The sequence below is a fragment of the Felis catus genome, chromosome E1, assembly GCF_018350175.1.
Source record: "Felis catus isolate Fca126 chromosome E1, F.catus_Fca126_mat1.0, whole genome shotgun sequence".
Taxonomy (NCBI): Eukaryota; Metazoa; Chordata; class Mammalia; order Carnivora; family Felidae; genus Felis; species Felis catus.
Genome location: NC_058381.1, coordinates 37,086,702 through 37,203,296, shown reverse-complemented (window position 1 = coordinate 37,203,296; position 116,595 = coordinate 37,086,702). Strand labels below are relative to the sequence as shown.

Sequence of the window (116,595 nt, the reverse complement as noted above, 5' to 3'; positions counted from 1 at the left end):
TCACTTACTAGTTTTTAATGGCACCGTTATTAATATAACCGTCCCGGCACCTCCCCTACATCTGATCATGGGTGAATTATGAATTGTGAATTCTGATCGCTGCTTCCATTACTGCAAACGTTTCCACCCGGTCCTGACAGGAGGAGAGAACCAGACTTTCATGTGTAGGGATTGCTCAGAGGCTGGAGCCTGGTCTGCTCCCCAACCCTGGGAGAAAATTCCGAGAGATGGGGCAGGAGAGTGAGAGAGAACTGGGTGGGGGGGAGGGCGGGGAAGGGCAGGAAGATAGCCTGTCCGGTGTGTTGGTGGAGAAAGAGCTTGACCACATGCCTCTAGTCCTATAACTGAGCCCAACCTCTTACCTTCCAGGACCTCATTTCCTTCTCCTATAAAATAGGGATTAAAAAAATTTTTTTTTAAATGTTTATTTACTTTTGAGAGAGAGACAGAGTCCAGGCAGGAGGAGGGGCAGAGAGAGAGGGAGACACAAAATCTGAAGCAGGCTCCAGGCTCTGAGCTGTCAGCACAGAGCCCGATGCGGGGCTCGAACTCACGAACCGAGAGACCATGACCTGAGCCCAAGTCAGACGCTCAACCGACTGAGCCACCCAGGCGCCCCTAAGATAGTGATTTTTAAGACTTCTTTTTCCCTTTGCCATTTTTAAGCATTGATGATGTCCCAGGCATTGTGCTAAATGCTTTATCTCATTTAACGGATTCTCAGAACGAATGTATATAATACTAGTTTAGTCCCCACTTGGTCGATGAGGCAACTCGGGCACCAGATGTGCAGAAGCCCGCCTGAGGTCACACAGCTGGGATGCTGGTTTACAACCTGGATTTGTCTGACTCCAGGGCCCAAGCCTGTAACTCTTAGGCTACACTGCCTTCTGGGGACAGTAACACCTGCCCCCTACTAAGCAGGGTGGGGGCAGTCAGATGTGTCCGCAGGAGTGAAAGGGCTCTATCAACCACACAGTGGTCTCATGGTGGTATAGAAGCATTTCCCAAAGGAAAGCAAAAGAAGGGATTGGGCTGGGGTGCACTGAGGTTAGAGCGGGGAAAGACAGCAACATCCCAAGGGGGACTGAATTTAATTTTTATTTTCGAGAGAGAGAGAGCGTGCACATGAGTAAAGGGCAGAGGGAGACAGAGAAAATCTAGAGAATTTTTTTCTTTTAATGTTTATTTATTTTGAGAGAGAGAAAGAGAGAGCAAGTAGGAGAGGGGCAGAGAGAGAGGGCGAGAGAGAATCCCAAGCAGGCTCCGAGCTGTCGACACAGAGCCCCACATGGGGCTCGATCCCGTGACCCAGGGATCATGACCTGAGCCGAAATTGAGAGTTGGACGCTCAGCTCAACCGACTGAGCTACCCAAGCATCCCAAAGGGGACTGCATCATAGCAAAAGTCACTTTGGATGAATGCGTTATAGTTGATTTCATTTTAAAACTGTGGGCAGACAATGAAAGGAAGAACACTCTGTCTGAGTCTCCCCACCCCCACCGAGGGTGTTTTTATTTTGCTCTTGCTAGGCCCTTCTCAGAGGCTCTGAGCTGAGCAGGACTCTGGTCTAGTTGAGTGGATGAGATGCGTCTTCCCCGCTACCCGGGATCCTGGCACCACGCAGAGCTGATGGCCTTGAGAAGGTGAGGCCTCCCAAAGGTGAGCTCTGGGAGTTCAGCCACAGTAGGGAGTTGGTGGAGCTGGCACGAGGGCACCGAGGTGGCCAGGGGCTGGGGAGGGTGGGGACAGACCCCCCACATCTTTTCTGGCCTGACCCAGGTTTGCTGGCCACAAGGGACAGCCTCAGGCCCAGGCTGGCTGCTGGGTACTTGGTATTCTGCTCAGGCCCTTGCGTCCTGCCTCCCGGCTCCCTGCCGGTGGGGCCTCCTCCCCCGGCCCAGCCTGGGCCATGCATTATCCTCGCAAGATTGAGGACCTAATGGAGGCGATCAGCACCCGGGGGAGCCACTCCATCCAGGCTCTGGAAGGAGGGCAGAACAGTGCTAGCTGGCTCCTTTACCTACCCTGAGATTGGGGTGCGCTTGGACGGGGGTGGGGGGAGTGCTTGGAACTGAGGGGCTCCCTGCAACCCCTCCCAAGGGCTCTGGACAACTTCAGTCCGGGAGGTGACATTGCAACAATCTCTTCCTCTCCATGGGATACCCTCATATCTGAGGTCCTCGTGGAGACCCCAGGCACTATCAGCTTTCTTGAAGCACTTTCTGCTGGCTTTGGGGAGGGCAAGCTCCCACCTTCACCCCACCCCCGCCCCTGCCTGCCAGCTGGCCAGCGTTGGGGCCAGCCCTCCATGGCCCATTGTTCCTGGCTCTCCTCCCACGGTGGGAGGTGGGGGGCTGAGCCTGGTCCCCCCACCCCCCCCAGGTCGGGAGCGCAGGGCAGCCCCTCCCCCTTCCAGGCTTCAAAGGCCCGGAGGGACTAACCCTTGCCACTGTGGGGCCTCCTCTCTGGGAGCAGTGGGGGGATGGGGGGACAGCTGCCCCCAAAGCAGCATTCAGCAGCTTCCTGGGAGTGAGTAGAGCAGGCCAGGGGGTGATCATGAGCGTGTAGGAGGTCAAATGCAGGGAGGTCCTGAGGCAGACGGCCTGGGAAAAAGCCGGGGGATGGATGGGAAGCTGCAAAGGTGATGTAATAACGCCAGCAGTGCATTCCTACCGAGAGCAGTCAGCCCTTCCCGAACACTCACGGCGGGCCCGGTTGTGTTTTCCACTCGCTGTCTAATTTCATCCTCTTGGGAGCCAGTACTTCTAGAGAGATATTGCACAGAAGGAGAAAATCAGGCTCAGAGAGGTTGGGTAACTTACCTGGGCTCACACAGGAAGGATCTGAACATATTTGGACCCACATTGTCTGAGTCTGGAACCTTGCCCCTAACCACAGTGCCAGGCCACTGTAACAGGCAGCCGGGAGGAAAACAAAATGAGTGATGGGCACCCCCTCCAAAACACTCACCTGACTTCATGCACATCACCAGGATAATGTGTTTCTTGCCAAGGAACACCCAGGGATCCCAGGGGTAAATGTTTTCACTGAGCCCACATACACAGTGGCTTTTTATATACTATATTCTTTATACTATAGGAATTTTTTTTCCTCCTCTTTCCAGCCCTGCCCCCCCCCCACTCCACACACACCCCCCCCCCCCGCACCCTGGACTTTTTACTCCTCTTCTTCCCAGGCTAACATTCTCTCCTCCTACCATCTGCTCCCAAGATGACAGACCCTGCCCACCTTGCTTCCCTAGGGATGGAGGAGTCCAGGACTCATCCCTCCCCCAGGTGCTGTAATTTGAGGGGCTGCCGAGCTGGAATGGACCCAGGGCCTCCCCAGGCTGCCCTCCCGCCACTGTGAGTTGGCTGGCCTCTGCCCTCTGCCCTCTTCTGCCATTAACCCTGTCACCTGCCGGACATCAGCCCCCGGGCCCGGTCTGTCATCCGTGGCCAAAGATGGATGGGGGGCGGCTGGGAAGCATAAGTGGCGACCCCTTAATGAGATCTGGCGGGGGAGGACTGGGCTGTATCAGGGAGCAGCAGGGCCAGGTTGGCAATAATGGCCCTTGTTGAGCGTGACCCATTTTCTTTCTGTGAAGGGGAAGACAGTGGTGTGAGAAGCCGCAGGACAGGCTTGGGGGCCATAGGATTATGTTGCCACCCACCTCCCTCTACCCTCCCTCCCCTCCACTGGCAAACCAGACTGGAGCAGGAAGAGATGGGCAGAGGCTAGAGGGGAAAAAGATGACCCCCACCCCTCATTCCTTCTCCTTGGCACTGTGACCCCAGCTCCTTGGGAAGAAGCACAGTGACAAAGAATCCCTAGGAAACAGGAGACCGGCTGCCAAGGCAGTCCCAGGAGACTTCGGGGTCTCCTATCCATGTGCAGAGAAATCGGAGGGAGGGAGCCTCTGCGGGGTGTTGTCTATATAGTGGGGAGCATCTTCAGAAGGGCAAGGAGAAGGTTCTTCGGAAGCAGGAAAAAGAGTGGGATGCAGGAGTAGGGGGAAAGCATTATTGGACAGTTGCCTACACATTCCTCCCTAGTGGTTCATAGGATTTTAAAAGGAAGAGATGCTAGAAAGCATCAGCTTTAACCTTTCATTATACAGATGGGGAAACTGATGCCTAGGGAGGGAAAGAGGCCCACCCAATTGGTGGCAGAGCCAGAGCTAGGATCCGGGGCTCTAGAAGATCAAGCTCCCTTACTTGACATCCACCTCACTCTCTCCTTGATTCTTACCCAGGAAGAGAATAGAAGAGCTGCTAAAATAATCATTCTTGGACTTGTCTGAAAGGGCTTGTTCTTTCCCAGTTCCTTCCTGCTCCCCCCTCAACGACATAGATGGCATCGTCCAAGGAAGGGCTTGCAGCAGGTCTGGGAGACAGACCCGGGGAGGGCAAGGTAGGGTGCCTCCTGAGATCCGAGCCAGGAATGGGGAACGATTCACTCCCTGGGGATGAGAATGAGGTCGGTGGAAAATAGGGCTCTTTGAGTTTGAGTTTAAAGCTTTATGATTTGGGGTGAGTTTTTTTATTTCTGCCCCCACGAAGAGGAAGGAGAAGCACCAAGTAGGTGCCCGCAAAGGTTGGCTTCAAGACCCTCTGACCTTTATCTGGACATACCTGCTGCCACTCTATCCCCGGAGCCGTGGCCTTGGCTCTGTCTGTGATGATTTTTGGTTTCCCCTCTCCCCCAGCTGCCTAGGGCAGGTTGAGCAGGATTGATATAGTGTGGCATCCAGAGGGTGGGTGTCAGGAGGACACTGGTCCTGGCTAACTGTGTGACCCTCAGCCGTTCTTTTAGTCTTTCTGGGCCTCAGTTGCCTTATATATTATTTATTTATTTATTTATTTATTTATTTATTTATTTTGAAACGTTTATTTATTTTTGAGACGGAGACAGAGCATGAACGGGGGAGGGTCAGAGACAGAGGGAGACACAGAATCCGAAACAACAGTTGCCTTATATTTTAAGCGCTCGGGGCGCTTAAGTGGCTCAGTCGGTTGAGCGTCCCACTCTTGATTTTGGCTCATGATCTCACAGGTTCGTAGGTTCGAGGCGCGCATCAGGCTCTGCGCTGTCAGCGCAAAACCTGCTTGGGATTCTCTCCCTCCCTCTCTGCCCCTCCCCCGCTTGTGTGCATGCAACATACGCATGTGGTCTCTCTCTCTCTCTCTCTCAAAATAGATTAAATTTTTTTTTAAATTTTTTTTTTTCAACGTTTTTATTTTATTTTTGGGACAGAGAGAGACAGAGCATGAACGGGGGAGGGGCAGAGAGAGAGGGAGACACAGAATCGGAAACAGGCTCCAGGCTCTGAGCCATCAGCCCAGAGCCGGACGCGGGGCTCGAACTCCCGGACCGCGAGATCGTGACCTGGCTGAAGTCGGACGCTTAACCGACTGCGCCACCCAGGCGCCCCAAAATAGATTAAATTTTTTAAAAAGACAGTGCTAGACGGTGGTCTGCATACTTCCTTTATTTTTTTTTAAGCAAACCTTTTGCCCAACGTGGGGGTCAAACTCATGACCCCGAGATCAAGAGTTGCATGCTCTACTAACTGAGCCAGCCAGATTCTCCTCTTCACACTTCTTTTCTTTTCTTTTTTTTATTATTATTTAAAACATTTTTAACAACAGGTGTAATTACGAAAACATGGAACCCTTCACGAATTTGCCTGTCATCCTTGCACAGGGGCCGGGCTAATCTTCTCTGTGTCCTTCCAATTTTAGTATATGTGCTGCCGAAGCGAGCACCCTTCACACTTCTTTTATTTTATTTAAAAAAATTTTTGTTTTTAACGTTTATTTATTTTTGAGACAGAGAGAGACAGAGCATGAACGGGGGAGGGTCAGAGAGAGGGAGACACAGAATCCGAAACAGGCTCCAGGCTCTGAGCTGTCAGCACAGAGCCCGACGCGGGGCTTGAACTTGAGGACCGCGAGATCATGACCTGAGCCGAAGTCGGCCGCTTAACCGACAGAGCCACCCAGGCGCCCCAACACTTCTTTTAAAAAGAAGGACCAGCAGCAGATCTGCCGAGGGCTTCCAAGAGCTTTTGATGTGCATTTCCCAACTTTGCCTCAGGTGACTTCCAGTTGGTAGTTTGAAATAGGGCTTTGGTGGGAGTATTGGCACCACAGAAATTGGCAAATGTGCCAAATCGGGACTTCACAACCACCCACAGGCCGCTGTTCCATTTTACCAGCACACCACAGACCAGAACTCTAACATGTGGTATAAAAACAGAAAAAGAGCAGAGATGCTTTGGTTGAAGCAGGAGAGCCCCCTCCCCAGCAGGCTTTGCCCAAATCCGGGACTTGAAAGCTGTCATACCAGGAGAAGCCTGAGATTTGCTCCAGCTCTCAGTTCTGCGGGTCTCAATAATAGGCCACAGAGGATACAGAAGGGAAATGCACAACAATAAAGAGGCTTGGGTTTTACAGCTGCATTCGGCCTTGTGGCAAGTCAGCTTTGAGGGGCCAGGAAGCGACTCTGGGAGATGCTTGATCCTGCAGGCCCCCGAGGTCTTGTGGTGGCCTCCTGGTGGCCTCCGAAGGTCGGGCATTCAGGAGAAGTCTTACACCAGCAGGTGTCTGAGAGGCAGGAGGAGGATGAGACTGCCTGGGGGTGGGGGTGGGAGGCATGCCACCCATCTCCTCTCCTGACCTCCCCAACCCCAACCTCCTGGGTGAAGGGATGTGACTTGGGTCCATTCAGGCACAGAGAGAGCTGGAGCCTTCTTGGGGAAGCCCAGTGGACTTCATCAATATGTGGTGGGGAGGATACCAAACAAGAGAGGCCGAGACCAGAAATCAAAGGCAGGGCTCAGCCCTCAGCTCCAGCGGTCCCTGACCTTGACATCTTCTGTATTTCGGTAATGTTTTGTGGGATGGGACTGCTAAACCAGGGTTAAAATCATATTCATTTTCAATTTGGTCTTTTCAACAGGGAACGTAGAGGGTGGTCACCAGGGATCATAACCTCATTCAGCTAGGAATGAAAGGACCCACTCAGCAAAGCAGGTTTCACTCCTACATTTGCCCAGGTTCTGTGAAGAATATAGAAGTCAATATTCCCAAAGCTTGCTTTCTTTCAGGTTTATTAGAATCAGCCAGACTGATTCATTCTCGCGGAGGGGGCGGAGGGGGGAGCAACACGCAGAAGGAAAGAAAAACAAATATTTGCAGCTGAGAGAAACCTGACATTTAATTGAGTTGTTTCTAAATCTGTCAATCACTAGAATTACTAGGAAGATTTTAAAAATACAGTGTCTTCCCTGGCCCCTAAATTTACAGATTTAAAAAATCTCCGATGGTGGGGGAGGGGTTCTGGTGTTTGGGAGCCATTACATTCACTCTCCTGGCCTCCCACAGTGGAGACAGAGGCCATCAATTTGACTTTGTCTCCTTTCTTTTTAAATATATGTATTTATGGGGGCGCCTGGGTGGCTCGGTCGGTTAAGCGTCCGACTTGGGTTCAGGTCGTGATCTCTTGGTTCGTGAGTTCGAGCCCCACGTCGGGCTCTGTGCTGCCTGCTCAGAGTCTGGAGCCTGCTTCAGATTCTGTGTCTCTCTCTCTGCCCCTCCCCTGTTCATGCTCTGTCTCTGTCTCAAAAATAAATAAATGTTTAAAAAAATTTAAAAAAATATGTATGTATGTGTTTATTTTTAAGTAATCTCTATGCCCAACGGGGGGCTCCAACTCATGACCCAAGATCAGGAGTCACATGCCCTTCCAACTGAGCCAGCCAGATGCCCCTGACTTTGTCTTCTTTCTATATCTAAAAAAGCTACCCTATGGTTAACTAGCTAGAAGTTAAACAAAATTTTTGAAAACAGAAAATAAAAATAAAAGAGATTTCCCTCATTCTCCCTTAGCAAATATAGGAAGAGTTTTAAAAAGTTCCTCCCTGCAGCCAGCCTAACTCCCTGCTGCATTTCTAACACTCTCATCTGCATAACTTTACTGCTGGCTTTCAGAGTTTGCCTCCATGCTGAGTGTTCCGGGCTTATTTCTTCATTCTGCAAGAAAGGATTCAGTACCTACCAATCGCCAGGTCCTACAGGAGGTGTTGGGGAGATTGCGGGGAGTGAAATAGACAGGGTCCTTGGCCTTTGCCTTTCAGCCTTGGGAGGGAATCAGAAATAAACTAGCAACGTGCGGATGCTGGGAGAGGGGAGACAGGGTGAGGGTTAGCGTCCTGAAGAGAGGAGGGCACGGCTGTGGCCTCAGGATCCTCTGGGGAAGGAGGATGGGAGGGCAGGGATCTTAGTTCCTGGCCGAGAGAACAGCATATGTGGGGCTCAAGTTAAACAGCAGAGCGGACCTCCAAGAACCAAGTGGAAATCCATACAGCTGGGCATTGTGCTTCCTGAACCTTTCTGTCATTTCTATGGCCCTTCCCAGAAACCCCTCTAAGCTCCTCCATGACGCTCTGGGCCCTGAGGAGCGAGGAGCCCACAGCAAGACAAAGAACTTTTGTCTGATCAGCTGAGCTATAATGAGACAATGATCCCCAGGACCCTTATTTCTGCATCCAGCATGGAGCTTTACTGATGTAAGAGCAGCACCGGATTACTGACTCACGGTCAGCCATGCATTTTACAAGAATTCCGCAATGTCTGTCTTGGATTTTATTTCTGCCTAACTTCCCTTTCAGCTTTCTTTTTAAAAGCCTCGCCTCCTCGCTGTCTTTGTACATATCTCTTTCTGAAGTGGAACAAGTCGAGAATATGCGGGTTTCGGGGAAATCTGCTGTCCCCAGGGTCCTTCTCCAATGAAATGCAGGTCAAACTGAGATTTGGAGTTGAAAGCCGATTAGTGTAAACGTTCACATCTTAGAGAGTCTAACTAATCTGCCCATCAAGGCTGCTGATCCCATCCTGTCTTATTTGCTGCTGGGGGGTTATGTGTGGCGGGGGGGGGGGGGAGGCGAGGACGGGTGCAGAGTCAGCACCAGTGATGTGCCAGGCAGAATGGAATCTTTGCACGGTGCCTCCTTGAAAGGGAGGGTAGCAGGGAGGGGGCAGATGCTGAGAGGCTCATGGGAGCCGTGCCAACAGATGGGTCTGCCTGGGTCCCTGACTAAACCAACTAACCCTTCCCGAGCCGATCCGGATGCAGGGCCAGAACTCATTATTCTTCCCTGGGATCCCGAGTGACGCAATAGGGGCCACGAAGGAATTCACTGGTCAATGCTAGTTGGGTGGGTGGGAGTCCGGAGGTTAGGAAGGGGCAGGCACGGGGTGTGGGGGGGGGCAGGGGGGGTTGCTTGGATTAAGCCCATGGGAGCTGAGCCAGCCGGGCAGGGAGGAAGGATTGCTTTGGCATTCTCCTGCAGTTACCAGGCCTCCCCGCCTGCCAGGCTGCTGGTGTGCAGAGCCCAGCCCCCTCCCCAAAGAGCCCCTGAGAGGGGCCAAGAGAGGGGGGAAGGCCACCCGTGGCCTTGTGAGGCTGAAGCACAAGCTCCTTCCTCAGCTGCCAGGGAAGAATTTAATTACCAATTAAAGCCCCCTCCATCTGTTTCGGGCCTGCCAGAGAGCTCTCTCTACCCTTTAATTACATCTCTGACAACAATTTAACTCAATTAGCTGGTAAACACAGCAGAATGCAGGCAACCCAGGGCACCCTCTTGTCCCTGCCATCTGTCTGTCCGTCTTATGCTTTCCCCACTCGCTCTCAGTCTGTCTGTCCTGCCCCTGCTTCCCCCTCTCCTTTTGGCCCCCCCCTCACTTTGCCCTTTTCCTTCTCTCTTCCCCAACACCTCTTGTCTGTCTCACACCAGCTGGGTTCCATCCCCCCCCCCCTTTGTCATGCCACCTTTCTTTCCCATCTGCTGTCTGTCTGTCTGTCCCTATCCCTCTGTTCTGTCTCGTTCTGTCCATTCCGTCCTTCTCCGCAGGCCCGTCTCCAGGGAGCCCACCTGTTCCCTTCCTTCTTCCAAGCTTCCTTCCTGCATTTAACCGAACCCACCCCCTCAACGTGTCTTCTTGGAGTCTCCTCCCTGGTTTGTCTCCCTAACCTTTACCATCTCCTTTTGTTTCGTCCACGGAGCTCAGACAAATGTGAGTCCGAGGAATAAGAGCTACCATGTTTTGAGGCTGTCTTTTGCCAGTCCCTGGCTAAGAGCTTTATGTATTTTGTTTTGTTGAATCTTCGCAAAAATTCTATGAAGTAGCTATCATACTCCCCACTCTGCAAGTGGAATAATTGATGCTTTGGGGGATTTTGCAACTCGCGTGGGATCACGGGAGGGGAGCAGCTTTGCAGACACCAGAGAGGGCCTGAGTATTTGGGGAGAGGCTCTGTGTTGCCCAGATGAAGGGCAGAGCAATGGGTCCCCAGATAACAGTGGATGGAAATTAGGGATGACTTTTGAGAATCTAACCTCTATTTCTGCTGGAGGGAGGCTTCCAGATTCTAGTTTGCCACAGTGTTGAGGAAGTTTCTCAGTCCCCCGAGAAAGTAAAAATACATAAATAAGTAAGTAAATAAATAAATAAATAGGACCCCAAGGAGTAGGAGAAGAGAAAAACAAGTAGGCTATAATTACCCTAGCAACCCTCCCCTGGAATGGGAGCGGGAGGGCGGTAGAGAAGGGCAGCCTGATCCGTCTTGTGGACAGGCAGGGACATGATGGAGACCCCAGGTCAGCCAGGTAGTCACGTGGCTGTGGCTCAGGCAGACCCCAGCCAGATAAAACTCATCGGCTTTCTTCTCCCGTCCTTCCTCGGCTGACTAATCATTCTTCCCGTGATTAAAACAGAGAAGAATTGGGGGTGGGGGTGGGGGGGGGGAGACTACAGCAGAGAAGGGGAGCCTACTTCTTCTCTCTATTTTCTACCTTCCTTCGGTTTTAAGATTTGTAGTCCTTCCCCAGAAGTTAGTTTCACTGGGGGTTTAGAACCCATACACCTTCACTCAGCTTTCTCCCGCCTTAAGCAGGAGTGCTGGGATTCCCAACTAAATTCCTCAAGTGCAGGAATTGTGCTCTGAAAGAAATGCCAAATATGGGCCGGGGTCAGCATGGGTAGGGAGACTGCTACATGACCTAGAATTTTCATCATTAGTAATCTGTCAAGGGGAGTCCTATTTTGCAGGTAGATACGGAAAGTTCTAGGCTGAGGCAACCAAGGGGCAGAGAAGAGAAGCAGAGAGCACTCCAAAGGAGGTTCCTTGTTCAGACTTCCCAAGCCTTATGAAAGCACTGGGTTTGTGAGCAGCTTCTGTAAACATGATCTAATAAAGGCCACAGAGTAATGAGGCTAGTGGGTTTTTTGTTTGTTTGTTTGTTCTAAACAGACACATGATTGCCTAGAATTTCAGAGTTCAAGGGACCAGAGAGGTCTATTCAATCCAGGGTCCTTCCCGCTGCAAGAATTCTTATTGCAGTAGCCTTGAAAATGTCTTTCTTTGAATACTTCCTGTGACAGGGAACTCACTATCTCACTACGTATCCCCTTTCTATATTCAGACTGGTTTAATGTTTAGAAAATTATTTCTCATATTGTCTCCCCATAATTCCCATCCTTCTGTCCTTATTTTCACCTTGTGAAGTGATGGAGAATGTGTAAACTTTCTCCCCAGTTCCAGATGCTAATCGAATGTCTAGAAGGCAGCTAATAGGAACCCCGGAGAGTTTAGCCGTCCCTAGTTCCTTCAGCCATTCCTCAAATGCTCTCATTTCAAAATCTCACTGTTCTCTTTCTTTATGCCTCTTTTCATTAGCAATGTCTTTCTTTATACATACTGCCCCAGGCCTAAAATGAATGCTCTAGATTAAGTCCAATGGGCAGAGGACAGAGAAAGACTATCACCTCTCTTGTTCTAGAGACTGTACTTCTATTAACGCAGCTCTGAATCTATAAATTTTTTTATGACAAGCACAGATCATAGTAGCCTCTATCAGCCTATGGAGGTTACAGTCAACCAAACGTATTTCTTTGGGTACATGCCACCTTTAGGCCATGTCCTCCTCATCCCTACTGAATTATTAATGCTTTTAGTGACAAATAGGAAACATATCAGTTAACCCTTTTAAATTTCATCTCATGCAACTTAATTGAACACAGATGGAGCATTATCACGTCTCACTGTGGTCGATTTGGGCCAGTGTTCCCATCCTAGCAAGGTCTTAGATCCTGAGCCCTTCACCCAAATATTAACCAGCTCTGTATCATCCCCAGGTCTGATGACCTTGGCTTCCTTCCATGTCTTCATCCAACCCTCCATAAAGTGTCAAAGAGTCCTGTGCCTTGGGGCGCCTGGGTGGCTCAGTCAGTTAAACATCTGACTCTTGATTTCCACCTAGGTCATGATCTCATGTGAGACTGACCCCGCGTTGTGCTCTGCACTGACAGTGTGGAGCCTGCTTGGGATTCTCTCTCTCTTCCTCTCTCTCTGCCTCTCCCCTGCTCACACTCTCTCTCAAAATAAATAAATAAACAAACATAAAAAAAAAAAAGAATCCTGTGCCTCCTGAGAAGACTATTTTGAAAGAATCAATGTCTAAATGAGTCTCTCTCCTTCAAATGGAGGCCATAGTTGGGGTGTTGTTTTTTTTTTAATAACTTTCAACTTTGATAAATTTCAAACTCAGAAGAATATCAAAAATAGTACAGAGAACTCCCATATGCCCTTTACCCAGACTCATTCACTGTTTACATTTACCTGTTTGCTTTATCCTTCTCTATCCACATGTGTACTTATGTATTTTTTTCCCTGACCTTTTTGAAATTTGGAGACATAATGTCCCTTTAGTATTCAGTTCCTAAAAGGCATTCTCTCGCACAAATAACCTCAGCATGATGATCAAAACCCAGAAATTGAACACGGCTGCAAGACCACTATGTAACTCACAGTCCATATTCAAATTCCATCAACTTTCCCAGTAATGTCCTTTATAACTATTCCCATCCCCACCTTCCTCCACCTCCAGTCCGGGCTCTGATCCAGAATCATACATGGCATTCAGTAGTCAAGCTCTTTAGTAGGAGGCGATGGCTTTATTTCAACACTTTGCTAAAAGCAGTTTGGAAACTTTTTTGAAAAACACCAGCCTACGAAAAACAGTGAAACCATCCCACCTCCCAAGGATGAAGATCGAATACCACCGAGGACAGCAAAACAAATGTGCCGCAGACTCTGCAGGTACTTCCCATGAAGCCTTCGCCAATGTTTTGCGCCATGGAAACATTTGGAACAAGTGCAGCCACCTGATGAGGTAACTTTGGAGGGAATATCCTCAAAGACAGGCAGGACGCCTAGGGCATTTGCTTCTAAATTTGCCTCAATTCATGATAGTCAAACTGCACACCATCTTAGAGTTTCAGTTCCTGGAGAACAGACACAGGATGATGGGCACACCCTTCTTGGTTCATTTGTTGAAGTGTCCGGCTGCTGGGGCTAAGCCCGGGCTTAGTCCCCCAAAAGGGCTATTTATACTTGCCAGAAGATGAACCTTTGCCCTCTAAGGTCAGTCACGAGGGAGGAAGGGAGGCAAACGAAGATGTACGGGGCTATCAATTCCCAACAACTCAAAACATGTGTCAGGCTGATGGAGGGTGGATAATGTCGACTTTGCACCAGGCTGTGCGGTGGTCGGCTCAACGCAGGCTCCAACGAGAACTCAAGTCAGTGATGACCAGTGTTTCTGTAGATCGTCTCCCTCGTGCTAGGTTCAAAGCCTTAGATTAGAGCCCAGTATATAATTGCTTCCCGTTCTCCCTCTCTTCTTCACATCAGTGAGGCAGCAAACCTTTTCACGCATCTCACACTTATTCTTTCCTCTCGGTTCTGGTCCAGGTCCTACTTTGCTGGCCCCCCGGGCTCCAGTCTCTCTTCTATCAATTCATTCTATGTATGTACTACCACTAGATTAAGTTTCCCTTTAAAAATCTCTATCTATCCGTCTATCTATCTATCATTAATTTCTCCATGTCTATATTCAATACTCCTTAAGGCTCCACGTCCGTCTCTCACCCCATCTCTCATGGGGATCAGGTCCCCATGGCTCCTTTGGGGGAGGGGTGCCTGGCTCCACGTCCTGCAACCCTTCCCTCTCGCCTGAGTATTGAAAGCATTTGGCATCCATGCTACTTATTTGGCACTTGGCGGATGACTCCTTAGATAACTTTTAACGTTAACGCACCTACTCTTTCTTGTAAGAAAGACTGTAAACCCTTCAAGAGCAGATACCATGTTTATACTTCTTCCCATCTTGTATTTTTTTTTCCTGTCTAACTTTATTTATTTTTTTTCCCATCTTGTATTTAATGTAATGCCATGTATATAGTTGGAGCACTGCACCTGTTCGGTGCTGGTGATCATGGGATTTGTTTGAAAAGGATTTTTTTTATTTTATTTTTTAACTTTTATTTATTTTTGAGACAGAGAGAGACAGAGCATGAACCGGGGAGGAGCAGAGAGAGAGAGGGAGACACAGAATCCGAAACAGGCTCCAGGCTCTGAGCTGTCAGCACAGAGCCCGACGCGGGGCTCGAACTCACGGACCGTGAGATCATGACCTGAGCTGAAGTTGGACGCCCAACCGATCAAGCCACCCAGGCGCCCCTGAAAAGGATTTATAACCGAGAAATAATAACAGCCAACATGTATTGAGCACATAACCATTAGACACAATGCCATACACTTTACTTGGACTAAATCAGTTGTTTCTTCCACAACCCAGTGATCTAGGGACTTTAAATAATAATAATTGTGATGCTGATGATAGTAAATAATATTTTTCTAAGGAAAATAGGGTTCTGATCCGCTCAAGCAGCTTTTCCAATGTTTAATAACTTCATTCTCGCAAAGCACTTGGGAAGGAAATATAAATTCAATCCCTTTTTGTATGAGAAGATAAAACGAGCCGCAAAATAACATCAGAATTTCGCCTGGTCTTTAAAGGGCTACTTTCTTCTTTTCACTTTGTGTTTTGGCAAGGGATAGTAATGAGGAAGCCTCTAACCTCAGAACAGTCTAAGTCTACAGACCGTCTCCTGTGTTTCTGAATCCCAGGCCTGGCCAGAAATCTGTAATTTTCGGCCTCCACCACGGCCAACGCCACTCCCCATTTCCTAGTGAGCTGGGGCTTAGGGGAATTTGGTGAGGATGGCAGAAAAAGGGTCGGGTTGTGTTTTCTCCTAATCGAGGTCAAGCTTGGGGTTCCAGTGGGGCCCAAAGTCCCCCCATGCCTCCAGAAAAGAAGACACAGAAAACAGGAAACATTGTATGTGTTCAGTCTGTGTTCACAGAAGACATCTCAGCAAGGCAGACCCTATCACAGCCAGCTGATGTCACCACGACAGGAGGGGAAGATGGACGAAAGAAACAATGGAAGAAGAGACAAAGGGAGGGAAAATGGAGCAAAAAGTGAAGAGTAGAAATACGGTGGGGGAGGGGGTGGAGAGCAAAGGGAAAAGCAGAGGACAGAAAGAGGGACAATTCGAAGCCATCATCTTTTGCCCACTTCCCTTCCCCCATCCCTACCCCACGGGTGAAAGCCTCTCGCCCCTCCCTGTAATCCAGAGGGGGACACAGATCCTCAACCTCCGACTTCCGGTGCTGTCTCCCCGGGCCCAGAGGTTGCAAACGGGGGAGGCTTGTAAACAGTTTGCACTATTTCCCTCCGGTTTCCTCAGGAGTTGCCCTGTTCCCGGGGCCATTCTTTTCCCTGCAGCCCTCGGGGAGCTCCATCCCCGCAGACCCCAGCCAGGCTCCAGCCTCCCCCCTCTCCCCCGTTCCCCCAGCTCTCTGGAGGGGCTCGCGTCTCCCCGATGCGCTCCGGTCTCTGTCTGAGCCATCCATCAAGGGTGGCAGGCTGAGGGAAACATGAAAAAGAGCCTATTTGGCTATTAACATCCCCTCCCGCTTTGTTGTCTCTCTCCTCCCCACTCCCCTTCCAGCCCCCCACCCCACCCCTCCCCTTCCCCTTTCGCGGGAGACAAAACCAGACTGACAGGCTGAAGACTCAAACATTAATCAAACTGCGCTCCGGAACAACCTTTCCCTCGCATTAATAAATACATTTGCGGCCCCTCATTGGACAGTTGGCCTAATTTGTTTCTTTTTTGCGGGGAGGGGGGAGCAGCCGCGCCCGCGCCCCCCGGCTCCCAGCAGCCCCGTGCAAAGCAGATGTTCCGCCGCGGACGCGGAGCTGCGCCGAGCCGCGCGCCCCGGAGGCCGCGGTTGTCATGACGACGGCCGGGCCGCCTGCTGTCGCCGAGCACGCTGTCTCGCCCGCTCAGTGATTACCTCCATCTCCGCAGCGTTCGCCATACGGCCCGGCTTCTAATCAGATCCCCTCCCCTCCCCCGCCTCCCGGCGGCCCAGCGGAGCCCACCCTCCTCCGCCCAGCGCACTGCCCCTCCAGCTCCCACAGCCTGGGGACCGGTGAGAAGGGCGGCGGGCGCGGGAGAGACACCCTGCACTCGCTGCTTGGGGATGACTGGCCCCAGTTGGGAAGAGGTTCTGTGCACCTGAAGCCACCTTTGGTGGCCCTGGACACCCCCCATTCCTCCCATCCCCAGCGGCCCAGCCCCCAGTACTGTCCCTTGGAGGCTCTTCCTCCCCCCCCCCCCCCCCCACTTCTTGGTTATGTTGAGGCAGGTCACCTGAGGTCCTCAAGAGAGGTAAGCCAGGCAACCCTAGTTCCCCTTCCACCTGGGCAGGACTCTTCCATTGCGATTCTGAAAATGCTAGAAATGGTTTCTTCTGCACAGACTGGGGGGTAAGGTGGGCTCCTGGAGCAGTCAGAGCATTTGTCCAAGCCAGGCCCCTTGTGCTAAAACCCAGTGTTTTCTCAGACTAAGGGAGGAGTGGAGAGACACAGGTCTGGTACTCAAATGATGCGGCCTGGCCTGACTTTGGCCCGTGGTTGCTTTGACCCCCTAGCCCATCCCACACACCGAATGCTTCTCATGCCCCCAGGCTGAGGGGTTTTGTTTATAGGTGATCTCACATGCACTCCCAGCAGGCAGCCTTGCAAGCGACGTACTGGGTTCTTTCTCCAGGCTTGCTAGTGGGCAAGGGGCAGTTGTAAGGCCTCAGGGCCTTGGGAACCTGGAAGTCTTGCTCCCACCCAAGTACTAACCAGGCCAGACCCTGCTTGGCTTCTGAGACCAGACTCTGGAGGTCTTTCTATGGAAAAAGGAGAATCCTTTCCTTTAGACTCTGAAGCTTCATTACAAGACCCAAACATCCCTTTCCAAACATCTCTGGCTTCAGGAGAAACAGGGTAATGACAGAGGCCACAGACAAAAGAGGACAGAGGGGCGAGGGGTGAGGCCAGCCTGGAGGCAGAGCAAAACATGTGGGAGAGTGTTGCGAGGCTGTTGGTGCCGATTCCACGTTCCAGGCTAATGCACGAGCCAGGAAGTCCAAGGTGGTTGGAGCAAAAAGCAATCTGGTTTAGAGGGAGGGACCCCCTCGGAGTGATGAGAAGGAGAAAAGTTCTCCTCCGCACCAGGAACAGCTTACATAAACACTCCCACAGCATCCAATGCCGGCCTCCTCCCATGTTTGCCTGCAGAGTCCCGGAGCAGTATCAGCCAATGAGAAGAAATGCTACTCTGGGCTCTTTCTCCGGAGTCTACTAAGAATCCTCATGTTAGAGCTGCAAGGGCCTTCCGAGATCTAAACCAATCCTTCATGTTACGGATGACAAAACAGAGACTCAGAGAGGGACCATAACTGGCCCAAGATCCCCTCCCTAGCAGATAGTGGGACCTCGCTTTGCTCTCTGCTGTGGTGGCTGCTGGTGCCCCTCCCTTTCCTCTCCCAGAGGCAACTAACTGACTGGGAAACTGGTTTCCAAGAGGCACAGGCAGAATCCCAAAAATTTCAGGCCTTTTTAGCCGGGTCGTCACTCTGTCTGCAGAAGACCCGTCACCTGAAGGCAACGCCACTGGAGTGACAGCTCCCATTGGCCCTGGCCAGCCTAAGGCCTCTCTCGGGGGTGGGGGTGGGGTGGGGAAGGAGCTTTGGTGGGGCCTCCCTCAGTCGATTGTCTGCAGCTCTGTCTTTGTCTGTCTGTCACTCAGAAGTGAACCGCTGGGGGAGAGGTCAGACTGGTTGGTGGAAAGGGAGAAAGAGGCCTGTCCCTGTCAGTGAGGGGTAGGGAAGAAGGCAGGAGGATGGTACAGATTCTTCAGTCTCTTCACCACCCCCACCCCCACCCCGCAACTCCTCAGCTCCCCTAGGGAATCCCAAGCTTTGCTCATTTCAGGACCAGGATAGCAACTGCCCGCAAAGACCCTTCTCTTCCTGCCCTGTGAAATCTCGGGTCACCATTGGAGATCTACTCGCTTACCCTGCCGTGTCTGGAAGAAGGGGCTGCCAAGGAGTCTGACTCAAACCTCCTAGAAAGGGGGTTCATTGTGCCCCCCCCCATTCCACATCACCACCTCTTTGACTCCACTCCGGTGCTTGTCGGTCTCCCTGCCCTGCCTGCCTCCTCAGATTCCCCAGGCTCCCCCATCCCCCCACTGCAATCCCACACAAATCCATCCCCTGAGAGCCCCTGTTTTCAGGCTGCCCCAGCTTCTGTACACTGCGCATCTCCCCAGATTGTGCGGTTTCCAGTCTCCCCTTGCTCCCCCTGCACACGAATCCACCTCCCTAGCCTCAACAGTTTTCAGGCTTCTCAGTCTCTGCCCCCCCCTGTACAAGAACTGTTTCCCCAGATCCTGCTGTTTCCAGGTTCCCCCATGTTTCCCCGGTATACAAATTGGCCTCCCTGGGTTCGGCAGTTTCCAGAACCCCCTTGCTCTCTCACTAGGCAGTTCCATCTCCCCAGATTCAGCTGTTTTCAGGCTCCCCTCATTTGCCCTGTACACGGATACCTCTCCCAGGTTCTGCTGTTTCCAGGCTCCCCGATTTCCCTTGTACACGGATCAGCCTCTAGCTTATGTTGATCCCAGCTGCCTAAGGGATTCAGCAGGTTTAAGGAGAGTGGAAGGAAGAGGTGAGTCAGGAAGAGGAGAAGGAGTAAGACTGCCATCAGGGAAGCTCCTTCTCTTGCGACCTAGAGCCCTAAGCAGCTTGCATACAGCAGTCTCTGGGCCTCTGGCTCTACGAATAGATCCCTTGAGCCGGTCTGCCCTGGGACACCCCAGTTCCCTCCTTCCTGCTGCTGCCCAGCCTCTGAGCTTTAAGTTGAGCATCCCCTGGGGCGCCCCCATCTTGGAGGGGGTGCTCATGACGCGCGCAGGAGGCAGGCAGGAACCCTCCTAAGTCCTGGGCTATCTCTCAGCCCAGCCTCCTGGTCTCTCCCCTGCTCCCCCCGCCCCCATGCCTTGCTAGCTCCTTTTTGCCTCAGCTCCTCTCGGTGCATTCAGGTAGAACTTCAAGAAGACCCCAAATGCACCCCCTCAGAACAAAAGAGGTACAGACCTAGAGACCCCCGCTTTTTTTTTTTTCTTTTACTTGTTTTCCAGGATGGAGCGGTATTAATTTCACGTCCTGGAAATTCATTCTGTGCCTAGACTACCATCCTGGCACGCTTCTCCAGGCTTTGTAAACACTTGTTCTGTCCTTGGTGCACAAAAGCAGCCTTCCTGCCTTCTAATCCTTGTTGGGGTTTGGGCGAGAAGGGGCGGTGCGAGGCGCAGTGCTCCACAAGGTTTTCCAGGATTCTTACCTTCTCTGATTTGTTTCGGTATTGCCCCCAGTTTCTTTTTTTTTTTTTTTAATTTTTTTTTTCGTTTATTTGTTTTTGGGACAGAGAGAGACAGAGCATGAACGGGGGAGGGGCAGAGAGAGAGGGAGACACAGAATCGGAAACAGGCTCCAGGCTCTGAGCCATCAGCCCAGAGCCCGACGCGGGGTTCGAACTCACGGACGGCGAGATCGTGACCTGGCTGAAGTCGGACGCTTAACCGACTGCGCCACCCAGGCGCCCCAACCCCCCCCAGTTTCTAATGGACCCTAGGGAAGTGTGTTTTGTTCTCCCTCTCCCTCCTGCACTCACATCCCCACCTACCCACCCATCAGCCTAATCCCAGCCATTCTGACTCTCCACCTGGCTGGTTCCAGCAAATATTCCGGGTTCACAGGGAACACATAGGAATGGCAGGCCCACGGAGTCCAGGAGATTGTCCTAACAGAAGAGAGATCTTTCTTCCAAGTGAAGCTTGCACCGTGGCTCAAGACCTCACTGCTTGTGCTCCCAAGACCACAGTAGCTTTAGTTTTCCCCAGCTGTCAGTGGGGTGACTCACCCCACAGCCCAGGGAGTGCAAATAAAATTACATATGCAGAGGAAACAGAATTCTTTACCTAACATGGCAAATAGGAGTTATTCACATAAGTCTTGTTAGAAGAAATCTATGTGAGAAGCTTTATATATATTCATATATATGCTGAATATATATTCTCCTTCCTCTGTTGAAAATAAATGCAGTGGGGGGCACTCATTTATTAATTTCATTATTTAAAAATTTCTGTTGGAGTTGCCGTACCTGGAAACCATACAAACTACTTATACACACTCGTCAATTAACATGTAGTCTTCAAATGGATGATTTTTTTTTCATTTTTTAAGGTTTATTTATTTTATTTTTATTTTTTTTAATTTTTAAAAATGTTTTTATTTATTTTTGAGACAAATCACTTTTTTTTAAGCTTTATTTACTTTTGAGAGAGAGAGAGAGAGAGACAGAGAGTGAGCGAGGGAGCAACAGAGAGGGAGACACAGATTCCGAAGCAGGCTTCAGGCTCCGAGCTGTCAGCACAGAGCCCAATGCGGGGCTCGAACCCACGAACCACGAGCTCATGACTGGAGCGGCAGTAGGATGCTTAACCGACTGAGCCACCCAGGCGCCCCTCAAATGGATGAATTTTAATGTGTGTAAATCATACCTCAAACAATCTGATTGAAAACATGCAAGGAAAGATGTGACTTGGGATTTTGAGTCAAGAGCCCTATTTTTGTTTTTTTTTAATTGCCCAGGAAGGCAGTCCTTGTTGTGTGGCAAGTCTGTTTGTAAGTGTTAGATTCCAATGTTCTGCCGAAAGCAGGGGGCAGCCGGGCAGAGAGAGGTGAGCAGGGTTTCGGGAAACCTGTCACCTGTTAGCTCTGTGACACTGAAGAAATCACCCTTTCAGCTCCCCTTCCCTCGTCTGAGGGTCTCTAGCTTGCTCTCCCACAACCACCCAATTTCCTTTTTCTACCACAGAGTATAAACTCAGTTCAGTGCCCAGAGCCCCTCAGCCCTCTTGCCCAATCTTCAGCTACCCGAAGGAGTGGGGCCGAGTCCACTCCTTATCAGAGTCCCTGTTTTCTCAGTGCAATTGTCCCTGGTTCCTAGGGTCCCTCCCCCCATCCTTTCCATCAAGATGCTCAGGCCTCTCTCTCGTGAGATGCCCCCCAACCTCAAGCTTCTGTTCAGTTATCTAGGGATCTCTAGGAACGGACTCCAGTGCTCAGCACTGCGGGATAACTGCCGCTGGGTAGGTGGTGAAGCCCCCTAGATCTGGTTCCTGTAGGCTTTCACTGTCCCATCCCGATCGCAGCCGGGCAAGAAAGAAGTGGGCCTTGTCTTACAGCACCATCTTCTGGGCAGATCTGTGAGAGGCGATACTACTTGCAGCCGTTCAGAGAAGGTGGAGATAATTTTTGGTCTCAGAAGTTTTCAAAATCTCATCTGCTTCCCATAACCAAGTTCTGAATTCTGGACTTGCCCAGTCATCTCTTAGGAGAGAACGTTCCAGGAGGCTCCTCCCAGCCTGTTGAACACGGGGCTGGACCCTCTGGAGTGGTAGGGATGATTCCTAACCCACCGGACCCAAAGCGGCTGAGGCCAGTCTCTCTCCTCCAGTCATTCTGTCAGTGAAACCCTGTCTCTGCTTAATCTGCCCCATACGTCCCCAACAGACCCACCTCAGTAACCCCTGTCAGTCACTAAGGAGCTGTTGCCTGGGGGTGGGGGCCTCCATGACTTTCAGAATTTTCTTCTTTCCTCAAGTTTTTCTGGATGAGGGCTCATTGCAGCCAGGAGAAAAAAAAGAAAATGTGGGTCTGGTCAAAGGGAATCAGGTTCTTTCTTTTCTTTTTTTTTTTTTTTCAGTATGTGTGTGCGTGTATGTGTGTGTGTGTGTGTGTGTGTGTGTGTGTTTTCAGACTGGGAGTAGGTGAGGATGATAAGAGCGTACCAAACATATAAGCTACACTGTGAATTTATTACTGCTTAACACACATTTTAGGACCTAAATATCCAAATCATTGTCCCTAACGAAGTGGGTCCCTTTGGAAGCTCTGTTTTGGAATGGTAACCTGGAATTATCTGAATTGGTTCAAAAGCACCAACTCAAATTCCGAATCAAACTCTGAATAGGAACTCTGATTTCTGCAAGCTGTTTGGTGAGATCCTCAGCCTCAGTGGGTGGCGCTGTTTTAAGTAAAGAATGAGAAATGGGTGTAGTGGAAACGATTGCCTTCTGTGAGTTCATACACTGACCCTAAATTCTGGCCTCTTCAATCCACATTTCACATTGCTCAAAGAGTCTTGCTCAGAACACGGAGTCGCTATCACTTAATTGCTTGAAAAATCTTCAGTGGCTCCCTATAGCCTTCGGAATATAAGCCAGGCTCCTTGGCTCTGTGGGCAAAAAGCAACGGGCAACGGAGTCAGACCAGTATGGGCTTAAATCTCACCTCTGTGCCATGAGGCAAATTATCCAAACACTCAGGTCGCTCAGATGTAAAAAGAAGGCTAACGGTATCTGCCTTGTTTGGGTGTTTTGAGAACCATACTGTTTCTGGGGTGGACAGAATAGTAGTAAACTCAGCATGTGGTCATTACTCTTCAGCACATGGCATTCAACCCTCACCTCCATCCAGGAGCCACCTGTCTAGGCAGAAGTCTCCTGTCTCAACACACCCCAGTCCTCCTCACAGAGATGCACATACCCATTCCAGCTACATTTACCCGCAAGTCTTTAGCCAAAGATTCTCTGCCTTCTGCTTTGCAGATAATATTGTTCCCTTTGTAGTGTCTCTTTCCCTGACTTCTTTCGACTGAACAAAGCGTGGTGTAACACACCATCTCCTCTGTCAATATTTACAATTTCTGCAAATTACAAATATGTAACTTTGTTCCCAGTCAGATCAGGAGCTGTGTCTTGCAATTCTTCTTAGAAGCTTCCACCACCCTCCAGCAAGGTGACCTGCTGAGAACAGACAGCAAATGCCTGTTGAAATAATTCTCTCCAAACGAAAGTGAATTTATTATTATTATTATTTTGCATCAGTACTGCTTTTCTTACCAAAGGGTCCACCTTGGGGAACGCCACTCATCTACCTACAGAGGATAAAGTCCACATGTACCTCACAACGGCTCTCGTTTCTTTGGGTCCTCATCTACGATATTTTCCAGTTTTAGTATTTAGTATTTATAGATGTCAAAACCATTTTCTACTTTTACCCCTCCACCCCTACCCCACCGCCAAGTCTGGAGTCTATCACTTGCAAATCAGTCTCCCTCTCTTCTTTGCCTAGTACCTGGCTCATGGCAAACACTCAAACACTTGAATGAATGAATGAATGAATGAATGAATATAATGCACGAATATTGTTAAATGAAGGAGACCCTATCTAGAGGGAAAGGGAGGCCTGTAGGTTTGTGCCAACCCTGTTTTGGGTAAAAATTTCAACTTTGCCTACATCAGGTTCTGGAGTTAAAGAGGTATTTACTGGAAATTCAGAGGTAAGATTTCTCTCTCTCTCTCTCTAGTTTCTAAGGTAGATTTAGGGCAGAAAGTGTGAGCTTAGGCGGGTCTCTAGTTCATCCCCCGCCTGGTTGGCTCCTCCTTAGCGGATCTGGGCCTCCCAGCAAAGACATCCTCTGTTCCGCGAAGGTCCAGCCAACGGGGAGCCATCCATCACTGTCTTAACGCAAGCCAATCCGACCAGCTCTGCCTTCCTGCCAGCCAATGGCCAGAAAGCTGGGGGCGCGCGTAGAGGGAACTGGAGCCACCAGCTCTGGGTGGCGTAAAGGGACCCCGAAGGCCTGGCGGTACCATGTCCCTAGCCCGGTTTAGGTGCGGCGAGTGTTCCTCCTGCGAGCAGAGTCCTGGGGCCAGTGCTTCTGTGTGCGCCCTCTTGTCTGGACCCAAGCCAGACAGTCTCGGTTTCTGACTTGCCCCGGTGCCCATTCTGCAGGAGAAAGGGAGTGCCCTGAAGTCCCCTTCCCCTTATACACTCGAGAGACCCGCTGGGTCGCCCAAGAGGGCGAGGGGGAGGGGGAAGCAGAAAGACGGGGAGGGCCCCTGGGGATGAGAACAGACTGGAAGACCAGGCTTCCGCGGCCGCTCCCGCCGGGAACCGCCGGCCGCCCTTCCCGAAACCCGGTCCTCGGCAGACGGCGCCCCCGCCTTCCGGGTGCTGCGCGCTCCCCTCTGCGGCGGCCGGCTCCGGCCCGGGGCAGCGCTAATGAGGCGATCTGCGGGAAAGCGGGTGCGGGCGGGCGGGCAGAGCTCTAGGCAGACCGCCAGGCCCGCCGTTCTGGCGGCTCCGCGGGGCTGCGGGCGCCAAGGGGCCCGGGGACGCAGCAGACTTTCCGTCTCGGCCCCCCGAGGGCCGGGCCAGCAGACTTGAGATCCCCGGGAAGGAGCAGCTCGCCCTCCCTGCCCACACTGCCCGGCTTCCGCTGCCTTCTCAGCGCCGTCCTTTCCCCGCCGCGGGCGTGGGTCGGCTGCTTTGCTGCACCTCCCTTCCCCGTAGTCCTTTAGTCACAGCGGGCGAGGACACCTTTCCTGTCGTCTCTCTGCGTTACTATGCCCCCTCCGCTCATTCCTCTTAACCCAGTACAGTCCCTGTGTGGCCCTACGTCAGGGGGCGCGCGCGGGAAAGCCACCTGTCTCCAGCAGTTCTCCTTCCCGAGCCGGGCTTTGCGGAAACTGCTGCAAACAGTTTAACTTTCAGAACCTCGGTGTTGCCCCTCCGTAAAATGGGGATAGCATCGCATAGTCCACAGGAATTCGGTGAGGCTGTTTGTGTGAAGGGTCAGGACTTCCCATTCCAGTCCCTGCATAACTGGAATTACAGGGCCTGGGCAGGCGCGACCGGGTTGCTAGGAAGCTAATTTGCCCCTCTCGACCTTGCGGTCGTTTAGAGGCAGTGGATGGAGCCGGGCACCGGATGAGGCCGCATATTTGCCAAAGTATTCGGGGAGAAGTTCTCATTTCCCGTCGCCACACTGGCCCCTGAACTCTACAGTATTTAACTGCATATTCTTTTTTCCCTTTCAGGGTTGCCTTTTTGCATTATTTACTGGAATGGGTTATGTAGACAGTGCCTACAATGTATTTGTTTATATAACTATATCTTTATCATTTTCTCTAATTACAGAAGTAGTCACGGCCATTATAAATATCCAATCTTAGGGTGTTTTATAATGTAGGACGTGGTAACCCGCAGAGACAGCTTCTATTAACATCCAAGCCTCGCTGCTCTCTTACGGTAGTGGCTGGCAGAAATTCGTGTGTCCGAGCTGGCACGGAACTCGCAGGGCGGGTCAAGCGTGCTGGTTGCTAGGGCAACGCCCTGTTGTCAGGGACAGGAGGCCCGGGAGGAACTTAGGAGCAGGGGGTTGGTCCCGCCCTGGAGGCGGAGTTAGTCAGGGGAGCCGGACCCGGAGGGAGAGCGTTTCCTGCCTTTCCCTCCAGGTGGCGCTGTAGGATCGCGGATGCGGTCCTGGGGCGGGGCTCCCTGCGGCGCCGCGTGCCGGCGAGGGGCGGGGCAGGGGCGGGGTCTCGGCGGGGCTTTTACCTGCCAGTTGCTCTTAAAAAGGTATCGAGGTCCCTGAGCTGTCCGGGGAGGGACCCTTAGGCACCGTAGAGGACTTACGGACAGAGACGCAGAAAGGGTAGGCGTCAGAGAAAGGGAAAAACGGGCGGTTCTGGGACGAAGCGAAAGAAGGGGAGTCACGTCTCCTAGGAAGTCGCTCCACCTTCCCGTTTTCCTCTGGGATCCCTCCCCCCCCCCCCCCCCCCCCCCGCCCTTCTCTCCTCATCCTCCGGACCTGCAACGCTTCATTCACACCCTCTGGAACTCACTGGGTGCTCTGGACACACGCGCATGGTGGGGGCTGGTTGATGCTTCCTCGCCGCCAGCCTCCAGGCCCAGCCGTGGTACGCTTGCAGGGCTCTAGTGCCGAAGATGTATGCTAGTAATAGGAATTACGCGGTACGGGTCAAGCCAAGAAAAACGGGCGTGTTGTTGCTCAGTTTGTCTAGAGGAAGCCTTACGCCCTTCCCTTTTGGAAGCTGGGAATGGAGAAAATGACGTAAAGAATCCCCAACAGGGTCACTATGTGTGTACCGTCTTTTGTATTGTTTTCCCCAAATGTGCGCCATATCACCCATTATTACTTTAAAAAAAATGTTTTTTAATGTTAATTTTTGAGAGAGAGACAGAGAGCATGAGCAGGGGAGGGGCAGAGAGAAAGGGAGACACAGAATCCGAAGCTCCAGGCTCTGAGCTGTCAGCACAGAGCCCGACGCGGGCTTGAACTCACAGACTGTGAGATCATGACCTGAGCTGAAATCAGACGCTCAACAGACTGAGCCACCCAGGTGCCCCAACCCATTATTTTTTTACCGTGCCACACAATCATATTTGGCTCTTCTCGTCACACACACGGGGCTCCGTGATGTTAGTGTCACACCCCCTCAGGAAGATAAATCGTCCCCTTTCCCTTGACCCACCCCCTTCCCGATCGCGACCACAGGGTTACCGCCGGGACACCCTGGCACTGGGCATCCTGAAGATGAGCCACAGGGAGTGCAGGAGCCCTTATCAGAATGTATACACACTTCTCAGGCCAGGAGAGAAGGAGACCATTGACAGGAGACAAAGCAGGTTTATTTAGGGTTCTGGGGCCAAGGATGCCTAAGGTCTGAGTTAAGGCAGCTCAGCCAGTTCTCATGGCCCAAGGGGCAGGTCAGGGCAGTGAGAAGGCGTGAGTCACTTCTGAAGCCAAATCTTTGCGTCTCAGAGTCCCTGGCCGGAGACCTCAGGAGTCAGTTCTGGGAGAGCCTAGGGGGACAGAGGGGTCTCTCCTCTCCGGAGGTCTTTCAGCTTTTGCCAGGATTGGGGAAATGCCCTGGGGGCAGGGAGCCCTGAATGCACAGCCTTCATTTCAGTAATGACCATTTAATTTGTTCCTTGGCAGACTGAAGAACCTGGGGGATAGGGAATAAGGTTGAAAGAATTGAGAGGGGGCCTATCAAGCGCCTTAACACTGCAGTGAGGGCCAGGTCTACGAGCCCACTTTTCCTAAGTGTCCCTGTGACCCTTCGTCACTAGGTGGCACCAGCTCATCTCCGCCAGGCTTAAGTGGGGCTAGGCCAGCAACAGAGCAGTCCAAACTGGCTGCAGCCAGCTCCCGGCCCAGGCCGGAGCCTGCCGGGCCCTCCACCGATCGTGCCTCTGCCGCCCTGGGTGTGGCTGCAGGCCCCGTCTACCCACGGCACGCCACGCGAGCGCCCGCCCACAGTGCCACGTCTAGGCCGAGACTAGGCCCAGGCCAGACACTTCCTGTGCCCAGACACCTCAGCAAACCCCTAGCTCTGGTCTCAGCTGGCAGTGTATCCTCAACACCCCACCCCAACCCGCTTGCTGATGTGGCACAGCTGGCAAAGCGGGCTGGCCCAGTGCTGTCCCGGGACACCTGCACTCAGATGCGGTCATTCTCACATCCTGCTGAGGAAAACTGCCTGGGTCCGGGACTTTGACAAATGCATTCGGCTGTGCACACACAGTGGCAACACGGTGGGGACCCCAGGTGTGTCCTTCAGTTCATCCCTCCAGCCATCAAGCCTCATTCCCCTCCACTGAAGTCCCTTCTTCCTGCACAGTCCCCCTCCTCTCTCAGAGACAGCCCGGCCCTGGGGTTCTCCTGTAGTCCCAGCCAGAAACTTAACCTTCCCCTCATCTCGCATTCACTACCTACAGCTCCCTTGGTGTTTTTTACTCAAGAATTCCATTAACTTGCCAGGTCTTCATTCTTTCCCCTTTCAGAAAAAAATAGAGGAGCCGGGCTCAAGAGCTTTCCATGCATTTGCTTTGCTGATTCTCATAGTAACCCTAAGAGGAGCGTCCTGTGATTATGTGGGGGCCCCGAGAGGTTGGGTAAGTTGCTGTGGGTCACCCAGCTTGCAGGGGGTAGGGCGGAACGTACGTCCTGGGATGACTCCCACCAGCGCCTGTGTTCTCGACTGCTCTGCCCATTGCTCTCCAACCTCTTTCTGGCCTGAGAAACGGCCACGTGGCTCCCTCTTCCCGGTAAGGTGCGAGGAGGCACCGGGAACTGGGAGGAGGGAGCCGCATGGCAGTTTGCTGGAGCGGCAAAGGCAGTAAAGGAAGGGGGCAGCACACCTGGGGCTCCACACGGGATGGCTTGGGTCCATCTCTGCCTTAGCTATCACAGCAGGAGGTAGTTAGTGCACGAGGGCAGGAAGTTCCATAAAAGCAGGATTAGTCTGGGCAGAGAGACCTGTGGGCAGACAGAATGGAGGTCAAGCAGTCGGCCTGACAAGCAGGAAGTTTGCACAGCTGTGGAACCAGTCAGGCCACAGATGCAGGAACCGGCGCCCGGCCGCACATGCATCCCAGATAGTACCATGCAGGAGACTGGCCGGGACGGGCTGTTCCACAACCAGGTCATTCAGGGGCAAGGTGGTAAGTGGCGAGTGGAGGTGGTTAGATCCCGTCACAGATTTGAGGGTCCCTTAACAACCCCAGCAGAAACCCTGAACAGCAAGGGGTGAGGTGGTAGGAAAACTCCTATTTGCTATCCCTTCTGGGTTTGGGGGCCCATAAGTCCCCAGAATGCTTCGGGGGACAAGTGACCCAGCCATCTCCGGCGTGGTTGCTTACAACCCTGGTTTTTCAGCCAACTACACCAAGCCAGACGAGGTGGGTTGCTAGTAAGGCATGCATCATTTATTAATGCCCAGCTCTGTACCATCTTGGAGACTCTGGAAACCTCCAGTGACCCTCTCTGAGAGATGGCCTGTCACTGCCTCATCCCTTCCCTCCTGCACCCCTAACTTCTCAGCCTCGATAGTCCCACTGGGTCCCCCTGGGAGGCTCCCTCTGTCCCATTCCTGGCCAAGGCAGACAACGGGGGCCTACCTGGGCCACGCTCTGTTCAGTCAGGCTGTTGTCATCTGCCTGCGGGGAAGCAGTGTCAGAGAGTGGTCAGACCAGGAGAGGGCATTGGGTAAAGAAAGGGAGGTGAAGGAAGGGAAAGGGGGCTTCAGAGGAGGTGGTGGGGTGGTGTAGTGGTTAGGGGAGCCAGAACTGCACCTGTATCACCGGTGAGGGGAAGCCCCACGGCCTGCCACTTGGAAGCCAGGACCCCGGGGCCCGTCAATGGGTGTATGGGGAGCAAGGGCACGAAGGGAATAAAGATGGGAGAAAAGGTTTCATCCAGACATGAGAAGCCAAACTAGGCAGGGAGGGTCTATCTGTACCTCCACTCTCCAAACTCAAGGCCAAGGCAGCCATCTGGTGCCTTTTGGTGACTTTCTTTCTTTCCCCAGTCCATACTTGCCACTGGGGAGGATGGTGAGGTAGTTGGGAATTCTAAAGGGGGGAGGGCAGGAGGAGATCGCTTGTACTAACTGCCATCCCCCCCCCCCCGAAAACTAGTAGTTGCTTCTGCTGGAAGAGTCTGGGTTCCTAGCATCCTGCCTGCACCAGGAGGATAGGGGGTGGGGAGGGTGGGAAGGGCAGCCTGGGGGAGATGGGAGTGAGGGGCAGGCAGGAAAATTCTTACCCTAAAATTCACCTTCTGGATCACTTGCTGGGGGTCGCTCTCCAGAATCACACTACAAGAGAGAAACCAGGAGGAAAATCAATGCCATGACACTCCCCTCTGCCTCTTCTCCCTGCTAAGCCTCCTCCCTCTGACCCCCACCCCCCTTACTGCATCCTGCAGCAGCCCCCCTCCCGGGGGTCCTCTCCCCCTGGTATTCCTCAGCCAGAACTCTCCCTTACTGTGGACAGCCCTCAGCTTTGGTTCCTCTCCACATCAAATCTGGTCACACACTTGGTTGTCACTGCGCAAAAGCTTTGAAACGGGGTGAGGGCAGGCCGGTCTAGAATGGTCAGAGGGTCAAAAGCAGAGACGGAAAACCTGTGAGCTCTGAAAAGTTCTATTCGCATTCTGGGTGTAGGGAGGGATTCAGATGCGGTGAAGGGAGGCCCCTGGGGATCCCATTTTGTTTCACTCTTATTCTACGCCACAGGGTCATGCTGTACACGAAAGTAGTGGAACAGATAAAATAAGAATCTGCCTTCCGTTTCGATAGACCCAGGTTTCAAGGCTTTGCTCAGTTTTGCTCAGTCTTTCACGACACAGCGGGGGCACTATGAAGCTGTTGTGAGGATGCTTCAGGGTGCAGGTGCGAGGGCTGGTCGCTGTGGGTGGGACAGAGGCAGTGGGATTGACCGAGTGGCCCTCTTTACTCAACGAGGCTCCTCCAATGCAGACGCCGAGTTTTTCTTTCATACCAGTCCCAGGGAAGTGAACAGATACTTCTCGAAGAGCTTCTTCCAGGCCCTATCACTGGGGCACCTGGCAGGCCCTCACCAGAGATCCTTTCACCCATAAGACAGAAACATCCCAGGGTGCCTGGGTGGCTCAGTCCGTTAAGGGTCCGACTTTGGCTCAGGTCATGATCTCGCCGTTAGGGAGTTTGAGCCCCACGTCGGGCTCTGTGCTGACAGCTCAGAGCCTAGAGTCTGCTTCGGATTCTGTGTTTCCCTCTCTCTGCCCCTCCCCAATTCGTGCTCTGTCTCTCAAAAATAAATAAACATTAAAAAAAAAATACAGAAACATCCCAGCCAAGGTTCCAGTTCTGGCACTGTCTCAACTGACATTCCCTGATTTTCCTTGGAGGGAAACGGAGTTCCTCAGGGGGGCTCAGAGACCTGGAGGCATATAAAGCTTACATCCTCCCTTCCAAGGGCTCTTCGAAGGCCCTGCACTTCATTTCATATTTGTAATAGTGTGTGCATTTGTGTGTGTGGGGGGGGGGGGGGGCGCGCGTGTGTGTGGCTGTGTTCCTTAAAGAGGTTCCGCCAAACTGCATATACTTCTGGTCCCACGAAGCCTGGGTCTTATCCCACTCACTTTGGGGTTCTGGCAATTAGCACAAGGCCTCGCCTCAACAGGCAGTCGACAGAGAGGGAAGGAGGAGGGAAGGAGAAAGGAGTCCCGCCGTACCCCATCTCCCAGAGTGTGTGTGGTGGCACAGTGTCGTGGAAAGAGCACAGTCTCTGGAACCATGCACAGGGTGTTTGATCCTGGCCCTGCTGCTCCCTAGTCATGGGACCTTGGAAAGGTCCCTTGAATTTCTGAACCTCTGTTTCCTCATCTCTAAAATGGATGTTATGAAAGAGGCATGTTTTTAAGGTGATTGGTTTCTGTTATCCTTTGCCCCAGAGCCAGAATTTCCTTTTCTCCCTCAATATCAACGCCCCACCCCATGGAAATTCACTAATCAACCCTTCTCGCAAGAGCTCCCGGCTTCCCATGAACATCCTCGCATAGCGGTAGCATAGCAGTTTATTGAACGAGAGCCCAGAGCCGTGAACTTCACCTGCCTCGCCTCATTGAGTCCCCACTGCCTATGAGGAAGGTAGTCAGTCCCCTATCCCCATCGGAAAGATGAGGAAAGGAAGGCTGAGGCAGAATGAGCAGTGGCCCAGGTCACGCATCTGGCTGAGGTTGGAAAAGAGCTCTAAGAGCGGGAGGTATGCAGGCAGTAGGGAGCAGGATGGAGATCTTCCAGAGAGGGGCAGGGGCCTGTGCTGCCCCTTTTTTTCTGGGCACTGGAGATCAAACCATTCCCCCAAACCCTGCCTTTCAACAGTCTGCCAGAGTTCAGCATCAGATGACTTTCTTGTTTGCTTGACTTTGGCTAACATTGAAATCAACCTCCATCCTCGTGAGTGGGGTGGGGGGATGGGAGCACTGGGAATATGCCGGGGTGGGGGGCAGGGAGGGAAGAGTTGGCCAGAGAGCCAACAGTGTGCTTGGTACAATCTAGTGCTGTTGACCCTCAAAGGCACCTCCTGCTGTGAGTGTCCCTGAGCAGCCCCGCTTCTCCCCGCCCTGGTCCTCACCCGCCATCCACAATCTCGTCCAGCACCAGGAAGGCTCCGTCCATGTTCTCCAGCACCCAGCGCTTCTCCACGTTCTTCCTGAAGGCAGACAAAGCTCCTGGCCGTGAGGAGCTGCGTTTCTGCCTAGATGAGGCAGACTCTCTCTCCTTCCACCCATCCCCCCCACCCCACCCCCGACAAGCACTGGGGAGGAGAACACCAAGGGCAGTGAGGGAGCGCCTAGGCAAGGGATTCCTGAGCAGAGAACAGGTCTGCTTCCTTAGGTCCTCCTCTGCCCGACCTCCCACACGTGGGGCATTGACATTACACCCCCCGAGTGACCCCTAATGCATTTCATGGCTAGGTTAGATGTCACAGCCATACTATACTTGATTGTCTCGACTGTGGACATTTATGGTTGGATTATCCTGTTTGATTTACCCAAGCCATGTTCACTGGGATAGATACCAGGTAACTGAATGGGGAGGCAGTGGAAACCACCCTGGACTTCAAGGAACAAAAACAAAACAAAACGGAATTTGGGTGTCTGTTCTGATGTAAACAGATTGCAACCTCAGGCAAATCACCCAGCTTCTCTGGACCTCATTTTCTGGCCAAACCCTCCGGTGGCTCTGCTCTAGGTGATACCGCAGTGGTCCCGGGAAGGGCAGGGGCCTCGAGGCGGATGCTCTGGCTCCAGTCTTAGTCTTTTGGGGACTTCAGGAGGAAAGCAGAGGAAGGGCCCTGCCTCTGTGATCTATCAAGGCCTGGGGGATGAGGGCCTTGGAGGGCAGAGGACCTCACTCACCTTAACACGTGGTTCAGGGACTCAAACAGGCAGGTGAGGACAGACATGAGCATCAGCTGAGGATGGGTGGAGACGGGAGGAGGAAAACACGAGAGCTTGAGGTCGAGAAGGCCAAACAGAGAATCCAGAGCCTACCTGTGTGGGCAGCTGCCCCTTTCCAGAGAGGACAGGGCTGGAGACTGAGTGCAGCTGGACCTCAGGTGTGCGTGCCTCCCTGGCATGGGCTGAGAAGCACTGGAGTGCCCCACTGTGGGACACTGAGTGTACCCTTCCCCAGTGATATTTTAAGGAAGAAGCAAAGACTCCCTGCAGAGGACTTCATTTCTGGTTCCCAAGGACACTAAGAGGCACCGTGGATATGAACCATCCCAGAAGGAGCCACTTCTGGCTGCTCCCCATCCCCCAGAGCCTAGAAGGAGGGGTACCAATGAGGAGCCTTCAGAACCCAGCTTCTACCCCGGAGCCCGAGCCGTAGACAGACCCTCCCCATCACCCCAACCTCCTGAATTCACCTCATTCTCGTGGGAGGAGCCCACCACATACAGGAAGAGGTCAATGCTGCTCTTGTAGACGATGGTCATGCCCCCGAAAAATGCAATCTCACCTAGAAGTGGAGGGGGCTTTCAGGTCTGGCCACCTCTGCCGGGTCCCTCCTCCTGATCTCCAGCTCTGCCGGTCTCCCCCTTTTTCCTCCTCTTTCCAAGGAACCCTTGACAAGACTAGCGCAAGGGACACTACCACCGGGCTGCTGTGTGTCCTTTCCTCCAGGCTCTACTCTATTTCTAGAGACCACCTCATTCTGAGGAGTCAACAAACCCAGTGCAGGGTTGACTTCCGCCCCCCGCCCCCACCCCCCGCACTATGTGCAATGCCTTGTGGGGACATACAATGGCACTGGCCTCTTCTGCCGAGAGAGAGGTCTTGCCGTGTTGGGGGGTGGGGTGGGGGGTAGAGTGGGATCGGGAGTGAAGGTTCCCTACAGGAAGGGAGAGAATAACAGCTGGGAAGGAGAGGAAAAAGAACCTCCGAGAAAAAAGGGGGTGGCCTGTGGGTACGTATGGCTGGTAGGGACAGATGTGTCCAGATGGAGAGGACGGTGAAGTGCATCTGAGAGTTCTGAGCAAGGAAGAGGCAGACACTTACTGTCAGTTCGGCTGGTCTTGTTGAAGACATTTTTCTCAAAGGCCATCTGCTCCTTCAAGGAGGGGAATGTATCATCATAATACTATGAGAAAGGGAAGGAGAAGGGGTGACAGGTTTCCACAGAGCCTGGATCCCCCCTGGACGGGCGGCAGAGGATGTAGGTGCTGGCCAACCAGAGCCCCATCTCCTCTGTTTGTTGCCCTTTAGGCCGTATGCTCGCTGTTTCCCCATAGACACAAATTTTAAGCAAAGAACGTCGTAAGAAGTAGAGGAATTTTAAGCCCTGCCTTTCGGAGCCCTCTCCTGATTTCCTGGCGGCTTTTGGCCATTTGGCAGATGTGCTGTGCGCTAAGGACTGGGGTGGCCACTAGGTCCCACCGTTTCTACAGGAAGCGGAGTCTGCAGGAAAGATGGCAGAGCCAGGGGGCCCTTGCGACAACCATCACCGTCATGACAGCTACTTTATTATCCCCAATTTGTTGATGGGGAAGTTGAGGCATGAAGAAATCAGATGATCTCCCCCAACATCTCCTAGTTGTAAGGGGCAGAGCCAAGCAGGGTCTGACTGTAGACAGGGTTATGGGGAAGGCTAAGTATTTAAGGGAACGTTCCCAGCACCCACCGGCTAACTAAATCAATGCTTTCGTGTTTGGCTTTGGTGAGCCCGTTTCTCTGACTCAGTTTCTTAATCTGAACAGGGATGGGTCCCGCTGGGAGGAGGCCCTAGAGCCTAGGCATTGCTGATCCACGTCTGATCATCTGCTGGAGCACAGTGTGGTCGGCTGAGCTTTCAGCGTTCTGGATGTGGATTTTGCCACTTGGTAGTCCCCTCTGCAGGCATCTTAGTCGCCTCCCTGCTGGCCACTGCTGTGGCGAGCAAGCTCATTTGAATACCAGGAAGACAAAAAGTTTCAGTCCCAAACAAACAAACAAACAAACAAACCTAGAAGGCATTTCGTATCTAGTTTAGGTGCCATAGCCCTGCTGTAGCTGATTGTGTTGACGACAGACATTAATTTTCTGGATTATCCTAGTTCGGTTCCCCCAGGCCGCGGAGGACAGATACCGGACAACCGGATGGTTGGTGTAGTGAAAAGCACCCTCCCAAGCTTCAGGTCGGAATACCTGAGTTCAGATCTGTGTTCTGATAGTGGTACTTGTGACCTCAGGCAACTCATTTAGCTCTCTAGACCACATTGCCTTCATTTATGAAACGAAAAAGTTGGATCGTCTGGTCTCTAAGATCTCTAAGCTATGTTCTCAGACTTCTCCGACTAAATCCTCAGTGTTTACCAAACTGTGGGAGAAAAGTGGAGGTTGCCTCTTTAGAGTTGGGGACTAAGACTCCTCGGCTCCAAGCTCAACACTCCACTGACCTCTCAGGAGGTCCCTTCCATGCCCAAGGTCCAGCTGGCCAGTGGAAAGAATGGTAAGAAGACATTTCAGGGAATGTGAGTGGAAAGAGGGGACTTCAGGGGCCAGCAGTCTGTCTGACAAGGCAGGAGGATGCACAGAATGATCTTTGGAGGGGGTCTAAGCCCGGCTGCTCTGAATCACAGAGCCCACAGTGGGGTCCTCCTGAGAGGGGAGTCAGCTGGGATGGGGACTTCTGTCTTGGGGGCTGGAGCACCGTGTGTTCAGGGGCCTTCTGGTGAGGGTGGGAGGTTACCTTGGCTAGGAGGCGGTGTCCGTCATTATCTAGGATGAAAACAGCCTTGACGGTGTAGAGGGAAGGTTCCTGCAACTGACACCAGGGGAGAGCTCCGTTGGCTCCTGACTCAAGGCAGACACCCTGCCATTGGCTCTATGGCATCTGCTGGCCCCAGGGGTCCATCCTCAGTCTCCAGCGACCCCAAAGGTCCAACCCTTTGGGTTGGTTCTGGCCCAACCCTGTGCTACACGGGCCAACTCCAGCGCCTGCTCCACTCCCAGGCAGATGTTCCACTGCAGGCCCCGGGTGGGCGCTGTGCCCATTGGGTGCAGAAGGTCCGTCCGGGCCCAAGTTCTGTCATGCACTGACTGCTCCAGAGCCCGAGTCGGAGTGTATCACAGAACCTGGGCCGGGGGGACAGCGGCGCCGAGCCTCCTCCTTCCAGCGAACCCCGGGCCGAGGCTGGACCCGCGCTCTCAGCGCGCCCCCAGCCCCCTGGCCCGGGGGGGGGGGCTCCAGAAGCACGCACGTCAGCCGACGGCCCGTGGGACCTGGAGTCCCGGGCCGCCCCGCCACTCCTCACCCCTCCCGGCGGAACCTCGGGCCACCCCCACCCCCAAGCCGTGCCCATCACCTCTCCGAACTGATCCAGAACTTCACCCCACGCGCGCTCAAGCCGGGCCTCCTCGCGGGTCCGCGCCCGTAGAACTTTTTATCCCCTGCCCTGGCCCGGGAGCCCTCCCCGGGCGGGGGCCCCAAGTTCCCGGGCGCGGGGGCGCGGGCCGTGAGTTGGCGGACCCCCCCCCCCCCGCCAGCCCAGCTCCCGCCGCCCGGGACCCCGGCGCCCGCCCGCTCCGTACCCGCAGCCCCGCCGGCTCCCCGGCTCTGGCTGGCGGCGCCGGCCCCCCGGCCTGGGCCGCCGCGGCCCCCTCCCCCGGGTGCGGACGTGGCCAGGCCTCCGGCCGCTGCATTCCGCTCGCCGCCTCGCGCTGACAGCGCCGCCCGCCGCCCCGCCTCCGCCCGCCCGGCCCGCCCTGCCCGCCGGGCCGCCCCCCGGAGGCCACCGCCTGCGCCGTCCCCGCGGCCCGCAGGCCTGGCGCCCTCCCCCTGTGCCCCGCTGTGCGTGTCTTTTCCTGTTCCCGGTGGTCCTTTCCTGCCTCCTGCCCTCCTCGCTCTGCCTTCCCGCCCACTCCGCGCCCCGCAGCCCAGCTCCCTTCACCCCACTCCTGCCCTCTCTCCTCCTCCGCTCCTCGCTCCTCTGGGTTCGGCCAAGTCCAGAGCTCTCCGAAGCCTCAGCCTGCCCCGGGACCAGCCCTGCTTTCCCCTCCTGCCTCCCCGCTGGCCCGTGAGTTGGGTTTGCGCGGGTGTGCGCAGGCTGTCCTGGGGCCAAAGCCCAGTTTTGTCTCTTGACCCCTGGTAGATAACTCGGGGACAAGTATCTCGAATCATCCTTCGGGTCTCAGGGGAAGGTTCTAGGAGTGAAAGCAGACAAGAACAGTTCTGGGGAGACCCTTTTATGCAAAATACTTTCTCCCACTCTTCAGGAAGGGAGCCGAGGTCCCTTCCCCCCCCCCCCCCCCCCCCCCCCCCCCCGCCGAATCTCTCAAGACACAGGACAGTTTGCGGCAGGACAGATGCCTCGCAGCACGAGTGCTTCACCAGGCATCAGGCGTTGCCATGCTTTGGTTTCTTTGGTCTAAATATACCGGAGTTCAAACGTTCACTTCAGGATACTTAAGGCCAGTGGGAAATTCACACTCCAGAGGTACAAAGTGAGTGGTACTTACCCGTTTACCCCCTAACAACACCATGCAGGTATTTTGCATTTAAACACTGTTACAGGCGTCACCAAATGTAACTCACACGTGTGAGGGAGGTACCGTCACCCACATTTTAAGGGGTGGGGAGATTCAGGTTTTGTGTGACCTTATCAGGATGGTGCAGCTAATAAAGACTTCAGTTGACTGGGGATCGGAACCAGGTTTCAAGCTCAACATTGGTTGTCCCTTCTCAAGGCCTCTTACCCTGTGTATTGCACTCACTCATCCAGATGCCTGTCAAGGGGACTCTTCCTCTGCTGAGAAAGATCTCACTATTCAAGTGTCACCTTCATCACCAAAGGGAACCTAACCCATGGAATCGAACTTGGTAGGTCTCTCCTGTCACATTCTCTGTCTCAGCACTCTATTTAATTTATTATTACTCTTTATTTATTTTATTTTTTTAAGATTTTATTTATGTATTGTAAGTTTATTTACTTTGAAAGAGAGAGAGCTGGGGAGGGGGAGAAAGAAAGGGGAGAAAGAGAGAGAGAGAGAGAGAGAGAGAGAGAGAGAGAGAGAATCCCAAGCAGGCTCTGCACTGCCAACACAGAGCCTGATGCAGGGCTTGAACTCACAAACTGTGAGATCATGCTCTGAGCTGAAATCTAGAGTCAGACACTTAACCAACTGAGCCACCCAGGTGCCCCTTATTATTATTATTTTTTGAGAGAGCAAGAGGGCACAAGTGAGCAAGGGGCAGAGAGAGAGAGAGACTCTGGGATCACCCAAAGTGGGGCTTGTTTTCATTGAAAGCAGGGCTTTGCTCACTTGAAGTGAGGCTCCTGCTCACCCTAAACATGACTTGAGCTCACCCAATGCAGGGCTCGAACTCACAAACCACTCATGACCTGAGCTGAAATCAGATGCTTAACCGACTGAGCCACCCAGTTGCCGCTACTTTTTTAAAATTTTCAAACCAAATTCGTCTTTTTCTTTCTTTTTTTTCTTTTTAAGTTTATTTATTCTTTTTTTTGGGGGGAGGAACAGAGAGAGAGAGAGAGAGAGAGAGAGAGAGAGAGAGAGGGAGGGAGTCCCAAGCAGGCTCTGCATTATCAGAGAGGAGCCCAACAAAGGACTCAGACTCACCAAAGACTCACCAACCTGTGAGATCATGACCCGGGCAGAAAACAAGAGCTGGCTGCTTAACTGACTGAGTCACCCAGGTGCCCCGAGTTATTATTATTCTTTAAATAGGTTCCATGCCCAACGTGGGGCTTGAACTCACGGCCCTGAGATCAAGAGTTGGATGCTGTACCGACTTGAGCCAGCCAGGGGTGCCTCCCTAGTGATTTCTTACATTGTACCTTTCTCAATCTCTGAATATCGTGTTTATGAATTTACTTACGTACAAATGTGTATGGTCCTTCTCCCCAACAGGCTTTGAGTCCTAGGAGAACGGAGATAATGTGTCTGTCTTGTTCACTCTGGAATCCCTGGGGCCCTGGACAGGGCCTCCCATGTGACAGGTACTTAATAAGCATTTGTTGGGGTGCCTGGGTGGCTCGGTTGGTTGAGGGTCTGACTCTTTTTTTTTTTTTAATTTTTTTAATGTTTATTCATTTTAGAGACAGAGAGAGACAGAGCATGAATGGGGGAAGGTCAGAGAGAGAGGGAGACACAGAATCTGAAATAGGCTCCAGGCTCTGAGCTGTCAGCACAGAGCCCGATGCGGGGCTCGAACTCACGGACCGCGAGATCACGACCTGAGCCGAAGTCAGTCGACCAACCGACTGAGCCACCCAGGTGCCCCGGGTCTGACTCTTGATTTCAGCTCCTGTCATGATCCTAGGGTCATGGGATAAAGCCCTCTGTCAGGCTCTGCACTCTGCTTGGAGCCTGCTTGAGATTCTGTCTTTCTCCCTCTGCCCCTCTCCTCCTGCTCCTACTCTGTCTTTATAAAATTAAAAAAAAAATTTTTTTTAAAGCATTCGTTAAGTCAATGAGTAAATGAATTCAGGATGAGAAGGATAGTACATAGTCACAGACTGCCTATTTTATTTGTATTTTTTTTAATGTTTATTTTTGAGAGAGAGACAGACAGTTCAAACAGGGGAGGGGCAGAGAAAGAGGCAGACACAGAATGGAAGCAGGCTCCATGCTCCGAGCGGTCAGCACAGAGCCTGACTCGGGGCTAGAACTCACAGGCTGCAAGATCATTACCTGAGCTGAAATTGGACTCTCCACCGACGGAGCCAGGCAACCGCCTCCCCCCCCCCCCCCCCCGACTACGTATTTTAAACAAATAATAATAAAAACATGCTTATCAGTGAAACCAGATTTTACGTGCTGTAAAAATGTTTATTGAGTGCTTACTGTGTACAGGTACTTGTCCAGTCATTGGGATGCAATAGTGGACAAAGCAAACAAAATCTTTGCTTTCGTGGAGCTGATATTCAAGAGTTTTTGTGTGTGTGCACGCATTTCTGAGGGAAACAGAGGACACAAATAAATGAGGTATTACGTGAGTTGGTGATGACTGCTAGGAAGAAAAATAAAGCAGGAATGGGGATCAGGAATGTGAAGGGGTGGGGAGTGAGGGCAGAATGCCACTTTCATTAGGGTCATTTGAGAAAGTCTTCAAGAAGGTGACATTTGAACAAAGAACTGAAAAGTGAGAGAGCGAGCCACGCAAGCACCTGAGGAAAACATCTGCCGAACCTCTTTCTGTGATGATTTAGAAGACACATCTGAATCTTCCTTGCAGGCTATCAGAGTTATAATAGTGAACATGAATCAACACTATTTGGTGCAATGGGGGAAAAGACGCAGTCTTTTATTTGTTTGGATTCCAGATCATCAGAAGTTATGTCAACGGTCATGCTGGCTCGGTATGTAATAAAAAAAAAAAAAATACTGATTTGATTATTTCAATGCCTTAATGTTTTTGGCAGCTAGTTCATTTTTAGCTCATATTTACAAGGACAGCATTGAAAAGCCTCCAGGGGGCATTTCCTAGCCTCTGTGTGGCATATGGTCCCCACAGTGGGAGAGGGTCAGCTTGCAGAAGAGGGGAGGGAAGGAGGCCAAGGAAGTCAGGGGACTTAGGGAGCCTGTGTGGCTCCAAGGGGAATGGGGGTGGGGGTAGGGGTGGAGGTGGGAGAGCTGGTTACAGGACAGTCGGATAGAAGGCACTAGAGAGGGGCATAGGGGTTGGGATGAAAGAGAAGGCCCTGGAAGGAAGCTCAGGAACCACAAAATCCTCCTCGCTGCCGCCTCTTCCACCTTGGTTGTTGTTAATCCTTATAATCACCAGGATCTCTTTACATGTTTACGTGCTGTGGTGAAAAAGTGAGTTCAGAGGCCTCAAGTTGAACTTTTCCGGGAAGAGATTCTCCCCGGTGATGGTTCTTTCTCTAAAGTCTCTCAGCAGAGACCTCAGGATTCCTTTCTGTCCTCCGGGCCCCCAGGATGCCCCTTTAACGTAGTTCTATGTACAAAATACCAGCTCAGTGAGCCCAGTGGCAGGTCAGTGTCCTACAGAGCATTGTCCCAAGAGGACTTCACAGCATAAGCCTGGCAGCACCTAAGAAGCCTGCAAATGTAGCGGATGGGAAGCAGCTGGAGAGCCTCCCTGGAATGAGGAAGCCAAAGCTGTGTTCAAAAAGAATGCAGCCCCCTGTTTCCCTGCTCTTTGCTCCCTTAAGGCCGGGTGCCTTTGGAGATTGGGGGGGGGGGAGGGGGATGGACAGTGAGGGGCTGGGCACAGCTCTAACCAGCTAGAGTCGGAATGGATTCAAATGGGCTCCCCTCTGGGCCTTAGTATATCTTGGAGGTGAGGCCATTTTGTTTCCTCTGACTCACTCTCCTGCTGCCACATTTCTGTGCTGTCCTAGGATTTGGGCATCTGTTCTTGTGTGACAAGAAGAAACAGCTCCCTTGGGTAACAGCCTCTCTCTCTCTCTTTTTCTTGCTATAATGTCAAGAGGGGGAGGTGTGTGGGGAAGGCGAGGTGTGGATGTGTGAGCTTGTGGCATCTTCCAGAGAGAAGATGAAAGCTTCCGTGCTCTGTCTGCAGGATGAATTTCCAGTTGACCATCCTAAGGACAGTTCACGTTTCTTCAAGGCGTTTGGCCTTCTGTGGGATAATAAGGTTGGAGAGTGGATGGAGAGTTGGGCAAGAAAGGAGCCTCATGCTCAGCGTTACCCAGTCACAGGTGGCTTTGTTCTTTATTTAAAAAAAAAAAACAACTTTTTTTGAGAGAGAACGAGCGAGGGGTGGGGGGAGGGGGGAGTGGCGGGGGGGGGGTAGGGACAGAGGCTCTTAAGCTGGCTCTGTGCTGACAGCAGCGAGCCCGATGCAGGGCTCAAACACACCAACTGTGAGATCATGACCTGAGCCAAAGTCAGACTCTTAACTGAGTCACCCAGGCGCCCCCATAGGTGGCTTTATACACAGGATCTGACTTTTTTTTTTTTTTTTTTAAGTAGGCTCCACGCTTGGGGCACCTGGGTAGCTCAGTTGGTTAAGCATCCAACTTTGGCTCAGGGCATGATCTCACAATTCATGAGCTCAAGCCCCACATCGGGCTCTGTGCTGACAGCTCGGAGCCTGGAGCCTGCTCCAGATTTTGTCTCCCTCTCTCTCTGCCCCTCCCCGTTCACGCTCTGTCTCTGTCTCAAAAATAAACATTAAAAAAAAAAGTAGGCTCCATGCCCGACATGGGCTTGAACTCATGATCCTGAGAGCAGGCGTTGCATTGCTCTACCAACTGAGTCAAGCGGGCGCCCCACAGGATCTGATTTTTAAACCTTGTGAATCTGTATGTTGTTATCTCCATTTAGCTCAGGAGGGCCCAACAAGTGAGTGGGAGAGCCAGATTTTTGAACCCAGCTCTGAGTCCAAAACACCCACTCTTCCCACCTCACAATAGCACCTCCCCGAAATTTACCCAACATTGTTGGGGGACAATGTGGTGAGACATACAGAAAGGCTGAACTCAGCTTCATAAATTGTTACCAAGACGTGAATGAACAATGAGGTGTTTTCATTGGATAATTCCAGGAGGAGGGCATTTTAGGACTGGGAAAGAAAACATCCGAAAATCAGGTGGGGATTCAGTCTGTGCTTGTGCATTACCACTGCTGTTCTTTTTTTTTTACCCAATTTGGATTTTTGCTCCGAGCTAGCGATTCTCTACTTTGGCTGCACATAAGAATCACCTGAGGAGCTTTTACAAAATCCTGATGCCCAGGGCTGCTCTGGGAGATTCAGACTTAATTGGTTGGGGGTGGGACCTGGGCATTGATATTTTTTACAAGCCCCCCAGATGATTCTAATGTGCAGCCAGGGTTGAGAAGCAATCTTCTAAGACAGCCGAGGTAGAGGTGCACAGGGAAGAGGCTGGCTTGCCAAGAGCTTTACCTCTTTTGAGGGTTTAATGGTAACAAGCTTGCTAATGATGTTTACCATGTTAAGAAAGGAGGCCAGATGTCTGGATTAGGTGGAAAACTAATTGATTTCTTTGCAAGACATGCTAACATTTAGTATTGACAGGATGTAATCCTAGAATCTCTCAGAAGGGCTGTAAGGAAATCTCAGGCAGTCATCTATTACACTCCCCTGGATTAGATGGAAGTTGGAGAGTGAGGAATGTTTATATAGATTAGCAACATTTCAAAACATTTTTTAAAAAAGGAAAAAGAATGGGCAACCAGGATAGCAGAAAGACTGGATTTCCCTTTAGGGGAAAAAGCAATTCCTGCTATTCCAGAAGAAATGCAATCCCTTCTCTGAGCGTTTCCTGGCAGGTGTCCTCCTCCCAGGATGACTGGAGGATGGATGTGCCTTCTGGTGGCAACAGCTTTTTCCAAGGAGGAAGCCGGGTCAACAGGGATATAACCCAGATGAGTAGAGAATTCAGTGTATACTTAGCGGGCTCTTCGATTACATTAAATCCCTGTGCATGAGAACTAACTCTCTTCCTGGCTTCCCACTGCCTTCTCTCCCAAGCAGTCTCGAGTCACACGGGCAAGGCCTGGTTTTTCTGATGGCTCTCAGCCTCTCCCTTAGGGAGGGGAATGCATGTGCTCACTTTTTCCAGTGGTCTTCTCAGTCTGATTTAATGGATATACCAGGACTGATGACACATCAGCATGGGATTGTTCTTTTGCTTCTTGGGTAATTGTCCTATTAACAGCTGTCCAAAGCAAAGGAGGGGGAGAGGATGCCAGGGGAAGGGAGGGCGGTGGCTTCCTCGCTGAAGGACACACGCCCTGGATTTCACAGGGTTAATCAGTGGGTTCTGGGAAGGAGGTTTGCACCTGCTCAGACTTGATCTGGAACTCTAGACTGAGTAGAAGACAGGGTTTTGATCTGATCTTCTCTTGCTACCAAGGGGTATTAAATATCCAGGACGCCCACACCCTGCCAGGCCTAACTGCCTGCTGCTGATTGAGACCGTCTCTACATCTAGATCCTCCTCAGCCCTTGCAATGGGCTAGCAGTTCTTTTGTCTTTCGTTCTTCCTTCCCACCCTTGAGTAACTGCTGAGCAGGAAACTTTATCTAGTCATTCTTTAACCCAATCATACGGTTCCTGATCCACCTCCCTCCCACTGTACGTTCAAAGAATGATTATACGCATTGAAGCGCTGTACTAGAAGTTGGCAGGCAAAAGGAAATGACGGGGACAGAGTGGGCACAAACAAAAGACTTTTCCACACCTCTCCCATCCCTTCTCTAGGGATTAACACGGAGCCCCTCCGGTTCTCTGTGCTTGCTACTCCCTCGACTTCCAGGACCCCAGTAAGGAAAGGAGAGGAGATGATGGGTGAGTGCTATCTCCACAAACTTGAGTCCTTCAAAGTGACCAAATGAATTCAGGCTTTCAAAGTGATGTGACGATATCATGTGTTGTCTCCCCAGTGTGGCCTTCCCACCTACAACTGCCATTTCATTTCAGTGAATATTTACTCGATCTCATGTTAGTCAGTCTGATCTCCACTACAGGACTTCATTTCTTATCCCAGGCACTTGGTACCCTGCTATGAAGCTCAAAAGGAACTTGGAAAATACAAATGGACCTGTCCAAAACACTCAGTTTTGCTGGTGCTAAGGTTTCCTGACCCCCCTTAGAGAAAGGATTGCCCAGGTTTTTGTTGTTTTTGTTTTTTTTTTAAACTGTGTCAAGCTTTAAAATTGTTCCGTGTTTGCCGTATCAAACAAATGACATTCTCCTATCTTCTCCAAATACTCTTGTATTTAAGCTCTGTAACTTTAGCTTTGGTATCTTTCAGTTCTATGGTTTTTAAATATTCCCTTCTCAACCCCCTTGGTATATATATTTAGAGTTAACAAAGCACATCTCAGGTTTTCCTCTTTTCTTATCCCACAGCAGTATTTACCTTCATGGTCTTATGAATTCAGGGGCTTAACAGTCCCCCATTTCCTTGGCAACGTGCCATATCCTTCAAAACCACGTCTTCCACGGTATTAATTTTTGCTTTTAGCAGGAACATTTTTTTTAAATGATCATTTATTTTTGAGAGAGAGAGAGAGAGAGAGAGAGAGAGAGACAGAGAGACAGAGGGTGAGCAGGAGAGGGAGAACGGAACCGGAAGCAAGCTCCAGACTCCAAGCCATCAGCACAGAGCCCTATGTGGGGCTTGAACTCATGAGCCATGAGATCATGGCCTGAGCTGATGTCAGATGCTTAACAGACTGAGCCACACAGTTGCCCCTTTTAGCGGGAACTTCTAATCACAGGCCTGCCAGCTTCAGTTCTTCAATTATTCAGTTTATCGTCTATTTCATCCCTGGTACTGCTCTCAGGTTTTGGAGACTCAACAGTTAATGCACAGAATTCTAGTCATCATGGAGTCTACATTCTAGCATTTGCTGGGAGACAAATGGTAAAACGAATAAGAAGATGTGGTCTCTGAATCAGAATCTTCGAGATGCAGAAGTACCTCAGCAGTTTTTTAAGGACTGGATGAACGGACGCTGGTGTACATTTCTGAATGAAATGTTAGAAGTGCTTTAGAATCTGCGAACCGCCCCAAAGCAAGCCTCCTAACTCTAGAAACATCTGAGGATTCCATGTTTTTATCTGAAGAGTCAGTGGTTGGCCTTCTCCTTAGTTGTACAAGAACCAACGCTTTGCCCACTAGATTACAAGGAGTGTCCTGGGCTCAGGCATTTGAGTTGATGCCTCTTTGTCCCACAGCTGAGAACAAAATACTATGAACTTCAACTCAGTTATTGCCTAAAGGTGGTTTTAGGACTAACTGCATTAAAATGACCCAAGTCGCTACTAAGCGGGCAGGTGATCAGCCCCCCCCCCCCCCCCCCCAGGGCTAAGTGAATCAGGATCTTTGGAGTGAGGCTTCAGAGTTTGTAGGTTTGACAAGCTCCCCGAAGCGATGCTGGGGGAGAAAGCAATGTTTGAAAACCACAAGGTTGTTGGCTAAGCGAGATAGGCCAGCACCTGGACGCGAGGAAAGTTCCTGAAAGGCAAGACTAAGCTCCGTGGTTGGATGGACTCGGGAGACAAGACGGGGAAGAAGAGCTCTACAGGGTATTTCTATCACGACGAAAATAGCTAATTATGCCACATCCTTCCCACCGCCAACGTCCCACCAACGTCGTGGAAACCCGCCCGCAGGGCCATTCCCGTGATGCGACCCTTGCCTGGGACCTGCGACGCAACCATCCCTGACTGGCGCGGGTCGCAGTGCCCGGTTCGCACAGAGCGGAAGCAGCGATAGCGGTTTCCGCTGCCAGCATTCAATATGGTGGCTCGAGCGTCGCCGCCGCGGGAAACACATGCTCTGTGTCCCGCCTCGGCCCCCTCAGGTCTCACTGGACTTTTGCAAGTCACCGTGGGAACCTTCTGGGGGGGAATTCGGCGCTCCGGCAGCGATACCGCCTCTCACTCCCGGCCCCAGGCCCTCATCCCCCGGCTGAAGAACGCACTAGGAGCCAACAGCTTGCACACTTTACTCGGCGCCCAGCCTGTAATACCTCGGGCGGCCGACGCACGGCGGAGAGGCCAGAATGCCGGGCTCTAGGGCCTTCGCCCCAGTTATTGGTGAGCCCACGCCGCGGGGCGGGCCTACGCGTCCACTGGGCCATGGGCCATGTCAGTCTTGGGAAATGGGGAAAGGGAGGAGGAGGAGACCGCTCAGCCATTGGGCTCTTTCGGCTGTCAATCAAAATGACATCCGGCGAAGGCCGCTGTCTCGGCTCGCTGATTGGAGAAACGTGTTCCTAGGAAAGACGCGGAGGGCGGGCTTCCGAGTGAGGTGGGAGGAGGGGGCGGGGAGGGAAGCGGAGGCTGGGGAGCTCTAGGCCGGCCGGTGGTGGCGGCTGCAAGGCCGGGACTCGGGCTGAGGGCCTGCTGTGGCGGCAGCGGCGGACGCCGAGCTCTGCAGCGGGTATCAGGCACACTCCTTTTCCCGACGCGAGGGGCGTAGCGCCGCGGGGCCGAGGCTTGTGGGGTGAAGGGCGGCGGGGTGGAGCCCAGGGGCAGGAGGCGGGAACGGCGGGTGAGCGAGGTTCGCGTCGGGCCCGGGCCCTGGGCCTGGCTGGGAGGGGCCGCGAGGCCGTGGAGAGAGCCTGCTCGGGGGTGGGTTGGGCTGGGGAGGGCTGAGGGCGCGAGAAGGCGTGGTGTGAGGCCCGGGCCTGGACGGGGTGGGGCCATCCGGACGGAGGGCGGGGTGGGGTTTGGCTGTGAGGGTGGGTCAAGGCCGGCCGAGTAGCACTTGTTCGCTGTTGCCCCAGAAGGCTAGAAGCCCAGGCGCCGACAGCGGGCATGGCGACTTGGTCCCAGCCGGACTCGGGTATCCGGGGCGGGGTGGGAGCGGGCTCAGACCAGAGGCCTCTGGCCTTACTCCGTCTTTAAGGGCCTTGTCCAGTTTCTCGAAGTGAACTGTCTCTTGGGGGGGTTTTAGTCATAAATTGCGTGAGAATGGGAGGGTAGTGTAAGCAAGAATTCTGGGTCGCAGTTTTGTTTACTTTAACCAAATAAGGGGTGTGTGTGTCCGTCCGTCTGTCCGTCCGTCCCTCGTCCCCCTTAAGATGAAGTTGGTAGGTGGGTCACGACAGTGAAGAGAGTTACCTTGGTTTATGAGGTTAATGGAAGCTGAAAAGTTGAGACTAGAAACTGAAAGGCAGATTTACTCCCTCCCCACTTGGCTATCTGGCTTGAGAACTTGGCCTTATCCTTCTATTTTGGCTCAGAAGGTCATATGAATGAAAATAAAACCTGCCTATGCAAATTATGGGTCGAATAATCCTGCCTCACCCCCTCACCCCTCAGTATTCTCAGCCCCCCTTTTATATGAGAGATAGGAAAAGGAATTAATGTTTTAAAGCTGGGAAGACAAAAGGCATTATTCTTTTGCCAAGTGGTGTCCTGGACGTTGTCCTCATGTCCTTTTGCGCTCTTCTCTCACTAATAGCCTCTCTCTCCCTTTAGAACTGGAAGGGACAGGGGTTGTGGGTAGTTTTCTCCTGAGATGGGAAATCAACTTTTCTTGAAGATAGGAAATGGGCTTCTGGGGCTAAAAATAGAAGCTGGGTAGTGTGTGGATGAAGTGGGGGAGGGTTGGTAAATCAGACCACATGTAAAATATTTTGGATGCCCCGGGCATTGTCCGTTTATCCCACACAAGCTACCTTTTAGGGTATTACACATTTAATATCCAGAGACCGGGATCCTTTGTGAGCAGTATTTTCCTTTCGTAGTTTTCCTGCTTATAACAGATTTTTGGTTTTTGTTTCTCTGGGATATTTTTTCAATAAAATATAAAAGTGGCGTTTGAATGTGTTTCCTGCCTTCTGCCTTGATCATGGTGTGAAAATTCTAGAATCTTATCCTGTTGCTCTTGTGATTCCCATTTCAGGTTTCTCTGGAAACCCCCCTGGTAAGTGTGGAGGAGGCGGGACACTCTGACCCAAGACAAAAGGCCTGTAGCTCCAGCCAAAGAAAATAAACCTTAGGGAGAAAGAAAAAAAAAAAAAAAAAAATCCATCAGCTGTTCCTGAGAACAGCCTGCAGTGGAATCCACAGAGAGGACAACTGACGTGAGTGAGGAAATGACTGTATGTGGACTGTGGAGACAGTAAGTCACGTGGGCCCTGAGGGCCTGGACTGGGTTAGCAACAGTTGTATGTGCAGAGGTGAGGTATCGAGAAGGGAAAAGTGAATGTGGTCTGGAGTGTGGCCTTGGCTTCACAGGGCGTGCTTTCCTCTGAGGCCATCCAGGAGCTCAGCCCCTGTGTTCTGCCAGGGTGGGATACAGGGTTTGGCCCTGAGGAGGGTACCTTGCTGGCTGGAGCAGCAGAGCAGTGGCCTTGATTTGTCTTTTGGAAGATTTAAAAACCAAAAAGCATAAACATTCTGGTCCTTCAGCAATGCTTTCTCTGAAGAAATACTTAACGGAAGGACTTCTCCAGTTCACCATTCTGCTGAGTTTGATTGGGGTGCGGGTGGACGTGGATACTTACCTGACCTCACAGCTCCCCCCGCTCCGGGAGATCATCCTGGGGCCCAGTTCTGCCTATACTCAGACCCAGTTCCACAACCTGAGGAACACCTTGGATGGCTATGGTGTCCACCCCAAGAGCATAGACCTGGACAATTACTTCACTGCCCGGCGGCTCCTGAGTCAGGTGAGGGCCCTGGACAGGTTCCAGGTGCCCACCACTGAGGTAAACGCCTGGCTGGTCCACCGGGATCCGGAGGGGTCTGTCTCTGGCAGCCAGCCCAGCTCAGGCCTTACCCTCGAGAGTTCCAGTGGCCTCCAAGATGTGACAGGCCCGGACAACGGGGTGCGAGAAAGCGAAACGGAGCAGGGATTCAGTGAAGATTTGGAGGATTTGGGAGCTGTAGCCCCTCCAGTCAGTGGAGACCTAACCAAAGAGGTTAGTGGCCACATGTCGGGGTGGGCGAGAGGGATCTGGGGTCGCAGGGGTGGGGTGGTACCGAAGGAGCTTGGTCATGGTACTTGCCCTGTAAAGATCAGTGGTTGGGCAGGGTGGAGGTGGGGGGCTCTCAGGCATTGTTCGGTGACAGGAATGAGCTGAATTGTCTGACCGGGGTTGGGGGCTGGGAGCATTTCCTTGTGTTGAACCATTGACCCACCTCTAAATGTACCGTCAGAGCAGTGGGAGGTTCCTAGAACATGCCAGCGTGTTTACTGCTTGGATTTCAACATGACTGCTGGAGGCCCCGGGGTGGGGGAGGGAGTCATGTTGTGATGGGCTTTGATGCGGTGTAGATCTGTTGCTAAGACACAAATAGTTTGTGGACTCTTGCCTTGTACCTCCCCCACGTCAAAACACACATGCATATCCTGAAGTTCTCCTCCTTTGTGGTCAGGCCTGTTGTTGTAAGGTCCTTGATAAGTCGGCTCTCCTGGGCCTGAGCCAAGGGGTAGCTTTAGATAGTTACTCTTGGCCAGGAGAGGGCCAAGGCTCCCATTCCTTGCTGAAGGCCTGTTGCAGGGAGTAGGGAGGATAGGGCTGGGAGCTAGAAGCTGCATTCTGCTGCCTAAGTCCACTTCCTTTGAGCTCCTGACATGTGGCTGACATACTATTCTGGGCAGAAAGTGAGGCCCTTGCCTTTAACGATATGAATGGCTCCTGCTGCTCCTACCTCACCAACATGATGATAAGACTACTTTGAGCTCTGTGTTTGGCCCTGGCCTGCCGCTCGGCCTTCAGGAGCTTCAGAAAAGGTCCGCTGCACTCTCCTGACCATTAGGGAAAGAGAAGGCTGGATTGCGCTGGCCTGGGTTTTCCAGAGCTGTGAGTCTCGGGGAGGGGGGTTGGGTATGTAGAAAGTTTTACAGGTGCTGCAGATCTTGGCTGTTTTCTGCCCACCAGTCAGACCAGGCTTTGCCTCCTGTCCTGAATTCAGGCCTGTTCCTGAGCTCATTTCTTTGAATGCTAGTGACTGTCAAAGCGTGTGGCTTCCTCTGGGCCAGTGGTCTTCAGCTGGGGGCGATTTTGCCCGTCTAGGGGTATCTGGCAGTGCCCAGAGACGGTTTGGTTGCCCCAACTGGAAGAGCTGCTGTTGGCATCTAGTAGGGAGAAGCCAGGGATGCTGCTACACTTACTAAAAAGCATAGCACAGGCCCCAAACGCCGGATCGATCTGGTCCCAAATGTCCGGTAGTGCCGGGGTTCCTCTATGCTCAGCTGGCTCGTGCTGGGTCTGCTTTGAGAGAGACTAGAATTATCTGAGCATGGGAGCTGTAAGCATTCCTTACCTTGTAGTGCCTCATCTATATTTTACAGAGCCACTGGGAACTTCGGCTTTTTTTCTGCTTTCTCTGTCCTTTTCGTTCAAATGGGCTTCAGTCTTGGTACGGTGGTCTGACGAAGTATGCCTCCCAGCCTCCTCTTCCGTCCGCCCGCCCTGATGTTGCTCCCCCAGGGTGGTGTGACTGGGCTTGCTCCTGGGCGCTCTGCAAGTGTAGCTCCATTCCTGTTCCAGCTGGGAGCTCTCCTGGGATGGGATAGGGTGGGATGTTTGGATATAATTGGAAGGGTTGGGGCAGAATGGGGTGGGACTTTGACCCTGCTTTCTTCCATTTTTTGGCCTTCATGAAGGTTGTGTGTTCCCTGATTCCAGGCCTTCTCTCCTCCCATTGGGGGGTTGGGGGTGGGTCAGCCTTAGGGGCCTAGACTGGGTGTGGGGGAAGGGAGGGTTATTACGTGTCCAGAACAACATTTCCTCAGCAACTCCGGGATAAAAATACCCGGGTCCAGAGCATGTGACAGGCGCTGCTGGAGCTGGTATTATCCCCGGGGTGGCAGCGCTCCCCCGCTGCCAGGCCGGTTCGATGGACAGCCATAGCCCAGGCCCTTGTCAGGGATAGGATTCCCCTCGAGGTTGGCGCTCTGCCCAGCGCAGGGGGTGGCTTGTGTACAGCTCTTCCCCGGCGAGGAGCAGTGTGTGACCAAGGAGAACATACTGTCCCTGACCTGACCTTAGGCTCAAGGGCTGCAGCAGTGAGGATGGAAGTCAGAACTGTGATCCTGATTCTGTTGGCGGCTTTCTCCTTCCTTGCTTTAGAGATGTGGGCCAGGGGTCAGGCAGAAGAGAATGCTCTTGAAAAAAGCTGGGGTAAAGCGGGATCGTGGGACACAGTTGTGGCCAGGATGTTGCAGAGCACTCGTCTCCTTCAGTGCTGGCCTTCGGGCTTGTGTCCCTCTTCTCTTGCTCGGAGCTAGGCCTGGCCGGCCCTGTGTGCGGATGGCTTTCCTTCTTCCTCCCTTCTGGCCTGTCGGTGCGTGACCGAGCCCCTGGCTCACAGCGGGGCCCGGTGCACTGGGTTCCTGCCCAGCCCAGCTTGTGATCCTTGGGCTTCAGGATGACCGGCCACAGCCCTTCTGAGAAACCGGAAAACTCCTTCCGCTTCCAGGGAAGAACTAGATGCCCCCAAAAGCTGTGGGAGTGGTTTCTGCCCAGTCGTGAGTGGGCTGGGTGAGCAGGATGCGACAAGAGGGAGAGTGGCACCCCTTCCCCCCAGTGCTCTCTCACTGCGCCACCCCGGCTGGCTGACTGGGCTGGGTGGGGCTGCCCGCCCCTGGGTGCGTCTCCTTGAGGAGACGGAGGCGGCCCAGGGATGGGCTGGTTCCTTGCGGCAGCTTCTCCAGCTGCCCTGGTGCAGAGATTGGCTCCCGGCTGCAGCTAGGTAACAGGCGGTGGGAGGGGATTGGCTCCTTCCGCATCTCCAGCGGAGACTTGGGGGAGGAGATTGGCTCTCGTCGCAGCCTAGGTAACGACAGTGGGAGGGGATTGGCTCTTTCCGCAGCCCAGCTGCTGACCTGGGGGAGGGGATTGGCTCTCCGCAGCCTCAGCAGTGACCTGCGGGGTGGGAGGGGGAGGGGGTTGGCTCCTTGCTGCAGCCTAGGTAACAAGTTTGGGGGGCGTGGGGAGGGGGAGAGAGGGAGGAGCGGGAGGATAGGCCCCGGAGGGAGCTTGCTCTCCTCTGCAGCTTGAGCGCGGAGCATGGGGTGGGAGTCCCGTCTCACTGCAGCCTCTGCGGTGAGCTCAGGGTGGGGGCTGCCGGGCGCCTGAGTGGAACTGGGGTTGTGAGGTGGGAGGGGGCTGCTCAAGGATGGAGGAAGGGGGCTGGGCTGGGCCGCCCAGGCAGCAGCACGGGCGGGGCACCCTCCTCGGGCCCCTTGGAGCTAGCAAGGGGCCACCCTTCCAGCCTGGTGTGCTCCCTGCAAGCCAAGAGCTCCTTGCAGCCCCCTGTCCGGCTTCCCGGCACCAGCTGCCCCGGGGCTCATCTCGCAGACCATGACCCGCCTGGACCGCAGCTCTCACAGTGGTGGGGGCCATGCCAAAGGGAGCCGGCCCCTTAACTCTTTGCTGGCTGGTCACCGGGTGGCCCAGCCCCCCTCTGCTCCTGGGTCCAGGGCTTCTGTTCAGGTTGGTGTATGTGGGGGAGACTAAAGGGAGAGGTACACCTGGGAGGTCTTAGGATCTGGGAGGGTTTCGGTGGGAAAGGGATACCTGGTCAGGGCTGGGGAGGTGGGTCTACTCTGAGGATGTTGCTTTCTGGAAAGTGCTTTTTTACTCTCTGAATGGAAGGCAAGAGTTCAGGGTTTCCTCGGCCACAGGGGATGGCATGTGTAGGAAGCCCAAATGGCTCTTACTTATTGGTGTTCTGTGCTGGTGGCAGTGGGGGTGGCAGTTGGTGCAGGAACTGATCAGGAGCTACCAGGGTAGAGTGGGAAGGAGGCATTTTGGTGCCTGGGGTGGCAGTTGTGGCTGAGCGGTGATGGGGTCCACGTCCTTGAGTGGGCTGGCTGACGGAGCGTCAGTGAGTCCCGGGGTGTGGCGAGGGAGTGAGCGCGCTCATGTGAGGGGACACCAGGGGCCGGCCTTGGCAGGGTGGGGTGCCCAGTGAGGATCAGCTGACTGCCTGAGGCTCTCTTGGGACTGAGGCGGCTTGCTAGGAGCAGCTGAGAGTGGGGATTCTGGCAGGGATGGATCTTGAGGTGAGCCTGGGCTTTAAGAGTTGTGGGTGTTCTGCCTTACTCCTTCCTCAGCCAGGGAAGGGAGGATGGCCGTAGGAAGGGCCGGAGACAGCCTGTCGCTGTCATTGGTTGCATCAGGTGGTTGCAAATGCAGGGATTTTCCTCTCTGGCCCACCCCACCCCTTTATGCAAATGAAATGGCACCATAGGCTGATGCAAGCCTGGCCACCGGGAAGCAATTCTGCATGACAGTTCGCCCTTGCTTGGCCTGGCCAGCATCCTACAAACCCAAGTTTTAAGGGATTCCCATTCCCAAAATGAGAAGTGTCTCCTGCTTCCCCCTTCTTTTCTTGTGTCGCCTGCCTGTGTCTCTGGTCCTAAGCCCACAGACTTGTGTGGGGATGGTCACGCTGGTAATTTTTACTAGCTCTTGTTTGTGGGCTTTCCTTCTTTCTTTCTTTTTCTTTTTCTTTTTCTTGAGACCGGTATCTGGAAATGGATGAATGAAGCCTTGTTGGTACAGAGGGGACAGGAGCTGGGAGAGCTGCCCCCCCCCCCCCCCCCCCCCCCCCCCGCTCCCAGGACTTACCAGGTTGATGCTAGGAAGGCCCCTTGGATCCAAGAACTAAAGTCATGGTGATCTGTCTTTCAGGACATAGATCTGATTGACATCCTTTGGCGACAGGATATTGACCTGGGGGCTGGGCGTGAGATTTTTGACTATAGTCATCGCCAGAAGGAGCAGGATGTGGACAAGGACCTGCAAGATGGAGCGGAGCAGGACGACACCTGGTCAGGCGAGGGTGCAGAAGCTCTGGCACGAAACCTGCTAGTGGATGGAGAAACGGGGGAGAGCTTCCCTGCACAGGTACCTTCGCCTCCGCCCACTTCTAGAAACCCGTCCTCACAGGAGGCAGGTTCTGTCTGTGGGATGAACCTGAATGTTATCTTGCGGGTTGGGTCTCCAAGTCGCTTGGACTGAGGAAGGGGGAGTGGATGAGCAACAGAAGCAGAGGGGCCAGGCCTTGGTAACAAACAGCAGAGGAGGCAAAGCACCTAGCAGCTTCCTGTTTGCGCGAGGACGCTTCCACTCTCCCTCCGTTCTTTCCTGGAGTTTGGGACTCAGGGCCAGCCGTTAGCCCGGGAACAGAGGGAGAGTGCAGGCCTGTAACCATACACGTCCTCCTTCAGCTTCCCCCTTGGAAAGGCTGGGGAAGAGGCCTTGGCCCGCAGGCAGCCAAGGCCCAGGTCAGTCAGACTTACAGTTGCTGTTGCCACAGGTGCCTGGTGGGGAGGACCAGACGGCCCTGTCCCTGGAAGAGTGCCTTAGGCTGCTGGAGGCCACCTGCCCCTTTGGGGAGAATGCTGAGGTGAGCAGGACTCCAGGGAGAGCCCACTGAGCCAGCAGGGTGGCCTGCACACCGTGTCCCCCTCTGCGGCTGCCTGAGGGGCCAGGTCCTGGTGCTGGCCTTGTTCTGGCTGCTGGGGGTGAACTCAGAGGAAGGAAGAAACAGAACCTCAGGTGGTAGTCTCTGGGAGGAACGCAGAAGGTGGTCTTTCCTTCGCCTCGTTAAAGCCTCTGTGTTTTGCCCTAGTTTCCAGCAGACATTTCCAGCATAACAGAAGCAGTGCCTAGTGAGAGCGAGCCCCCAGGCCTTCAGAACAACCTCTTGTCTCCTCTCCTGACGGGGACAGACTCGCCATTTGATTTGGAGCAGCAGTGGCAAGATCTCATGTCTATTATGGAAATGCAGGTAGGATTATTAAAATGGGCCACGATCCTATCGGACAGTGTGGGGAGTGTTTTAGCGCTCAGTTGCTTTTCCACCTCTAGAAGAGAAAGTAATGCTTTTCTCTGATCTCAGGGAAGTGGGGACACTGAGAGGTCATTGTCCAGGTGTCTCCTTGGGGTACGGGGTAAAATCAGGATTGGGGTTTGGGTTAAAACCCCAGGGCTGAGCCTTCTAAAGCAGGACCGTCTCCTTGGTATGCCTTCTTCCTTTCCTTTAGATAGGCAGTCACTCGACTGAGTGCTTCCGGGGCTTAGCATTGATAAAACTAGACATTCACACAGTGCTTTATAGCCGTTGTCATCTTTCCTGATCCTTACAGTCGTCTAGTTAGCCCTTTGTTGTTTTAAAGGTGAGGAAATTGGAACTCAGAGAGGTTAAGCGATGTGCCCATGGTCACACAGCAAGCAGCGCAGCTAGGTTTTCTCACTCCAAGACTGGTGTTCTTTTGAATGTGTGGATTTTGCACCGAGGAGGTGGGCAGTGTTAGGTGTTCTCTTCCTCTCTCTCCGAGGTAGGGGGGAGTCTGGCCAAACACAAGCGGGAGCCGGGCAGTCCTGCCTTGGGGTGGGGTCTCCAGGGAGGAACCATCTCCGCCAGTGGACCAAGCAGGGCCAGGAGCTGACCCCTGGGCTCTGGATTCCAGTGTGTCGCCCTTGTACCCATGCAACCGTGCCTGCGTCAGGTGCCCGCTGTGCCCCCAGCCACACTGGGGGAGGGAGTCTGCTCAGAGTGAACGGTGGTGCTCTTCTCCCCTCCCAGGCCATGGAAGTGAACACTTCAACAAACGAGATCCTGTACAGTGCCCCTCCTGGAGACCCCCTGAGCACCAACTACAGCCTTGCCCCCAACACTCCCATCAATCAGAATGTCAGCCTGCATCAGGCGTCCCTGGGGGGCTGCAGCCAGGACTTCTCACTCTTCAGTCCCGAGGTGGAGAGCCTGCCTGTGGCCAGCAGCTCCACGCTGCTCCCGCTGGTCCCCAGCAATTCCACCAGCCTCAACTCCACCTTTGGCTCCACCAACCTGGCGGGGCTCTTCTTTCCACCCCAGCTCAACGGCACAGCCAACGACACAGCAGGCCCCGAGCTGCCTGACCCGCTGGGGGGCCTGTTAGACGAAGCCATGCTGGACGAGATCAGCCTGATGGACCTGGCCATCGAAGAGGGCTTTAACCCCGTGCAGGCCTCCCAGCTCGAGGAGGAGTTTGACTCTGACTCAGGCCTCTCCTTGGACTCCAGCCATAGCCCTTCCTCCCTGAGCAGCTCAGAAGGCAGCTCCTCTTCCTCCTCCTCTTCCTCCTCCTCCTCCTCCTCCTCTTCATCCTCGTCCTCTTCCTCGTCCTCTTCCTCCGCTTCTTCCTCCTTTTCTGAGGAAGGTGCTGTTGGCTACAGCTCTGACTCTGAGACCCTGGATCTGGAAGAGGCCGAGGGCGCCGTGGGTTACCAGCCTGAGTATTCCAAGTTCTGCCGCATGAGCTACCAGGATCCGTCTCAGCTCTCCTGCCTGCCCTACTTGGAGCATGTGGGCCACAACCACACGTACAACATGGCGCCCAGCGCCCTCGACTCTGCCGACCTGCCGCCGCCCGGCGCCCTCAAGAAAGGCAGCAAGGAGAAACAGGCCGACTTCCTCGACAAGCAGATGAGCCGTGATGAGCACCGAGCCAGAGCCATGAAGATCCCCTTCACCAACGACAAAATCATTAACCTGCCCGTGGAGGAGTTCAACGAGCTGCTGTCCAAGTACCAGCTGAGCGAGGCCCAGCTGAGCCTCATCCGCGACATCCGGCGCCGGGGCAAGAACAAGATGGCCGCCCAGAACTGCCGCAAGCGCAAGCTGGACACCATCCTGAACCTGGAGCGGGATGTGGAGGACCTGCAGCGCGATAAGGCTCGCCTGCTGCGGGAGAAGGTCGAGTTCCTCCGGTCCCTGCGGCAGATGAAGCAGAAGGTCCAGAGCCTGTACCAGGAGGTGTTTGGGCGGCTGCGGGATGAGAACGGGCGGCCCTACTCGCCCAGTCAGTACGCACTCCAGTATGCCGGGGACGGCAGTGTCCTCCTCATTCCCCGCACCCTGGCTGACCAGCAGGCCCGGCGACAGGAGAGGAAGCCAAAGGACCGAAGAAAGTGAGCCCGGGAGGAGAGGGGGGTTGACGCTCACCGGGACGGAAACTGAAGGGCTGGGCCTGGGCCTGGACCTGGACCTACAGCGGGGACTTACACGCCTTCTTATCCAACAGATCTTCTCAGACGGGAGAAACTGCGGGTCAGTGGACAGGAAGAGGAGGGCGCAGGCGCTGTCTGGCTCCGCTCCCCCCCGGTGGGGGTGGGGTGGGGCGGAGGTGGCCAGACCGTTTTGGGTGGACAGGGTCCTCCCCTGCTGTTTCCTTTGAGGGAGGGGGTGGTGCTGGCCTTGCTGCAGGCCGACCGAGGGGAAGAGGGAGGACCGTGAGAGGAAAGGTGTAGAAAGTCTCATTCCTGGAAGGAAGGAGGGATGGAAAGGGGTAAAAACAAAAACAAAAAAAAAAACAACCCCAAAAAAATCAAAGCGGGAAGAAAATCAAAGGGCAGGTTAAAGGTCGGCTCTGGCCAGGATTCCAGGCAGCGGGATTTAGGTGGGACTAGGCCACAGGCACCAGTAAACCCTACTTCACCCCACGGGAGGGTGGAACACGAGGTGGGATCTGGGAGGGGCTCTGTAGGCTCCTGCTGCTCCTGCCCTGTGGCAGCCCTGAAGGGGAGCCTTGGGAGGTCTCCTGGAATGTTCTCAGTCGTAGGGGAGCCGCTGGGACCCAACACTGGCTTGGAGGGTTTGGGTCCAAGAGCAGGGCGAATGGGAAAGGGTCACGAGGCCCCAGTGTCGCAGCAGCCCCAGCACCAAGCATGTCACTCACTGCCCCGCCACTCCGTCTCACCCGGTGCCCGGTCCCCCCTGAGCTGAGGCGCCCCCAGTTTCCATCAGAGCCTGCATGCCAATGCTGTTCTCTTGCCCCTCCCCGCCGCCTGGAGCTCTTGTGCAGCTGGGGTGCCGCCTCGAGGAGGGGGGATGATGTGGAGAAGCCAGGCAGCATTCAGCACAACACTGGGGGGTGACCCTTCCCTCAGGTCTCCCCTGCCAACCACTGGGCATGTCACTGGAAGACAAACCACAAAACCCAGCAACAAAAACTAGTCCTCTTAGAATTTCTTGCGCTTTGATTTTTTTAGGGCTTGAGCCCTGTATCACTTATAGGGTCTAGAATGCTTGTGTTGAGTAAAAAGGAGATAACCCCAATATTCAAAGCTGCTAAATGTTCTCTTTGCCATAAAGACTCCGTGTAACTGTGTGAACACTTGGGATTTTTCTCCTCTGTCCCGAGGTCTCCGTCTGCTTTTTTTTTTTTTGGGTTTCTTTCTAGAATGAGAAGTGCATGTAATGGGGGCTGAGAGCACCTCCCCCTAGGCTCTCGGCCACGGGCTGCTTCTCCACACCCCCATCTTAGCAAAGGCCCCAGGCAGGAGGACTGCCTGGGGGAGGCAGAGAGGGGAGCGCCAAGGTGGCCAGATGGTTCCAGGACCACAGAGTCTTTATTTTTAACTGTTTGCCACTGCTGCCCCCACCCCTGCCTGGCTCTGGAGTACAGTCAGCCCCAGGCGAGCAGGAGTGAGTTGTTGGGGGAGAAGTCCTGATTCTCCTCCCCTCCCCGCTTGGCAGGGGTGAGGGGTGCATTCTAAATGAGCAGTAGGGATAGAAGGCACGAGCCTGGGAAGTGCTTTTATAAATTATTTTCCTTGTAGATTTTATTTTTAATTTATCTCTGACCTGCCAGGGAGAGGGGAGAGAGAGAGAGAGAAAGAGAGAGAGAGAGAGAGATGCTGTGAGCACATGACAAAATAAAATAAAATAAAATGGATGATTCATTCTCAAGTGCAATTTTTCCCTACTTTGAATAAAAAACCCTGACCCCATGAGGGGAGGACTGGCCATTGTGTGGCTAAGGCAGAGCTTACAGGGGAAGGTGGGCGGAGAACAGGGGAGGTTGACGATGAGGAATTTAGAAAGACAAAAAGTCTTAAGTGGGTATTAAAAAAACTCTTTAAGTGGATATTAAACCTTCCAAGCAGGTGTTGGCACCTCTCCGCAGGGTTTGCCAAGCTGAATCCTCTGGGGAAGGATTCCGAGTCCTTTTGGCCGCTTTCTGCTGGGACTGGGCTAGGCGGAGGTGCTCTCACCTGGTCCAGCGGTGTGTTCGCCTGTGAAACGCCGCATTTTTAAATCTTGACCACGCTGTTGCTTCTCTGGTGGCCCCAGCTGCCAGAGAGGCGCAGCGCATCGGAGGGCGGTCACGCCAATGACAATGAAAACCTGGGAGGTCGAAGAGACCAGCACATGCCAAGCGCTGGCGCTGGCGTGTGTCAGCAGGGCCACAGAACCGGGGAAGCAGGAGGCTAGACTCCAGGGGTTGAGGCATCAGAAAGCCTCCCCGGCTGAGGTGAACAGACTCTGGTCTCTCTCAAAACACCTCCTTTAATACCAAGCTTCCGAAAGAGCTGAATGCCCCCAGGTACTTGGTGCTTGCTGGAACCGCCACCACATCTTGGGGTAGGTGCTTAGCAGACGCTCACCTGGCAGCCTGTGAAATTACTGGACGAGGCTTAGGACCAGAAGCTGTGATCCCCATAGTGGAACCTGTGATCTTGAACTCCAGTGTACTATCCGGCTTAGAGCGGCAGACCTTCCATGATGCTACTGGAGTATCCCAAGGGGCGGGATAGAATTCTGGGAATAACATCAATTTGTTTCAGTTTACAATGGCTTTTTAAAACCGCCATCTCTAGTTGGAAAGCGTTGGTCATCTCAAACAAGAGCTCTTTCCTAGTCAGGAGTTAACTAAGGTCTGTAAGCCATACACAACCAACATTCTTAAAAAGAGAAGGACTAAACATTAACAACTTTAATTCGTGCTGGTAAAAAATACAAATTACGTATAGAAGAGTAAATCGTGAGAAGTAAAGCTCCGGAGAGGCCTGTTTTTGTATCCCTTCTAGAAATGTGTATATGCATTTTTGTCTGTTTAAGGACACGATTAGGCTGTAACTTTTACCTTGTTTTGCAACTTTTTTAACCTAACATGTTTAAGTATTTTTCGAGAGAAAAATTCCTCTCACCCTGTTAGTGTTGCCCCTGGCCTGAGAAAGTATATTTTTGTCTCTCCTCCCCGCTGTCCCCTTACGGAGAGATGCACAGTTATGTCTAGGATCCCGCTGATTAGCTTGGCTTTGGGCCAAGTTGGTCAGCACTTGCTGCGGGGTTGACCTCTTTTTGCTGCTGGCAGGTGGAGTGGGTGCTCCGGCTTCAAGGCTTCTTCTGGCAGGAAGATCTGAGGACTCAAGTAAGGCCTGTCAAAGAGCTGCTGCACCTCCAACAAGAAGTGAGAAGGGGTCTTAGACTTGGCAGGGAGATGAACAGGCCTCAGAGTTAACCGAGGGCCAAACTTCCGGGTGACCTGCTTGGGTGGGGGCAGAAGCCTGGCTTTACCTTGGCTTCAGCCTAGGTTCCATTCAAAGAGATTTTTTCCCCCACATCCTAATTCACGTAAGCACTGGGAAATAGACCCATTTCCAGCCTCTGCCCTGCACAGGTCTCACCAGTGGAGCTGGGGTCCCTATTTCAGGGTCAATAAAAATAGGAGAGATCTAGAACTGAGGGGAAATACAGTGATCTAGAGAAGGTTCAGTGTCACCAAGACTTGGCCTCCATGGCGGAATCCCTGCCCTGACTAGGTAAAGCTGAAGAGCAACTAGTCAAACAGCCAGTGGACGGGAAGTACTTCCCCTGGAGCCCTGACTTCCTCGGGCAGCCCTCGGCCCTTTTACAAGCCCCAACTACACCAGGCCTTGCCGCTTCCTAGGTTTCTTTGGCAAATAGCTGGAAAAACAAGTGCCTTACAGGAAAATAACATCCCCACCACCTTCATTCACATCTCCTACCTCACCCAGCAGGCAATGACCTAGAGCTCCGGCTTCAGCTCCAACTAACCAGTTTCATGGCATGGCCAGCAAGAAGTTCACTTCCTTATCAGCACTACCCACCTGCAAGCACAGGCACCAGATTGCTGGCTGCCTCTCTGGAGGTCCTGTTCCCAACCAAGTGTAGAAATTCTCTAGCAAAACCGACGTGCTTCATTGTCATGAGTGGTTAACCTTGTTTTCCTATCGTCCATCTGGGACAAGAAAAGGATGCAGACCTTCGGTTTGTCAAGGTAACAAGAACCTTTCTTTCACCTTTCACTTTTTTCTCAGAGGCCAGCGATCCTCCTCGCCTCTAGTTCTGAACTTCGTAATGCAGACGGAGCATGTGGGGACTTGGGATGCACATGGAACTTAGCACCCGATTTAAGTTTCGGTCCTTGCTGTGGCCAGGACTTTGAAGGTTCAGGTCAGCCTGACTCAGCTGAGATACAGGATTTAGTGCACAAAATTGTCTGGAGGAGTGAGTGTCTGGGCCCCCACTGAAGAGGTGTGTTCTCAAAATCAGTTGGATAGAAACCCTGTCTTCCTTTTTTGAGCACACAAACATTGCAGAAACTCTTAAAGCTGGTTTCTTTTCCAGTCTAACTGCAGAATGGAGATGGGCCGCATAGTATTTATTACTTAATTCCAGACGCTCTTTCAACCAAGGAAAGAAAACCTAGTTGGAGAGAGGCAGAGAAAAGGCCGAGGAGTTGGTGCTCCGCCTTTTGTTTTAAACACAGACTTAATTAGGCTAATTCAGTTGTCTTAAACCTTCCAATCCTCAACTAGGGGCGCCAGCAGTAATTTAAACAATGGGCCAGTGTCCCACAGCTGGGCCCTAAAGTTGTCCAGTCTGACCTGAGGCTCTGCAAACAGGAAATGGCAGGATTGGTCAAAGTCAACTGCAATTTTAAATGCCTTGTGGGGTAAACAGTGGCTTTGGTACTATCACAAACCATCAAGCAAACCAACAGTGCAGATCCAGACGTACTATTGAATATGTTAACACAAACTAATATAAACAAAAATTATAGAACTGAACCATCAGCATCTATTGTAAACTTAATGTTTCAGCCTTGCCTCAGAGTCCTGCTGCCTCACTGGCCTAAGCAAAAGAAAAAAGAAAAGAAAGAAAAAGAAAGAAAGAAAGAAAGAAGCCTTCAGAAACAATACTTGCTCTACCTGCTTCCACAGAGCAGAGCCAGCTAACACTTTTAATTCCGGTGCAGGATGGTTTTATTTCAGATTTCGTTGGCTTTCAATATCCGGCAGTGTACGGCAGCAGGAAGCTCCCAAGGCCAAGGTCAATTAAAAGTCATCCATAGAAGAGAGATCAGCAATGGTGAACACATTGGTTAAAACAGCAATAACTTCGTAAGAAAATCTCTGCTGGACAGTCAAGCCAAGGTGATGCGCAGATCATGGACCGAGGACTCTCAGGGGAATCTTAAGCTCTGCTATCATCAAGCTTCCTTAACCACACACCAGAACACCCGGATGCTTCTACTTGATTGCTTCCTACTGCCAAAAGGCAAGATGAAGCCAAGACTCCTTCCTTTGCTGGCTTGGTAGTGGAATTTGTATTTCAGTCAAGTTCTAGAGGAGGGGAAACACCGAGCTTGACTTCATTCAGTCCTGTCAGCTGTAAATACTTTTTAAAAGAAGACATCTTCATGAAAAGATCCAACTTGCACGGGAGATTAATACTAGATAAACCAATCAGGCTAATTTAATCTCACATTCAACCTGGGTCCCTACATAGTTTTGGATCTAGAACCATTGTTAGAAAACCTGGACTTCAGAATTTCAGTCCTACCAAATTATTTTGGAGCAGCAATTTCCTCATTTTCCCTTTCTCTGTGACAGAAAAGGTAACTTTGTAGCGCACATTCCCAGTGCCATAGGCCATAAAGATGTGCTAAGCATACAATGGCCAAACACCAAATGGCCATGTTAAAATCAAATTGAGCTGAGTTGGAATGAGTTCTGGAATAGAACACTGTATCTGAAAATAAGTACTTAAAAACAACTAAAAATTATCTAAAATTGGTAGTCAAGGGGTGCCTGGGTGGCTCAGCCAGTTAAGCACCAACTCTTGATTTCAGCTCAGGTCACGATCTAATGGTTCGTGAGTTCGAGCCCTGTGCTGACAGCGTGGAGCCTGCTTGGGATTCCCTCTCTCCCTTTTTCTTTGCCCTTCCCCCACTCATGCTTGCTCTCAAAATAAATACTTTAAAAAAAAAAAAAGCTTTAAAATCCGTAGTCAAAACTTCCAAATGACATTGAAAAGCAGAAACGATTATTTCTGAGCACCATCAGTTGGTAGAATGCCTCTGTGGTGGTGACACTGTCCATTTACTGCACTAACTTGAAGCTCAAGACTGTGGAGGAGCAAAGTACTTGGCTGGCTCTGCCAGTGGAGGACACCCCAGATGATGCTGTCACCAAATGAGTAAACTAGCCTCCTCTCGTGATGACTGGGGTAATCACCTCTCTCCTCTTCAACCCCCGGTGAGGAGTCTACGATGGCGCAGCTCCGTTGAAGCCGTCCACATCGCTTTCGCACTGCCTGAGGCAATGCTCCCCAATACCTTCTGAAACCGATGTGAGACTGCTTGCGCCTAGGTCTGGTCTTTTCGACATCTCTGCATGCATTTGTGGCTTCCACAAGTACTTGAGAAAAACTTATCCTTGACCCTTAACGTAGACGTGACAGTTGGCTTTCAAAGAGACAAAACTGACCATCTAGCCTCACTTCAGTGAACGTCGCAAGCATTATCAATTTCGGCGTCTTCCCAGGGCAAGAATGGTATGGTGTTGCGGGAGTTCAGGAATGCCACAGATGACAGGTGGGTTCCAAAGGTTAAGACCAGGGCTAAACAGCAGTGTCCTCCGGACACACACCAAGGCTGGGGGCTAATTTCAGTGCATCTAATGATACACAACAGAACTGGAACGTCTCTGTCCACCTCACCCTGTCTCCACTAGCAACCGATGGCTCTGCTGCCGCCAACCACAAGGACGTACCTAGGCCTCTGCACAGAAAGGCCTCCTCCCCAGCTCCATTCTACCTTGTCTCCCCAAACTCCTAGGAGGCTTTTTTGTTTTAAAAGATTTTAAGTAATCTCTACACCCAGCACGGGACTTGAACTCACAACCCTGAGATCAAGAGTTGTATGTTCTACCAACTGAGCCAGCCTGGCACCCCAAGGAGGTTTTTTTGAAAAAAAATATTTACACATCGGTTTATTTGGAACAAATGCTTTGTACTAGTGAGTAGAGCTGAGATGAGCTCAGTGGAGATCACGTTTTCCCTTTTAATAAATAACAAGGGTGTAGTCCCATTTTGGCTCTAGAATCATAGGCAGAAAACCTGTTAAGAAAGCAGATAACGGGTGCCTGGGTGGTTCAGTCAGTTAAGCGTCAGACTCTTGATTTTGGCTCAGGTCATGATTTCACAGTTCATGGGATTGAGCCCTGCGTCTACCTCTGTGCTGACAGTGGGGAGCCTGCTTGGGATTCTCTCACTCTCTCTGCCCCTCCCCTGCTTGTTCTCTCTCAAAATAAATAAACTAAAAAAAAAAAAAAAAATGGATAACGTTTTAATTCAGTGATCAAACACGAGGCCAATTCCTGTAAACTTTGGAGTTGAGCTAAGGTCACATAAATCTACAAAATACATGAGCCAAGAACTAAACCTAACTCAAAAACCCACGTTTCCAAACTTATCCTAGTTTGGAAGTGCTAGCAGGTTAGAGAGCTAAATAAACCGTTTGAGCAATATGAAGACAGAATGATGTGACATTCTTTACACAGTATCTGTAGCAATTGTAAATGTTCAATAAATATTTACTATATAAATGATAAGACCACTCAAAGATTCAGACCAGGCAGGCATGAGATTTTTAAGTTTACAGTGTTCAAGAAATAAAACCAACTGTGGAAGTTGTTTCCTTATAGGCTGAACTTACAAGGTTATGAAAGGCAAGGAGGGTTTTTGGTAGTACTTAATCAAGACAGAAATCAACGATTATAAATCTATAGTTTTATTAAGACAAAAACTGACAATGTGATATGAAGTTTACATTTAAACAAAGTTTTCACAGAAACCTAACACATGCCTAAAAAGATTTTACAATGGAGTTCTAGATACAGGTCTAGACGATGTCAAGAACTGATGTATCTCTTGATTCAAGACAGCATTTTGGGTATTAGTTAATTCTTAGGATTAAAAAAACTTTTTGTTTTGTGTTTTAAAGTGAACCACTGCCCCAGTATGAAAGTTTAATCTTCTCCTGAGACCAGGGCTTTTGAAATCACTCAACTCTGTAAGTGATTCAGTGAACTTGTGCTGTCAGTGACTGAACCCTGCCACCAATGATTTCAGAGTTCAAAGTTCAAATAACAGGCTCCAAGAGTTTTCCACCCTAAGAGCGTGGGCCCTTGTCTTTTTCTACTCTCTCACCTTCTATGCCACCCTCTTCCCTTCCCCAAATACCTCAGCCAGTGGCTTGGATGGACAAGCTGATGTTTAAAACTTCATAATTGGAAAATAAAGGGTCTTCTTATCAATTTCAAGAATTAGCACCTCTAAAACAGAACCATCTGCCTCTGCATACGCTCCACAAAGACCTTCCCTTTTCAACCAGTTTCCTTCCCCAAAATGGCAGCTTTGGTAACTTATTAACTGGCTTAGTCCTCTGCTGGGAACAGCATTAAGCTCAGGCAGGGAACACCTTGGCTTATAAGTTTCAGGCATTCACAGCTTTTGAAGTCTCTCACAGTCCTCAATTAGGTTGCCAATGACCTTTTTGAAAAGATAAAATATTCTGGACACAGAACCGAATCACCACAAGTTTGTTCTTTCCATTGTTTCACCATTTCCCCAATCAGGCCCCAAATTTTAACAAAAATGATCCTACCCATCTCCGTTCCTTCCCACCCCCAACCCTCCCACCCCCAAATAATACACCAGTAATAGCCAAAAACTACACACATGCTACGCTGTAAAAATGCAGAGTTAACACTATTGGGAAGAAGGCTGTGGGTTGTGGAGATGCGCTTTGAAGATCTACAGTATCTTTTGCTTTCCCACACACCCATTCTGCAAGTTCTGTCCTTCATGGAAGGCCCTTTGCCTTTCTCAGCAAAGTACAGAATGGGCTGCCTTGCAACACTTCTCCTTCCCCTCCACTGGGATGGGTGTGCAAACTACACAGCATGGAAAGGCTTTAAAGCACTTGGGCTGCTGTAGGGCACAGAAACGATACTGGCTCTTCAAAGGACATCTTCTCAAGCCACCTCTATGGTGCCAAGACAAGTAGAATTCCTTCCCTCCCCACTTGAAACCCACAGTCAGATGTGACAGGGGCTGGTACTCAGGAGAGTTAATTCTTGTCATCTTTTTTGTCATCATCCTCCGAGGGGTAAGAATGCCACGTCAGCCTTTCCTCATAGAAGGATATGACCACCTGTGGGCACTTGACATTGGCTTCCTTGGCAGGGACTAGGTCAGCCTCATCAGAATTTTTCCTGCAGAACAAAGCAGACAGACTTTGAGACCAGGTGCTGGTGGTCTCTTGACTTGGATCGCACAAGGGATAGGGCTTTAAAGGTATTACTTCAAGAAGAGTAGCCTGGGGAAGGGTGATAACATGGCCCAAGCAGCATTTAGTGGAGTGACATCCTCAGAGATCTTCTACTGAAAATCCTCTCTGGGTATCTTTGTTAAAAGCTAAGTCACTTAACTCAGTCTATCACATCTCAACCTCGGCAAGGCCACAAAAAAATCATGACTCTCAGATTCTTGAAAAGCAGAGAAAAACTAGGGGCACCTGGGTGGCTCGGTTGGTTAAGCATCCAACTTCGGCTCAGGTCATGATCTCAGTTCATGGGCTCAGACCCCACATCGGGCTCTGTGCTGACAGGCCTGGAGCCTGCTTCAGATTCTGTGTCTCCCTCTCTCTCTGCCCTCTCCCCCTTGCACTCTGTCTCTCTCTCAAAAATAAATAAATGTTAAAAAAACTTAAAAAAGAGAAAGAGAAAAAGAGAAAAAGAAAGAAAGAAAGAAAAAGAAAGAAAGAAAAGAAAAAAACTACTACAATCTTCCCAAAGTCATATCTCAGCTGCCATGAACCCATGGAGATATCTCAGCTTTGTAATAAAATGTAATACCATGTTGGATAATAAGATTTAATACCATTGGCTCTTGCCAATGCGCTGACTCATAATTACACTGTTTAACATTACCAAATGCCATGCTCACACAGATATTCCACAACTCCCAGGTGCTTTGAAATGGTGCTTCAACACTGGGAAGTAGAAAATAAGGGACTGTTACATAATTCTTTATATTTTTCTGAATTTAAGATGGTCTCAAAATGTGAAATTCATATACATATTACAAGGGACTTAGGAGTAAATCCATTGGGAATGTCCTAGATGGGAGCAGTAGCATTAAGGCAGATAGCAGATATATAATGGGATCTGTGATGAGGCACCACCCAAAACTTCCACAACTCAGCAACAGGTACCAAAGCCAGAGAGCCCCAAGGAACCAGGGTTGACTAAGCTGGTAAAATAGGCTGTTGAACAATGGACTGAAGAGAATGGGAGGGAAAAGGAATATAACAACATGGGAGCCTGAAGCAGGCTGCCCTTATTGACAATTCAACACCTTCCGAGGAAAGTTCAGTCATTTTATGGCCAAGAAATATTTGCTATTTTGGAAATGGACAAGTATCTCAACTTTCCAGGAAAATAACCTTAAAATGAACTTGGTTTTATAATCACAATCTTACTATTTCAACCTGTAGTGTTACATTCAGGTAGAACCTTTACAAACAGCAGTAATTTAATTAAAGGAGTGTAATCTTAAACAATATGGAGATACTAATGTAACCCAGAATGGTCACATGCAGACAGAAAGTATATTCTAATTGGACTGTAACTCCTGGTATTGATCCTTTCCCCCCCAGATGCAGCACCTTAAAAATGAACTTTTCTCCTATGGGCTAGCAATATATCAGCTAAAAGATGATAGATTCAGTGAACACCTAGGGAATGCATAATAAGAAAACAGAGTTTCAGCTAATTGTGACATGGGCTTCCAGTAGTGTCAAAATTAGGCCTCTCTGGCCACCTTCTAAACAAGAGGAATGAAGAGTAGATACGAGTTTCCAAGAAGGGTCTAGACTGACAAAAGGACAAAATCCTTAGAATGCTGCCTTGACTGGCAGAAGTTTGGAATTATTTACTCCTACATTTTTTTTAGGACAATAATTGAGACTCATGTGGGGGAAGAAAATAGCACAAGCATTTTTCAACAAGCAAGAAATAGGGAAGAAAGCCTTTCTTTTGGACAGAGTAGGGGAATTTTAGAGAATTTGGGATTAATTACAGTTCTTAACATTCTCAAGACAACTGTTTGCATTAAGCCGTTTCATGGAATATTACTACCATTGGTATTTATACTTCTGGAAGGAAAAAAAAAGCCTTGTTCTATACTCAGTATAGTAAAGGGGACTTGCTGACCCCTACTGGCTGATCCTGGAATTACACAATTGGCACAAATTAGAAAGGATCTATCAAGGACAAAGGAAGAGCTACAGAAATTCTTAACCCTGAAAAGTTAACAGAAAACATCTGATCCTGGGGCCAGCCCGATCTTTATTAAGGAGGTGGTAGAAGGGGAGGGTGGTTCAATCACATTTCATATCTTTTTCCTTTATTTACAGAAGTGAAATGTGATTCCTCCCCACACCTTCTCCATTCTGGATTTTCTCCCACCTCCTGAAAAATGGGCAAAGACTGAGAATCCTAAGGGCCCCTACCTGTATAACTCATGAGTCCAGGTTGGCAGTCAGGCCGAGGGTCACTATCGAAGGACTAGGCCATCTTAAAGATTTCACACTTGGGCGACTGGAATTTCGAAGGTCCAGCTCTTTTCCTCTGGCATGGAACAGATGGGGAGAAGAAAAAACCACCACACAGAGCCACTGGCAGACTCACCATTTCATCAGGAACATGAGTTCTCCACTGGAGTCTGTAGCTCCAATAATCCGCTCTGGCTCCAAACCCCGGGCAAAGCCTCGTGGCTTTTCTGACTGTGAAAACCAGATGAATGGAACAATTTTAATTATATGGAATTGTTATCCAGACTGGAGTCACTCCGGTTTCTCTGATTAATATAATGACACTCTTGCCAATATTCCACCAATACCTTGGCTCCAAGTCACAGGCCTTTTTGCATCCTTGGGTGATTCTTCCATCAAGGTCTTAAGGTTTCCCCATATGTAAAAAGGGACATACATCTCAAGCAAAATAAATGTTCACAACTGTTTCTTCACCTTCAGAAGACAACTTACTTTAAGGTATTGAACAGATGAAAATAGCTACCTTACAGCTGTAATGATTACAACACTGAAAACGATCTTTTTACAGGAATGAATTTAGTTGCCCTTCTTCCTGAACCTCAGATAAAATAAGTATAGATTAAGTGAACCCCCAAAACACTTTGAAAGCATTAGCATATCTAAGATTCCAGAAGGAATGAGAGATGGCTGCTGAGGTCCAAGAAACAGCAGAATAAAAGTATTTAACTTTAAATTTAAAGAGCTTTTAGTTTCTTTGACAGCAGTAGGAATTCTAGACTGGTAAAAATTTTCTCTCCTTACCTCTTCTTTCTTCTTCTTTGGTTTGCTCTCCTCTCCCTTATCTTCAGAATCAGAGTCAGCTTTGCGCTTGCCTCCCTCTGATTTATCTGTCTCATGTGCTGTTTTCTGTGACTGTAGAAATTCAGCAATGAGATCAGGGCAATCCAGGTTCTCTTCTGGCTCCCACGTGTTATCCTCACTGAAATCAGAGGGCACAGTGAGTCACACTTTCCACTCAAAGTTAGCACACTCATACTAAGGAGACGCACAGGATGACAAGAGCTGGTGCCCTTGGAAGAGAGGAGTTAATGATGATGAGGAACCAGATTCTGTCCAAGATCAAGAACTTGGTAATGCTGAAATTTCTTGGTGGGTGGGAGGGGAGATAAGGGACTTTTAGACTATAAGCCATGGAGGCCAGGCCTGGGTCACACTACATATTAGAGCACTCTAGGCCTTGCACATTACTAGACTCCTGAGAAAGTTGGTGACTACATGGATGGATTTACCCAGGTTAATGAAACTTACTCTGAGAACCCCTTCCACTTTAGGAGGTACTCCACTTTGCCCTTTACCACTCGACGGTCAAGAACTTTTTCCACCACATATTCCTCTTCCTCCTCTTCTAGCACCTCCTCCACTTTCTTCTTGTTTTGTTTCTTCCCCATAGTGCCCGCCAGCTTTCTGGTCTAAAGGGTGACGCTGCTAAAGTGACAAAATAAAAAGGGCATTAGGGCACACTTTTCTTGGTTAGGTGAATATTCGGATGGTTAGAAACCCAGGGGCATCACTGATGACTTTAATAGTGTATGCTTGTATTACGTATTCCACCTTTTCGGCTTCAGTAAAAAATAAAGTTTTCTAATATGTTCTGATATGAAAGCTAGATCATGAAAAGCCCCAACCAATCTCACAGCAAAACTCCTTTATTCTTGCATAATCACCTAACACTTTTATACCTATTCTAAGTTAAAAAGTTTCCAACACCCCTTTTAGTATAAAGCATGGCATCTAAAATGTTATTCAATTGAATGCAAGACTCCTAAAAATAAGGTATAGACATTAAACTTACATACATAACTTACATACACATTAAACTTACATACATATAACCCTCTGATTCATACTTTCATCATATCACTAGACTTCCAACTTTTACAGTGCGAAGTAGCTTGTCCTATTTATCGAACATCTGGTTCAATTTTCCCGTTTTTTTTTTTTTTAATTTTTTTTTCAACGTTTATTTATTTTTGGGACAGAGAGAGACAGAGCATGAACGGGGGAGGGGCAGAGAGAGAGGGAGACACAGAATCGGAAACAGGCTCCAGGCTCTGAGCCATCAGCCCAGGGCCTGACGTGGAGCTCGAACTCACTGACCGCGAGATCGTGACCTGGCTGAAGTTGGACACTTAACTGACTGCGCCACCCAGGTGCCCCTCAATTTTCCCCTTTGTATATGCATATATAATACAATGCATCCCTCTGCATTGTTACAACATCCTCTTCTGAGTCTCAAGGTTCTTTTTTTAAAATGTTTGTTTATCGGGGTGCCTGGGTGGCTCAGGTCATGATCTCACAAGCTCATAAGTTTGAGCCCCACGTGGGGCTTGTGCTGACAGCTCGGAGCCTGGAGCCTACTTCGGATTCTCTGTCTCCCTCTCTCTGTTCCTCCCCTGCTCGCACACTCTCTCTCTTTCTCTCAAATATAAACATTAAAAAGTTTTTTTAAATAAATAAAATGTTTATTTATTTTGGGGGGGGGGGCGCAGAGGGAGAGGGAGAGAGAGAATCCCAAGCAGGATCCGTGCTGCCAGCATAGCCTGACATGGGGCTCAATCTCATGAAACATGAGATCATGACCTAAGCAGAAATCGAGTTGCACGCTTAACCAACTGAGCACCCACAAGGTTCTTTATGTGGTCTTTTCCAAATGCCATCAATGATTTACAATGTGAAAGTTTCTTCTTCGTTTCTTATTCTACTTAGCTTATTTCTGAGGTTCAGAAAGACTTATAAAAATGCCAGAATGACCATGAAATTCTCTATTTGGGGCACTGCAATAATTTGGAAAATGAACAGGAAAAAAAGAGATAGTTATCACAGATAATAAAACCCGAGTTAATTCTTTTGTAAAATACTTCTTTAGGCTGAGTGACTTCCAAGCATTTTTTCCAATGCTAAAACTCTAGTCCCCTATAATCTATTTTTAGTCCTTCAAATACAATTCAGACAGCTGGCAGGCTTAAAGCCATTTGTTTACCAATTTGTGTCAGTAGGTGGCGCCATAAGATATCAACACATCAGAACCGATATATAAAACTGGCCCAAAATCTACAAATTCATGGATCACAGCTGCCACAATGAGATACAAAGAATCAAAAGAATGGCAGATAATTCAAGCCAAATTACTACCATCTATGAATTTAAGACAATGCTGATTTGGGGCTAAACTGGTTGTTCATCCTTGGGAAAAAGAGTCTCACTTAGCCTAGGTAGAAACTCTTCTAAATATACTTTAGGAGTATCTCACAGCTGGCTCAGTCAGAACAGCATGAGACTCTTGATCCCAGGGTTTGAGTTCGATCCCTACGTTGGGTATAGAGAGTACATAAAAAGAAAATATTTAATAAACAAACTTTAAAACTGACATGTACAGAATGTCTTTTTGAAAAAGTTCACTATAGTCCATATGAAATATAACAAATTTTCATGAAGTCAGGATCATCATTATGAATCAGTTAAATCATCCACAGAAATTTTGGTTTATACTGAGATATTCCCATGTCTGCATATATGAGCAATGCTGACTTCCTGAAACATTTAACTACTAGAAAATCTGGACACTGGTGGATACTGGAGATTCAAGAGAATAAGAAATGCTTCCTGCCTTTCTGATGTTTAATGTCCGATAAGAAAAATGTAGACACCACTTCCACTTAAAGGTATTCTGAACTTTTGCAAAGTAGCACGAAACACTGTTTTCTGGAGTGCTTTTAGTATGGTCTAAGGCAACACCTAAGCCCCACCTCTACAGAGGGGTTCAGAACATTACCTGTGCTCAGGTAAGAGGCATCTTTTCAACCCTCTTCCTTCTCCATTTACATACTGAAGAATCTGCTTTGCTTTCCTTCACCCCCCACCCAGTCCCTCTCTTTTAGAGAAAATGCCACACGTTTTCCCTTCCTTCTTTTACTGAACCGACTTATCAGTGGATTGCAGTTAGCTTCATGTGCCTTTGATTCAGAGGCTGTGTGTACTTCTTTCTGGAGGGAGATGCTTTCAGGTTTTCAAAATTCTGACTGCTATATGGCAAGTGTTATTTTATGAGGAAAGAAAAATCTAATTTCCCTTCTGGATTAATAGTGTTTCCTTCCAAGAATAAATGCTCTCTATTCCTTGCTTTCTTCCACTGTGAGTTGACGAGGTAAAGCAGGATTCACTGTCAGTCTTTGGTTAACATGCGGGGAAAAATAAACTGACCATCACCTTTAGATAACAAAGGTTACCACAACTCCCTGCATTAATTTGGTCTTGGACATTGGAAGATACTCCCTTTCTCAATTGATGGAAGGAAAATAATGGGTTATAGACCATGCAAAACAGTAATTGTTCCCTAATAACCTCTCTACCAAGTAATTAAATTTAAGAAAGTAAAGGAAAGGCATTCTATCACTAAGGCTTCAGAATTCAGAGTTATTTAAAGCCCCGTGTTATCCACATTAATGGTTATACTTGTCTTACAAAAAGAAACAGCACTGAATACTGCCCATCCGATTGTCCTACTATGAACCAAAAGGATCAGGACAGCTTCTGGTTTATCTCTGGCTACTGTAGGCCTCTTCTCCCTGTATCATTAGCATGGTCCCAAGGAGGCAGAGTCATAGAACAGAACAGTTTAACTAGCTTAACTCACTGTCTTAACAACTCAAGGGGTGCCTGGGTAGCTGAGTTGACTAAGTGGCCAACTCTTGATTTCAGCACAGGTCATGATCTCACAGTGTGTGCTTAAGCCCAGCATTGGGCTCTGCACTGAAGGAGTGGAGCCTGCTGGGGATTCTCACTCCCTCCCCACCCCTCTCAATATAAATAAAGAAGCTTTAAAAAAAAAAATAAAAAAGAAGAACTCAAAAAAGAAGTGAAGAATAAACAGACTCCCACTTCTCTCTGAGAAGTTTTTTAAGGAGAGAGTGAGTGTGAGTGGGGAAGGGGGAGGGGGAGAGAGAGGCAGGGAGAGAGAATTTCAAGCAGGCTCTAAGCCCAAGGTGGGGCTCCATCCCAAAGACCTTGGGATCATGACCTGAGCCGAAATCAAGAGTCAGAAGCTCAACAAACTGAACCAACGAGATGCCCTTCTCTGAGCTTTTTTTTTTAAATCTTTTTTTAATGTTTATTTTTGAGAGAGAGAGAGAGAGAGAGAGAGAGAGCGAGCAAGCGGGAGAGGGGCAGAGAGAGAGGGAGACACAGAATCCAAAGCAGGCTCCAGGCTCTGAGCTGTCAGCCCAGAGCCCGACACGGGGCTCAAACTCCCGAACCGCGAGATCATGACGTGAGCCAAAGTCAGACGCTCAACCGACTGAGCCACTCAGGCGCCCCTCTCTGAGCTTTCTTAACTGGCTCATCCCAGCATCTACCTCAGGTACCAGATTCTTTATATTAGAGATTCTCAGCCAGGCTTCCCAATTTGAGTTTTTCTCTTATTTATAGGTAGTTCTATGGGGGCCTGAATAAGCGGTTTGTTAAAATCAATGTAGAAGTTGATTAAAAATGCAACCCACTCTTCCTATAGAATCTATCACCTTCAGAGGAGACAGGAGCCCTCTTAAATATTACGAGTCAATTCTCCTATGGTTTCCAAAGGGATTATTTCAAGAGAAATCCTCCCTGAATATGACAGTCTCCAAACACTAGCAGGGATATCTGGAATTGAGGACTCTCAATTGTAATTGCTTGGCAAGGAAATTTCAAAGTAACTCAAATCAGTGTAGTACACAATGGAAAAATGCCTTTCATCAACACAACTTGCCACTCCCCCCCCCCCCCCCAAGCATCCTGGCAACCAAATTATGGCATCAGTTATAGAACATGGCCTATGAACATGGCCATGATCATAGAACATTTATGTCAGAACTATTTATGACAAAACATCGAAGAGGTGTACACAGGGTGAAAAGTTCCTGATTAACTCAAATCTTAATGTTTGGACAGGTCTTCTTAAGGCTTATCATGATGTTGCAGATAAAAAACCTAGAGTTGGGGTGCCTGGGTGGCTCAGTAGGTTGAGCATCTGACTTCAGCTCAGGTCACGATCTCATGGTTTGAGTTTGATCCCTGCGTCGGACTCTGCTGTCAGCACAGAGCCCGCTTTACTTTGGGTCCTCTGTCCCTCCCCTCCTCTCTCTGCCCCTTCCCCCATGCTTTACCTCTCCCTCTCTCTCAAAAATCAACAGTAAAAAGAAAAAAACCCCAACAAACTAGAGTTAACTAAGCTGCTATAACTTTTATCTAAATATTTACTGAGTCTGCCACATTTTAAGATGCCTAAAAAAATAATACACTTGTATCGAACTTTATAGAGTTTACAAAGTGCTACCTCACGTTACATCATTTGATCCTTCAAAACCATCCCGTGAAACAAACCACTGAGATGTTATCGACACCTCATAGATAACAGATTTACAAGAAATAAATCACCTACGGTCACATAATTAACAGAGCAAGCACCTCAGTAAAGACAGCAAGGCTGAGTGACCTAAGGGCCCTGCTGCACACACAGAACTAGGAGCTAGCCACACATCTGTAGGAAGTCTTCTCTTTGGCCTGTACAAGAAAAGGACAGAGGTCTCTTTAAGTGGATCCTTCCTACAGTTTGTCATCAGTAAATAAGGAAGTGACTGATAATGATTTTCTTTTGAAAAGACCTTGTTGGGAATGTAAGCTGGTGCAGCCACTCTGGAAAACAGTATGGAGGTTCCTCAAAAAAACTAAAAAGAGAACTACCCTATGACCCAGCAATTGCACTACTAGGCATTTATCCAAGGGATACAGGTGTGCTGTTTCGAAGGGATACGTGCCCCCCCCCATGTTTATAGCAGCACTATCAACAATAACCAAAGTATGGAAAGAGCCCAAATGTCCATCAATGGATGAATGGATAAGGAAAATGTGGTATATATATACAATGGAGTAATTATTCAGCAATCAAAAAGAACGACATCTTGCCATTTGCAACTACGTGGATGGAACTGGAAGATATTATGCTAAGTGAAATTAGTCAGAGGAAGACAAAAATATGACTTCACTCACATGAGGACTTTAAGAGACAAAACATATGAATATAAGAGAAGGGAAACAAAAATAATATAAAAACAGGGAGGGGGACAAAACAGAAGAGACTCATAAATATGGAGAACTGAGGGTTACTGGAGGGGGTGTGGGAGGGGGGGATGGGCTAAAGGGGGTAAGGGGCATTAAGGAATCTACTCCTGAAATCACTGTTGTACTATATGCTAACTAATTTGGATGTAAATTTTAAAAAATAAAAAATAAAATTAAAAAAAAAAAAAGAGGAAAAAAAAAAAAAGAAAAGACCTTGTAAGGTATGGCTGTTAAAAAAACCAATGATTACTAATTGGTTACTGGAATACAAAGGTATTCATTGTTAATTAAATCAGGAGGCAGTAACAAAGCATTGGTTGTTAGGGCCCCAGCAAGTCTTTGGAATCTTTTAAATCAACAAGTGCTAGATGGTGCAGATTTTGTGAAGTTAAACACCTACCAAGCAGGCTGAAGACAGCACGGAGAAAATGCCAATTTTAAGAAACCAAAATTTATCTATAGTGTCCCAATGAATCTAGGAATGATGTAAATCTGAAGCAAGAGTCATGAACTCATAGCTCTTTCAAGAGAAAAAACCCCACACATCCTCCACTAAGGCAGTTAGAAGCTAGAAAACAGGAACAATGCTACTTGAAAGCAGAAGGCAGCACAGTATCAGATACAAGGCATTTTATTTTGTTTTTGAGTAGCTGGTACTGATTTCTTGCCAGCTTGAAAGATCAAATTCCAGGTGTCAGTACAAGGTAACAACCACAGACCTCTGAAACCAAAGCAGTAGGGCTTTTAGCTAAATGTTAAGAAAAAGCATTCAGAATGTTGGTCTGGTGAGGTGACCACCTCTACTAAGGAAGAATTCATAGGAAAGCAGACTTTGAATAGAGAGTTTTCACCCATAAGAATCAGAATGACCTACGGAGTTTAAAAATACAGATACCCAGATCCAATGACATAGAAAGTACGGTGTGTGTGTGTGTGTGTGTGTGTGTGTGTGTGTGTGTGTATACACACACACACACATATAATACACACATACTAACCATAATATAATGTATTCATATTCAATTACAAAAATATTTAATGTAGGAAATTACAATTCCTTGGCCCAAAACCTGTCAGCCTATTTATGTTTTTTTTTTTAGTGTTTATTTATTTTTGAGAGAGAGACAGAGCATGAGCGGGAGAGGGGCAGAGAGGGAGACACAGAATCTGAAGCAGGCTCCAGGCTCTGAGCTGTCAGTGCAGAGCCTGGCATGGGGCTCAAACCCATGAATTGCAAGATCGCGACCTGAGCTGAAGTTGGATGCTTATCGGACTAAGCCACCCAGGCGGCCTAGCCTGTTTATGTTTCTATACATAAACAGATATACATTAAGTGAAAATAGATATTATAATTCTACAACTTGCCTTTTAATAAAATGTACTATATCCTTGACACTGTTCCATAAAGATCTCCATTAAAAAATTTTTTAATGTTTATTTGTTTTGAGATTGAGTGCTAGTGGGGGAGGGGCAGAGAGAGAGGGAGACTGGAGAATTCAAAGCAGGCTCTATGCTGTCAGCGCAAAGCCTGACATGGGGCTTGAACCCATGAACTGCAAGATCCTGACCTGAGCTAAAGTCAGATGCTCAACCAACTGAGCGCCACCCAGGTGCCCCAAAGATCTCCATTCTTAACAAGCTGCATAGTATTCCATATTGTATGGACACATCATATCTAACCATTTACCAAGTGATGAAAATTTGGGTTGTTGCCAATTTTCTATTATTACAATGTTCTTTGAACATGGCATCTGCATCTTTAAAACCTCCTTAGCAGACCTGTAGGACTCTTGATCTTAGGGTCATGAGTTCAAGCTGGGTGTAGTTTGCTTAAAAATAAATAAATAAAATAAAAAGCTCCTTAGGTGATTTGATGCATATCCTTGGATAAAAGCCATTGCTAGAAGAGGATTGGCAGAAACTACATTCCTCAGGTGAAATTACACACATTATTACAGATATAAATCAATTCTCAGAGTTAGCTAAAAGGCAGGTGAACATTTTACTTTCTCCATCCAATTGAGAATTAAGACTGGAACAATAAACTAACCAATGTTCATGAAAACAAAACGATCTCTGTATCACATTCAACATCATTCAATCTAGATTTTTTTTTTTTTTTTGGTACTAGCAATTGGAAGAACACTGCTTGAAGGATCCTTATATAGTTCCTTCCACCAAAAGAAAGCTAGTATGAGCACCAGAAAAGTCCCTTTCCTGTCCCTACCTCTCAAAACAACTTTATGCCTATAGGTAGTTATATATATTTGCTCAGTTTCCTAATAAGCAAAATAGTATAACAACCCTCATGGGATTGATGCCTTTGAGGTGAGCTTTTATGACCTTCTAGGATTAAATCTATTTATATATTTGCATATATATTCTACTTCATTAGATTACTGCTTCAAGTTTAAAGATAGCTTTCTGAAGCCCAAAATATTAAGACTCAATAAGAAAACAGCACTTCCATCCTGTGTATAGCTGAAATTCATGGCTAAGTTTTTAAAACCAGAGAGCAACTCCAGAACACACTCAAGAAGGACCCAGGTCTGGCTGGAATCAATAATTACGAAAAAGAGAAACCAAGATCTCAATTCTAGAAAACCAAGACAGAAGAGCTGCCAGAGACTGAAAAATCACATTTCATATATCTTAAGTGTAGGAATTTCTTCTGCTCTTCCTTTTATCTGGCCTATACAAGAAAATGGCAAAAGGAATTTATCTTCCTATGAAGACAGATGAGAGAGGTGAGAAAGGAAGTTCTAAATACAATGGAAAATGTCAACAAAATGGTTTATTTGTGAAAATAATTTTAAGATTTCTGAAGATCAATGTAAATACCAAAAATCAGTTTTGATGATCCAAATAGTAAAGTTTTATAACAAACTTTAAAAGTTGAGATTTCAGGCTCAGTTTTCTTTTTTTTTTTTTTAAATGTTTATTTTCGAGAGAGACAGAGATAGAGACAGAGCACAAGCAGGGGAAGGGAAGAGAGAGAGAGACACACACAAACCAAAGGAGGCTCCAGGTCTGAGCTGTCAGCACAGAGCCTGACGTGGGGCTTGAACCCACAAACCAAGAGATCACAACCTGAGCCAAAGTCGGATGTTTAACCAACTGAGCCGCCCACATGCCCCACAGACTGTTTTTACATACTAACTTTTTAAAAAAGGCAGCCATCCAATTAAATGAACAATGGTCTAAGTATTCATAGCACATTTATTGAGTTCAAGACAAAAATGACAATCATCCTTGATTTCATTCCACTCATCTTCCATATCTAGCCTCTTATTAAATCCTAATGAGTATGTATCTTAAATATCTTTCAATTCATACATTTTTCTAGCCTTACTACTACTATCATCCTATTTGCAAGCCATCATCATCTCTTGTTTGGGTAACTACTGACCAGATTTATTCTCAACACTAGCCCCTCATTTAAAATGCAGGTTTCAGGATGCCTGGATGGCTCAGTCGGTTAAGTGTCCGACTTCGGCTCAGGTCTTCTGAGTTTGAGCCCCACATCGGGCTCTGCACTGACAGCTCAGAGCCTGGAGCCTGGTTCAGATCCTGTCTCCCTTTCTCTCTCTCTCTGCCTTTCCCCCACTCGCACATGCGCGCGCTCTCTCTCTTGAAAATGAATAAGTATTAAAAAAAAATAAAATGCAGATCTCTTCATATCATTATGTGTGGGCATCTGAGCTGAAGACCACTACACCTAACCTATCAATCACAATTACCTTGCCCTTTGCCTCATTCTTTCATTTGACCAATTCCCTTACCTAAAATGTCCTGTTCAGGAGCTTTCCCGAAGCCTCAGGCTAGGTTTAGGTTAATTCTTCCTATGAACACCCTCCTACAGTATTCATCATTTAACAATTATCTTTTTGGTACCCTTTATGGGTAAGGTGCTAGACAGAGGGGGTGAGCAACAAAGACAAAAATCTCTGGTCTCTTAGAATGTGTGTGTGCGTGTGTGTATGTGTGTATATATATATGTGTATGTGTATATATATACACACATATATATGTATATATATGTGTATGTGTGTGTATCTATATGTATATACACATACACACATGCACACACACATATACATATACATATACTTGTGATAGTTAATGTTATGTGTTATACTGACTGGGCCACAATGCCCAGATATTTGTTCAAACATTTAGAATTTATTTTCTAATGTGGACGAGTGCCATGAGTGAGCATGAGTGGGGGGTGTGTGAATACATGCATGTGCAGGCAGAGGAGGGCATGGACAATAAGCAAGAAGATATTGTGATAATTGCTATAAAGGAGACAACTCAGCAAAAATCAGAAAAACACACCATGTGTAGGGAATAGTTGGTTCCAAGTCCTAAAGTGAGAAGAGGTTGCTTTATCTGAGGAACAGGAATGTGGCCAGTTAGAAAGAGAGGCTGAGGAAATGGCCAGTGAGGATGAGGTAATTACTGTGCATATCACTCCCCACATCGCTCCTTCTCTCATCTAGCCCCTTTTTCCATTATTCTCCTATTGCCTCTTTTGCTTCTAGCTTAGGTTTAAGACCTAGGCATTAATAACTATAAAAGTTTCTAACTACAACTCTCCCAGCATTTAACACTATCTATTAAAAAATAAATAAAATTAAATAAAATAAAACCAATAACAATCTACTAAAAGCCAGACTGGAATATAGGGTGACCAACTCACTGGCGAAAGCACTGAGAGGTCCACATTGCAGGAACCGTCTCAGACCCAGGCAAATGGAGCTATTTGTTCAGGCCAGTGGGATATGCAGACACACAAGAATCACAGGCTTTTGAGAATCCCTTAGTGGTGAGTAATAACAACATAATAACAGCTAAAATTTACTGAATACTTAAAACAATGCATATAAAGGCATTCAATCCTCACATCAACTCTATTAAACCCACTTCACAAATGGGAAAACTGAGGCTTATGAAGCAAAGAAAATTTCCCAAAGTCCCCAGAGCCAGGCCTGAAATATAAATACAAGAAAACAATGCAAGTTGAACTTCATTTCAACAAGAGAAATGTAAGAGTATATAATAATTAGCAAAAGAAAATTAAGCAAAAATAAGTAGCCACAAAAGCACCAGAGGCTTGGAAGAATGAATGACTAGGGTGATCAGGAAAGAGTTTAAAAAGTTGGGATTGAAGCCAAGCTCCAAGAGTATTTGAAAAGGTGGATTGAGGAGGGCAATTTGGCTTAAGGAACGGTGGTGAACAAAAGCAATGAGGTATGTCTGAGGTAGATGGTGTGTAAACCAGTTTGGGCAGAGTAGAGTAAATAGTAAAGGTAACCACTAAAAAATTTTCTACAAGGCCCCTTCTCCTTAAAACAAAGACCAAACTCCTCAGCGCAACACCTAACACCCTTTCATTCCAACCATTCCGTACTTCTACTCCCTCACAAAACCTACACTCCTGTCAAAACTATAAACTGCACACCGTCTCCACAAAAGGCTTTGCTCATTATTAAGTGCTCCTGCCCAACACCAGCAGTCAAAATCCTACCCATCCTTAAAGATAGGGCTTAAACAACCCTACTTCCATGAAGCCTACTCAACCTAGCCAACCACTGTTTATTTTTTCTCAGTTTCCATTGTTTCTATTTTTTGTAATATTTAAAAAAATTTAGACAGAGCCGTGACAAGGGGAGGACAGGATGGGAGGAGAGAGGGAGAGAGAGAGAAAATCCTAAGCAGGCTCCATGCTGAGCATCCCACAACACTGGGCTCATGACCTGAGCCACAATCAAGAGTCGGATGCTCAACTGAGCCACACAGGCACCTCTCTTTCTGTTTTTATTCAGACACTCAATCAAAGATAGGTCTGGGCCCTGTGTAACATGTTGAACCCTGTATGGGCAGGAAGGATATATGTCTCAGATGCCAAAAATCAGGGAAGAGAAGTCTAAAGCTGTCAGCATTTTAGGGAATAATCAGTAAAATCTGATCTGCAACCCCAAAATGGAAAACAAGAAAGAAGTACACCTTTGCTGAGCATTAGCAACTACATACCAGTCATTAAAAGGCAGGTGAAGGCATGTGTAGTATATACTCAATTTGTAGTCCTCCTGACTCATGTTTCTAAACTGCTGTTAGTCTGTTTGTTAGCTATGACTGTTTGGGAGGTAAATGCTTTCCAGATGGAAAACTTTACTGAGCAGAAAACAACTTGTGCCACAAACCCAGTAGCAGGAGTTTCATTTTTAAAGGAATAGCTGCCCTTGAATTCCAGGATCTAGGACTAGAATACTGGTGTGCTAATCAAATTAAAATTTTATCTGAGCTCTATCAGAAAGTTGGCTATCCCCTTTCAGGATGCTGATGGGGATGAAACTACAGATACAGCTTTGGGTTAAGAGGCCACAGGGATATGCAAATATTAGTAGGACACAGTGATAACTGGCAAGTCTTTTAGTTTAAGATGAAATAAAATTAGAAAGCTGGACCAGAATTACAGCTAAGTTGGAAATTTTTTTTTAAGTTTATTTATTTATTTTGGAGGGGGGAGGGACAGAGAGAGAGAATCCCAAGCAGGCTCTGTTCAACCGACTGAGCCACGCAGGAGTCCCGGCTAAGTTGGAACTAAAAGCAGAGACCAAAGCATTCACAGATAACAAAACAAAACCAGATCATTGAGACTAACCTCTCAAATACCACAGTTCTGTTAGGCTCTCAATGTGTTAGCTACTATTAAAGAGAAAGGCACAATTTCACAGACAAATTAGGTTACCCCCCCTTGGTCAGCAAATCGTAAAAGTGGGCGCCTGGGTGGCTCAGTCAGTTGAGTGTCCAACTCTTGATTTCGGCTCACGTCATGATCTCGTGGTTCCCGGGAATGAGCCCTGAATTGATGTCCATGCGGGCAGTCTGGAGCCTGCTTGGGATTCTCTTTTCTGCTCCCCTGCTCGTGTGCACACGGTTTCTTTCTCTCTCTCTCTAAGTAAATAAATAAACTTTACAAAAAATCATAAAAGCTGAAAGCAGTAAAGATTTAACACAAATTATTCAATTCAAATACTAACATGATCTGAATTTTGCCCATATTTGAATAACTTTTCCAATTTTGGGAGAGGCTATTCACTTTTTCAGTAGACATCACTATCTGGAAATACAATTGTTTTTTTTTTTTTTTTTTTTTAATTTTTTTTTTCAACGTTTTATTTATTTTTGGGACAGAGAGAGAGCATGAACAGGGAAGGGCAGAGAGAGAGGGAGACACAGAATCGGAAACAGGCTCCAGGCTCCGAGCCATCAGCTCAGAGCCCGACGCGGGGCTCGAACTCACCGACCGCGAGATCGTGACCTGACTGAAGTCGGACGCTTAACCGACTGCGCCACCCAGGCGCCCCATGGAAATACAATTGTTTTTAAGTTTGTTTGTTTGTTTGTTTATTTAGAGAGAGAGCGCGCGAGCTTGAGTGGGGGAGGGGCAGAGAGAGAATCCAAGCAGAATGCCAAGCTGCACTATCAGTGCAGAGCCCGATGTGGGGCTCAAACTCACCAATTGTGTGATCATGACCTGAGTTGAAACCAAGAGTTGGAGGCTTAACCGAATGAGCCATCCAGGTGCCCCTGGAAATACTATTTATTTAAATTTATGCAAAGACCCCAAAAGATTTTTCAAGATACTTCTAAAACAAAATATTCAAATTATATAGCTTGCTGTTAAAATCCAGAACCTGGGGCCTCTCCAGGTCCTCACCTAAGGTATTTAAAATGGTCACTTGCACAATCTGCACACCAAGCTGAGTATATAAAAACTAATAAGACAGGGGCGCCTGGGTGGCTTAGTTGGTTAAGTATCCGACTCTCCATTTTGGTTCAGGTCATGATCTCACGGTTCATGAGTTCAAGCCCCAAGTCGGGCTCTATGCTAATGCAGAGCCTGTTTGGGATTCTCTCTCTCAAAATAAATAAAACTTAAAAAAAAAAAAATTAACTGTTAAGACAAACATGCCAAGGACAACAGTTATACTCTGCCCAATGTTATTGATCAAAGACCGGAAAACTAATTATATAAATGCACATTAATTCATTCTGCTAACACATGGAATTCTAAGAAAGGATCTCAAAGCCATATACTCAACAATCTAAACTACCTACATTTAGGTGAACAAGAAGCGTAGCCCCATTCTATGTGAGCCCACATACTAGCCATTAGCATTCTGTTCCAAAAACTCTTCAGAGAAATAACCTATGAAGTGAAAATCTATCAAGCCTAATGCAAAATCCGTTATACTACCAGAGATAGTATATAAAAAAGGTGAGATTCTGATGGATAAACTACTAGAGAATGACAAAAGTGAATCAATTCTTTTTAAACGGTATGAAGTGAAAAAGAAACACTTTCCTGGTCCCTAAAATGGGCACAAGATATAATAGTTGCTTTTTATTTTTTTAAGCTTATTTACTTGTTTTTAAGTAATCTCTACACCCAGTGCGGGGTTCAAACTCACGACCCTAAGATCAAAAGTCACATGCTCTTCCAAATGAATCAGCCCAAGTGCTCTTATATAACGGTAGCTTCTTTTTAGAGGTTTGGTTAGACAATTACCAGTATCTTCCAGTCAAAAATACAGAAGTCTAAGGTATTCTTACTTGGTCCCTTTCAATCAAGAAGCTAGAAGCACCAGGCTACACACTATTTACATCTTTAATGAAAAACAATTCAGGCTACAGCAGCCAATGAAGAAAAATGGCACCAAAAGGAAAATCGGAAATGAAGATCCTGAACCTGCCCTAAAGCTTTAAGTAAGGGGCTACCAGTTCCAACAAGTTGCCCTTTAACAATACTACTTACAATATGAATGTCTGCAAGCACCTAGAGGAACACAGGTACTGATTTTCCAAATGTATTCATGCTTCTATTCCAAAACACTGGACCTTTTCAGAGCTATTCTAAACTGGTAGCATGATTCTTAATACAACTGAGGAGGCTATCTTACCCCTGACCAGAGTTTCCAGTACAACTGACCTTTTGTAAACTCCACCTCAATTGAGTTAAACCAATACAAGTTCGCAAATAAAGCCGTCCATGAAAAATCTTCATTTGAAGCTCTGAAGAAGTATTGCTCATTTTGGTTTCAACTTTTCCAACAACAAAGAAAGGCTGGCTAAAAATCACAAGAGCCTATGAAACAAATCTCACGATCTCACAAACTTTTCCTCTTTGTCTCCCCACTTCCCACATCATTTCACACTCTCTCTCGCTAACTTAATTCCTTACATGTGAACTCATCTACACACTTCTATGATTTCACTGCCCTTTGCGACCAGTAACGATCCCAGATAAAAACTTATGGAACTAATCGTGAAATCAAAGCAGAAGCGCTACACTTGGTATATTAACTCCCTGAAAGGAATCAAAGAGTAAAGATAGCTGAAAGCCTAGAAAAGAGGAGAAATCTTGTTTTCATCCTTTCTGCACACATTCTTTTCAACAGCCTCCCCACCGCGTGAGGAGGACCCATCGGGAAGCAAGGCGGCCCCTTTCACACCTAACTGAAATACTCCCGGGGCCTCCGCCCTATTTACCCTAACAGCTCCTCCCCTTCCAGATCCAAGCCAGGCACCTCACCGCCCCTCCCTCTCCTAGCCCCCACTCCAGGTTATCCGGCAGATGATCTCCCCAAGAAGCACACCTTGGGCTGCCCAGCCCCCTCTCCAATTTCCTCGAAGTTACTTCTCCTTAGCCCGGCGAGCGAAATGCCTCTGACCGCCCCAGCCAGACCCGATATTCTCAGACTGCGTTCGAAACCGAAGGTCTCGCAGCCGTCAACCCTCTCCACTCATGTCCAAGCATCAAGGTTGCCCAGCTTGTCCCCTTCCCAATTTACTCAAGTGTTTCCTCCCCAGCCCAATCCAGCAGCCGCGCACCCAACCACGTAGCATTGTCTTGTTGGTCTACCCAGGCCCTGAGGAGAGACCCGCCAGTGCTCGGCCCACCCCGAATCGCTTCTATCTCCAGCTCAGGATACGCCGCCCGCCCCGCCCTCTCCATCCTTCTCGCGCTCGGCGCCCGGCGCCCGACCCCCGCACCCGGCGGAGAGCTTCGCGCGGGAAGGGCTCGGGACCCGGCGCGTTCCTAGCTCCCGACCTCGGCCGCAAGCGCGGCCCCTCACCCAGGGCTACCGCTACCGCCGCCGCCACCGCCGCCGCCGCCGCGCACCTCCCCCCCGCTACCCGCTTCCCCTCCTTTAGCGGGCTCTTCACCTCAGAGCAGCGCCAAAGAGCCCGAGAGGAATCGGTGCCGCGCTAATGGCGCGTCGCGTCGGGCCGGCCGGGGGAGTGGCGCCCAGAAAAGCAACAAGCCGGTGGCCGCAGTCAAGCCCCTCACTGAAGCGGCGTACCGCAGGCCCCGGCCAACGGCCCTCCCCTCGGACGAACAAAAGAGCCTCGCACTCGGCGCTACCCGCCGCCCACACTGCGCAGGCGCGACGACCCTCCGCACAGTACTATGGGACTTGGAGTCCATCCCAGACTACAAGTCCCAAAGTACTGCGCGCGTGCTACACCGCTCCGCGGAGTGTGCGCGGGGTTCGGGGAGTTTTAGTTTTTTAACAAGCGCCGGAGAAGCTCTAGTTTAGAACGTTGCGACCTAGGGAATTAGAACGTATGGTTTTACGAGCGAGCCCCATGATGCTTGGTACGAAAAATCAACCACTTCTGGACAGTTCACGTGAATCCTTGACATTTTTGAATCTAAAGAGGTTTCTCACCAGACCTTAAATCGCCAATAATCTCTGTAATCCTCAATTTCTGCCCCAAATCTCTGTAAGGCTCCTACTTCTCAGTGTTTATAAATTACTTCCCCTTCAAAGTCTTGCCTGATTCTTTAGACTAGGTTAGGTCCCCCAGGTAGTTTCCTCATCAGGGCCTCCAGAACTTGTCGAAATTTTTCGTTGACTGCACCAAGCCAGAGCTCTAGTGCAGAACCCCCTTATCTCCGTGAGCACTCCTCACCCAGCCACCTCCCAAGACACCGAGAAAGGCAAAAAACCATGCTTACTCTTCTTCGAGACAAACTGTTTAGTTCTGACTTCAACTATCTCGCTGTCCCCAACTCTGTTCATATGGAAATTCAGTCTCCCATAACGTTTACCCCACTTTATTGTCATTAATGTCTGTCTTCTGTTTTCTAACCTCCTGTAAGGGCAGAAACCTTGCCGCCTCGTGTTGTTCACCACCCTATACGCAATGCCCAGTACAGTCCCTGGCATACAGTTGTCAAGCAATATTTGTTGAATAAATGATTAAGTGAATTAATGAAATGTCCTACCTGACAGAAAGGACAGGTGATCAAGCTTTCCTTCCTTCATCTCTTCGCATCAGATTTGTGGGGTTTTGGTTGGTTGTGCTTTTTTATTTGTTTGTTTGTTAACTCTTTTGTGCTTCTTTTCCCTATCAAATCAGGAATAGAACTACCAGAAGATGATTTTTTTCTCCCTTCTTTACTCTGAATATTCACATATCCTCCTAAGAGGTAAAGAGGAAAGGCAACCAGCCTATTGTACTCCACTTCAGAATGCGGGAGCCTGTGTGTCTATAACAGTTTTGCTGAGCCAGGCACTGTGCAGGGCTCTGGAGAATTGTCATGTAAGAAACCCAGCTCAACAATATCGTAATACTTTTGCTAAGACCGCTGTGGGAGCACAGGGAAGAGGGCAATTCTTCCTGAGACCTTGGGTTGGGTGTCTATGAAGAGGCAAAAATTCAGCTACTTACTCCCTCCTAAAGTGTCCTGTTCTGTGTATAATAACTTTAATGATGAAAACATTAATTCTAATAATATAAGCTACATATTATTGAGTGCTTACCCCAGCACTAGGAATTCTCTTAAGGTCTTGATTAATGTTATTTAATCCTAAGCAACGCTGGGAGGTGGGAAGTACTATTTCCATTTTATGGAAAAGTTGTAGAATCTGACTAATGGCATTCATCAAGAAAGTGGTGGGATTGCAATTTGATGTCATGTCTAACTCCCAAACTATAATTCTGTCTACGTGAAATGCTGCCATCCCCAATTCCTCATATTGAGCTGAATTCGGCTTTCCCATGGAAATACCACCTACTCCTCCTAGTTCTGGGTGTGTGGCTGTACACAGTTCTGTCCGGTAAACGTAATTCCTCTTTCATATTCCTTCTAATATTGAAATTCAGCCTTTATGTCTCCCCCCCCGCCCCAAGGTCTTACTTTTCCAGGCTAAATATCGCCATTTTCTTAAACCGTACATCATAGGAAAATAGTTTTGGGTCTACCATATCTAGTCTGTTATTAAATCCTGGCTCTTTATATGGGTATTTCAAAATAGGGGGAGTCATCACTGCACAGCTCTTCTACACCATTCTTGAATTAAGGGAGTCAAAGGTACCTTTTCTTTTTAGGTAGCAGAGCACCACTGGTTTATGTGAATCTGCAATCAACTCAGAGCTCTCTTGTTAATGATCTATTCTGGAATTCTGCCAGGGATGAATGTCAAACTCTCAAGCCTAATGTTTCTCCGTAACAGTATCTTTTTTGAAAATCTTTTAGGATCAAATGGGTTTAGTTCTTTTCTCTTCCCATAAGAATGGTGGCATTTTAAGTTATTCAGACCCTCAGAGTTTCTTTTCCTTCTAAGGGTAACAGCAACTCAGTCATAGTAATCTTGCTCAAGACAACATTTGAAGTCACATTGCTCATGCCCACAGGAAATGTGTCTCTCACATGAAGTTCCTAAAATCTCAAGGAATGTGGGGAAGAGAGGAAGTCTGATGCTGCAAAAAAGAACAAGGACTTGGAATCAGGCTGAACTGGATTTAGTTCTGTCTCTACTTTTTTGCCTGCTGCGTAACTTTGAACAAGCTCCTTAACTTCTCTGAGCCTCAGCCAACAGAGAAATCTGAAACATGAAAACATTACCTAAGACCTACCTTGCAGCATTTCTGTGGGATGGACTGTAATGTATAAAGGGAATGCCTATATATACTGGCACTAATAAACAGTAGGCTATTTTAGGTACAGCACATAGTTGCTTCTCATGTGATTTAAGGAGTGGGGGGAAGTACAGAACTTTTTTTTTTAATGTTTTTTTAAATGTTTATTTATTTTTGAGAGAGAGATAGAGCGTGAGAGGCAGAGGGGCAGAGAGAGGAGTCACAGAATCCGAAGTAGGCTCCAGGCTCCGAGCCGTCAGCACAGAACCCGACGCGGGGCTCGAACTCATGGACTGTGAGATCATGACCTGAGCTGAAGTCGGACGCTTAACCGACTGAGCCACCCAGGTGCCCCAGTACAGAACTTTTGAAATATTTTCTTCCCCACTGTCTGAAATTCTTTATTTCATTTTCCCCCAATTTTTAAAATGATGGTAAAATATACACAACATAAAATTTACCATCTTATGGGGCGCCTGGGTGGCGCAGTCGGTTAAGCGTCCGACTTCAGCCAGGTCACGATCTCGCGGTCCCTGAGTTCGAGCCCCGCGTCGGGCTCTGGGCCGATGGCTCGGAGCCTGGAGCCTGTTTCCGATTCTGTGTCTCCCTCTCTCTCTGCCCCTGCCCCGTTCATGCTCTGTCTCTCTCTGTCCCAAAAACAAAACAAAAAAAAAAACAAAACAAAAAACGTTGAAAAAAAAATTTACCATCTTAACCATTAGAAAACTTTATTTTAGAGACAGTGCTAGTGGGGGAGACGGATGTGGGCAGAGAGAAAGAAGTTTCACACTCAGCACAGAGCTGGAGGCAGGGCTCGATCACCACAGCCCTGGGATCATGACCTGACCCAAAATCAAAAGTCCAACGCTCAGCGTTCTGAGTCAACCAGGAACACCCCGCCCCCCCATCTTAACCATTTTTAAGTGTACAATTCAGTGGTATTAAATGCATTCATAATGCAGTACAACCATCATCATCATCCATCTCCAGAACTTTTTTCATCTTTAAGACTGAAACTCTATACCCATTAAACAAAAACTCACCATTCCTCCTCTTCCTAACCTCTGGCAGCCATTATTCTACTTTGTAAGATTTGGACTACTCTAAGAATCTCATATAAGGGGAATCGCACAGTATTTGTCTTTTTGTGACTGGCCTATTTCACTTAGTGTAATGTTCTCAAGGTTCAAATGTTGCAGCGCGTGTCAGAACCCCCCCCTTTTTTTTGAGGCTGAAGAATATCCCTTTGTATGTATGTATCACATTCTGTTTATCCATTCATCCATTATTGGCCCTTTGGGTTACTTCTGCGTTTTAGCTCTTATAAATAATGCTGCTCTGGGGCGCCTGGGTGGCTCAGTCGGTTAAGTGTCTGACTTCAACTCAGACCTCAGCTCAGATCATGATCTTGTGGTCTGGGAGTTTGAGCCCCAAATCCAGCTCTGTGCTGACAGCTCAGAGCCTGGACCTGCTTCGGATTCTGTGTCTCCCTCTCTCTGCCCCTCCCCTGCTCACACTGTCTCTCTCTCTCTCTCTCTCTCTCTCTCTCTCTCTCTCTCAAAGTAATAAATAAACATTAAAAAAAAATTGAAAAAAATAATGCTGCTCGGAACATGGCCTACAAATATCTTTTTGAGACCCTGCTTTTAATTCTTCTGGGTGTTAAAAGACAAAATTCAACTAAGAAAATTTAAACATTAAATTGGCTTTATTCAATGATTATGAATCGGGCAGCATCCCATCTAGCAAGTAGAAAGGGGCTAAGCATACAAAATAGAGCTTTAAAAATTTTTTTTAATGTTTTTATTCATTTTTGAGAGACACAGAGAGAAAGAGTACGAGCGGGGGAGGGGCAGAGAGAGAGGAAGATAGAATCTGAAGCAGGCTCCAGGTTCTGAGCTGTCAGCACAGAGCCTGATGTGGGACTCTCACAAACTGTGAGATCATGACTCAGCCGAAATTGGACGCTTAACGGACTGAGCCATCCAGGCGCCGCTAGAAGCCTTGTTTTTTTTTTTTAAATCTCTACGCCCAACACGGGGCTCCAACTCACAATCCTGAGATCAAGAGTCATATGTTCTACTGACTGAGCCAGCCAGGTGACCCCAAATGGAAAGCTTTTATAGACAGAAGGTTGGCAGGGATGAGGAAAAATTAGATTACCTATCTTTCTTTGGGAGACGGAAGGGTTTTTCAGGCAGATTGCCTCACTGGTGCCCACAAGGTTACCTCACTAGCCTGACCAGTTAAGAGTACATTCCTGGGAGGGGCTGAAACAGAAATTAGGTTAGATTTTAAGTCTTGGTTTGTGGACATGCGCTTAGCACGAGTGACTCCATTTTGGATCCGTTTTTGGCTTGTTTAACCCTTCTTCAATTCCAGAAGTGGAATTCCTGGATCATATGGTTTTAATTTTTTGAGGAACTGCCAAACTTTTCCACAGCGGCTGTACTACTTCACATTCCCTCCAACAGTGCACAAAGGCTCCAATTTGTCCACATCCTCACATTACTTGTCTTTTTCTGTTTCTTTGATAGTAGTCATCTCCTAATGGGTGTGAGAGTCTTTGTTTCATTTTAACTACTACTTGAAATTCTATTGTTAAGGATTTAGTCATTTGGGGCTAACAAGGACTCTCTTTTAAAAGGCAAATATACTTGAGAGCTATCTGTCTTTCTTACCTCCCCTGGTCAGTGTGATTCTCACGTGACTTCCTGGTAGTTACTGGACTCTAGTTAAAACCTATACTTCTCAAATCTTGCACCTATAGCCTTGACATTGATTGATTTTCTCATGCAAAGTGCTAACTGCCTGAAGAAGTACTAGCATTTTAGGTATAATAAAGATTGGCCCCATTATCAAGTGTTAGAAATTACAGTTGAAAAAATAAGGTCAATAAAACATAAGATATGGCACTATGAAACCTTATTACATTCAAATTGTTTAATAAATTATTGTTTAATATTCATTTATTTATTAAATTTTTTTTTAATGTTTATTTTTGAGAGAGAGAGCACGCAAGCAGGGGAGGGGCAGAGAGAGAGAGGGAGACACAGAACCCCAAGCAGGCTTCAGGCTCTGAGCTGTCAGCACAAAGCCCGATGCGGGGTTTAAACAGACAGACCGTGAGATCATGACCTGAGCTGAAGTCGGACATTTCAGCGACTGAGCCATCCAGGTGCCCACTAATAAATTTACTTAAAAACACTTATTGAGGGGCACCTGGGTGGCTCAGTCGGTTAAGCATTCGACCTTGGTCTGGGCTCAGGTCATAATTTCACAGTTTGTGGGTTCGAGCCCCGAGTTGGGAGTTGGACTCAGTGCTGACAGCGTGTGGAGCTTGCTTGGGATTCTCTCTCTCTCTGTCTCTGCCCCTCCCCTACTCACGAGACACATGCACTTTCTCTCTCTCTTAAAATAAATAAACTTTGGGGCGCCTGGGTGGCTCAGTCAGTTAGGCGGCCAACTTCGGCTCAGGTCATGATCTCACGGTCTGTGAGTTCGAGCCCCGCGTCGGGCTCTGTGCTGACAGCTCGGAGCCTGGAGCCTGTTTCGGATTCTGTGTCTCCCTCTCTCTTACCCTCCCCCATTCATGCTCTGTCTCTCTGTCTCAAAAATAAATAAACGTTAAAAAAAAATTAAAAATAAATAAATAAATAAATAAACTTTAAAAAATAAAATGAAAAAAATAAAGACATTTATTGAGTAACATATGAGGCAACGATGCTAAGCCCTTATGTTACTTATAATATAAGGTCAGGGTGTTTTCCTGTTTGGCTCACTGCTTTATTCATAATGCCTACAGCAGTGTCCAGACCCATAGAAAGGGCTTAATAAATATTTGATGAATGAATGGATACATTCTGCAGATATACTCTGCGGTTCTCCAAGTGTAATCCACAGACTCTGGGAGTGCCTAAGAGAATTACAGGGAGTCTGCAAGGTCAGAGCTATTTTCATGATAATATGAAGACATGATTTGCTTTTTCACTGTGTTTACATTTTCACTAATGGTGCAAAGACAACAGCAGGTGAGATGGCTGGCACCTTAGTGTGAATCAAGGTGCTAGACACATGGTATTCTCTTCTGCCACACCTATGCAATAAAATAATTAAGAAGCCATTTTCAAAAATCAAAAAAAAAAAAAAGCCACTTTCAGGGTGCCTGGCTGGTTTAGTCTGGCTCATTCAGTAGAGCATGGGACTCTTGATCCCAGGGTTATAAATTTGAGCCCCCTGTTAGGCATATGGTTTACTTAAAAATCTTAAAAAAAGAAAAACCACTTTCACTTAAACTATGAAACAGTACAAATAATTAATTTTGTGAAATCTCTCTTCTGGAGTATGTATCTTTTAAATGTTCTGTGTAATGAAATGGGAGTTTTACATAAAACCCTTCTGCCACTTACTGAAGTATATGGTTGTGTGATTGAGATGTGTGAACTGAACGAGCTTTTTCTCCCCCCATAGAACACCATTTTTTTCCCATCTAAGTACTAACCAGGGCTTACCCTGCTAGTTTCCAAGATCGGGAGTGTTCAGGACGGTACGGACATGGACTTTAGAACACAAGTTTTGTGGGGCACCTGGGTGGCTCAGTCGGTTGAGCGTCAGGTCTCGGTTCAGGTCGTGATCGCACGGGTTTGAGTTTGAGCCCCGCGTCGGGCTCTGTCCTGACAGCTAGGAGCCTGTTCCAATTCTGTGTCTCTCTCTCTCTCTGCTCCTCCCCTGCTTGTGCTCTGTCTCTCTCTCAAAAATAAATAAATACACACTAAAAAAAATTTAGGACACAAGTTTTGCTTGAAAGAATGACAGGGAAACTATAGTTATTCAGACTTGCATATTTGAATGGAATGAGCCTGGCACATGAAAGAAAAGTGACTTAAAGTACTTTTGTCAATGATAAAATTTGAGCTTTCAAGAAAAAATTGTAATTTTGGAAAAGGTGCTTGGTATCCACCAAAATGAGCTTGACAGCTTTCCAAGATTTTTGTGATGAGATCAATGATTATAATGCTTGTGATTTTTTTTTAATGTTGAGTAGTGAAATGCATCAATATTTGGAAGATCTGCATAATTCAGTAAACCAATATTTTCTGAGTGGTTTCAGATTCCCCATTGCAATTAATCTTTAAGAAATTACCGTTTGTTGAGTTTTGCTAGTATCCACAGTTATTGGAGAGGGCTAAAAATACTCCTTCCTTTTCTAACTATGTATCTGTGAGAGACTGGAGTTTCTTCATTTCCTAGACCAAAATAACATAGCAAATCAGAGAAAATGGGGAGGAAATATGGGAATCCAGCTGTCTTCTATTATGCCAGACGTTAAAGAGATTTGCAAAATTGTAATGCAATGACACTCTACTAATTTTTTGGGGGAAGTGTAGTTATATTTCATAAAACATATTAACATGTATTGGTTTATTACTATTTTAGGTGAATTAATACATATTCTTAAATTTCTCAATTTTAATTTCTAATCCAGTGAATATCCCACATAAACAAACACTCTTAACCAATTTTGAAGAATGTTGGGGTGCCTGGCTGGTTCAGTCCTCAGGACATGGGACTCTTGATCTTGGGGTCGTGAATTGGAACCCCACGTTGGGCGTACATTTTACTAAAAAAAAAAAAAAATGTAAAGGGATCCTGAGACTAAATGTTTGAGAAAAGCTTTTCTGAGGTTTGTGCATAACCTCCATTCTACAGAGGGGGAGACTAAGACTTAAAAAGATTTAGGATCAGGTTAAGCCCTCACAGTCCAGTGTAGTGCTGGGTATTGCACCAAGGCCGTCTAAAGCCAGAGCTTGTATTTTGTGACCCTTTTTCCTTGACATTATTATCTTTGCAAAAATTACCTTTAAACAGGTTGTTAATAGACGTTTCAACAACATAAAAAAATCACGATATCCAACGTATTTTCTTTTTTACTAACCAGCTGCGCGATTCTTCTTTGGGCTTGTTTCCGCGAGTCAAACGGGTGTTTGCTGGGCCATCTCAGTTCGGTTTTCGCTCTGACAATCCCTGGTTTTACCAACGTGAGTTGGTCAGTGGGTTCGCCCGCCCTTGATAACTCCGCGGGGGAACTGCAACCCAGTGGGTTCAAATGGGGAAGCTCTCGGGACTTTGAGACATTCCAGGAATGTGGGCGTTTTCTTCCCCGACCCTCCCACACTCCAGATGGCCCTCGGCCCGACAGAAATGAAGGCGACAACCTCCTCACACCTCCCGGTCCGGGGACCCTCTTTCGGACCTTTAATGACGCCCCCTGGCCGCCGATTGGCTGGGCCTGACGACGACGAGCGGGACACGGCTCTGGACTGGCCGTCAGAGCCCACTCACCGCTCCTCACCCGCGGCACTCTCCAGTGTCCCGAGTGAGTCTCAGGGGGCCGGGACTCCGGCCGGGGACTGGGCGGAGCGAGCGCACCGCCTCCGGAGCGGGAATCTCCACTAAGAGCTCGGGCCTGCAGGGGCGGGGCGTCCTGGGCACCCGCGATTGGCGTGGCCGGGAGCCTTCTCCCGTCGTGCACCGGGGCACCGGCCACTTACCCGGAAGGAGAAGCCGAGGCTGGCTCTATGGTGCGGCGCTGGCGGTGTCGCTGTGGGGAGTGGGTGCTGCTCTCAGGTGAGGGGTCGTGGGCGGGACCGCGGGGACAGATCGCTGCTCTCCAGTGAGGCTTGAGCGTCCAGGCTGGCGCTTGGGGGTGGGGTTCTCGCTTGACGTTTTAGGGAAGAGGCTGTCTCACGTCCCGGGATGAAGGCGGGTGCTTGCTCCGGATCCAAGGAAGGAATCCCGGCTTTTCCATTTGTTTTCAAAGTAGAAAGCATCTTTCCTTTCCACTCCCCAAGCTGAATCGCCAAAGGAGAAGAAGGGTCATGGGGCCCTTTTGCTCCTAGTTCGTTAAGAATGGAGAGGGAGTGGTCAGAGTTAAAGAGTTTGGGGACAATTACCCAAACGGCTAGGGGTAGGAGTAGTGACAAGTATTTTACGGGGATGGAGGCGGTTCTTGCTAGAGTGTGGTCGCCTTTGTGATTTACCTTCCATGTGTAAGGAGTGGCAAATTACAAATGGACAGAAGGATGGAGTGGAGCTGCTTGGTTGGGAATACACAGAACTTGGTCAGAAAAGGGAGCATTCTCTACCACGTGTGGGTGTTTAGGCAGGAGAGCTCTTTGAGTTGCCATCTGGCACCAAGGGCTCACGAATGAGTAAGAAGGGATAGGAGTCTTGGTGGCTCAATATACTTTTATCACCTGATGTGAAATAAATGTTTTTTCATTTATTTTGAGAGAGACTGGGGGAGAGAGAGAATCTTAAGCGGGGTCCGGGCTATCAGCGCAGAGCCTGACGCCTGGCTGGATCTCGGGAATTGTGAGAGCATGACCTGAACTGAAATCAGGAGTCAGATGCTTAACCTACTTGATTAAGGTGTTTTTAATTTGTTTTTAACCTCTTTTTGAAGTAGTTTAAATGGGGGTGAAAATGGTGGGAAAGCCTTGAATTACTACCTTGAATTGTTAGGACACTGGAGAACTTTACAAGGGATCTGCTTTGTATAAAGCAAACAACTGGATTCTTCCCGGAGATATTGGTGCTGGTACAGATGGAGAAAGAAAAGGAAGCTTTGGATGTGATTGAAAGGACCCAGGAAATGCAGTTAGTGCCGAGTGGGATGCATACGTAGCTGTAGCTGAGAGGATCGCTGACTTACCCTTATTTAGATGACCTGGATCCATCTCCCAGATCACGAGCCAAAGTTAAAGAACTTCCTCCTTCCCCTTCACAGGCAGAACTGAGCATTTCCTTGTGAGGAGTGGCATCTATGCAGAGGAAGCTGATGGAGAATAGTAGTTACTAGAAATTATGATTTGGAGTCTGGGTTTTTGTATTTGTTCCAGTGTCTAGCGTTTTTAAGGGCAAGTTACAATTGAAACTTTGTTGGTGCCCTTTAAAGTTAGGTTTAAGTATACAGCCTATTGGGGGGTGCTGGGATTTTTTTTTTTAAGTGAGTTTATAGCTATTTGTTTCTAAGTGGTTTTAGCCCCAAAGGAAAGGAGAGGGACTTGCACTTGGAGGTGGTGGAGGGCCCTATACAAACTCTACTTGAGCCTCAGAACGATGACCATTTCATTACTAAATTATGGTCCTGAATTTGGCAAACCTTTCAAGGCACAGGAGATGTGTTGAGCCCCACTGAGTGTATGGATGACTGATTTCCTTGTCCTCATCTTTCCCATCGTTACTTTTGTGAAAAAGACACTTCAGAATGTTGAACCCTCTGCTTCTGTGCTGACAGTTTACCAAATGGCTGAAAAGAGAAGAGAAAATTTGATTATTTTTTTTAAAAATCTGAGGTGGTTAACTGTTCACAGCTAGTCGCTCTGTTCTTTTCGGTCACAGGCATATGACTGCTTGTATCGGAGATGTTATACTTTGGGCGTTACGGAATTGGAATTTCCTTTCAGTTCAGGACCCCTTTGTGACGGTGATTTCATCAGATGGAAAAATCAGATTGTCAGCAAGAATACGAAGAGGGTATTACAGTCGCAAAAACTCTGGTTAGCTCAACAGTGTAGCCCAATCCTGTCACATACCACGCAGTTTTGTCTCTGTGTGCAGTGGCTAGGGTGGAGAGATCTTCTGGTATTCTGGAAAGAATTGGGAAAGTTGTTTGCTCTGCTAATTTCGTGGTGTAAATGAGCTCCCCTTCTCTTGAAACGTTAGCCTTGTGTTAGCAGAACATAAAATACAAAGAAACTCATTACACACTCTTCTAATGGTAAGGCAGAACTAATAAGAGAATGTGTTTCAAATTAATTGTAGGACTGTAAAAATGAGTGGGTGTGTGAATGGGCATGGGGGCTGGGGAGGAGAGGGAGAGCTTAGAGATAGTCTTGTTTTCCCAGGAGCCAGCCTGGATCATTTGTTGGCAGTACATATTGGCTGAAGTCAGTTTTCATTTCAAGGTAAATTGGAAAGGGAAATTAAACCTTATTGTTCTGCTCTTAAGAGAGGAGAAGGGGGTGGAGGCGGCAGCCAGGGTGGATGCTGTTGGAGTGGTTCTAGGAGTAACAAGATTAGTGCTGTATTTTAACAGAAGGTGACATCATGGGCCCCTTTGGACTCGAGTAACCCTGTGCTGTAGGCTTCATGGTCCCCTTGTCGGAGTGGGCGATGTCGCTGCACATGTAAACTGCCACACTGGGGGAAATCAGGGGCTTAGGCTTTAATGAATCTTTACAAAGGAGCGGAAAACATCCCGAGCCGACCTGTGTGCAGCTGTGGGGTGCTTGGGCAGAGGTACAAACCGGATAGCATGTCGAGAGAGGAAATGATTGGGAGCCATTGGCTTGGGTTCCGGAGAACAGATTAGATAAAGGAAGGTTGCCACTGGGCAACCCACTCAGGTGCTCCCGGAGCTCTCCAGCCCTATGATTTACCTCTGGGTAGGCGACTGTAGGGTTAGCAAGACAAAGAGAGACTTTTAAAAGCCTTGGTGTTTGTGGGGCGTGGTTGCCTCTAAACCGCCAGGAGGGGGCAGTGTTAGGCTCACTTGCTAGGGTGCGTAGTGTGTGCCGGTGAGACACTACTGTCACCTGCAATCCTCAAGCAGAGGTTTTACAGCTGAACTTGCCTGTTCTGGCTGCTGGAGGTGCACAGACCCAAACCTGCTTTGGCTGGAGGTGGCCTAGTTAAGGGTTCTGGCAGTGGTCTGCACAGGGAGTCAAATCATCTGGGTTTTTAGCTTGGCACTGAGCTACGGCGGGGGGACGGGGGATTTTTTTGCTTCCTCTTAAGTTTTACACGAGAACGAAAAAAGTTGCCTGGGTTTTCCCAGGGGTTCAATTAAGAATTTTCAGGGTTTTGCCTTGGTGAAGAGTGATAAGAACAGAGGCATACTAACCGTGCTTGTTGCCCTGTCTTCTGCCCCTTATCAGATGTTTTCTTCCAATGGGCTTTTGCTGTAGGATGTTGGAAAACCAAGAGCAGGAGGTAAGCGTGTGGTCTCCAGGAAACAGGTGGGTAAAAGTTTGGTGGGATTTGGGAAAAGATGCAAATCATTGCTCCGTGGTATTGTACTGACAGTAATACCTCGGGGGTGCTGATGAGCTCAAAATAAAGGCAGGAGAAGGAAATCCATAGTAAAGCCATACAGGGAAATGAGACTCCATTTTGACCTTTTCCATTCGTTGGAATATGGTTGAATGTCACATTCACGAGGGCAAGGATTTTTGTCTCTTGTTCACGTTCTGCCCCCAGTGCCTTAGAGCCGAGTCTGACACGTAGCGGGTGGTCAGTAAATCCTTGTTGAATTGAATGAATAAATGAATGAAAGTTGGTGCTGATTGGAAAAATCTGGCCACCTGTGTTGTCAAAGTTGCCTTACTGTGTGGCTGAGCCGAAGCTGAAGGAGCCTTTCTTACCTCCAGGAGGTGATCACTGTGCGTGTTCAGGACCCCCGCGTGCAGAATGAGGGCTCCTGGAATTCTTATGTGGATTATAAGATATTTCTCCACGTAAGTGCATCACACTTTTGCATTGGGATCAACACTCTCTAGCACTGAGGGCTAGTGCTGAGGCAGAACCTTTTTGTGGGTATTTTGACTGTCCGGAGACAGAAGAAAAGGAGGGAGGAGGGGCATGAACTTGAGATAATGGGTGAGAGTTGCTTTCTAGCTGCCTGGTGGCACCTTGCTCTGGTCAGAGCCCTTGATCAGGCCTGATGGCTTGGATCCTCCGTCAGAGGGACCATGGGGAGTTCATGTAAATTTGGTCTTTTTCTACCTGTTTTTTTTCTTTTTCACGTACTTCCTCCTGTAGACCAACAGCAAGGCCTTTACCGCCAAGACGTCCTGTGTGCGTCGCCGCTACCGTGAGTTCGTGTGGCTGAGAAAGCAGCTACAGAGAAATGCTGGTTTAGTGTGAGTTTGCTTCTGCTTCTTTCTTGGATCTGAGACTGCTGCTTATGTGAGAACCAGAGTTTACAATAAAAAACAAACAAACCTGGCAACGTGTCAGGCACTTAGGAAATTGAGAAATGTGTTCTTAAATTATGTTTTCAAGTCAGTGGAAAAAGTAAAGACAGGGTTCTTATTTCTAGTATTTTGACCTAACAAAGTCATACAAGTATCAAAAATAGCTTTCTTTTTTTATATGCATATTCATCCAGGGCTAAACAAGTGTACTGCTAGCATTTTATGCGTGCGTGTCACTGGTTATCAGAAACCTGTTAGCACCTGGACTTAACGTGACCAGTGGTGTTCCTGTCCATTTGACCTGTAAAAAATCTTATTTTTTTTTTTCTTTTTTGTGCAGAGAAATTTTCTGAGAGACATAACAGATTGAGAGCCTTAGGGAAAGTAGTATTGTTCACTCCTCACTTATACCATCCCAAATAAGTCCTAAAACTGGAGACAGTTTAGAACAGAATGCTCTGGGGACAGGTGGCCTGTGGGTGCCCGAGCCGGTTAGTTAACATGTGGGACTGATGAAACCGCTGTCATGGGTCAGGTCCTCGTTGCCAGTTGGGATTTCCTCTGACGGATCCTGCATCCTATTGCCTGGCCTGTTTTTTTTTTTTTTTTAAGTCTATTTATTTTAGAGTGAGAGTGTACACATGCACACGTGCGTATGAGTTGGGGACAGGGCAGAGAGAGAGGGAGACACAGAATCCGAAGCAGGCTCCAGGCTCTGAGCTGTCAGCACAGAGCCGGATGCGGAACTCGAACTCACAAGCTGTGAGATCTTGACCTGAGCTGAAGTTGGATGCTTCCCCTACTAAGCCACCCAGGGGCTCCTGGCCTGTTGTTTTTTTTTTTAAATATGTTCATAATAGAAGCTAGGGAGGTTTAAAGAATTTGTGGATGGCTTGCTACAACTCAACTACTTTTAGAAAATTCTAAGCATGTGACCTGCTTGGGTTGGAGGAGGTAGGTCTTAATTTACATGCAGGGACCCAGCAGGCTCCACATCTCCGCGTCCAGGTTTCTTCTTCTTATTTATCTATCTCTCTATCTATTTATTTATTTAATTTATTTTTTAAAATTTATTATTTTTGAGAGAGAGCGAGAGAAGGGCAGAGACAGAAGGGGGACAAGGATCTGAAGCAGGCTCTTGTGTTGATAGCAGAGAGTCTGATGCGGGCCTCGAACTCACGAACCATGAGATCATGACCTGAGCCGACGTTGGACACTTAACTGACTGAGCCACCCTGGCACCCCAAGTTTTTTCCTTTTTAAAATAAGAGCTGACAGGGGTGCCTGGATGGCTCAGTTGGTTAAGTGGCTCTTGGTTTTGGCTTAGGTCATGATCTCTTGGTTCTTGGGTTCGAGCCCTGTGTCGGGCTCCATGCTTCCAGTGCAGAGCCTGCTTGGGATTCTCTCTCTGCCCCTCTCTCACAATAAATAATGCACTTAAAAAACAAACAAACAAAAAAAACCTAAAAGCTGATGGTGGGAGTGGGTTTTGTAAACAATGTAGTATAGCAGCAATGAAGTTTTGAAGTCATAGATGTGATTCAAATACCAACTCTGCTGGTTACTAGCTGTGTGACATTGGGAAATTTACTTAACTTCTCTGATGGTGCCTGACACATGGATGTCCCGCAGTCGGTATTAGCCTTGTCCCCTTCCCCACCTTATTAAAAGCTATGTGTATTGATTTGTGCCTCTTTTTAGGGGGTTTTCTTGCTCAGGGGGTGGAATGACTGTCTTTAATGTCACACTCATCTTGGGTGTTCAACATTATGTGACCCCACAGCCCTGTACCTGAACTTCCTGGGAAGTCAACCTTCTTTGGCAGCTCAGATGAGTTCATTGAGAAGCGCCGGCAAGGTCTGCAGCACTTCCTGGAAAAGTGAGTGGGCGTGGTGGGCTAGCACCTGCCTCGTTCGTGCGGGTGGGCGGGGAGGGGGAGGGGGCCAGGCAGGATGGTCCCTTTGAATAGACAGGCACATTTATGGTAGATGCCTTTCTTGCACCCCCATACCTTCAGTGCTCCCTCAAGCCGGAAGCTCTTCAGCAAGTGGGGCTGGGGAGGGCAGCTGCTCAGGGTGATGCTGTGTTGTATGTCCTGTGTTTTCCCCAGGGTCCTGCAGAGTGTGGTCCTCCTGTCAGACAGCCAGCTACACCTCTTCCTGCAAAGCCAGCTCTCGGTGCCTGAGATCGAAGCCTGTGTCCAGGGCCGAAGCCCCATGACGGTTTCTGACGCCATTCTTCACTACGCTATGTCGAACTGTGGCTGGGTCCAGGAGGAGAGGCGGGGTTCTTCTCACCTGGCTAAAGGAGACCAGCCTAAGAGGTACTGGAGCTCTCATTTCTGAGGCACCGAGGGCTAGGACTGCTGTAGCCCAGGCCAGTGAGGTGTCCGTTGGATAGAGAAGGTCCTGTCACGGCATTGGTAGCCTTTCAGAAGAGGCCTCCTTCCCCTTGTGCATGGTTTTCTCATCTTGTGCGCTAGGGTCTGAGCATCTGGGCTACCTCGTCCCTGGGTAGCAGGCTCTCCTATTGAAACTTGGGGAAAAGGAGACTTTCTCATTCTGTTCTTTATTTCTCTCCCCGCCATTTTATGTAATTAATTAATTAATTTTTTAAATGGTTATTTTATTTTTGAGAGAGAGAGAGAGCATGAGCAGGGGAGGGGCAGAGGGAGAGGGAGGACAGAGGATCCGAAGTGGGCTCTGAGCCGACAGCAGCGAGCCTGATGTGGGGCTCGAACTCCTGAGCTTCGAGATCATGACCTGAGCTGAATTTAGACACTCAACTGACTGAGTCACCCAGGCACCCCGCCCCCCCCCAACTCCCGCCCTGTTCAAGTAACAATTTTGGGGCACCTGGCTGGCTCAGTCAGTGGAGCGCGTGACTCTTGATCTTGAGTTTGTGAGATCAAGCCTCACATTGGGTTTAGAGATTACTTAAAAATAAAATCTTATAAAAAAAAGTGACTTTATTGAGTTATAATTTACATATTTTAAAAGTCATCCTTTTAATGTTACAGTTAATGTAGTTTTTAATTTGTTCACAAAGTTGTGCAACCATCAGTCACCATAGTCCATTTTAGAACCCCAATTTTTATCATCCCCAAAGAAACCTTGGACCCATTAGCAGTGACTTCCCATTTTCCCAAACTCCTAACCCCTGATGAGCACTAGTTTACTTTCTGCATCTGTGGATTTGCCTGTTCTGAACATCTCACACAAGCAGAGTCATACGAGGTGTGGTCTTTTGTGCTTGGCTTCTTCGACTCCGCATTTTCAAGGTGCATCCGTATTGTAGGGGGTTTCAGTGTTTAATTCCTTTTTATGGCCAAATAATACTCCATTTGTATGGCCGGCCCACCGTTTGTTTGTTCACTTGTGCTTATCTGTTGATTTTTGTTTCTCTGCTCATGCCCTTCTTTTTCCCGTCCCGTCCTTTCCCAGTTGCTGCTTTCTTCCACGATCGGGCAGGAGGAGCTCTCCCTCACCACCTCCCAGGGAAGAAAAGGACCATTTCGAGGTGTGGGCTCCCGTTGTTGACTCTGAAGCTCCTTCCTTGGAAAGCCCCCCTCTGCCACCCTCCCCCTCGCCATCATGCTGTGATTTTACAAGACCCGATGAGGGGACGTCTGCTCCTCAGCCAGTGAGGAGGGCCATGGCAGGGGACCATGCTGTGCCTTTGGACCCTGGGCAGTTAGAAACGGTTGTGGAGAAATGAGCTCTGGTCTGAGCCCTGGGTTCTGCTCCGAGGCGGCAAGGGGACTTGCTGGGGTGGGATCGGGCACAGGGTAGGTGTGGGCGGTTGGGCCACTTAGTGTCTTACGGTTGCCTCTGCTCAGGTTGGTTACACAGAGGCGGGTCGCAATAGCTCCTCAGGCTTCCTCCGCAGGATTAAACACTGTACAGTTGTAAGGTAGGCGTAAGGCCCGCGGGCTGTTGGTTTTGCACGGAAACACTGGGCGGGGGGTGGTATATTTACTCCCCTGGGAGCTGAGTTTCTTTAGATGTTCGTTAATGGACCCGAGAGCATTGCCTCAGGTGACTGGTTTTGGGGACCTGCAAGTGGCAGATTTTAAGCTGTCCTGTTGAATACTGACCCAACAGAAACACTTGCGTAGTTGTATTCCCGGGGGCTGTTTTTGCTGCGGCCCTTGGAGCACTTTGTTTCTGGGAGGCTGGCCTCTTGCCTGCCTCCTTTGGTGGACCAGGGGGTGAATGTTGATTCTCCCACCCCCTCGCTTGCCTTCCTTCACTAATCCCAAGGAACGAACAGTGCTGTGACTCCTCTGTCGCCAGGGTTTCCCGCATATCCTGAGACCTCAGTCTCACCGCATGGGGCCTGAGCTCATGGCCATCTGCGGAAGAGAAGCGGTTGGTCACAGCCCGAGGAAAGGCAACGGCTCGGGGTTTTGTTTTAGAAAAGGCTGTCCTGGGTCCTGCGCTGTCGCTGTCTTTTCCGGTTACAAAGCAGAGATGTGACTGTGTTTTCTGCACGGTTAGTGTGGGCTCCTTTCTTTTTTGAATCCTTCTCTTCTCCCTGAGTAATAGCCTCCTGCCCCCGGGGCTTCAGCTACCACGGTGTCCCTCTGCTGTGTTGCTGTGTTGCAGGGAGGCCGTATGTTCAGTCCAATGGGGCGCAAGGGCTTTGTCTGTGCCTGGAGAGAGGGCTCTGGGGATGGAGGTGAGGAACGACACGCCTTCACACAATGAGGCATTCTGCCCTCCTGCTGCCGTAATTCCTCTCCGCGGAGAGCCGAGCGGCTAGGAGCCCAGTGCCGCTGGCGGTGTGCATTGCGTGGCGCTTAGGTGTGGGTGTGGGTGTGGGTGTGCGGTTCTCCTCTCGCCCACCCCCCCCCCTCTGGCCACCCCGCCCTGTCTGCGGGCTCCTTTAACACCAGCCTGTGCTGTGGGACTGTCATGGCATTTAGTTCAGAGTTGAGGGGCTTTGGCCTGAAATAAAATTCCAAGTATTTAAGACGGTTGTTGCCATTCGTGTCTAACAAGCTGTAGCAGAGGAGGAGGGAGGGAGGGCTGGCAGTAGTTGCTTTCATAAATCATGAATTTATCAGCGTGGAAATAACGGTTCAGAGCCGGGGGCCGCAGCTCTCCGGCACTGTGTGTGCCGCGCTAGTCCACCGCTGGAGGAAGGGTCGTCTTCTGGAGAGCCAGGATCCGGCTTTTCTCGCACTTGTGGGCATGAACCTTGTTAGGGATAATTTACCTGCTGCCGCTTCCGTCCTCGCAGCCTGTCTGAGGTGCCAGGTGCTGAAAGAGAAATAAAGTTTGTCAACAGGCAGATGCAGAGCCCTGGCTGGGACCCATCCCTCTTTCCTGCCCGCCTCCCCTGGGTCTCTCCTTTATATGATGCAGCGGAGCAAGGCGAGGCTAGAAAACCTACAGAGGCAAATCCAAAATGTCAAAAGAAGTTCATTTAAAAGGGGAAAAAAACTCCATACGCAACCCTCACAAAAACCCGACAGATGCTAAGCTAATGGCATCCGCTCTGCCGATTGGTGGGGATGACTCATGAATATTAATGAGTCCAATGCTCCAAATGGTGCAGCTGTGAACCCAGCTGTGCCTGAAGCTCTCTGATCTCGAAACTTCCAGACAGGAGCCGGAGGTGGTCTGTGTCAATTCCCTACTCAGCCAAAAAACAGCAAGCTGGGTTGGCCTTCTTCTGTTCGCTCCTTTTCTTCCTGGAGTTGGTGCTCAGCAGCTAGTTCTGCCAGCAGGGTAGGCTGCTGGGACAGCAGGAGCCGTTCAAAGACACGGATGCGATTTTTCTGACTCCCGGCTTTTTTAATGATCCATTACCAGCAGTGCGTACAACAGCAGCTCAGTTAATCCAAGGCCAGGCGCCATCCCAGCACCGTCTTGTGCACAGTTGAGTGTATGCCATGGGAGGAGATGTCCTAAGAAGGGAGGGGAAGAGATTTTCTGATGCGGGCCTGGAGTTGTCAGGAAAACAGCAAAACCAAAATTTCCTCTCCTTGCAGGCAGTGCCATTGGCCTGTCACGTTTTACTCCGTCCCTGCGTGTGCTAAGGGCCGGCTACCAGGGCTGGTGAGCTCAGTAGGGAAGACTGGGGAGCCCCAGGGGAGAGGGGCTGGCCCAGCTGTACTCAGCTCAGCTTTTGTGGAACTCAAGTATTTTGCGTTTGAATTTAGATTTGAGCTGGGCTCTGTGCCTGATGTAGTCACCTTTTTTCTGACTGCTGCTTCTGTGGCCCAAGTCTGGTCTCTCCTGTTACCCGGGATAAGTGTGCTCGTGCTCATGGCTTTCATCTTGTTTGGTGGATGGAAGGGTGTGTGTGTGTGTGTGTGTGTGTGTGTGTGTGTGTGTGTAGGGGGGGGAGGTAGGTTTTCTTGTATGAAAACAAGTCTCCTTTGCATCCTCTGACTTGACCTCAGTGTCCAGTGAGGAAGGCAGGGCAAGTACTATACTCATTTTCTAGCTAAGGAAACTAAACTGTGGTTTTATGGGGTGGCTGTCTGGCTCAGTCAGAAGAGCATGTGACTCTTGTCCTCGGGGTCATGAGTTCAAGCCTCACGTTGGGTATAGAGCCTACTTTAAAAAGAACAATTTTTTTTTTAAAGCATGTTTTTTATTTATTATTTAGTTACTTAGTTAAAATTTATTTATTTTAAAAGTAAACTCTACCCCTGACATGGGGCTCAAACTCACAACCCTAAAATTGAGAGTCACGTGCTCTACTGATTGAGCCAGCCAGCCCCCCCTAAAAAACATGTTTAGGTGATGGGAGAGCATATTCATGTGAGAGTTACTTTCCAAGCTCTGAAAGATCGGGTGTTTGTTTGTCCCTCCCTCTCCCCCCCCATTTATTTTTAAACTAAAATAAACCCACTGCTACTCAAGGTAAAAAAAAAAAAAAAAATGTCCAAGTCCACTTGCACAGCTTTTTGGAGTTGTCTCAGAAGTCAGAGCCCCTCTGCAGTCCTCAGCTTTCTGACTGTGGAGGCCTTAGATCCACACCACCAAGTCCTAGACACCTCTCTGCTAGCTTAGTTTGTGAGGTGATCGTGACTCTAACAGTCTGATCGGACATTAAGTTAACTGCATGCTTGTGAATTTGTTTATATTCGCAACACCTTAGGGGTGGGGAGGACAGTGAGCCAGGAGGATGTGAAATGGGGTCGAAGGGAGAAATGGAAATAGACCAGTGCCTGGCCTGCCTCACGGAGGCCGCAGGAGCATTCAGTCGGGGACCGGGGTGGCATCTGCAGATTTCTGTGTGAGCGGCCAGCTGAGACGCAGCTGAAGCCAAGCAGATAACCAGCGCTGCGCGGGACGGTGACTTCCTCGGTCACGCCTGGGCACTGATCCCAAGCAACCTTCCTGGGCAGCCCTCTCTGCCAGCAGGACTCAGCTCTGTAGAGGGCATGTCACCTGGCTCAAAGTAACCTGTCCTTGAATTGTGGATGAGTGTCCCCCCCCCCCTTTCCTATTCTCCTCACCCCACTCTACCTTCTTTCCTGAGGGTGTGCCCACCCCACTTTGGGAGCCCCCCACTCACCTCTTCTCATTTACGCCCTGCCCTAGCTCTCTTCTGTGCACAACGCTGAGGAACCACTACAAAGACCACGTATGCATTTGGCTTACCAACAGGGCAGTAGGGGCCACTGCTAGCATGTTATTAGAGAAATAACTTCTTGGGAAAAACCAGTTCCACTTTAGAAATGGCTAGATTTGGAGTGGTAGCTGGAACCTCACGTCTCAACATCAAATAAACACGGACAGTTTATGCTCCAAAGGATAAGAGCCACACTTTTTAGAAGACAGAATGCTCCTGATTCAATGAGCAAAGTGAATAATTTTACTCCCTTCCATTCAGGGGAGACCTGGTCCACTTCCACCAGCAAAGGAAGAGAAAAGGGAGCATTTACACAGCAGTAAAAGGGGCAGGAGTAGTAAGTAGAGAGACATGGGAAAGCCAGAGTGTGAGAATTAAGAGACTACCTGGAAGTCTTTTAAGGTTTTTTTTTTCTCCCCCAGAAGTGCAGGAACATGAGATGCTTCTGTAATCTTTGGATTATGGGAAACCCCCTGCCGAAATTTCTTAATCTATGGCTCTTGCGTCCCTCCTTCCGTCAAGCACCTTTTCCTTCAGACCATCCGTTTCCAAGGGGCCAGCTAGTTTAGATCCTTCCGTAAGTGCTCTAGCCCTGTGTATGGACTTCCCCTGGTGGCTAAGCTGGTAGGGGAGGCCAGCCCCACCGGCAGCCTGACCCAAGTCCCTTGAGCAGAAGGCCCAGAATAGTGAGAGCCCAGGGCAGTTTGTTGGAGGCAATGCAGGTTGCCTGCTATAAGCTACGAGACTTAGATATATTCTACCAATTAGGGCACATCTGTTCAAAGTGCTGAAAGGCGGGCACTGTCTCTTTAAGAGCCATCCCACTCCTCTCCTTGAGTGATGAGGGCTGGGAGCACAAGGGAGTCGAATGCTGATTAAACAGTCCTACTGCCCAGCTCTGTTAGAAAATTACTGTAATTATGATCCAGTCCCAGCAGAGGGATGAGTTCCAATCCTGCTAATAACCCTTCCAGGTGCCTTGGATTCGGAGCCCAGGGGAGGCAGCATTGACAGGGCTCTGGCTGGCACCAGGGCCAGCGATGGCCTTGCTGTCTGGCCCGTGCGGGCAAAAACAACAAAGGCAGTAGACCCCTCATCCTGTCTTGGCCTCCGGAGAGAGCAGTAGGTTGTGGTTGTGTTTTATTTATTTATTTATTTTTAGTTCTTGACAGAGCTCCTAGGAGTTATTTTGCATGAGAAAACTTCCCTTAAAAACTAGCGTGAAAGACCAGGAAGGGTAATTGCAGCAGGGAGATGACAGGTGCCCTGACACTTGCCACTTCTGCCTGAGGACCGCCCAGGCCTACCCGGTACAAAGCACAGGAAACCAGCACCCCCCAGGGGCTGCACCTGCCCTCGTGCCGTGTTTCAGTGAACTTGGGTTCTTGCTCTGAGGTCGTACACGGCATCTCGCTCAGTCCTGATGAAGAGTTCTGATCAGGGCTCCTCCGCTTGTAGATTTCTGCCACAGGAAAGGGAAACAAGGATCACAACCGCAGAGCTCAAGATGTGAGACACTGGCACGCAGCTCTCTAAATCAGCAATTACAGGCCCATTCATTTGCAAACATTTTTGCAGTCAAATGCTCGCCCCCTGAGCTATACCCCCACTTTTGCAAACATCTCTGTAGTGGAATCTGCAGCAGTGCAGGCAAGCAGATCTCCATGGAGCATCGGGGTTGGCCTGCTGGTTCTTAGACCCTGAGGAATTCATGGCATTTTTACCCTAGGTCTTCCCAACCTAGCAGTAAGCTTCTATCACTATAATCCAGTGGCTAAAGCACACACTTCTAGAAGGCAGGTCGGTTTCTCTGTGCTTGGCCCTACGCACACCAATGTCCCAAGACCATGGTTTTCAACCACGGGGGATTTTGTTCCCAGGGAACATTTGGCGCTGTCTGGAGACAGTTTTGGGTGTCAGACCGGGGGAGAGGGGGTGAGTGGAGAGGAGTACTACCAGCGTCTAGTAGGTGGAGAACAGGGATGCTGCTGAACATCCTACAGCGTCCCCAACAACATGAAATCACCTGCCCCCAAGTGTCAATAGTGCCAGGTTAGGAATTCCCCACTAACAGAAGAAGTAGTTAAGCTCCAAGTTCTGCCCCGCCCCCGCACTGCCCTAGCGACGTCGAAGAAATGATCTAAAATCTCCAGATGCCAGGTGCTTTCCCAGAGGTGGGGTATGTCAGTGACAGGCCCGGCAGGGTGCCGACCCAGGGGAGGCATCCAGTACGGGCGGTGGTGTGCTTGTGCCGCCTGGGGGGAGGGGGGTGGGAGGTCCAAGGCAGAGTAAGGAGTGTCTGACCGCAGGTAAGAGGGAAGTGTCTGTAGCCTGTTTTCTGTTCTCTGATCTGATGAGGGGATAAAAGAGGGCCAGCTGCTCACCATCAGGTTAAGAGCGTCTACAGTAGAGCCAGATGCCCTCTTTGAGGACCAGCACTAGAAGCCTCTTGGAACTCGCTCCCATCACAGGAGGCAAGGGAGCAGCGCACTGTGGCCCAGGGCTACAGACGTGCTTCCCTCCGTGGCGCCTTGCCAGGTGGAGGGGTGGCTGGCCGCGATGGGGACCCGTGACGGAACTGAACACACACAGCGGCCAGCAGCCGGCCAGCCCCACGAGCAGCCTGATGCCAGAGATAGCGGGCCTCTCGGAACAGCCTAGGCATCAGGAAAAGAAGCCTAGTTGGCAGAGTTTGTCTAGGAACTGGGCTGGCAGGGGAGGACTTCATTAGAAGGAATTTCCCAAGTGTCGTATCCGGAGAGCCAGATAATCTGTCTACCGTCCACTCACTCCCCAAGTGACTGGATGCCCCATTTTGCCTGATTTTTTAGGGGGACCTCTCATCCTGGTTTATACCTGTGGTCTTGGCCACAATGATCAATTATCAATAACTCCCCCTTTTGTCTCCAAACGTCTGGGAAATAAGTTATATGGTCACCTTGTTAATTCTAGTTCAGTTTCCTCTAATACGATAGTTTTTTTTGGGGGGGGGGGAGGCATTACATTTATAAAAGATTTTTGTACGAAGTGGGCTACATCTGAAAATGTATTGCTAATTGAATCCTATAGAGTTGCAAAAGAACGGTCATCGATTCACACTAATAACAACAAAAACCTCCCACCAAAACAACCTGTTTTCTGAACAGTTAGTTTTTGATAGGGAAATAGGGAGAACACTTCAAATCCCTTGAAGAAGAAAAATCTCTTTTGAGTTGCTAAGTTTCAAACTCCCTAACCAATCTCTAAATTCTAGAGGGAAATGAAATGGCTGGGCGGGAGGGAAGGGGAAGGAGCAAGGGACTATGGTAATCCACAAACTAGAAAATGAGTCTGAGTCACTGGGCTGTGTCGCAGGGATAATCCTCTGTGTAGACGGCTGCTTTTTCTAAATCAGCTCCACAGATTTTGCTGGTGCTCCAGGAATTAGCAAATCAATGCCATGTAAGATTTATCCTTCCAGAGCCACTCCTGGTGGGGAGACCTGTGGGGAGGGCTTCTCTTTGGCCAAAGATTAAAGCACCTCTGAACTTGCCATCTGAGAGTTTTGTTCTTATATGAAAACAAAACAAAACAAAACAAAACAAAACAAAACAAAACAAAACATACTTTGGTTTCTTTCTTTCTTTCTTTTTTTTCTTTCTTTCTTCTGTTCAACTCCATCTTTCTCAGACTGGTTTTTAAAGGCAGGAATGTACCCTCACCCCTTCCCCCCTGCACATGCGTGATCTTGCTCTTTGCACGGAACCACTGCTTCATTGTGATGCAAGTGACTGGCACCAAAAGTCGAATTTGAAAATGTGTCGCTGGAGGTGTCTAACTGCAGCCCAGCTCGGGTGATTCAACAAGCAGAGCAGCAGACTGAGAATTTCCGGGGTTGTTCATTGTATTTGCTCTTTCCCCGGGCAGATTCTGTGTGATTTTTGTCCAAGTCAACACCTTTCAGATCCTCAGCTTTGCCACTTGCAGAGACCGATGGCAAATGAGGCGGTGCAACTGAGCAAGCTAAAAAAAGAAGCGAACGCTAACTTGAAATCTAGGCAGTTCCTCCCTCACAGGCTATGTTGAGATCAAGTATCTGTCTCCAATGGGAGGGGGCGCGTCTCGTCAGGTCCAACTTTGGCCCTTGCTGTCACTTTAAACGGAATCAGACTGTGTGAATTTAGGAAATGAGCAGCAAGAGGAATTCCCTTCTCTTTCCCATTTTTTATTCGCCAGAGGAACAGGTGCAGTGGGTTTTGAGTTAAATGCAGATTTTCTAAGAGAGACAACCGTATGAGAAAATTTAACATTGAGCTGGTGCAAAACAGTGTCAGTGCTATTTTGCTATATGGGTGACAGAGAAAACACACTAGGAGAAAGTACTTTTAGTGAAATGTAGCTGAAAGGCTGCTTTCAGAGCATTTAGGATTCTCAGATATCAGCTTGGACAATGCGGGCCAAATGGTAGCAGCCCCCGGTCAGATTATCCAGTGGATGTCACTAAGTTAGTTGTTCTCGGATGTTAGGCGTTCTCGGTAAGTTATTACTTATTTACCTGTAAAAGGCAGATATACATTTGCTTCTTAAATTCAGGATCTTGGGGCGCCTGGGTGGCTCGGGTCATGATCTCACAGTTCGTGGTTCAAGCCCCGCGTCAGGCTCTATGCTGACAGATCAGAGCCTGGAGCCTTCTTCAGATTCTGTGTCTCCCTCTCTCTCTGCCCCTCCCCTGCTCATGCTCTGTCTCTCTCTGTCTCAAAAATAAATAAAAACATTAAATTTTTTTTTTAAATTAAGGATCTTTCTGTTCTTCTTTTCCTTCCTTTACATAAAATCAGGAAAGGGAAAAAGCCTCCCTCTCCTATTTCCTGGGCCAGAGCAATCAGTGGCCATCAAGAAGCCATCCTACATATAATGTGGTTAGAGATGCGGTCTAATGCCCCAGTTATCCAGTTAGTAAGGTGGGGCTTTGGTTAGCGGAGTCAGAGAAGTGGTAATCTGATTAGCCAGTTGCTTTCTGAGGCTGTTGGTTAAAATAGTGGCTGTCAAATTGAGTGGGAGCAGTTTTGGTAGGTGTGGCTTAGCTTCAGACAGACTGTAGGAATCTACTGCTTCCAAAAGGTCTCCTTTAGAACTTTCTCCTAAAAGAGAATGTCCTTCAGCCTGTAGATAGTCTTATCAACCCATCCGACTTCCTCTGTCTTTTCCTGTAACCATGTCAGAGATCGCCAGATGGCTATGGGCCAAATTCCTGATTAGTCCATTTGTTCATATCTTTGAGGGCCAATCTAATTTCTCTTTCTGCTGAGTTTTACACCTAGAAGGATCAGAGTCTGAGAGTTTTGTTCTTGCAGTTGATGGGGGTGCCAAAGACCTGCACAGTATGGCATGTGGTTATTTCCTCCGGCCTCCAGGCATAGAAGAAACTATTGCACTAAGGGGGATTTTGTTTTAAATGCTGGAAGCCAATGACCATGATACCGAGAGGTGGCTGAACTGTGCAGAGAGTGAAGTTACCTTGACCTTTCTTCTCCGTTTTCATCCCTCTTCTGACCCTGCCCAGAAACCTGCTCTTCCTCTTCTGGTTTTCCCTTTTCTGGTGTCTCATTCACACAGCGGTGGCACAATGGTGCTCTCTCCTCTTAGCCACCAGCCTTCTAGCGTTGGGTCCCTGGGGGTTCTTTAAGGGAGGGAACACTCTGGGGGCATAGAGGGGTTTCTATTTGCTTCCTCCGGTAAACACTTCAGAACAATGCCCATTGTGCTTACCTGTAGGTTGGGATTGGTGCAAAGCTTCCTGAAACGGGAGGCAATTGGTTGTTTTTGGTTCATCTGCTCATCTGCTGCCACCTAGTGGTTCAGTCTCCTTTAGCGCCCTGTGTAAAGCGGAGGGCACATTATCAACAGTTCTGTATTGCCTTTTATCTCCCTCTTTTTTGTTTTTTCTGCCAGACCCCATTGTCCCCTTTTCTTACCTCTTTATCTTCTCATACACAAAAAGCTTCTTTTTTTTTTTTTTTAAACTCCCGGGTCAGGCAATCTGGAAATGAATGGCTGTCATAAAATGTTCTGAGAAACTTGGGATGCATTGACAGCTCTCCAGTTTCCCTCTCTTGGTGATGTGAAATGGGTGTCTTACTGCAGGGCTAGAATACGGTTGTTGCAGAGGTGAGGAGGGCTATTGCCATTCCAGGACTGCTCTGAATAGGCAGTTTCAGAGGTAAAATTTCTAGAGCTGCTCAGTTGTACATTTTCCAAAATTTCTTGCACAGTGAGTCTGGCGATAAATGATAGCTAAGCCTTATTGAGCAGTTACTACATGCCAGGCGTTGTTCCAAGTATGTTACACATGTTGCCTCTTTAATTTTCCTAATGACCCACTGAAACAGAGTCCCCACTAGATTCTAAGGTGGAGAAATTAAGGCATAAAATGTCAAGTAACTTGCTTGAGAGAACATATATAGTAAATGGGGAACTGGGGTTTATTCTCATGTTCTCAACTACCTTGCTTTGCTGCCTCTTCAAGACACAGATAACCTGAGCGCTAGGTACAGACAACAGGGACAAGAACGGGGCTGTGCACACATAAGACCTCCTCGAAGCACTTCCTTGGCCCTTATCTGGGACTTGAGGTGCAAGACGCACTGTGGTTGCTCACCGGGGTCCGAAAAGGAACTCTCCAACGTGCTGACTCCAAGGACTTGCTTCTAGCCCTGTCTCATTTCAGAGTCAGCACGTAAGGAAAAATAACCAAGTATGCAGCCAGAAGAAGTCTGAGAAGCCAACCAGAGAGCAGGCAGGCCTGGGTTCCAGGGGGGATTCTGCCCAGCAAGATAACTGCAAGTCTCCTTCTCTGCCTGAGTTTTTGTTTTCTCTCAGGCTATCCTTTTGTCCTTTGTTTGGAGGTGGCAAGAATGCCTGGAACCAGCACTTTGGATACCACTGCAAAAAGAAATCTGACACTGTCACACACTGCAAGGAACCAAACAGGAAGTTTATTTATGTTTTTCAAACCAGCTGAAACAACTAGCAACTTCCTCCTCCAAAGGTTTCCTTTTCTCCCACCTTCTCTGTGACAAGCCTGTGGAGAGGGCAGGTGTGGACGTGGGGACACGTTTAGAGGTGGGGTGAAAACAAAATGAAGGTGGGAGAAAGTACAAGGCAAGGTTAGCAACAGATCTGCTGACTCCGCCTCTGCCCACTCATCTTGCTGGCAGTTTGCAGAGACTGCAAGGTGTCAGAGGCTTGGGTCCGTTCAGTCAAGAGAAGAGTCCATGGTGTTGGTGGGGTGGCTGGGGAGGGGGGGCGGATAGGAACTCCTGATGAGCAGTCTCTTCAAAAAGGCAGGGCAGAGACAAGGATATGTGTCCTAAAGGAGGAAAAATATAGAAATTTGCTTTTATGATATGCAAAATAAAGAGGGTATAAAAGGGCACAGAGTAAAAAGTGTCTCCCTCCTACCCACAGTCATGCACTTTCTCTGTCTTTGGAGGCAACCAGTGTTATTGTCTCTGTCCTTCCAGGGATATCTTCTACACATAGAGGCAATTGGAGACTCCCCCTGCCCCCCCTTTTTAAAAATTTTTTTTTATGTTTATTTATTTTTGACAGAGACAGAGCATGAGCGGGGGAAAGGCAGAGAGAGAGGGAGACAGAATCTGAAGCAGGCTCCAGGCTCTGAGCTGGCAGCACAGAGCCTGATGTGCGGGGCTCAAATCCACAAGCCACAAGATCGTGACCTGAGCTGAAGCCGAACGCTCAACCAACTGAGCCACCCAGGCGCCCCTCCCCCTGCCCCCTTTTAAAAAAGTAATCTCTAGGGGCGTCCAGGTGGCTCAGTCGGTTAAGCACCTGACTTTGGCTCAGGTCACGATCTCCCAGTTTGTGGGTTTGAGCCCTGCGTCTGGCTCTGTGCTGACAGCTCAGAGCCTGGAGCCTGCTTCTGATTCTGTGTCTCTCTCTCTGTCTTCCCCTTCCCTGCTCATGCTCTGTCTCTCTGTCTCTCTCAAAAAAATCAGTAACATTAAAAACAATTAAAAATAAATAAAAAGTATTCTCCACACCCAACGTGGGGCTCAAACTCATGACCCTGAGATCAAGAGTCGCGTGCTGTACCTACTGAGCCAGCTAGATGCCCCTGGAGACTCCCTTTTTACACAAATGGAACAAATTAGTCTACCCTACTTTGCTGCTTTTTTTTTTTTTTACCCCCTTACCAACATTAGTGTAGAGAGCTTCCATTTCTTTTTTACTGTTGCATGGTATTTAATTCTATGAATGTGCTATAGTTACTTGGCTAGGTCTCTCCCAGACATTTAGGGCATTTCTGGTGGTTTGCTATTACAGACCACGTGTGTGTGTGTGTGTGTGTGTGTGTGTATTTTAAGATTTTATTTTTAAGTAATCTCTACACCTGATGTGAGGCTTGAACTCACAACCCCGAGATCAAGAGTCACATGCTGAACCGACTGGGCCAGCCAGGTGCCTCATGTGTCTATCCTTTTGTGCGTGTGCAAATGTAGCTATAGGATTAACTTCTAGATGTAGAATTGTTGAGTCAGAATGAGGAGATAAACGACAGTGTCATTAAATAAATGACAAAGCAAAGTAGAGTGAATCTGTTTAGATTTGACAGCAAAAGCCCAACTCTTCTGCATTCGTGGCCAGGAAATGAAGTCCTCAGCAGGAAAGTCATACAGTCAAACCTTGAGTGACAGGCCTGAGCTGGTGCTTTACGGTTGTACAAGGGCATCGCAGAGTAAGATCTATACTTATGTATCTCCCTAAATG

At 49.0% G+C, this 116,595-nt stretch overlaps 5 protein-coding genes, 1 long non-coding RNA gene and 1 other non-coding gene across 27 annotated transcripts in view; 3 read left to right on the top strand and 4 right to left on the bottom strand.

Annotated features, from left to right (window-relative positions):
- Window positions 1-5,665: 5,665 nt before the first annotated feature.
- Window positions 5,666-5,772, bottom strand: LOC111557961. The gene has a single exon (XR_002738359.1). It is a non-coding gene; the product is annotated as a U6 spliceosomal RNA (small nuclear RNA).
- A 21,090-nt stretch (window positions 5,773-26,862) lies between these two features.
- Window positions 26,863-36,754, bottom strand: COPZ2 (COPI coat complex subunit zeta 2). Of its 6 annotated transcripts, XM_023244226.2 has the most exons (11): window positions 36,600-36,754; window positions 35,758-35,832; window positions 34,089-34,170; window positions 33,458-33,549; window positions 32,946-33,001; window positions 32,711-32,854; window positions 32,159-32,236; window positions 29,805-29,856; window positions 29,159-29,197; window positions 28,400-28,517; window positions 26,863-27,204 (listed from the first exon to the last, which is right to left on the bottom strand). In XM_023244226.2, the coding sequence occupies exons 1-10, from the start codon at window positions 36,708-36,710 to the stop codon at window positions 28,446-28,448; spliced, it is 801 nt and encodes a 266-aa protein (XP_023099994.1). In that variant the 5' UTR covers window positions 36,711-36,754; the 3' UTR covers window positions 26,863-27,204; window positions 28,400-28,445. The 6 variants fall into 6 exon arrangements, with proteins under 6 accessions (XP_023099994.1, XP_023099995.1, XP_023099997.1 ...); XM_023244227.2 differs by lacking the exon at window positions 28,400-28,517 and having other exon boundaries at window positions 36,600-36,753; XM_023244229.2 differs by lacking the exon at window positions 32,711-32,854 and having other exon boundaries at window positions 36,600-36,750.
- Window positions 36,755-36,796: 42 nt separating this feature from the next.
- Window positions 36,797-40,589, top strand: LOC105261181. Of its 3 annotated transcripts, XR_006589540.1 has the most exons (5): window positions 36,797-37,511; window positions 37,790-37,887; window positions 38,940-39,028; window positions 39,885-40,016; window positions 40,267-40,583. It is a non-coding gene; the product is annotated as an uncharacterized LOC105261181 (long non-coding RNA). The 3 variants fall into 3 exon arrangements; XR_006589539.1 differs by having other exon boundaries at window positions 39,885-40,589; XR_891083.4 differs by lacking the exons at window positions 39,885-40,016; window positions 40,267-40,583 and adding an exon at window positions 39,128-39,180.
- Window positions 40,590-46,391: 5,802 nt separating this feature from the next.
- NFE2L1 (NFE2 like bZIP transcription factor 1) lies at window positions 46,392-58,622 on the top strand. 7 transcript variants are annotated; one of them, XM_006940257.5, is made up of 6 exons: window positions 46,392-46,590; window positions 48,407-49,427; window positions 54,153-54,368; window positions 54,781-54,870; window positions 55,096-55,254; window positions 56,053-58,622. In XM_006940257.5, exons 2-6 carry the CDS (start codon window positions 48,918-48,920, stop codon window positions 57,421-57,423), a joined length of 2,346 nt encoding a protein of 781 aa, XP_006940319.3. In that variant the 5' UTR covers window positions 46,392-46,590; window positions 48,407-48,917; the 3' UTR covers window positions 57,424-58,622. The 7 variants fall into 7 exon arrangements, with proteins under 7 accessions (XP_006940319.3, XP_019673315.3, XP_003996801.3 ...); XM_019817756.3 differs by lacking the exon at window positions 46,392-46,590 and adding an exon at window positions 46,791-46,936 and having other exon boundaries at window positions 54,186-54,368; XM_003996752.6 differs by lacking the exon at window positions 46,392-46,590 and adding an exon at window positions 46,791-46,936.
- Window positions 58,623-65,309: 6,687 nt separating this feature from the next.
- Window positions 65,310-95,369, bottom strand: CBX1 (chromobox 1). 2 transcript variants are annotated; one of them, XM_019817755.2, is made up of 5 exons: window positions 95,190-95,369; window positions 70,469-70,645; window positions 69,962-70,139; window positions 69,297-69,391; window positions 65,310-66,818 (listed from the first exon to the last, which is right to left on the bottom strand). In XM_019817755.2, the coding sequence occupies exons 2-5, from the start codon at window positions 70,606-70,608 to the stop codon at window positions 66,674-66,676; spliced, it is 558 nt and encodes a 185-aa protein (XP_019673314.1). In that variant the 5' UTR covers window positions 70,609-70,645; window positions 95,190-95,369; the 3' UTR covers window positions 65,310-66,673. The 2 variants fall into 2 exon arrangements, with proteins under 2 accessions (XP_019673314.1, XP_003996800.1); XM_003996751.5 differs by lacking the exon at window positions 95,190-95,369 and adding an exon at window positions 86,552-86,766.
- Window positions 95,370-95,756: 387 nt separating this feature from the next.
- Window positions 95,757-105,207, top strand: SNX11 (sorting nexin 11). 5 transcript variants are annotated; one of them, XM_045044381.1, is made up of 9 exons: window positions 96,240-97,792; window positions 98,164-98,223; window positions 99,196-99,250; window positions 99,688-99,774; window positions 100,079-100,179; window positions 102,017-102,112; window positions 102,344-102,556; window positions 103,677-103,752; window positions 104,072-105,207. In XM_045044381.1, exons 1-9 carry the CDS (start codon window positions 97,662-97,664, stop codon window positions 104,147-104,149), a joined length of 897 nt encoding a protein of 298 aa, XP_044900316.1. In that variant the 5' UTR covers window positions 96,240-97,661; the 3' UTR covers window positions 104,150-105,207. The 5 variants fall into 5 exon arrangements, with proteins under 5 accessions (XP_006940317.1, XP_003996799.1, XP_044900316.1 ...); XM_003996750.5 differs by lacking the exon at window positions 96,240-97,792 and adding an exon at window positions 95,769-95,881 and having other exon boundaries at window positions 103,677-105,207; XM_006940254.5 differs by having other exon boundaries at window positions 96,622-97,792; window positions 103,677-105,207.
- Window positions 105,208-114,778: 9,571 nt separating this feature from the next.
- SKAP1 (src kinase associated phosphoprotein 1) overlaps window positions 114,779-116,595 on the bottom strand; it is a 281,290-nt gene continuing 279,473 nt past the window's right edge. For 2 of the 3 annotated variants that reach the window (XM_006940253.5, XM_045044377.1), the window contains one exon: window positions 114,779-115,174. Coding sequence is in view for 1 of the 3 variants with exons in the window: in XM_045044377.1 (XP_044900312.1) it covers window positions 115,061-115,174 (114 nt within the window). In the remaining 2 variants the exon portion in view is untranslated. The remainder of the gene's footprint in view (window positions 115,175-116,595) is intronic. The other variant, XR_006589442.1, reaches the window with a different exon arrangement.

Excerpts from the sequence above, each read along its gene's own strand:
- SNX11 (XM_006940254.5), top strand. The coding sequence starts at position 97,662 with ATGACTGCTTGTATCGGAGATGTTATACTTTGGGCGTTACGGAATTGG. Across the intron at positions 100,180-102,016 it reads CAGAGAAATGCTGGTTTAGT|CCCTGTACCTGAACTTCCTG; the intron begins GTGAGTTTGCTT and ends GTGACCCCACAG. Across the intron at positions 102,557-103,676 it reads AAAGGAGACCAGCCTAAGAG|TTGCTGCTTTCTTCCACGAT; the intron begins GTACTGGAGCTC and ends GTCCTTTCCCAG.
- NFE2L1 (XM_006940257.5), top strand. The coding sequence starts at position 48,918 with ATGCTTTCTCTGAAGAAATACTTAACGGAAGGACTTCTCCAGTTCACC. Across the intron at positions 54,369-54,780 it reads GGGAGAGCTTCCCTGCACAG|GTGCCTGGTGGGGAGGACCA; the intron begins GTACCTTCGCCT and ends CTGTTGCCACAG. Across the intron at positions 54,871-55,095 it reads CCTTTGGGGAGAATGCTGAG|TTTCCAGCAGACATTTCCAG; the intron begins GTGAGCAGGACT and ends GTTTTGCCCTAG.
- COPZ2 (XM_023244226.2), bottom strand. The coding sequence starts at position 36,710 with ATGCAGCGGCCGGAGGCCTGGCCACGTCCGCACCCGGGGGAGGGGGCC. Across the intron at positions 29,198-29,804 it reads TCCAGAAGGTGAATTTTAGG|GCAGATGACAACAGCCTGAC; the intron begins GTAAGAATTTTC and ends GCTTCCCCGCAG. Across the intron at positions 28,518-29,158 it reads CTGAACAGAGCGTGGCCCAG|GTCTCTCTGCCCAGACTAAT; the intron begins GTAGGCCCCCGT and ends GTCTGCCCACAG.
- CBX1 (XM_019817755.2), bottom strand. The coding sequence starts at position 70,608 with ATGGGGAAGAAACAAAACAAGAAGAAAGTGGAGGAGGTGCTAGAAGAG. Across the intron at positions 69,392-69,961 it reads CAAAGAAGAAGAAAGAAGAG|TCAGAAAAGCCACGAGGCTT; the intron begins GTAAGGAGAGAA and ends TGGTTTTCACAG. Across the intron at positions 66,819-69,296 it reads CTCATGTTCCTGATGAAATG|GAAAAATTCTGATGAGGCTG; the intron begins GTGAGTCTGCCA and ends TTTGTTCTGCAG.